General features: G+C 39.2%; 2 protein-coding genes and 1 non-coding gene across 8 annotated transcripts; 2 read left to right on the plus strand and 1 right to left on the minus strand.

Moving 5' to 3' along the window:
* Nucleotides 1-16365: 16365 nt before the first annotated feature.
* Nucleotides 16366-43340, plus strand: RNF146 (ring finger protein 146). Of its 4 annotated transcripts, XM_062186732.1 has the most exons (5): nt 16366-16590; nt 17684-17821; nt 23526-23723; nt 28300-28406; nt 41691-43340. In XM_062186732.1, coding segments are annotated over exons 4-5 (1044 nt in total). In that variant the 5' UTR covers nt 16366-16590; nt 17684-17821; nt 23526-23723; nt 28300-28404; the 3' UTR covers nt 42733-43340. The 4 variants fall into 4 exon arrangements, with proteins under 4 accessions (XP_062042716.1, XP_062042715.1, XP_062042714.1 ...); XM_062186731.1 differs by lacking the exon at nt 23526-23723; XM_062186730.1 differs by lacking the exons at nt 17684-17821; nt 23526-23723.
* Nucleotides 43341-43444: 104 nt separating this feature from the next.
* Nucleotides 43445-84793, minus strand: ECHDC1 (ethylmalonyl-CoA decarboxylase 1). 3 transcript variants are annotated; one of them, XM_062186736.1, is made up of 7 exons: nt 84515-84793; nt 83809-83904; nt 69771-69992; nt 65363-65505; nt 62371-62423; nt 60169-60249; nt 43445-45469 (listed from the first exon to the last, which is right to left on the minus strand). In XM_062186736.1, the coding sequence occupies exons 3-7, from the start codon at nt 69988-69990 to the stop codon at nt 45061-45063; spliced, it is 906 nt and encodes a 301-aa protein (XP_062042720.1). In that variant the 5' UTR covers nt 69991-69992; nt 83809-83904; nt 84515-84793; the 3' UTR covers nt 43445-45060. The 3 variants fall into 3 exon arrangements, with proteins under 3 accessions (XP_062042720.1, XP_062042719.1, XP_062042721.1); XM_062186735.1 differs by having other exon boundaries at nt 83809-83907; XM_062186737.1 differs by lacking the exon at nt 83809-83904.
* LOC133757259 (small nucleolar RNA SNORA51) lies at nt 80431-80562 on the plus strand. Its single transcript, XR_009865630.1, has one exon. It is a non-coding gene; the product is annotated as a small nucleolar RNA SNORA51 (small nucleolar RNA).
* Nucleotides 84794-144179: the final 59386 nt, after the last annotated feature.

The following is a 144179-nucleotide window of genomic DNA, read 5'->3' on the forward strand; positions in this document are numbered from 1 at the left end:
CAGTGTGGCACACAATGTGGATTCTAGCAGTCAAAGTAGTGACTTACCCTGTGGCACTACCACATCTGCCTTATTTTGTGATTTTAATCATTTTATATTCCTAAATCATTTTTTAATTTAATTCAGACTGTCATTGTTACCTACTATGTGCCTGTGTTCCATGTGCATTACAAAATAAACAAAGTTCTATTCTAAAAGGAAATTATACTCTCAGAATAGAAAACATAATAAACCAAAAAATATTTTTTTAAATATCAGGCAATGATAAATGAGTTGATGAGGTTAAGATTGTGTTATCATAGAGGGTGACATGCTGAGGCAACTTGAGAAATTATGAGTAGCCAGAAAAAGATCTGTCTGTGAAAGTGACATTTAAGCTGAGACATCGTGACAAGGCATTAAGAGATCCAGGGAGAGAGTGTCCATGAAAAGGCACAGTTAGTAGGAAAAAATTCTTTCTGTACAAAGAAGAGTGGTATATTCCACATAACTCATGTGACTGAAATTTTCAAATTTATTAGTACAGGGACATCTAGTGCTGTTCACTTCATCCATATCTATGAGAGTTTTTTGGTTCTTATTTTGCATTATTAATAATGCTTGCTTGCTTGTGTTCTTCATCATTTTTTTAAAATAAAATTTGTCCAAAGGGATAAAACAAGATGGCAACTGAGTAAAATCCTCTTCCATTCTTCTCCCTACAAAGACACCAATTTGAAGAGCTACTCACACACTAAGAGCTGGGAAGCCAGGCAAGAGACCACACAGTATCCGAGTTTAGTACAGTAAAAAGAAACATGCATTGAGAAAGGCAGGGAGGAAAGAGTTGTCCATGTTACCTCTCCCCCAACTCCCAGAGCCTCAGCGTGGAAATAAACACCTCCTTCTTGATGCAGGGAGAAGGAATTAAATCCAGCCCTAGTCCAGACTGTGTCCCGGAGCCATCATGGTGAAAACAAGTGCCAGGCAGAGACCCCTGGGCCCTGACCCCTGGCCAGAACCCATGGACTAGGCCTCTGGCACTGACTTACTATGCTGCCAAGTCAATGCTCCGACCACCTATGCCTTGGGCAGCACAGCTTGTAGGAAGACTGCACCTACTGTGGGGTAGGGGAGGACTAGGCATTACAGATCAAGGAAGTACACAATGGCTTTACAAAGCAGGGAACTAGGACACAGCATCTGTTATTCTGTCTCCCAAGATCAAGGCTGACCCAAGGCAGGGATTTTGTCCAGTAAGGAAATGGTAAGCAGAAGGCTCTCAGTCATCCCTACTCATGCCTTGTTTCTAGAGAAACCTCTGGCCTTTTCCACCCTTGAGCCTGGCTTGGGGAGCTGATGGGTCACCACACTGCTGCACTGTTCTGGAGAAAGAACTCAAAACCTGCATTGCACCACCCAGACTCTAGCTTTATGGGGCCATCTTGAGACCCCACCCAACTGGCATCCTGTGAAGAAGCTGCTTCCATCAGCTCCATAGACCTAGCCCGGTGAACTAAACAGGATTCACTGCCTATTCTGCTTTGGCCCAAGGAAGAGCCTGGGCTACACATTCTTAGCAGCTAGGTTTGCAAAAAGAAAAATTTGGTTAGCCCCACCCACCTTCTGCATCCCAGGAAGGCAAAGGAGAGGCCTTGTAACCCTCTGCTGGCTCCAGGAAGGAGCTGAACAACCCATCCTCCCAAGTTTGGCTCACAGAGGCCCTCAGACAGAAATTTGGTCCTGCATGACCTCCTTCATCCCTGGGAAATAGCTGTGCATATCTCACTCAGCATGTCTGCTCCAGAGGCCCCACAGAGTTAACTACAGACATCAGATTCTAGCACCCTACTCTATTACAACCATGCTGTGATACACCTACCTGGGCCCATAGGGATGACCCTGTCTTTATATGACCCACAGAAATGTATGCTCACAGCCAAATATACCACACCCAGAGCTTCCAATGAACCTGCCCCACCTAAGGGAACCGCATTGCTCCTGGCCATCACCAACACTGATTCTAGCTTAAAAATCTTCTTTAGCTGAATCTATTAGGGGTACTTTAGGCTTCTTGAATGTGGATATTCATATATCTTGCAAGACTTACAAAGTTTTCAGCAATCACTTCATTGAATAGGTTTTGTGTTCTTTCCTTTTTCTTCTTAATGTCCATAATGTGAATGTTCACTCAGTGCTGTCCCGTAAGTTTACGTCATTGTTCTTTTTCTTTTCTTTGACTGACTGGCTTATTTCAAAGCCTATCTTCAGGGTTAGAAATTCTTTCTTCTGCCTGATCAACTCTATAATTGAGGCTCTTAACTCTAATTTCATTTATTCAGTTTTTTAGCGCCAAGATTCCTGATTAATCTTTTTATATGGTTTATATTTCTGCTGAATTTTACAGTTATATCATAAATTGTTTTCCTAATGTTATTAAATTGCTTGGATTTTTTGTAGCTCATGAAATTCCCTTAAAATGATTATCTTTAATTCTTTTTCAGTTAATTCATCAATTTCCATTTCTTTTTTTTTTAAAGATTTATTTTGTTTATTTGAAATACAGCGTTACAGAGAGAGGTAGAGACAGAGAAAGAGGTCTTTCATCTGCTGGTTCACCCCCCACATGGCCACAATGGCTGGAGCTGTGCCAATCCAAAGCCAGGAACCAGGAGCTTCTTCCAGGTTTCTCCCATGTGGGTGCAGGGGCCCAAGGACTTCGGCCATCTTCTACTGCTTTCCCAGGCCAGAGCAGAGCTTTAGGCCAGGGCTTTAACCTGCTGTGCCACAACGCTAGCCCCTCAATTTCTGTTTATTTGTTTTCTGTTGCTAAAGAATTATTGTATTTCTTTGAAAGCATCAGGTCACCTAATTTTTATGTATGTTTCTTCAGACCTTACATTGGTTTTTGTGACTCTACTGGGTGAGCAGGTTCTATCAATTTTACTCAGTGGCTTTCATAGAAAAAAACTTTCTGATGGCCATGTTTCTTACTATTAGATATACCACATTGGCTTTTGTTCCAGGTAAGCACTTTACTGTAGTGTCCACGTAGATTTTAAAAGACCCTCTCTGAAGAATATTACATCCAACTGTCAGAAATATAAGAAAAAGAGAGGATTCTGCAAACAGCAAGAAAAATCTATCCAGTCACAGATTAGCAGTAGACTTCCCAGCTGAAATCTTACAGGCCAAGAGATAATAAAATAAAATATTCAAAGCTCTAAAAGAAAAAAAAAAACTAACAGCCAACAGTATTATAACAACAAAGCTATCTTGCAGAGAAGGAGAAATAAAGACTTTCCATTACAAGCAACAACTAAAAGAATTCATTACCACCAGATCAGTCCTTCAAAAAACACTTAAGGGAGGCCTACATTCAAGGTGAAAGGATGATGACTACCATCATGAGAACACTTGAAAGTACGAAATTCAATAGTAGAGCAAATAAACAAAAAAGAAAGAAGAAAAACCTAATGACTTGTGTTTTGTTTTTACTTTTTCTGAGCTTGATCTGTTGTACATTTAATTAGGATTTTTTTAAACCTTTATTAGAACTTTAGTTCTACAAAAAGAATATCTTATCTCAAAGTTTTTATTTCAATTTGTTATTTGTCTATTTGAGATAGAATGTGTGTTTCGGGACTGGCACCATGGCTCATTTGGTTAATCCTCCGCCTACAGCACCAGCATCCCATATGGGCTGCTCCTCTTCCAGTCCAGCTCTCTGCTGTGGCCCAGGAGGGCAGTGGAGGATGGCAAAAAAAAAAAAAAAAGAATGTGTGTTTTTTCCCATCTATCAATTTATTCCCAAATGCCTGCAGTGGGTGGGGCCAAATCTGGGAACTGGAAAGTCAATCCAGGTCTCCCACATGGGTGACAGCAATCCAATTACCTGAGCTTTCACCACTCCTTCCCAGGGTCTTCATTAGCAGGAAGCTGGAGTCAAGAGCCAGAGCCAGGCATTGAGAGCAGGCATCTTAATGAGAATCTCACCTCCTAGGCTAAATGACCTCCCCACCTGAGGTTTTAATATAAGGGTTATGTTGGTATCTTAAAATTGGAGAGTATGTGATCCTCATCTATTTTCTGGAAGAACATACTATTATGTTATTATAGCTTCTATAAATGTTGTGTAGAAATCACCAGCAAAACTATTGACACTTCTCTGTAGGGGAATATTTTTTAAATGAGTTTAATTTCTTATACATGGGGATATTCTGAAATTTTGTTTTCATGTCATTTTTCTGAATTTGTGTTTTGGAAGAAATATAGGCATTTCACATAATTTTCTAGAATGGTTGGCATAAAATTGTTTAACAGCCTTTTAAAAAATTAAAAATAGAGCCACTTTCTTATGTAGCAATGCCACTACTGGGTATCTGGCCTAAGGAAATGAAATCAGTCTGCTGAAAAGACATCTAAACTTCAAGGTTTATTGCAGCATTAGTCACAGTAACCTAGATATGGAATTGACCTAAGTGTCCATCAACAGATGAATGTTTAATGAAAATATTGTATACATGCATAATGGAATACTATTCACTCATAAAAAAGATTGAGATCCTGTCATTTGTGACAACATGGATGAACCCATAAAATGTACATTAGGAGAAATAAGCCAAGCATAGGAAAACTCATACTACATTTTTCTCACTCACATGCATATTAAAAAGGCTGATCTTCTAGAAGTCAAAAGCAGGATAGTCCTTAGGTGATAGAGGAAAGGAGAAGCAGGTAGGAGAATGTGGAGAGGATAATCAATAGATAAAATGTTAGGATTATATAGGAGGAAGGAATAAATGCTGGTGTGCTATTGCACAGCAGGGTAACTACAGTTAACAAGAACATAGTGTGTGTTTCAAAATTACTAGAATAAAGGATTTTTAATGTTTTCACAAAAAAGAAACTATAAATGTTTGAGTTGGTGGATATTCTAGTTATTGCAAATAGATCATTACACAATGTATAAATGTATGAAAATACCACAGTGTGCCCAATAACAAGTATAATTATGATTCAATCAAAAATAAAATAAAATTTGCCCAAGACTTTTCTGTTATGTCATACATTTATTTTTTAAATCAAAATAAAAGTTGTAGTTTATCAGTTCTACTTTGACTTCTATATTTTACATTTTTTCCTCTCTCCTTGCTTCCTTTTTAGTTGCTATTTTCATTTTTTATAAAAATCGCAAGGTTATACAATTTTCAGTTGAGTAAGTTTTTCCCACACTCAAAAAAATTGCTAATGTGTGTAAGAAAATGTCTGGTGGTTCATTTTCAACACAGGATGGGAAATTACTGTTATCTGATTTGCAGATATAGCAACCATCACTAAGCAAAAGGATGTTATGGAGTAGCCAACTCACAAGAGGAAATTAAAGTACAGAAAAGGAGGGAGGAAGGTAACTTTGTAACTTGGGTGACATCCGAGAAGATTGTACACCCCACAGTACTAAGCCACTGAGGGAGATGTGCCCCACCTAATTTTGGGTGCCCTGCTCTGTCTGTGTGCCCTGTCTACCCGCAGAAACAACAGAAAAGCTTGAGACTATTATTCCGAAGACGGCAGAGGTGACACAGAAAAGAAAAAAGGAGGCACTGCAGCAACCAGGCAACCTCGTGCATGAGTCAAGGTAGGAAATCTGGGACTATTAAGGACTCCCTGGTGGTTGGGTGTTTTCAGAGGTCGAGTGTGTGTGTGTGTGTGTGTGTGTGTGACAGAAGTATCCTCGATAGGTATTGAGTACAGAGTTCCAATCTAAGGTTCCATTCTCCTGTGAGGAAAATGACCAGAGATGGATGAAGCAGGGGCATGGGCAAGAATCCTCCACTGTGGAGGGTTGAGCTCACAGGAAAACTCAGGGTGGTGTGCAAGAAATTTCTATTACAGGAGATTGAGCACACATGGAAACTCACATACAGAGACAAGTCAAAACGGGAAATAAAAAGTCTAGGCCTAGGGAAAGGAGGTGGCAAAGAGGCGCAGACATTCCCCCAGACACTCCATGGGGAGAATGTTGGTGTCCTGAGGGGATACCCTTCACACCAGGAACAAAGGAAAGAGAAAAAAAAAAGTGCTTAATTAGTGCTGTTTTACTTGGCCTAAAGACCCAATTCAGGAACTGTCAGTCTTTTGGCCCAAGTTTGGCTCAGATAAAGATTGGATATGCTTGGCTCTAATTTTCTACGTGAATGACAGAGAAGATAGATATAGATATACATATACATATACATATAGACATAGACATAGAATATCCACATTCTATATAGAATGACATAGAGACATGGGGATCCTTACAAGAAGAAATAGATTATGTTCTCTGCTGGATGACGGAGTGTACCCCGATGTCTCCCCTATAAAGGGAGAAGGGTTCCAATGTAAAGCCTTGGGACTCCATTTCATGTCTGCCCCCTCCCTGTGTCCCTCAAAGTAGAGAACAAGAAAATCAAGGGAAAGCAGAAGAATCAGGGTATATAGGATCCAGGGATCATGAGAAAGTCAAAGCAATAGCTACCTTAAATCTTTATGCCAATTTAAGAAATGAATTAGAACAATGTAAAAAGGATCTAGAAAACTTCCCTATCCCCCCCTACTGCAAACCACAAATAGTATGTTCCTTCTTCAGGAAGCTCCTATGGGATCAGTCCTGAGGTCAGAAGATCCTGTTCAAGGGGGTGGTAGTGGTCATAATGATTAGGAGGGCAGCCATGGCTATTTGAGAAAAAGAGCATCCTCCTGGCCAGGTGGGGTCTTAGTGGCCCAACAAAAATTTTCAAATGTTGATCCTTAGTAGAATAATGAACCAAGGGATCACAAATGCAGGATCTCAGAGAGCTAATAATTAAAGAAATCAGAATCTGCTCCCCGGTCACAAAATGTCTCTAAGGCATTTGCAATTTAGACATCCCCACTCCGCTTTTCTGTAGAGACTTAGAGATCAAATGAGAAAATATTCTGGATAGAATCCAGAGAACACAATGGGACAAGGACTTTTAAAAGTTAATTTTATAATTAACAGCTGGCTTGATATCACAAAAAAATTACAAAAGATTGATTGGTGGGATGAGAAATCAATTGAGGAACTATTAAAGTAAGCACAGAAAGTTTTTGTAAGAAGAGGAAAACAAAAACAAAAAAGCAAAAGTCACAGTTTCCACTGTAGAAGAGGCAGTTAAAAAGAGATTGGGTCAGAATTCCCCTCTCAAAGGATAGGGAAATCCCAGATCTCAGCAAATGGCTAGGAGGGAAATACAGAGCGGGCACTTAAAACTTTAAGTGGATGTCAGGTGTGGCAAGAAAGGAACTTTCAAAAGAGAATGCCCAGAATGGAAGAAAGAACAAAAGCCCCTCATGACTTTTGATGAAGATTAGGAGGGGCAGGGGTTCCTTTTGAGAAGCCCCCACCAGGAATCCTTGATAAACTTAATCATAGAAGCTGAAGGGGAAAAGACAGCATTTTTGGTTGACACTAGAGCTGTTTGTTCTTCCCTGATGCATCAATCAAAGGGCACAGAATTCTCCAGAGAAAAACTGAAGACATTGGGGGTAAAGAAGGGGAAGAATTTCAGGTTTCAATATTTTAAACAATGCTAATCAGTCTAGGATCAGAACAAATGGAGGGGTCATTTTTATATGTACCCGAGGCAGGATTAATCTCCTGTCAATTCCTGGCTATGAGACTAGGTTTTAGGATTAGGAGTAGACGAAGGGCAAAAGAAAAGTACTGATGGGTCTCTTAATGAGGAGGAGGAGGAAAAGACTGCTCCCCTCCTCTGCCTAAGAAAGGGTAACAAGAGATGATTAAAACTCGCACTATTAAAATTTAAACTTAAACAACCAGGAGAGATTGTAAAAGAAAATACCTCATTCCTCGCAGCTGGCGCTATGGCATAGTGTGTGAAGCTGTCACCTGCAATGCTGGCATCCCATATGGGCACGGTTCGAGTCCCAGCTGCTCCACTTCTGATCCATCTCTTTGCTATGGCCTGGGAAAGCACTGGGGGATGGCCCAAGGCCTTGGGCCCCTGCACCCACATGGGAGACCTGGAAGAAGCTCCTGGCTCCTGATTCCAGATCAGCGCAGCTCTGGCCATTGCAGCCAACTGGGGAATGAACCAGTGGATGGAAGACCTCTCCCTCTCTCTCTCTCTCTCTGCCTCTCCTTCTCTCTCTCTATAACTCCAACCTTCAAATAAATAAATAAATAAAACTTTTTTTTAAAGAAATAACCTCATTCCTATTGAAAGAAAGAGGAGTTTACAACCAGTAATAGAGAAGCCCCATTACATGACAGGATGAAATTGGTCATGGATGGATCGTCCTAAGTGATGGAGATGGATTGCTAGAACCTTGCACGGCACCATACAATACCCCAATTCTTCCAGTTAAGAACACTCATGTGTCCTAATTGTCCAGGCCTGCCATCCATAGTGCTAAGTCCCTAACACCCTCCTTAGTGAGATCCCATAGGAACATAACTGATTTGGTGTGGTGGATTTAAAAGATGCATTTGGGCTTGTCCCTTAGATCAGATATCTTTTTGCTTTTGAGTGGGAAAATATTGAAAATGGAAGGAAACAACAGTACCATTGGACTGTGTTACCACAAGGCTTAACAGAAGCCCCAAATCTATCTGGCCAAGTGTTAGAAAAAGTATTGGAAGAGTTCCAGCCTTCCACAGAGACTCAGTTACAACAATTTGTAGATGATCTAACCTTGGGAAAGAAGGAGGATGAAGTGTCAGAGGTCACTATAATCTTGCTTAACTTTTTGGGAAAGAAAGGTTATAAATTTCCAAAAGTAAGCTACAATTTGTAGAAAAAGTGGTGAAATACTTGGAACACTGAATTAGTGAAGGCAAGTGAAAAATCAACCCAGAGAAGATATCAGATACAGTGAGTCTGCCTTTACCAAAAACAAAAAGGGAGCTCAGAAAGCTTTTGGGAAGGCCAGCCATTGTAGATCGTGGATTTACTCATGCTCAAAAGACAAAGGCTCTATATCACAAATTGTTGGAAGAAGAACCTGTCTCCCTTCCATGGTCTTCAGAAGAAATTCAGTCAGTAGAAGAATTAAACATGGCTTTATTATGGTTCCAGTCCTGGCCCTCCCATCTTTAAAAAAAGCAATCCATCTGTTTGTGATGGTAGACTAGGGCATTTCTCTTGAGGTACTCAGACAGAAGTAGGGAGGAAAAAGAAAATTTGTTGCTTTTGTTTCCAAACTCCTTGATCCTGTCTCTAGAGGATGGCCTGAATGTGTACAAGCAGTAGCTTCTTGATGGGAGGGAAATGATAAGTAAACCCATGATGAGGGAACTAATATCCATGTTACATAAAGGGAGCAACTGGGGTTCCCTGAGCTATGTGTGATACAATACTTAAGAGACAATGGCCCCCGGCGCCGCTCATGGAGGGCCCAAGTCCCCCCCCCCAAAAAAAAAGAGACAATGGCTATGTGGGATCTATATCATTGGTAAGCAGATGTGTGGATGTTGTGTATTATATCAGAGGATAAATAAAATAGTAATTAGAAAACAAACCACAGGAGGAAGCTCCACTGAGTTAAGGCCATTTCAAAGTATTCATGTAGACTTTGCAGAAATGCCTAAGGTGGGGAGACTAGAATACTTCCTGACAATAGATCATTTTTCCAGCTGTGTGGAAGCTTTCTCACATACAATTGCCCTGCTCAGAAATGTCATCAAAATAATATTAGAACAAATTGTACCTAGATTTGGCCTTGAAGAGAATATTGATTCAGACAATGGGAGACATTTTACATCAATGATACTGAAAGGAATTATGGAAAGCCTGAATATTAAATGGGACTACCACCCTCCCTAGAGTCCTCCCTCTTCAGGAAAGGTAGAAAGGATGAATCAAACTCTAAAAGCAGATTGTTAAACTAATGTTGGAAACTAAACTACCTTGGAACAAATGCCTCCCAATAGCACTCCTTAAGATTAGAACAGCTCCAAGAAGCGAGGTGGGATTGTCTACCTATGAATTGTTATATGGGATCCCTTATTAGATAGGACTACAGACCTGTCTACCATGGAAACCAAAGATCAGTCTCTAAGGAACTATGTGCTGGTCATATCCTCTATTTTATCATCCCTAAAGTTAAAAGGACTCCTTGTCCAGATGCCACCTCTCAAGTTTGTGGTTCATCATTTTCTACCCAGCTGCTTGCCCACTTCTGATACAGCTCTCTTCCAAGGCCTGGGAAAGCAGTAGGGGATGACCCAAGTCCTTGGGCCCCTGCACCACATAGGAGACATGGAGGAAGCTCCAGGCTTCTGGCTTTGGATTGGCCCAGCTCTGGCCATTGTGGCCATTTGGGGAGTGGAGTAATGGATAGAAGGATCCCTCCCTCCAGCCGCCACTGCTGATTTCTGCAACCCTGCCTTTCAAATAAATAAAAAAAACCTTAATAGATATATTAGATATAAATAAACCTTAATAGATTTATGCATGGACTTTGGGGATTATATATTAACTAACATTGTCAAAATAAGATATCTGAAAATCAACATATACATCATGCATACATACAACCAGGAACCAGAGTTAGAAAAGGCACTCTTGACTTTATAGTAACACTAAAAAAAATTGATTCAGTGACTGTTTTATGCTATTTCCTGAAAATAAATTATCCTAATTCGGTTGTAATTTCCTGGTCCCAGAGTAGGAACATTGAGAACTTCTTAAAGAGAAAGCATTGATTACCACATTAGAGAAAAAGCAAAACACAAGAAAAACTGGCTAATAACTATTTTTTTACAAAGGAGTTCTACTAGAAAATTAGATATTATTTGATTATTGTAAATAGAACAACATCAAATGGCAGGATAGGGACCAAGCTATGGATCAGCTCTGGGAGCAAAATCTTTAACAGAAATGGAAAAATTTTCTTTCCAAAATTCATCTTGGTTTTATTTCTATTCATCCACTAGCTTTAATGGTTGGTGCTTTCCTAATTCTGTTTTGTTCTGTTTTCACACATAAGAGAAAGTTGGGTTCAGAGTTAGTAGATGATTGTTAGCATGTGGGAAGAGTTGGGGCATGAAATAGCCACACAGCAGTGCTCTCAGACTTTTTCTTGTCAGGACCTCTTTGTACCATAAAAAGCTATAGGGCCGGCGCCGTGGCTCAATAGGCTAATCCACCTGCGGTACCGGCACACTGGGTTCTAGTCCCGGTTGGGGCGCCAGATTCTGTCCCGGTTGCTCCTCTTCCAGGCCAGCTCTCTGCTGTGGCCAGGGAGTGCAGTGGAGGATGGCCCAAGTGCTTGGGTCCTGCACCCGCATGGGAGACCAGGAGAAGCACCTGGCTCCTGGCTTCAGATCAGCGCAGTGTGCCGGCTGCAGAGCGCAGGCTGCAGCGGCCACTGGGGGGGTGAACCAACAGAAAAAGGAAGACCTTTTTCTCTGTCTCTCTCTCTCACTGTCCACTCTGTCAAAAAAAAAAAAAAAAAAAAAAAAGCTATAGAAGAGCACAGAGCACCTTTATTTTATATTAGTCGGTACTTGTCAAATTAGAAATTAAAACTAAGGACTATTTAAAAATATCTATTAATGCATTAAAAAATAGGCCTATTAAATATTAATATAAGTACATTTTATGAAGCCTCACTATATTCTTCAAAACAGGGTTAATTAAATGAGTGACATTGTTTTTACATTTTGCAAATCTCTTTAATAATGCATAGATTAATAGATTCAGGCCAAATTCCCATCTCTGCTTTTACATCCAGTGTATTGCTACATCACACATTATGTGGCTATTGGAAAAGTCCACCATAGGGTTGAGAGAGTCATCGTGACTGAGCAAGCCACCTGGAGTCCCGGTATTGTCACAAAAACCATTTCCCTCGCCAAGACTCTGGGCAAGGGTCACAAGGACCCTCTGGGGTCATTAAACACTGTAAAAAAAATGCGGCCCTCAGCTCCTTACGTCAGTAGCTCTCAACACAGAGTCCACTGTAATACATAATAGTTCTCTCGGGCACATTTTCAACTGAGGTCGTCAGATACTAAATAAGAAAAAAAAAAGCATGTTTTTGACCCTTATATTTAAAACTACATCATCAAGCAACACTCCTGGAGACCTGTCGACCTGCCTCTGGTTTTAACAATGTTTGAACCCAACACGCGCTGAATTCTCCCCTTCCAACCTTCCACGGCCCTCAGGTCTCTCCGGGGCAACTTCCATGACCACTTCTCGCCCTTGCCCTGCCTCTGGGACCAGTTGACACATATTTTATTTATTTATTTATTTTTTATTTTTTGTGGTTCCGTCCTTGTCTCTGGCCAAGCATGACCGCCCAGATTACTCAGCAGTACTCCACGAGGTGGAGGCTACCTCAGCTGCCGGGCCAATTCACATCTGCGTGCCTCCGATTCTTACCTCTCTCTGGGCTTCTATTTCCAGCGCGACCAAGTGGCTCTGGAGGGTGCAGGCCACTTCCTCAGCGAGTTGGACATGCGTGAGGGCATCCAGTGTTTCTTGAAGAAGCAAAACCAGCATTGGTAGCCGCGCCTTCTCTTCCGGGCCGCAGAAGCAGTCGCAGGGTGAGTGGGGCGAAACCATAGGGGCCTTGGAAGCGGCCAGGGCTCTGGAGAAGAACCTGAACCAGGCCCTTTGGGATCTGCCTGCAAACACCCTCATCTCTGTGACTTCCTGTCGAACCACTCCCCGGAAGAGGAGGAGGTGAAACTCCTCAAAAAGGGCAACCGGCGGGCGCTGTGGCCTAGCAGATAAAGCAGCTGCAAGCAGCTGCCTGTAGTGTCGGCATCCCACATGGGTGCTGGTTTCAGTCCTGGCTGCTCCACTTCCGATCCAGCTCTTTGCTATGGCCTGAAAAAGCGTGGAAGATGGCCCAAGTGCTTGGGCCCCTGCACTGGTGTGGGAAACCCGGAAGAAGCTCCTGGCTCCTCGCTTCCTATTGGAGCAAAGCTCTGGCCATTTAGGCCATTGGGGGAGTGAACCAGCTAAGGAAGACCTCTCTCTCTCTCCCTCTGCCTCTTTGTAACTCTTTGAAATCAATCAATCAATCAATAATTCTTTGGGGGGGGGCGATCACCTGACCAACCTCACCCGGCTGGCGGACCCCCAGGCTGGGCTGAGAATAGCATTTCAAAAGGCTGAGCCTCTAGCACCAGCAGAGCCCAGCAGCCTCTGCAGGGGATCTCAGCGCCTCCTGAGGGCAGGGCTTCTGCCTGAGCCTCTCCCTCCCCCAGCTAGGCAGCTTGCTAGCAACCCTGGGGCCCTCTCCGGAGCTTTGCATCAAATGGAAATAAAGCTTTATACTTTATGTATGTATACCAAAAAGCACTCCCTGGCTCTCTCTCCTGTCTCTGTCACCTAACACCTGCTTGGGGGGGCTGTACTTTGGGAGGGGGTAGGTGCCTGGAAAATATGTGGTACTCATGAAAGTATTGTATGAGTTTGTGGGAAGTAAACAATGTTATAAATAATAGGCAATTCCTACCAGTTAGCTGAAACTTCTTTATCTTTGGTTCAATGAATCAAGAGAAAGTTAATAGCATTATTCATGTTTATGAAAATAGAATAAAAAGATGTTTATGTTAGTGCAAACCTTTCTGATATCCATGCATTTGAATGTTTTTTAAAAAGCTCATTAAAATGCATACTAAGGAAAAATTGTGCCTGAATTTCAATTTTTTCCACAAAAATGAAAATTTTTGAATTCTGTCTTTCATTTACTTTTGGAAGTACCCTTATATTTTTAATTAGTTAAGCTCTGTTTTATTTCTTTCAGTAAATAACTTAAAGGTGTGACTATTAATAATAATGGCTGGAAACAAGCTAGTTTAAAACATTTTTAAAAGTGTTGAGAGGTGCTAGTTTGAAGGTATGGGCATTTGACAATTGCTGGAAACCAGCTACTTTAAAAATATTTTTAGCAACGTTGAGAGGTGTTGTCTTATATTACCAAAGACATAGAAATTTATCACTAGCACTCTACTAAGGTGGAGGTGAGGTGAATAGCATTCCATAGGTGCAATTCGTTTCTTCATGTACAGTTGTGACAAACAACAGATTCGTTTTGTAATTATTTATATCTTAGTATGCAAGTGTGTGTGCATACACACATACATGCTCAAATGTGTGCATATATTTATTACTTATTCTAAATGTGTCTGGTACTGTTTTTGGCAGTTGAGACACAAAACACAAATTCCTGCCCTCGTGAATCTCACATTCTAGCACAGAGAAAATGCAATAAAAATGAATAAGTAAAATATTGTGGTAAGTATTAGAAAAGGCAAAGGAGGAATCAGAAATATTGAAACATGCAGTGTCATGAACATGCCATTTGAGCACAGATGAAGGGAGCAAGGCATTATGGGGAAGGGTGTTTGCAGCAGAGGAAAGGGCAATGGAAAACTGAAGCTGAGAGCTTGGGTAGAGTCTCCTAGGAACACAAGGCTGCCTGAGAAGTGTGTGAGGTCAGAGTGATCAGGAGGGGAGGATCTTAAAGCCACAGCCAAGGACTTTGGTTTTTACTTTGTGTTGGGAAACCAAGGGAGACTCTGAATAAGGAAGTGGAATGAATGATCTTCCTGCTTTTTGAATTGATTTGTTTTGGCTTCTGGGTTGAGACTAGACTCAAAGGAAGGCAGGGGTAGAAACAAGATCAGTTCCTTGTCTACTTCAATAATCCAAACCAGTTTTATGTAGATTGTGGTAAGTAGTGGAGCTTGTATGTACTTTGAGATTGGAGGCAGCAGATCAACTGCACAATAGATATGGGACATAAGGGAAAGAAACTGAGGAATTAAAAATGATTTAGACAGGAAAGATGGGGCCATTTACTGAAATGACAAAGATTGCATATGCGGGAGAGTGGTTGAAGCCAGGAAGGGCATACATGCTGATGAAAAGACAGATAGGATGTAACTTAAAATATTAAAGAACTTGTTCTAAACATGCATCTAGAGCAACTAAAGAAATACAAAAGTTTTTTCTTAAAATAAAAGCAGTTATGGACCAGAAGCTACATCTGTGTTGACCTAAGCTCTATCATGAACAGCCCTATCATAAACAAGTCGTTTAACCTCATTATATCCATTTCCTAATTAATAATATGAAGAACTGGAGTAGTTGAACTCTATTGTAGTCTCCCCCTGAAGTTAAATCCCAGTTGGGTGCCTGTTTCTGTAAAATGAAATAATAATAGTAGCTACCTCATGGTTTACTGTCAGAATTAAATGAGGTTATGTATGTAAAGCACATTAACTATCAATTGTTAGTTAATATTAGAATTCTCTCTTCAAGCAGGAATCTTCAAGTGCATTATCTGTTCATGGGTTGTGTAGGATAGAGGGGTAAAACCGGGTGGCTAAGAAGGTAAAAAATTAAAGTTGGAGGACATTGACTTCACCAGTATTCTATACTAGTTCGTCGAAATGGCATTAAAAGAAATGTGATTTTTTCCATGCATCTTTTGAATGCCCCTCACCCATGAATAGGATCCCAAAATAAACTATTTCAGGGGAATAACGGAAAATATACAGCTTTCTATATGTGTCAAGGCATGGACGATTTCCAATCTTGCACCCAATAATCTCAAAAATGCAACATCACTGAAAGCCATTGCAGTGGAAGGTTGAAATACATACTCAAGATAAAGGGCATGTTTTCCCCTCCTGTTCGTCCGTTTTACCACAAATCAAGCTCATTTAGTCAGTTTCAAAAAAAAAAAAAAAACGCAATGTAGGTGTTAAAACAGAGAACACGGCCAGTGTTTTGCAGCTTAAAACCACATGCTCGCAATCATTTTGCCCGTTTAATTTCAGATTCCTGCGAGGATTAATTTCTTCCTCTGGCGTCTTATGCTCGATTCTATTAAGAAGCACTGGTCCAAAACATGGTCATAATCCATTTTTTTCCCTCAGCATAAACTGGCCAACCATTCAGAAGGTTTTATTTCTTGGGAGAACAAGCGGTACTTTCAGAGGGTTCTTCAACCCAGAGCTCAGATGGGCGCCCCAGGGCTTCTCCCGGGTCTTAAATTGGATTTTTGAATAGCACCACCTGCTGGCAGTGCCCGCGTCTTACTTCCCCCACGCAATAGCTCTCCCTTGAGGATCTGCACGCTTTCAGGGCACCTTGCCCTTAATACGAGTAAGCGAAAACCTAAGAGATCAGGAGCATCCAAGCAGCTACACCGCGGGTTCCCGCAAGCGGAGAGGGCGGGCGCCGGCGGCGCGCTCGGGGGCGGGGCCTGGGCCCACGGCGGGAGGCTCGGGCGCGAGCTCAGCGGGCCCGAGGCGCGACTTCCGGCCCGCGCGGCCCCGCCCCCGCGACGCGCCGGGCGGTCACGTGACGGTCGCGCGCGTCCCCGGCCGCTGCGGGCTCCGAGGCCGAAGAGAAAAGACGGCGAGGTGGCCGGGGCTGTGGCCGGAGAGGAGGGAGTCGAGGCGCCGCCCTCGCGGAGGTCACGGCGAAGGCCCGCCGCTCCGGGATCCTCACTCGGGGGAAGAGGCACGACTCGCGGTGCCTTCGGCAGGCTCGACGCGCCCCCGGTCGGCCTGCTGTCGGGCCCGGAGAGGGGCGGCGGCGGGGTCAGGGCCCGGTACGTAGATGGACGCCCTTGGCCGGCTCGGTAGCTGCTGTGGCCGGGAGGCGGGAGGGGCCCTGCGGCCTCCCTGCCGCCCCCGCTCAGGCTGTTGTCGCAGGCACGAAGACTGTGACGGCCTCTGCGTGGCCGCTTGGCCGCAGCCCCTGCGGTGGCGATGCCGGAGCTGGCCTGGGCCGAGGTGCGAGAGGCAGGGCAGCGGCCATTACTGCGCAGCCTCTTCGACCGGGTCCGCGTCGCCGTCTTCGGTGGCCGCCAGGTCCTGCTCCTCTTCCTCGGCCGTGGGGTCAGGCCTCTGCCGAGGGACCTGCTGGCCTCAAGGTGTAGGAGCCCCGATGCTTTAGGGGTTACCTGTTCCCCGTGTGGAGTCAGAGACTTCGGGCCTGGGGTGCGATGCGAGCTCGGACCTGGAGTGCCTGCGTTTTGTGTGATCCCGAGCGCCTTGGGCTGATGTTTTCTCTATCCCCCCCTCCCCCCCACTGCTGCTTCTGCTCAGCGTCTGGGTCTTGCCTCATCTGAAGGGAGCCGCTGCTGCACCTTGTCCTGGTGAGACCCAGGCTGCACATTCACGGTTGTCTCGACGGTTGTGGAAGCTTGGGGGCCGCGAGAGAGCTCCGAGAGCCTCGGAGCCTGCCCGACCTCCGTGCGGCTTCTCGGCGGAGGTAGTTGCTTTGTTCTGCTTGCCGGGTGCGGAGGTCCCTCCCTGCTGTCCAGTTGGTCCTAGAGTGCTGGTCTTTCTTGTCTTAAGGTCGCTATTTTGTTTTCTGAGAGGCTGCACCGTTGTTTTTTGAGGGTGTGGAGAGGGCACCGTCCTTTCCCGCAGGGAGCAACTCCAGGATTAAGTTTATACACACACATTTTGGCAACTGGATTCACTTTTGTTTTTGTTGTTGTTGTTTTTTTTTTATGTTCATCATTTCCGTCGTTGTTTTTATATTTCTCTTGTCCCAGTGCCATTTTAGTGAGCCCTTCTTTCTCAAGTTTGGGACGTCTTCTTTGCTGTAGGTATAGAAACGGTGTGGAACTGAGGGGAGAAGAAAACCAAGAAAGGCTATAAAACGCTTTGTTCTTCCTATGATTGACATTTCAGGTGCCAGGGACCCCGCAACTCCGCAAACCCCACCACACCCCATACGTGTAGTGTACACTCTAAGCGGGAAGTGGATGTATAACGTTGGCACTGAAAGCAGTATATAATTACAGATTTTGGAAGACCTTGGACATTTTAGTAAGTGCATCTATATTTAGACTTTGGAACAAGACAGCCTGTTAGGGCACACACAGAAAATGACCCCCACAGATAGGATTTGTGGTGTTGAGTTTGTTGTTTTTTTTTTTTCTAGCAGATATTTGTGTTCAGAGTCTGGGTGCTGTGAAAACGCGTGAAATTAGGTCAAGTAAACCTCATTTTAAAGAGAAAACTTGAAGAGTGAATAGCACGCTAAAAATAGATTTTGGTCATGTTTGTTTTGGCCTTGTGTATCTTAAAGTGGACCATTTTAAGTCCTATTTTTGCTTTATAGTTTAAGTATCAAATGAGCTAATGTAAGTTGGGGCAAAATGAAAATAATGACTCTTAAACATTTGAAGGTTTTTCTATGATTGGTCTGTTGTTAAGAGGCTGACAAGGAAACTTTCTCCAAATAGCCAGTCATCAGACAAGATGAAGGAAAAAAAGGTGCTATTTTTTCTTTAGGAGTTAGGTCAACTGGTAAAATGTTTTGTTTCAGTTTCTGTCAACTTGAGTTGTCAGAAGAAAGGAGGCAGATTTTTTTTAAACGATCCAGAATAATTTCTTGACTTAAACAGATAGATATTATTGATTTTTTTCCAAAACATTAATCTGTTTAAAGAATATAGTTTTATATGTTAAGGGTATACTGGTATTTATTACCTGACACACTGTCAGTTGGGAATTTGTGTTTTGTTGTTATTTGGTTGTTTTTCTCTAGTACTAGTAATAGAAAGTACTGGGCCTTTGGCATTTTCTTGCCTGGTTTGATTGCCTTGTGACTTGAGGAATCTGAATTTTAAACAACATGCTGGATTAGGAAGAATCTTTGTGACTCTACAAACCTACTTGTTAAAACTAGGCTACAGCCACCTGTGTTTGCCTATAAATTCTTATGTAGTACTCATGGCCTATATTATCTTTGGGTTAATAAAAATAAAACCTATTGTTAAATGCCTGTTAATTAAAGATTTAAAATTTGGAATTACAGAATAGAGGAATCCGGTAAAAAACATGAGAATCATGACTTGACAAGGTCACACAGATAATTAGCAGAAGTCATTAGCAAGCCTCTTTGTTATTTGCAAAGTGGTTGCTTGCCATGATACTTACATGTGTTAATTAAAGTCAGTTTCTGTTCACATTTTATTTAAATGAAATGCAAAACCTACTTTCCATGGGGAAGATTTAAAGTTGTAATGCTTATGTGTGAAGATTGTGAAGTCAGTAGATTGCCATACAGTAGTATTTTTAAAAGGAATGATACATAATAAGATAAATACTTCTTTAAAATAAATTGTTGGACCTCATTTGTTTCAAATAAGTTTAAATGTTTCCAATTATGACCTTTAGGACTTGATTTTTTTTTTTTTTTGATAGGCAGAGTTAGACAGTGAGAGAGAGACAGAGAAAAAGGTCTTCCATCTGTTGGTTCACCCCTAAATGGACGCCATGGACGGCGCGTTGCACCGATCCAAAGCCAGGAGCCAGGTGCTTCCTCCTTGTCTCCCATGTGGGTGCAGGGCCCTAGCACTTGGGCCATCCTCCACTGCACTCCCGGGCCACAGCAGAGAGCTGGCCTGGAAGAAGAGCAACCGGGACTAGAACCCAGGGTGCCGGCACCGCAGGCAGAGGATTAGTCCAGTGAGCCACATTGCTGGCCAGGACTTGATTTTTTTTTTAATAAAGGATGATGAAGACTGAAAATGGAAACATTAGGGCATTTGTTACATCTCTCATTTTGTGGCTGTTTATTAAGAACTATTAAGATGCGTCTGTTAAATCTTACCTGACATCTCCTGTCTCCCTATTTTTGCTTTTTGTTGAGTTATGTACCAAAAGTTGGAAGGCTTAAAGTATTTTTCTTCCTTCTGTCACTGATGGTTTTTGTATAGAACATTTCCTGTTGTCAGTTTTTTCCCCCCAGAATTGTTAATGGACAATATATCTAATTTAGTTTTAGATCTCTTTTTTTTGGTTACCTTCTTTAGTGGATCATTGTAGTGAGTTTGGTGTACAATTTGCCAGTCATTTATTATAGCAAAGATTATATAAATTATTTTGTCAAATTAATTCTGGTCTGTAGTTCAAATTATGCTGTTGTCTTATATCCTTCTTTTGGTTAAAATAAAAACAATACTCTTTCTCTCCCTTATCTCCCCAGCCTTACCCTGCCCACTACATTTTAAAAACATCTTTCAGGTGTTGTGAGGGTTTCTTCATATACTATTTGTGAGTAATATATGCATGCCCTAGTTTGTGCCCTGTTAACATCATGATTCTTAGGGGTTTTAGTGGATAGGTCAGTTTGGCAGAATTGGTCTCACCTGTGAACTTTGAGCAGCACAGAATAGAAAATTTTCTTTATCTGTGGCCAGCAAAGGTGTGAATAAATTAACAGGGAGGTCATTTTTTTCTATTCAGTGATTCCTGTAGTAACTTGCCAGTGTTGCATTAAAAAAGTGACTTCTCAATATACCAGTCTAGACCTTCATTGCCCTATATGATGGCCAGTAGCCATGTGGAGCTATTGAGTGTATGATCTGTGGCCAATCTGAGTTGAGTTGTGCTAAGTACACAGTGAGTTGCAAAGAGTACACACAAGAATATAAAACATCAATTATTTTTTAAATTGAATACATGTTAAAATGGTAATATTGTAGATACATTGGATTAAATGAAATTTTGAAATTAATTTTACTTCATTCTCTAAAATGTTAATCTGATTGAATTAACTGGAGTTTTACCCACTTTCTTCTAGTGTATATGTTGCAAAGCCTTTGCTTTTAATATTTGTGTCTGTAGTCTTATTTCAACTTTTTGAAGTAGTTATATGAAAAAAAAAATCACAACTTATTTAGATGTCCAAATGTGGGGGCTCTGAAGAATTTTCTGTGCACTCCTTTGATGGTATTTGTTTCTGTTATATTAGATTCCTTTAAGCATCAGCATATGTTTCAGATAAAATATTTATGGAAAAACATGAATAAGTAAGTGAGTAGAGAAGAATAGATGAGACTTGTTAAAGGGAGTATTTATAAATGTAGGAGAGAAGAGGGATTAGAAATGGAATGATTTTCCTGTGTATTTCATAGGAGTAAAAAAGTGCTTTATACACATCTCAAGTACTAAAGTCAAAATAATGATCAAACAAGATTTTTAAAGAGTTGTTTAATTAAGTTCTGGACTAGAAGTTTAACATTCAATGCAAAATTTTTGGAGAATAAGAGATTAAAATGATTGATTAGTATGTTTTAAAGACTTTTAAAGGGTTGGTGTTGTGGTATAGCAGATAAGGCCACTGCCTACAGTGCCAGCATCCCATATGGGCGCTGGTTCAAGTCTCTACTTCCCATCCAGCTCCTAGCCGATGGTCTGGGAAAGCAGTAGAAGATGGCGCAAGTGCTTGTGCCCCTGCATCCACATGGGAGACCTGGAAAAGTTCTTGGCTCCTGGCTTCGGATCAGCCTAGCTCCAGCTGTTGCAACCATTTGGGGAGTGAGCCAGCGGATGGAAAACTTTTCTCTCTGCTCTCTGTAACTCTGCCTTTCAAATAAATAAATAATTAAAAAAAAAAACAAAAACCAGTTTAAGATGGAAAGAATAGGCGCCAGCCCTGTGTGGTTGGCCCTTCAAGCCCAGCAGGTTGAAGTCCTGGCCTGAAGTGCTGGCATCCTGTATGGGCGCCGGTTCTAGTCCTGGCTGTTCCTCTTCTGATCCAGCTCTTTGCTATGGCCTGGGAAAGCAGTAGAAGATGGTCCAAATGCTTGGGCCCCTGCACCCACATGGGAGACCTGGAAGAAGCTCCTGGCCCCTAGCTTCGGATTGGCTCCGCTCCGGCCATTGTGGCCATCTGGGGTGTGAACCAGCAGATGGAAGACCTCTGTCTCTACCTCTCTCTGTAACTCTGTCTTTCAAATAAATGCAATAAATCTTAAAAAAAAAAAAAAAGACATAGCTGTAGACCAATAGCTATACCCAGTAGGCGCTTGAGTACCAAAACAATTATGTTAGAATTGTGGATAAAGTAAGAATAAATTGATTTTTGAGTAATGTTCCAAAAACGTTTGTGATGAGTGAAAGGTAGGGTTTCTGGCATCCCATATGGGCACCGGTTCTAGTCCCGGTTGCTCCTCTTCCAGGCCAGCTCTCTGCTGTGGCCCGGGAGTGCAGTGGAGGATGGCCCAGGTGCTTGGGCCATTGCACCCGCATCGGAGACCAGGAAGAAGCACCTGGCTCCTAGCTTCGAATTGGCGTAGCTCCGGCCATAGCGGCCATTTTGGGGGGTGAACCAACAGAAGAAGACCTTTCTCTCTCACTCTCACTCTCACTCTCACTCTCACTCTCAGTCTAACTCTGTCAGGAAAAAAAAAGGGTAGGGTTTCTTTTCTCAAAAGATAGAGGATTAAGCTGGATGAAAGCTGGACTGTCCTATATATGGGTCTATGTATGTCCTATATAAGGTCTTCTTATTAGAAGACCTTACCTTTACTGGGAAAAGAGATTGATGAAAGCTATTGGTAGAACCTCTTTTGACTTACCCTCGGGTTTTTGTCTATATTCTGTAGAATTCATTGCCAATGAATAATAGCTGGATAAAAGAAGTGCTCACTAAAAGATATAAAGATGACTTCAATCTTGTGTTTATAAATTGCAGTAACTTTCTCTACTAGATTTTAAGTTCTTCAGAGAAAAATGTAATGGGGCCAGCATTTTGGTACTGCTCTGCTTATCCCACTCCCTGCTAATACACCTAGGAAAGCAGTGGAATATAGTTCAAGTGCTTGGGCTCTTGCCACTCAATTGGGAAACCTAGATGGAATTATCACCTCCTGGCTTTGGCCTTTCCCAGTCTGGCTGTTGCAGCCATCTGGGGTGTCAACCAGTGCAAAAAGGATCTCTTTCTCGCTCACTCTGCTTTTCAAGTACAAAAAACAAGTCTTTTTTTCTTTTTTTAAGCTGGTTATCTATATATGTTTTGTAGCTTCCAATGAGGTTCCTTGTTTACAGTTTAAACTCAAATATTATGTGAGTAAATTTAATTCTTTAATACTGTTTCTAGTAGTGATTTTTTTATCTAATAAGTTCAAGTCAGTAAAAACTGACATTTTGCTAGCCTCTTACAAATATAAAAACAGTTTCTGTCTTCAATAATACAACAGACTTTGCAAATGAATAATGTCAGTGCATATGGTAAGTTTAGTGATGGAAAAAATGTGTGGATGTAGACAGGGAACAGTTAACTTTCTGGGGAGTGGAGAAAATGGTAGGGATGATTGTTCCTATGCAATATATGTTGTAGAGTGACAGGCTTTCTTAAGGCGTGAAAGAGGATATACTATAACATTCCAGGCAGGAGAAAATACAGAACTATAAAGGGAGGTCTGAATGATTATAAATAATTTGGTATAACTAGATATTAATCTGTGATGGTGGTTATTACAGAGATTAATCGTAGTAGGGAATTATGTAGGGTTCAGGCCATTAACACCTCTCAGTGTTGTCCTACACAGCTTTGCCATTTTTGTACAGGCTGAAGTGCCACTACTGGGAACAACATGGTTCATTGTTTTTTTTGTTTGTTTGTTTTTTTTTTTTTTTTTTTTTTTTTGTTTTTTAAGTTTCATTTATTTATTTCAAAGGCAGAGTTACAGAGAGGCAGAGAGAGAGAGTTATTCCCATCCGCTGGTTCACTCCCCAGATAGCTGCAATGGCCGGAGCTGTGCCGATCTGAAGCCAGGAACCAGGAGCTGCTTTTCACTCTCCTACACAGATGCAGGGGCACAAGGACTTGGGGCATCTTCCACTGCTTCATAGCAGAGAGCTGGATCAGAAGTGGAGCAGCTGGGACTTGAATCTGCACCCGTATGGGATGCTGGCACTACACGTGGCAGCTTTGGTGAGTGAGCCAAGAGTTAAAATGATTGAGCAGGAAAAGTAAAGAGATGGTCAAGAGACTAGAAGTCTCCTTGAAGTTAAAGAGTGAATATGAGAATAAGTAAGTGAGGAAGAAAGACCAGCTCTTGTGATCTGAGAGTGGAGTTAAAATTTCAGAGAAGTAATTGTTTTAGATGACAGCTGGTTTATAAAGGTGACCATAATCTTTTGTTGCTGGAGAAGAGACAAAGTTCACTGAAGTTGTAAGGATTTTAGGAATTGGAAATGAGGACTGTATTTCTCAAATTGTGTTCAATACACTACCTGCATCATTATTACTTGGTGTGTGATTCCTGGGTTTAAACCCATTTGTACTGGTCTAGAATGTTTAGAGATAAGTAAGGCCCAAGAGAGCTTATTTCTAACAAGCAACTTAAAGATTCTGATGAAAAAAAGTGGGGACAAGTGTAAGAACCTGAGCTAGGTGCTGGATGGTTCATTTTTTTTTTTTTTTTTTTTAAAGATTTACTTATTTATTTGAAAGTCAGAGTTACACAGAGAGAAGGAGAGGCAGAGAGAGGGAGGTCTTCCATCCTCTGGCCACAATGACCAGAACTGTGCCAGTCTGAAGCCAGGAGCTTCCTCCGGGTCTTCCCACGTGGGTACAGGGGCCCAAAGACTTGGGCCATTCTCTGCTGCTTTCCCAGGCCATAGCAGAGAGCTGGATCAGAAGTAGAGCAGCTGGCACTTGAACTGGTGCCTATATGAGATGCCAGCACTGCAGGTGGCGACTTTACCTGCTGTGCCACAGCACAGGCCTTGATAGTTCATGCTTAAGATTATTTAAATTGGCTCACAGTTATGTTAGGAGTTATAGTGAAGAGGCTGCTTTGAAAGTTGAGAAAGCAGCTGAAGGGGATTGTGATTGAATATGTGGAATATGCTGTCATTGGTGCAGAAACTTCAAAGAGTAAGTAGTGATGTTGAAACAGTAGAATGTCTTCTCTTGTATAACTATATTGAGTAGATGGATGTTTGTGAAAATGCACCGTTTCTGTTTTGAGTAGACTGCAGGAAGAAAGTGTATGGAGTCTTCTGTGATGCCATTGAAGTTGTAGGCACGTAGAGGGTAAAGGGAAAAAAAGGGCTGGGAGGAAAGTCATCATAGTGGAGTGCCGTATCATCTAAAGTCAGAGTAAAACAAAAGCCAGGTTACTTAGAAACTTCATTTAGTCAGTTTTAGAAGTTGTCTGATTCTTAGATAGGTTTATTAAATATTTGGTAGGATAAGCTGGCTTGTACTTAGAGGCCATATAATGATATTAAAAATATTTTTCTTTAAACCCTCAGATACCTATCTTAGAGACGAAGATTCAAGGCTGTCTTACATTGTATGTATTGTAAGGTCTATTATAGGTTTAGTTTCGTGTGCTTGATTTTAAGCTAGTTCTTTGCAGTTTGATGTGCATCCTACAATGGAACTGGTGCAGTGGGAGAAGGAAATACTAAATGAGAAAAAAATATTCATAACCAACGTGATGTTCTGGGTGGTGCCACTGGATTTCCTGGACAAGAGGTATCTTGAAAGAAGATTGACTTAAACGTTGTACAAATATCTGCATATAAAAAGAGGAAGGCTGGCACCACAGCTCACTAGGCTAATCCTCTGCCTGCGGCGCTGGCACCCTGGGCTCTAGTCCCTGTTGGGGCACTGGATTCTGTCCTGGTTGCTCCTCTTCCAGTCCAGCTCTCTGCTGTGGCCCGGGAGTACAGTGGAGGATGGCCCAAGTGCTTGGGCCCTGCACCTACATGGGAGACCAGAAGGAAGCACCTGGCTCCTAGCTTCCGATCGGCACAGTGCGCCGGCCGTAGTGGCCATTTTGGGGGTGAACCAATGGAAGGAAGACCTTTCTCTCTGTCTCACTGTCTAACTCTGCCTGTCAAAAAAATAAATAAATAAATCAATGAAATTAAAAAAAAAAGAGGAGGTCCTAGTTAGTGTGATGACATTGCCTTTGTAACTACTACCTCCTTTTAGGAAGGCAGAGATGATTAATGTATTCTATATTAAAACAGGATACTTCAGGTTTTTTGTTCTTGTTGTTGCTACTTTGTCCATATAAAAATTGTTTCACCTAAAAACTTCTTATTGTAGTAAAATGTTAGTTACATAAAATACACTGCTGTAACCATTTGTAAGTGTGCAATTCAGTAAATTTTCATTTGTATTGCTGTGCAACCGTTACTATGTATTTCTACACCTTTTTTTTTTTTTTTTTTTTAATGATTCCTGATAAACACCTACTAGGCAGTAACTCCCCATTCTCTTCTCCCAACCTCTGGTAACCTCTAATCTACTGTCTCTCTCTATGAATTTGCTTATTTTTGATATTCCATACATGTAAAAGCATGTATTTGTCCCTTTGTGTCTGATTTATCTTATTTAACACAATTTTTTAAGTTTCATCCATGTTATAGTACATATCAGATATTTATCTGATACATATTTATCCCTTCTTGTTATTAAATGTACACTTAAGACGTTTATTTTATTTGAAAGGCAGAGTTATAGAGAACGGGAGACAAAGATCTTCCATCCTCTGATTCACCCCCAAAATACCACAACTGGAACTGGGCCGAACTGAAGCCAGGAACTTCATCTGGGTCTCCCACATGGGTGACAGAAGCTCACTTATTTGGGCCATTTTCTGCTGCCCTACCAGCTGCACCAGCAGTGTGATGGATCCGAAGTGCAGAAGCCAAAACACAAACCAGCACACCTTGCTGCACCACAATGCCAACCCCTCACTGTTGTATTTGTATACCACCTCACCTCACTATGCTGATTCTTAGTCTTCTGTTTATGGACACTTGGGTTGCATCTGTCTTTAGTCTAATGAACATTGGCTTATTTGAGGCCATCTTTTCAATTCTTTTGGAGTAGCAATGCTGGGTTATATGATAATACAATGGTTAAGTTTTTGTAGGAACACCAAATGGTTGTCCACAGACACTGTACCATTTTACATTCCCATCAGCAGTCTTTGAAGGTCCAGTTTCTCCTTACTAACACTTCACTTCCCTTTTGAGAAGATTGCAACCATCCTAATAGATCTATCATTGTGATTTTGGTTTCCATTTCCCTAGTGACTAATAATGTTAAGCATCTTTTTATGCTTACTGGCTGTTTGTATATCTTCCATGGAGAAATGTTTAAGACTTTGCTTATTTTTTAATTGGTTTGTCTTTTTGTTGTTGAGCTGTAGATCATTCTGTATTTCAGAACCTTATTATAAATGTGGTTTGCAAAGATTTTCTCCCATTCACTTTCTTGATAGTAGTCTTTGATGCATAAAGTTTTAAATTTTGATAATCTAATTTATGTAACTTCTTTTATCACATGCCTTTAGTTCATTTAGAAATCCATTGCCAAATCCAAGCCATGAAGATTTATTTCCTCCTATGTTTTCTTCTATGAAATTTATGGTTTTACTTATGTTGTAGTTCATTGATCCATTTTAAGTTAATTTTTTAATATGGTATCAGATAAGTGTATAATGTCATTGTTTGGCATATGGGAATCCAGTTGTCCCAGCAACATTTGTTGAAGAGACAGTTCTTTTCCTCTTGAATGGATTTGACATGTTCTTTGAAAATCTGTTTGCTATAGATATATGAGTGTATGTCTGGACTCTAATAAATTCAATTCCATTGGTGTATTATTTGTAATAACTTTTGACATTGGGAAGTGTGAGTTCTTTAGCTTTTTTTCTTCCTTTACAAGATTGTTGTAGATAGTTGGATCCCTTGCAATTCCAGATGAATGTGAGGATTAGCTTCTGTGTTTATACAGAAAAATTAACATTTTCATAGGAATTATTTTAAATTATGTTGATCTGTTGTTGTTGCCTTAATATATTAGGTCTTTTAATATATGGAACACCAGTTATCTTTCAATTTATTTTTAAAAAAATATTTATTTCAAAGATGAAGAGAGGGAGGGGGAATGGTTGATTTTCAAATATACTGATTGACTCCCCTGAAATGGCTACAACAGCTAGGGCTGGGCCAGGCTGACGCCAGGTATCAGGAACTCCATCTGGGTCTCCATATGGGTGGCAGCAATTCAAGTACTTGAGCCATTATCCACTGTTTCTGAGGCACATTAGTAGGAAGCTGGAATAGAAGTGGTGTGCAAACTTGAACCAAGTCTGAGATAGGGGATGTTGGTGACCTAAGCAGGGGATTAACCAAGTGCACTACAATGTCTGCCCCAGCTTTCAACTTATTTAGCCCTTTAGTTTCTTGCAGTAATGTTTTTATTTATGTTTCATTACATATGCCTTTCACCTCCTGGCTGCATTGATTCGCACATATTTTATTTCTTTGGATGTTATTTTAAGTGGAATTGCTTTGTTGATTTCCTTTTTTGGTTGTTGACTTCTGGTGTATAGAAACAAAATGTGTGTGTGTGTATTTGTGTGTGCAACTTGAGACCTGCAACTTTGATGAATTTTTTTATTAGCTTCCTTGGAAATTCTTTGGGATTTCCCATATAGTCAGTAGAGAAGTTGATGTTGAAATTTTTTCTTTGGCAGCACAAAGAATGAACAAGCAGTGGAAGAGAAAATACTGCAAACTGGCTGACTCCTGGTGAAGATGTTTTACTTTTCTGGCAGGCATCTGTGGGATTTATAATAGAAATGTAAGTGTACATGGTTTTTCCAAAGCTACGGTAAATTAAATGGGTTGGTATAAAGGGACCACATAAACAAGACTAGTGTCTGCTAATACTTACTGATAGAATTAAAAAGGAGAGAATGATCCAACGTGGGAAGCAGGATACACAGCAGACTCATAGAATGGCCAATGTCCTAAAGGCACTCTAGCCTCAGAATTAGCCCTTAAGGCATTTGGATCTAGCTCAAAAGCCCATGAGAGTATTTCAGGCATGGAAAGCCTAGACACTGTGGAAAAAAAAAAAAAAAAAAAAAAAAAAAAAAACAAACCCTAAATGAAAGATCTCTGTGAGTGAGATCCCAGTGGAAAGAACGAGCCATTAAAGAAGGAGGTACCTTTCTCTGAAGGGAGGAGTGAACTTCCACTTTTGACTATGGCCTTATCTAAATAAGACTGGAGTTGGTGAACTCAAGAGACTTCCATAGACTTGGCAGCTCATGATAAGAGCCTTGGGTGATTACTGATGCCATAAATAAGAGTGTCAGTTGTTAAATCAACAACAGGAGTTACTGTGCACTTACTCCTCATGTAGGATCTCTGTCCTTAATGTGTTATACTATGTGAATTAACGGCATAACTAGTACTCAAACAGTACTTTATACTTTGTGTTTCTGTGTGGGTGCAAAGTGTTGAAATCTTTACTTAGTATATACTAAATTGATCTTCTGTATATAAAGATAATTGAAAATGAATCTTGATGAAGAATGGGATGGGAGAGAGAGCAGGAGATTGGATGGTTGTGGGTGGGAAGGTGGTTATGGGGGGGAAAAGCTGCTATAATCCAAAAGTTGTACTTTGGAAATCTATATTTATTAAATAAAAGTTAAAAATATAGTAAATAAAGCATCATATTTAGTTTTAATAATACAAACCAAGTATTTTGTATTAACATGTATAAACTTTGAGTTACAATTTCATTCAGGGTATCATTAATGTGGAATTCTAAAAGTCTTCCTCATAAGGAAAAATTTCTATAAGAAATAATTGAAGACAGTGAATTTGCTTGTATAAGGCTAAAAAACTGGAGATATTTCCAGGTCCTACAGATTCTAACGTCTCTTTATATAGAAATTGACTTGAATAGACAAGGTAGGAAGACAGTGTCAGGTTTTATAACTAAGAAAGACTTCTGGGTTACAAAAACACTAGTTACCAAAAACTATTTTCACAAAATTACAGAAATGTTTTCATACCCTAATTGGTAAAATTCGGTACTTTATGTCTTTATTTACATTGATTCACTCTTATTGTCAGTTAACTAGATATGTTTCCTATCATTTAGTCTTTCCATAATATGCTTTAAAGTATTATGTGACCTTGAACTCAATCATACTGAACTTCACTGCTAAAACAGTTTTCCATGGTGAGCATCGTATTTGTATCTCCCAAATTAATATAAATATTATCCAACTTAATGACATTAATAAGACATGCAAATAACATTTTTTATTAACTCTTTAATAAGTGTTAGTGATTATATTGTTTAACTTATTGGGCCAAACATTGACCCTATAGATACCATTGCAGTCTCTCCTTGTTTAATGTATATCTCTTGACATCTGCTTTTCCAGCATGATAACTCTGATTATGTAATTCTGTTGTGTATGTGAAATATCATTCTTAGTGTTGAGAATTTGATTAAACAATAATAATACACTAGGAATTTTAATCTTACCTATATTTATACCTATATCTATATTTTTTCATATTTTAGGTAGAATTTCTTTTTTAATTTTTGAGTTAGACAGTGAGAGAGACAGAGAGAAAGATCTTCCTTTTTCTGTTGGTTCACCCCCCAAGTTGCCGCCACGGCCGGTGCACTGTGCCGATCAGGAGCCAGGTGCCTCCTCCCAGTCTCCCATGCGGGTGCAGGGCCCAAGCACCTGGGCCACCCTCCACGGCACTCCCGGGCCACAGCAGAGAGCTGGACTGGAAGAGGAGCAACTGGAACAGAATCCAGTGCCCCAACAGGGACTAGAGCCCAGGGTGCCAGCGCCGCAGGTGGAGGATTAGCCTAGTGAGCTGCGGCGCTGGCCCAGGTAGATAATTTTAAGTCCTAATCATGAACAGATTTGTTGTGGTCTAATACAAGAGACACATAGGTAATTAACAAACAGTAAGACAAATGTCATGTTGAGATAACAAATGTGATTAATACTAAGAGGAGGAGGTCAGTTTCTTCTGAAGGATTCAGAATAAACAGAAGAACTTTTAGTTTGGTTTTAAGATTGATTAGAGTTTCAACAATTGAGAAAATCAGAAATTATATTTCAAGCCCAGGAAATGAGGAGTGTTGCATCTACCTAACATGAGGCATTTTAGGAGATTCAGGAAACAGTCCTGTGTGGTGAAGTAGGATAGGAGAAAGAAACTTTGAAGTAAATAAAGAGAATGAATACTTATTTAGCACCTGCTATATTATCAGTGTTTTACTTGGATTATTAAAATGAATTACTTTGTAGGAAATCCTAGCTTCATTTACTGATGATGAAACAGAATGAGAAGGGTGGGCTAAACCTCTGCTTGGGATGCCTGCTTCCCCCATTTTGAAGTGACTAGATCAAGTCCCAGCTACTCTGTGATTCTAATCCAGCCTTTTGTTAATGTCCCTGGAAAGCAGCAGAGTATGGCTGAAGTACCTGGGTTCTGGCCACCAACAGGGGAGACTTGCATGGAGTTGCTGGCTTCAGATTCTGCCTGGCCTGGCTTAGGCAGTTTGTAGATATTTGGGGAGTGAATCAGCACATGAAGATCTCCCCTGCTTGCCATCCCTTCCTCTCCCATTCTGCCTTGTCATTCTGACTTATAAATAAATGAATTGTTTTTTAAAGGCAGAATTAGGAACATAAATCACTTGCCTAGACCAGTGTTCACCAAGCTTCTCAGAATAATCTTCTGGGGTACTTGGTAAAAATACATTCCTATACTGTAACCTAGAAACTTTAGTATAGATTTCCAGGAGATAGCACATAAGCTAATCCTTAACTTTAGGGAAGTTTGGGAAATGCTGACCTAGGTTAACACACTGGGAATAACTGATAGAGCCAGGATTTTAATTAAGTCTGTTTACCATTAAGGCTGTATCAATAGTCTTGAAGGTCAATGCTTATGGATTTAGATTAGATTATATAAATAGGAGAGTATTGAAGATTGAGAGAAGACTAATTAAACATTACTGAAAAGAAGAAAAACCAGAGGGAAGTCCAACTGAAGTCAGTTGGAAGATTGGTATTTGTACAAGCAGATTAGCCAAGAGTCACAGGCTTTGGGAATGAAGGGGACACAGATTCTTCCTGTCATAGATGAGAGGTGGCCAAGGAATAGGGGAGTGTTAAGTATGGCTCCACATTTTATCCAAGATAGAGAACAGAGGACAAGGACACAGGTTCAGGGGAGTAATAGTTTTTTTAAAGTTGTTTGTTTTTAGTTATGTTAATTTTAGGTGCATGGAGAATATTGAGGGTAAACTTTCTGGGCACAGAACTGCAAATTTGAGTGGTAGGTGTATTAGTTTGAAATATGCATGGATTCTTTTAGACATAGAATATAGTATGAAAGTTGGGCCACCCATGGATCCTTGTAGGAATACTGGTACTCATTTTTACAGAAAGCTAAAGAAGACAGAAATAAAAGAGAAAGAAGTGGAAAGAATGCTGCTGTGGAAATGAAGAATGTAGAGTTTTAGAAAAAGTTTAAGTGGTTAATATATAGTTCAGTGGGATCAAATAGATTGTAAAAGACAATGACATTGGATTTTAGGGTTAGAGAATATTGATCTATGTGTTGGAAAACTTAGGGATTGGTACTGATGCTATAGATTAACAGATTAGCTGAGTCCAACAATAGCTGTACCCCATTGTCAGCCAAGAGGAATGATAATAAGGCAGACTATGGATTTTGAGGATTTATTTCTGGGGTATCCAATTTCTCAGTGACATGGAAGTCAGGATACCTCTGAACTTGGGAGCTTTCAAAAGTTTTGTAATAGTCTGTGGTGTTTTGGCTGAGTAAAAAGTTAGAGTGCTGCATGTTTACCCTAGCAGTTAAGATGCTTTTTAGGATACCTGTACTTCACATCAGAGTGCTTGTCTTCAAATTCTGGCTCCACTCCTGAGCCCAGTTTTCCTCATAATTTGCACCTGCAAGGCAGCAGAAGATGATGTAGTTGATGACCCAAGGAGTTGGCTCTCTGCCCTTCAGGTGGTAGACCTGTATTAAATTCCAGCTCCTGACTCTGGTCTGGCCTTTTAGGCTGCTGACTCTGGTCTGGCCTTTTAGGCTATTGTGGCCATTTGGGTAGTGAACCAGTAGATGGGCTATCTCTGTGTCTTGTGTCTCTGCCTCTCTCTTCTTCACAAATAAATAGATTAAAAAGAAACTTAAGCATTGAGAATTTATTGTTAGGCTTGCTGGTCTCTGAGAAATCAAAATAGTGGGGTTCACAGATTCTGCACCATACAATTTTCTGTAAAAGTGACATTTTCATAGGTTAGAGTAGCTTTTCTAAGTCTCCTTACTTAATCATTTTTCATGAATATCTCATCTCTTGGTGTTTGTGGTAATGTTCTTTTTGTTATGTATATTCTCTGACCATTCCTTGCCTCTCTTGCAGGCTGTTTCCCTTCACTTACAAATGTTCAATCAATCCACAGTTCTGAATTTGGCTTTTTCTGCTTCCTCAACTGGTTTAGTTTGGGCATTCATCTTTTTTTTTTTTTTTTTTAAGATTTATTTATTTATTTGAAAGGCAGTTACAGGGAGGCAGAGGCAGAGAGACACACAGAGGTCTTTATCCATTGGTTCACTACCCAGATGGCCACAACAGCCAGAGCTGCACTCATCAGGAGCCCACATGTGGGTACAGAGGCCCAAGGACTTGGCATCTTCTGCTGCTTTCCCAGGCCATAGCAGAGAGCTGGATCGGAAGTGGAGCAACCTGGACTCAAACTGTTGTCCATATGAGATGCTGGCACTGCAGTTGGCAGCTTTTACTCTGCAGTGCCGGCCCCCATCCATTTTCATGGCTTCAAGGACCGTGTGTGTGTGTGTGTGTGTGTGTTAGTGACTCGCAGGCTTTTTTTCAGCTTCCTTTCTCCTTAGAGTACTGATCTATTAAATTTAATTGTCAATTTAATTTCAATCTAGAGAACTTACAAATTTTTTAAAGTCTTATCAAATTCTGAATCTTGGTGAATAGTGCCACCATCCATCAGTAACCAAATGCTGTGATTTCTGTTTCTATAGTATTGCTTATATTCTATAGGAACCTTACATCAGTACCATCCCTCTCATTATCTTACCCTTAAATATATATATATATATATGTATATATATATATATATAAATGTTAGTTTCCTTTTTGCCCACTTGTATTTCCCACTACCAGACTTTCCTCCAAACTGCTCTTGAAGATCATTTGTTCTTAAAAATTAAACATTACTAGACTACTTTCAATTCCTGGTATAAAATGTTTCAGTGAAATTCTTTTGCCCCCTTAAGGGTTTGTATGTGAACCAGCTCCAAAGAGCTCCTTCAATTCCCTTGAAATTGTGTTAATATTTTATCAAATTCTTAATAAGGCTGTGACCTAAAAGAGTTTTAAGAACCATTGATATTTACAGTACATGTCTATACTCATCTTAGGATAGCAGAATGACAAGGTCTTGGCAGCACTGCTTGTTGCCAAATGTGTATCATCCATTCAAAATGTGTCTGTCCCCTTCCTACAGATAATCATTCCCTCCTTGTGGCCCCTTGTGTGTATTGAGCCTGTCATAAGTAAGGCATGGGCCCATTAATTTATCTGACCCTACACTTCTGATAGGAAGTATTATTTATCGCCTTCCTAGTGCCATGGCATAATAGATGTTCAAATACCTAATTCAGAATTGAAATGGAAAAGAAGGAAATACTAAAAGTGACAGAGCTCTTCTTATATTTGGGTAGCTATAATTATTTTGGAGGCAATTAATTGTTAGTGAAGAGTACAGACTCTAAAGTTAGATCACCTGGATTTGAAGCCCAAATCTGAAGCTCATTTACTTACCATGAGTCAATGGCTTGGGGCACAACACTTGAGTTTCCTCGGGGACATAATTCACCATTTTATTAGATAATGTAGACATTAAATGTAAAGTGCTTCAATCAGCTCCTGGCATATATTATATAATCTATAAATGTTACTCATTATGTTTATGTTTTGATAGAGTAAAAATTTGCATCAACAAACACCCACCATTTATTTACAAGAGACTGTGCAATATGTAAAGAAATTTGTCTTAAGGACTAGGGAGTCTTGATTATTGCAATTTAAATTTTGAAAGTTACTTTTTTTTTTTCAATTGGCATTCAAAACCTTTATTTGAAGGTAATTATGAAATAAAATAATTGATACTGTAAAGGTCCTATATAAAAAGGACATTAACTTTTTTAAAAAATTCTTTTTAAGGTATACAGATTTCATGTATTTTCATATTTAGGATGTATTTCAGATTTAGGAGCATAGTGATACTTCCCACCCTAAGCTCCTTTCTCCTCCTTCCTCTCTTAATCCCTCTCTTAATTTTTACAGTGATTACTTTCAGTTTACATTATACCCATAAGGTTAACCCTATCCTAGGTAAGCAGATAGCAAGAGGAAGAAAAACACTATTCAGGGCTGTAAACAATCATCAAAGCTCAAAATATCAGTCTCACTCCTATATATTACATTTTTGGTCCTCTGTTCATTACCATAGATCAGGGAAAAATATATGGTATTTTTCTTTTTGGGACTGGATTTTTTCACTAAGTATAATGGTTTCCAGTTGCATCTATTTTGTTGCAAAAGACAGGATTTTATTCTTTTTTTTTACAGCTGAGTAGTATTCCATAGTGTACATACACTATAATTTCTTTATCCCGTCATCAATTGGTAGAAATCTGGGTTGATTCCATATCTTAGCTATTGTGAATTGAGCTGCAGTGAACATGGGGGTACATTTCACTTTGTTTAGGTAGATTCCCAGAATGAGATTGCTGAGTCGTATGGTATAACTATTTTCAGCTTTCTAGGTACATTTTGAACAAGTTAAATTTCATACCCATTCTTGTATGAAAGAGCTAAAGATTGGAGGAATTTTGTTCTTTTAAAAAGCAATCAGTTTTGGGAAGGAGGATAAATTTCTTTTTTGGTATGTCTGCATTTATCAATAGTGATGTTAACTTATTCTTTGTTCTTTTTTGTGTTTGTAATTGGATTCCTTTTATTTATTTAAAATTTGTACTTAGTTGAAAGGCAGAGAGGCTCAGAGATGTTCTGTATGCTGAGGACTCAATCTGGGTATCCCATATGGGTGGCAAGGGCCCAACTACTGTTGCTCCCACCCAGGGTGCACATAAGCAGGAAGCTGAAATTGGAAGCAGAGCTGAGACTCACACTCAGGTACTCTGAAATGGCTGTGGGCCACTGAAGTGGCCACTTGACTGCTGTACCAAACTCCTGCCCATGCATTTAGGTTCTGAACCCATCCTTAAAAAATCTGACTTTGAATGTTTGGAATTTGTATTGCTGGCTGAAAAGTTCTTCAGTACTGTGTATGTTAAATATCTATGTGTTTTAATAATTTTACCTTTCTTTTAACTGAATGTCTTCAAGAAGATTCAATAAAATCTGAATGCTTGCAGATTTCTACCTACTCTGCCCCCATATCCATCTGTTATATCTTCTTGAGGACAAAAGTATTAATAGTACTAATATTAATAGACTTTTACTTGCCTTGCAGAAATACTTTATATAGATTATCTATGAAAAGAAGAATGGGATTTATGATTAAAAGTTAGATCATAAGAATTTATGAACATGTCAGAAAATTGATTCTGCATTCTTTAGTCTTAGCAGAGTTAGACTAACTTTGCTCCAGATTTCTATATATTAAGAGTTTCTTTTTTTTTTTTTTAAGATTTATTTATTTATTTGAAAGTCAGAGTTACACAGAGAGAGAAGGAGAGGCAGAGAGAGGAGAGAGAAACAGGTCTTCCATCCACTGGTTCACTCCCCAAATGGCCGCAACGGCTGGAGCTGCTGTGATCTGAAGCCAGGAGCCAGGAGCTTCCTCTGGGTCTCCCATGGGGGTGCAGGGGTCCAAGGACTTGGGCATCTTCTACTGCTTTCCCAGGCCATAGCAGAGAGCTGGATTGGAAGTGGAGCAGCTGTGACTCTAACTGGTGCCCATAGGGGATGCCGGCACTGCAGGAGGAGGCTTTACCTGCTACGCAACAGTGCTGGCCCCAAATGTTTCTTAATTTAAAGTAAATTTCCTTTTTCAGAGTGATCACTGGAGTTCCCTAATAGAATACATTTTCTCTTTGATAAGCATCAGTTCTTTATGAAATCCTTATTCTATGATGTTTTGCATACATTTAGCCTTTCACCTATTTGAAGATCATTGAAACTATGTAAAATAATGATGTATATAATGGGTTAAAATGGTAATAAAAATAGCCTTGAAGTATGTCTTATAGTCAGGCTAGTGATTTGGGTTGCTTTGTCATCTTGTTCTATTATCTTACCTATTGTATGTGCCTCATTCAATTTCAAATTGTGTTTCAACTTTAATTAGATTTCCAATCAACTCCTTGACCAGAAACCCTAGATTACAGAAACTCAGTAAAGTGTATTTTTTTCTAACCTATCAGAAGTTATACATCAACCAAATATGTCTTCTTTTATATATATATATATATATATATACATATATATATATATATATATATATATGAGTATTGTTATGTGTTTCTCACCGTTCCTTAATTGATGGGTAACATAGTCTTGGTAGACAAATATTAGGACAAACTGATAGTTGAGATTGCATCAGATGAAATAATGGACCTTTAGCTGTCTGGTGTTCATTTTCTTATATACTTTAGCCAACTTTACTTCATTCTGCTGAAAGGACCAAAATACATGCCTTGAAAGGATTACTTTTCTTTTCCAAGTGTGTTGTTTTCACAGTTCATGTTTTTACAGTTCAGTTCCTGTGCGATGATTGTAATTGCCTTTTTCATTTTGAGATTATATGCTTAGATTGACACATGCATGTAAGAATAAAAGTCATACAAAATATTGATCCCGTTAAGTGGGGTGGAGAATAATGCTTTTTAGGTTGAGTACTTTCTTTGTAGATTAGCTAGCTGTATCTGATGGAAAATTGACTGTGGGTCAGTTTTACTTAAAGCAAATATAACAGGTTTGAAATGGTGCATAGAAAAGTACAACATTGGTCAAAGAGACATATTGGATATCTTGTTTTACAGTTTACCAGACTTTTATTTTCTTACTTAAATTTTAAATTTATTAGGTTGTCCTGTGTTCACAAGGTACCTAATTGGTTTAGGTTGTGGAACTTATATGTAAGATGTTGCTATAGTTTTTCCAAATTGGTGATGAATATCACTCCCCCCTTTTTCATTTTGTTTATTAATAGATCTTTGAAGGCAATGTAAGATATTTTGAAACTTCTGCAATTCCTAACACATATTAAGAAGACTTATTTGGTTGATGTATAACTTCTGATAGGTTAGAAAAAAATACACTTTACTGAGTTTCTGTAATCTAGAGTTTCTGGTCAAGGAGTTGATTGGAAATCTAATTAAAGTTGAAACACAATTTGAAATTAAGTTTTTCATTGAGACTGTTGCATCCTTTTCTAGATTACTCCAGTTTTTAAAAAAAAAAAAAACTATCATTTTAAATCTTGTCAACTGAAAATCAGAGACACAGAAAAAGCAGTAAAATAATGATTGTTGTAAAATTAGATGTGCTGTGATGAAAGTCTAATAATGTTTTTCAATTTTTGGTTAGTGTTAGCAATTTTATTGACTATCATTTTACAGCTACTGTTCTCATTTTTTATTGCTTGATCTCAAATGAAAAGAATCGTTGTAGTAATTAAATTCCTAAATATGGCAAAATTAATTGGTAGAGATTGTCATTCATTTTAAGCATCAGTTAGTGGTTTTAAATCTCTGATATCTTTACTTCCATTAATCAGTCTTATTTGTCACTGGGCTACACCCTGTATCATTTTTTCCTGTTTTAAAATAGCTATTGTTTCCTGTAACTATGTGATAAAAATCAAGTCACATATTTCTTTAGCAGGGCACAATAAGTCTTTTATGATTCGGCCTCTGATTTACAGCTTCATCTCCTGCTGTCCTCTTGTTTATGTGGCTCAGTGCTTTGCACATGTCTCTGATGTCTCCACTTCCAAAGCCTCTCAGCATCGCAAACATTGTCATCTCTTTTTTTAATTTTTAAAAATTTTTTTTTAACTTTTATTTAGTAAATATAAATTTCCAAAGTACAGTTTATAGATTACAATGGCTTTCCCCACCCCCATAACTTCCCTCCCACTCGCACCCCTCCCATCTCGCACTCCCTCTCCCATTCCATTCACATCAAGATTCATTTTCAATTATCTTTATATACAGAAGATCAATTTAGTATATATTAAGTAAAGATTTCATCAGTTTGCACCCACACAGAACATAAAGTGTAAAATACTGTTTCGGTACTAGTTATAGCATTAATTCACACTGGACAACACAGTGTCATCTCTTTTGTTATGATACATTTTGATCACTGCAGGAATATTGTGCATATTATGATTGCGTGTATATTTCCTTAATAGACCAGGTGTATGGCTGATTCATTTTTATAGCCATTGAATACTTAGTATTGTGTATGAACTATGGTAGGGATCTGATTTGATAAGGTAGAAATTCCAAATTTTATGTCCGTGTTTAATCAATACTTAGTTTGACAAATCATGCTTTTCTTTCTTTTTCCCTCTTCTTCAGGGCACCTTTGATATTTATATCATTTTCTCCCTTGGTCTTTTATACATTGTAATCGTTTGGAGCTTTAGTGAGTTAAGCTTTGTAAACTCTGGTTGGCAGGTAAGGAAATTTAAAGGTTTAACTGAGTCCCAGAGAGCACATAATTAACAAAGAAGATTAAGACACAGGTTTTTAGTTTTCTTGTCTAGTGTTGGTTTCACAGTGTAGCAGCTGCCTTAATTCAAGTTACCCTTTCTCTCATGGCTGACTACTGCTTCTCATTACATAGTATTTCAGTGTAAGTCCACTGGCAGAATTTTTATATATTCCCAAAGTATATATAAGTAAATGCTTATGTCAGGTGGTTTCACTTAATATTATTTAAAGTAAAATAAAAATACCGATTTTATGATACCATGATGTGTTCATGTTATTGTTTGAAAAAACATTTTTTTAAAGCAAATATTTGAGTGTTCTCTATCTGCCAGATCCTGTATGCACATACAGCAGTGAGCCAAAAATGACCTGTTCCTGCCCTTACAAAGCACACCAGCTTGTGGGGAAGACTGGCATTAACAAAATAACCACACAAATAAATGTAACATTGCAGTTCTGATAAGGAATGAGGAGTGCATGGTAGTAAGGAATTAGTAGCATGATCTGACTTCCTCATGGAGGCTTTCTCAACGGGATCTGAGATGGGTAGTAGCTTATGGAAGGCAGGAGATGAGGAGGGACTGTTTATATGATATAGAGAAAACCTATGATTGGTAGGACGTAGTCAGTGTGCTTAGAAGTCTAATGGATGTTTGATAGGAGATGGAGGTTGCAATGGGAGGTGGGGCCCAGATAATGGAGGATATATAGAGCCCTGTTAGAGACTGATCTGTATCCTAAAATCAAGTTTTTAAGCAACAGATATGGCTGCACCAATTAAACAGTGTATGCAGTAATTCAGTAAACAATGCTTGGTAGCCAGGGAAAGGTAATGAATAGTAGATGGATTCAGGAGATACTTAGGAGATAAAATTGATAGGACTTGCTGATGTTTTGTGTAGGGAGGGATAGGAGAAGGGCAGTTTCTAGTTGGGTTTTTGGGCAGCATAAGCTTATGGATAGTGGTGTTACCATGGGATTTTTATCGAGCAAAAAAGAAGGAACAGATGATTACAGTTTTTGTAAGATCTAATATAGGTAATTGAAAATACAGATTTATGACTGAAAGGAGAGGTCTGGGCAAGTGATAGCAATGTGTGTGTGATTTCCACATTGGCAATAGCTGATCCATGAGTACAGATGAGATCATCTCAAAGAGTACATTGATAACACATGCTTTAGGAAACAGACAAATGCAACCCCCCAACTCTCCATTTCAGAAGGAGGAACTGGTCAAAAGTATGGCAGAAATGACTGGTTAAAGGAATAGTTTTAGATACACGCAGGGATGGAACGTCTAAGGCTTTCATCTGAATTTCATATTTATCTGCTTAATACCCCAGATATATGGCAATGTTTCTAAATAACCACACTAATATCCTGTCTCCAAAATTGATGGTTTTTGTAATTGTACTCTGAATTTATTTTGTTTATCTAACTACCTTTCAGATTGACTGTAAAGTCAATTTAGGACAGATTGTTTATATTTCTAAATCTTTACATTTAGTCCTGATGAATTCTGTGTCCAGGTGGAAATAGTGTATGTAAAATCTATGCTCTAGACATATATATATATATTTATAGGTTTGTATGTGTATATATGTACATATATGTGTGTGTATATATTTATATATATATACACATATGGCCGGCGCAGCGGCTCAATAGGCTAATCCTCCGCCTGCGGCACTGGCACCCTGGGTTCTAGTCCCGATCGGGGCGCCAGTTCTGTCGCGGTTGCTCCTCTTCCAGGCCAGCTCTTTGCTGTGGCCCGGGAGTGCAGTGGAGGATGGCCCAAGTGCTTGGGCCCTGCACCTGCATGGGAGACCAGGAAGAAGCACCTGGCTCCTGGCTTCGGATCAGTGCGGTGCGCCAGCTGCAGCGGTCATTGGGGCGTGAACCAATGGAAAAGGAAGACCTTTCTCTCTGTCTCTCTCTCTCACTGTCCACTCTGCCTGTCAAAAAAATTAAAAAAAAAATTTTTAAAAAATATATACACATATATATACAGGGATGTGTGTGTGTATATATATAAAATGGGGTTGTTTCAGTTTGATTTAACATTTAGGTACCTCATTGTCCCCTGCAGTTAAAACTGATGACAAAAATCCAAAAGATTTTGTATATAAATGGAGTTTTTTTCTTATTTTCATCTTTGTATCCCCATTGTCTATTATGTGGCTTGTATATAATGTATGCTTAATAAGTGCTTTCTGGAAAGTGCTTTAGGAAAGTTTAAACACAATTAAAAAAATCTTTTTTCTCATTTTCTTAGGATGGCTGGCTGTGGTGAAATTGATCACTCGATAAACATGCTTCCTACGAACAAGAAAGCAAATGAGTCCTGTTCTAATACCGCACCTTCTCTCACCGTCCCTGAGTGTGCCATTTGTCTTCAAACTTGTGTTCACCCAGTCAGTCTGCCCTGTAAACATGTTTTCTGCTATCTGTGTGTAAAGGGAGCTTCATGGCTTGGAAAACGATGTGCTCTTTGTCGACAAGAAATTCCTGAGGATTTCCTTGACAAGCCAACTTTGTTGTCACCAGAGGAACTCAAGGCAGCAAGTAGAGGAAATGGTGAATATGCATGGTATTATGAAGGAAGAAATGGGTGGTGGCAGTATGATGAGCGTACTAGTAGAGAGCTGGAAGATGCTTTTTCCAAAGGTAAAAAGAACACTGAAATGTTAATTGCTGGGTTTCTGTATGTTGCTGATCTTGAAAATATGGTTCAATATAGGAGAAATGAACATGGACGTCGTAGGAAGATTAAGCGAGATATAATAGATATACCAAAGAAGGGAGTAGCTGGACTTAGGCTGGACTGTGACACTAGTGCCGTAAACCTAGCAAGAGAGAGCTCTGCCGATGGAGCGGACAGTGTATCAGCACAGAGCGGAGCTTCTGTTCAGCCTCCAGTGGCGTCGTCTGTAAGGCCTCTAACATCAGTAGATGGCCAGTTAACAAGCCCTGCAACACCATCTCCTGATGCAAGCACCTCTTTGGAAGACTCTCTTGCTCATTTACAGCTCAGTGGAGACAACATAGCTGAAAGGAGTCACAGAGGGGAAGGCGAAGAAGATCATGAATCACCATCTTCAGGCAGGGTACCGGACACCTCCATTGAGGAAACTGAATCAGATGCCAGTAGTGATAGTGAGGAAGTATCTGCAGTTACTGCACAGCACTCTTTGACTCAACAGAGACTTTTGGTTCCTAATGCAAACCAGACAGTAGCTGATCGATCAGTAGCAGGGGGAACAGTGAGTGTCCGATCTAGAAGGCCTGATGGACAGTGCACAGTAACTGAAGTTTAAATAAAGTCTTCAGATCCTTGCTCAAGGTTGCAATGGTTATCTGTAAATTTCTGCCCACATAACATTATACTCATCCCTCGTAGTGCATTTTGGGAGTTGGGGTGGGAAGGGGTATGGGAAGGATAGATCTGAAATTAAAATGTCTAACATGTCACTGTTGAGAAATTTATTTAAGGAGCTTGGGTGTTAATAGTTGAAAGCTGTTTAGTAATAACCCAGTTTTCTTGAGGTCTGTTTATAGTTTTGTGTTTTAAGTTTTTTAGTTCTTTTGGCCAGTTCTTTTGTGTATTACCTGTGCATTAATGGTCATCATCTGACTCTTTCATTATCTTACTTTTCTGCATGGATTGGCATAAAACCATTACTAAAATTTGGTACCATGAGATGTTTGCTATCATTATGAACAGGAAGCTTAATATAAGATTAGAAATGAATTTGGGATTTTAAAATAGAAAAATAACAGCTATTTTATAGTAAAGTTACTGAAATGGAAATGTAAAGAAAACAGCTAATCACTTACATTTCAGAATCTTTGTAACACACTTCATGGCGTTCATTCCCATATGCTTTGCTGTCTAGTCTTTGTAGTTTGAGATTTCTCTTGGTCTGCATTTTTCTTTTTGATTACAAGATTTATAATTTAATAAATACTAGAGTTTATCAAATAATTTGTCTCTGGTTTGAATCTAGAAGGGGGATGGAAATATTTTGACATTTGTAGAAAAGGTAACTAGAAAGATGATGGTTTAAATTGGTTGTACACAGCTTAAATGGTCATCTGCTCAGAAAAGTGATTTCCTCATAGGGAAAATTTGAACAGAATCTGCAGGCATATATATGGAAGAAGTATGTGTGGAAGTAAACCTAAAGCTTGTGACATGTAAATTTCTCAAATAGTTGATAGCATAAATACTTTATATCTTCCTTATAAGTCTAACACTGGATTACATGGCACATTATATTACTTAAAAATATCAGTAGACATGAATTCACATAACACAAAATGCTGTAGTGCAGACCACTTTTGGGAGGCAGCTTTTATTTCTATGGCAAAGTAATAAGTATTATGTTAACATGGTAATCTATAATTTGTCTCTGAAAACAAAGTAACATGAGTTTGTTCTACCATATTTTATTATTATTATTATTTTGACAGAGTTAGAGAGAATGGTCTTCTTTTTTCCGTTGGTTCACCCCCCATGTGGCCACTACGGCCGGCGCACTGCACTGATCCGAAGCCAGGAGCCAAGTGCTTCCTCCTGGTCTCCCATGTGGGTGCAGGGCCCAAGCACTTGGGCCATCCTCCACTGCACTCCTGGGCCACAGCAGAGAGCTGGCCTGGAAGAGGAGCAACCGGGACAGAACTGACGCCCCAATTGGGACTAGAACCCGGGGTGCCGGCGCAGCAGGTGGAGGATTAGCCTAGTGAGTGGCAGCGCCGGCTGTTCTACCATATTTTCAAAACAAAAGAGTAGGATGTTGATAAAACCTATTCATTTTTACTATAATTCTCTAATATGACAATTACAGTAACAAAAACAGCAAAGGAGAATTGTCACTGTTTTGACATTTTAACTCATGATAGAATTCAGACTTAATTCTTTAACATATATTTTTTAAAGGTGTATATTACCAACATGATCATAAAAATTTCACTTATTTTTATTTAAAAGAGAAAAAGAAAAATTAGCTATTTAAAAAATTCAAATTGAAATGTGATATATGAATCTGAGTAGTCTCAACATTAAATCTGTTATGAGCTATAGTATACTAATTCAGGATTCTAGGAACACAAATGATTGTCCATTATGAATAGAAAAGTAATCATTGAAAAGATCAAGTAAGTAAGGCTCCAGATTTACTAGTGGATCATACCATTTTTCAAAATGAAGGGTCATTTCCCTATGCATAGGGAAAGAAATGACAGCTTTTCTTTCTTGTTATATCCAATCCCTTCCCAGTTTGAACTACAAAGTTCATTCAGTTACTTTTGTAAATTATTTCCAGGTAAGATCACAAAAATCTTATGATAATCCTAGGAACAGATTTTGTGTAGAATTAATTCCTTTTAAGAACTAATCTTTGGTTTTAAACTAAAAACTACTCCAGCAATAATTTTTAAGCCCATAAGTGGTATATGTTTTAGCCAATGTCCCAGATTATGTGTTAAATATCCAAATGAATATCTGGTGAGAACTAGGCCCATGAATACAAGCATTCAAAATTACTAAAAACTAGTAGTAGCTTTCAAAGCAATTCAGATATTCATATTCAAGAACATTTAATGTTAAAACATTAATCATTGGAGTACATTTATATTTTTAAAAACTACTTATTAAATTTTCCTTTTCTTGCAATAGCCTCTAAATTTGCAGTTCCACCCCACACTGTTCCTAAAAGATCTCTTTCATTCTGTAATGCCTCTTCTAAACAAAGCTCTTTGCCTGAACAAACAGATTTTTTTAAAGCTCTAATTACTTCTGGCGGCCCATTGATAAATTGCTTTAGCCACCCTTGTGCCTCTTCTAGAGATTTAATTTCATCAGAAGACTGCAAGACCTCTTCGATCATTCCTATATTTAAAGCTTTTTCTGAATCCAGTTTTAGGGCCCCACTCAACACTTTGAGAGCTTGTCTACTGCCGATTATTTGAACAAGCCGAGTAGCACCACCCCAGCTTGGTATTATGCCCATCTCCTTGTGGACAAATCTGATCTCACTCTCTGGAGTCATTAACCTGCAAAAGAAGAAAGAAAAACATCAAGTACACATATATGCTATAAACATAGTACTTCCCATTCATGATTTGATGAGAAATCCCCAAAGATCTTTACAAGTATATCTGTTAAAAACTTAAGTGTTTGTGGCCAGCATTGTGGCACAATGGGTTCAACTCCAGGCTGCTCCACTTCTGATGCAGCTTTCTACTCATGTGCCTGGGAAAGCAGCGGAAGATGGCCTGAATACTTGGACTCCTGCCACCCATGTTGCTGACCAGGATGAAGCTCCTGGCTTCAGCCTGGTCTAGCACCAGCCAGTGTGGCCATTTGAGGATGAACCAGGATAGATTTCTTTCTCCCTTTAACACTGCATTTCAAATAAATGAATAAATCTTTTAAAAAAAGAAGTAGCTGTTTCATCAGGAATTTAACTTCCCTTTAAAAACATCATTATGTTCTTTGTGTCTCCTTAACTTTGCAAATAAGAATCCAGTTTGTTTCTGAAAGCCTAGAGTTTTATCATTCAGAGTTAAGTGGTGGTCTAATGAGGAACTTGGCATCAGATGAAAGTATGGGAGTGGGAAATGTTAGGTGCATACCATGAAAAAAAATGAATAGACTGTGACTATTGCTTCACAGGGAGCAAATACAAGTATTTACTAAGCATTACCAGGACTACATAGTGATCTAGATACTGAGGCTAGGGATGACCAAAATAAAACCTGGGTGTTCAGGTGCTTACATTCCAGTCTGAAGAGAAATTAAACAAATGGCAATGGCAATAAGTGCTATAAAAGAAACCAAGTTGGGCAAGGAACTAATGAATGCAGCTATGTGTGTTGGTGGATGTGCTTTTTTAGATGGAGAAGGCCTCTGAATATTTGAGCAACTACCTGACAGAGTGAGCACAGCAAAAAGCTGGGGAGAAAGTGTTCCAGGAAGAAGGACCTGCAAGTTCAAAGGTCTTGACATAGAACTGCTTAGTATCTTTCGGGACCAGGTCAGTGTGACCAGAACAAAGGAAGCAGAGAGCCATGGGGGATGAAGTCAGAGAGTACACTGAGAGGCCTTGGTAAGTTTAGATTTTATTTTTCAAGTATAAAGTTACTTAGAGGAGGTCAACTGAGGGATTTGTATCTGTTATTTTATAAAGTTTGCTCAGGTTGTTGTATGAGGACTTCTTTTTTTAAAGTTTTTTTTGGGGGGCCACACTGTGTGCCATCGCTCCCAATGGGTTGGAATTAGGAGCCTGTGGCTCTTCCATGCTGGTGTTGCAAGCTGGTGACTCCTCAATTATGGGATGTTGGGGGCTTCCTTGTCTCCTTGGTCCCACTGAGCAATGCGATAGTGAGGACTGTGACTGAAAGCAATTGGTTGAAGCCAACATTGCAGATAGTGAAAAGCATTCACCCCAACAATGAGACAGAGTGAGCAGAGTTAGATTTGTTGAACACACTGCAATGGGGCAGCAGGCAGGCAGCGTAGCCAGAGGCTGACTGCTGTCAGTTTTTTGTTGTTTTTTGAAAGCACAGAGCGTGCACATGAGAGAGAAATCTTGCACTTCCATCTGCTAGTTCGCTCCCCAAATGTCTACAACAGCCAGGGCTAAGCCAGGCGGAAGCCGGGAGCCAGAGACTATATCGTAAGACTCTAATGTGGATAGCAGGGGCCCAAGTATTTGAGCCATTAGCTACTGCATCCCTAGCGGACACATGAACAGGAAGCTGGATCAGAAGCAAAAGTGAGAATCAATATCAGTCTCTGACATGGGATGCAGGCATTGCAAGCAGTGGCTTACTCCAGTACACCACCAAGCCTGCCTCTGAAAACTTTTTATTCAGCATTTAATAACATTTTTATTCACTGTTTAAGAAATTTTGTTACCTGATCCTCAGAACAACCATTTGAGGTAAGTTAGTATTCTCATTTTATAGATGAGAAATAGAACCAACAGGTATTCAACAGTTCACGTAAGGGCATATTGCTATGGCACAGCCTTGAATTTTTTTTTCAATGATTTATTTATTTGAAAGAGGAAGAGAGGTAAGGAGATAGAGTGCCTCCATCTGCTGGTTCACTACCCTGTTAGCTACTACAATGACAGGAGATACTTCCTGGTCTCTCATATGAGTAGCAAGGGTCTAAATGGTTGGACCAACTTCCACTGCTTTTCCCAGCCATTAGCAGGAAGCTAGATCAGAAGTGGAGCAGCCGGGACACAAACTGTCGCCCATATGGGATGCTGGTGTGGCAGGTGGTGGCTTTACCTGCTTTGCCAAAATGCCAGCCCCTGCAGCTAGGATTTAAAGCCAGGCAGTTTGGTTCCAGTGCTGTGAGCTCCTTCTTAATCTCATGGCACACACAGTCATTTGACTAGACAAAGGTGGAAGCAAAGATACCAGTAAGAAATTTGACAGTGGCTTGGATTAGATTGATAAGTATCAATTTCCTTTAGAAGAGGTTCATTTTATCCAAATTGTGGATAATGTAAAGAAACTGGTAGGCACAGTGAAAGGTTTCACATTTATTGGTTAAATATTTGTAAACTACCAACAGACTAAACCTATACTGTTTAGGAATGTTGCCTGTGAATTTTATTTTGACTGCATGCCTCAACAAGACATTTTCACTATGTTAAAACTGAATTTGGATGGAATGTCATGTCAGAATCCTAAAACTAAAAATCTTGGTTTTCAAACTACTCATTACAAAAAATACCTTAAATTAGTTTAGCTTTCCAGAGTATAAATGTTCAATGGCAGGTGATTTGGTTTTGTTATTACCACCAAGAATAGACTCAAGTGTTTGCCCCTGTAGTCAGGAGAAATATTCCAATAGAGAATTCCCACATAAGCCTATTATCCACTGGGAAAATCTCCTTCATAGCTGTGAATTTCTACAAAGAAAAATGCACTACAATTATGAACAATTGCTTCCAGAGGCAAACAGCTACAAAAATAGAAGCTTTCAATGAATCATTTTTAAATGGGTAGGAAGAAAGAATAAGTCTCAGATAAGAATCAGTCTAGCCCAAAATTGTCAGAGTACTGCCTTGTTACGATGAAAACAATGTCAAAAGTTAACAGCATTTACAGGTAGGATGTGAAATAATGTTGGAGATAGGAAATTTTTTAATACTAAATTCAATCCTGTAAAGTTTTCAAAGGAATCAATTACATCTGTCATTGTTCCAGATTAAATCCTCGGAATTGATACTGATGTTGAGATCAAATTTTGGCATCTATTTTTTAAAACCAAATTCTTTTTAAGATTTATTTATCTGAATAGCAAATGAACAGGCAGGGGGAAGTGTGAGGACAAAAGGAAACAGCCGGGGAGGGAGAGGAAGAGGGAAGCTGGGCCAGCCCAAACCAGGAGCCAGGAACTCCATCTGGGTCTCCTCATATGGGTTGCAGGAACCCAAGTCCATCATTCTTTCTGCTTCCCAGGCTCATTAGCAGAAAGCTGGATCCAAAGTAGAGGAGCCTGGACCTGAATGAGTATTGCTTAATCTTTAGCATTACAAAACCTGCCCCTAACTTCTACTTTTTTACAAATAATATACCTAGGTTGTGCTTTGTGCACTGATAGACATTTAAAATACATTAAATAAATGTGATAAAGCAATCTACTGATGGGGTGGGCATCATGGTGCAGCAGGTTAGGCCAGCACTTGGAGTGCTGACATTGCATACCAGAGTACCTACATGCTTCTGATCCAGCTTCCTGCAAATGAGTATGGAAAGGCAACAAATGATGGCCCAAGGACTTAGGTTCTTGCCACTGACTGAGAAGATCCAGATGAGGGTCTTGGCTTCTGGCTTCGGCTTGGTCTAGCCCCAGTTGTTGTAGCTATTTGGGAAGTGAACCAATGCATAGATCTCTGTCTCTCTTACCCCCTCTCCCCTCTCTCTGCTTTTCAAATAAATAACATCTTTAAAAAAAAGATGACTAAAGAACACAGATAATTTAGTCTAACAGTGAGAGAAATAGACAGCATTCTTAGGATAACTTTTCACAAGATTCCCTATTAAGCTAGTAAAGTTTAACACAAATTTTTAAATGCTGAAATTTATAATGTAAGATGTAGTCTAGGGCTGGCGCCATGGCTCACTTGGTTAATCCTCCTCCTGTGGCATCAGCATCCCATAGGGGCACCAGTTCTAGTCCTGGCTGCTCCTCTTCCAGTCCAGCTCTCTGCTGTGGCCTGGGAAGGCAGCGGAGGATGGCCCAAGTGCTTGGGCGCCTGCACCCACATGGAAGACCAGGAAGAAGCACATGGCTCCTGGCTTTGGATCGACGCAGTGCCAGCCATAGAAGCCATTTGGGGAGTGAACCAATGGAAGGAAGACCCTTCTCTCTGCCTCTCTGTCTATAACTCTGTCAAAATAAATAAATAAAAAAAAGATGCAGTCTAATCAACAACCTATATCTAAAAGTTGAAACTACTTCCTGACAGGTCTTACAGGATTATTCATCAATTATGAGTGTAGATTCTGTTACACAGTCTTACTCATAATGTAATTTAATGCAAGGGAATTCTATTCATTCATATACAGTACTGCAGGACCTGGCTTACAAAATTTTGAAGACTTAGGACAGACTCTTTCTGAAACCAAATAAAACTGCCTTGTTTTGATGAGTAAAAGGATTTGTACCTTCTGACTCTATTAGTACACTGATTATAGATGGTGTTCAAAATTTCCTGACATCATGGAGAAGAGGAGATGAAATTAACCAGATGTGGCTATGCTTCTTGTTACTATCCAAATAGAACAATGTAATAGGCTAACTTACTCATAACTAGGGAAAGAGTATTGCCTTTGACAGGTTATGTAATGGTGAATGTTAATGATACCTGGAAGGGCTGTTCATTGTTGGTGATAGCTGAAGAAGTGTGCTCCTGCTTTTTGAAGGAATTAACCTTGTTTCAGGTCTCTGAACAAATGTACACAGGGTGTTCAAAAAGTTCATGGAATATACATATAATGAAAAAAACACTATTCATGAATTTCAAATGGTTTACACAAAAATAAATCCATACTAACTTGTTATGACATGTCTAAGGAGGATCTACTTTGAAGCCCTAAGATGAGTAAGACATAACTATCTGCCCCTAACATGAATTCTGCTAAAATTGAAGAAATATCAAATTTATAGTGAAACTTTGATATCAGCAGTTTACAAATGGATAACTTATTTTAAGAAGGGACACGACAGCACTGACACCCATAACAACACATCATACACATCTACTTGTGAGGAAAAAATAATCTTGTTCATGTCCTGAGTGAGACTTACAATTAACAGCAGTAACATTAGCCAACAATACAGACATCCCAATTGGTCCAGCTTACAATTCTGACTGAAAAATTCAAGTTTTACAAAGTTTTATGTTCAGTGAGTACCAAAACTCTGTGCCCAGAACTCCTTATATATTCTGGAAATTAAACCTTTATCAAATGCATAGTTAGCAAATATTTTCTCCCATTCTGTTGGTTGCCTCTTCACTTGGTTGAGTGTTTCCTTTACTATGCATAAGCTTCTAAGCTTCATGTAATCCCATCTATTTTTGCTTTTATTGCCTGTGCTTCTGGGGTCTTACCCAAGAAGTCTTTGCACGTGCCAACATAATGCAGTATTTTTCCTATGTTTTTCTCTAGTAATTTGATGGTTTCAGACCTCAGTAAGTTTAGAACTTGATCCACTCACTGTGAGTTGATTTTTGTATATGGTGTAGGTTAAGGGTCTTGTTTCATAGTTCTGTATGCAGAGTTCTAATTTACCCAACACCATTTCTTGAGAGGGCTGTTCTTTCTCCAGAAAGTGATTTTAGCTCGTTTTCTAAAGGTTTGATTTGTTCTTTTTCTAGGTCCTTGAGATGCATTTTTACATCATTTATAGGATACTTTTTCACTTTTTTTTTTGACAGGCAGAGTGGACAGTGAGAGAGAGAGAGAGAGAGAGAGAGAGAAAGGTCTTCCTTTACCATTGGTTCACCCTCCAATGGCCGCTGCGGCCGGCACACCACGCTGATCCGAAGCCAGGAGCCAGGTGCTTCTCCTGGTCTCCCATGCAGGTGCAGGGCCCAAGCACTTGGGCCATCCTCCACTGCACTCCTGGGCCACAGCAGAGAGCTGGACTGGAAGAGGAGCAACCGGGACAGAATCCGGTGTCCCGACCGGGACTAGAACCTGGTGTGCTGGCACCGCAGGCAGAGGATTAGCCTATTGGGCCACCGCGCCGGCCACCTTTTCACTTTCTTGATGTAGGCACTAGTTGCTATAACCTCCCCTGTTAACAGTGCTCTTGCTGTGTCCCTTAAGTTTTGATATGTTGTGTTGTCATCTTCATTGGTTTCCAGGAATTTTTTGATTTCTCTTTTAATTTCTTTTATGAGCTGGCACCGTGGCTCAATAGGCTAATCCTCCACCTTGCGGAACTGGCACACCGGGTTCTAGTCCCGGTCGGGGCTCTGGATTCTGTCCCGGTTGCCCCTCTTCCAGGCCAGCTCTCTGCTGTGGCCAGGGAGTGCAGTGGAGGATGGCCCAAGTGCTTGGGCCCTGCACCCACATGAGAGACCAGGAGAAGCACCTGGCTCCTGGCTTTGGATCAGCGCAGTGCGGTGGTCACAGCACGCCAGCTGCGGCGGCCATAACGGCAAAGGAAGACCTTTCTCTCTGTTTCTCTCACTGTCCACTCTGCCTGTCAAAAAAAAAAAAAAATTTCTTTTATGACCTACTGTTCAATCAGGAGCTTATTGTTCAGTCTCCATGTGTCTGCATATTTTCTAGTTTCTTATGTTAATTTCAAGCTTGATTCCACTATGGTCAGAAAACTTTATTTTAATTCATTGAGGCTTGTTTTGTGGTCTAGCATATGGTCAATCCTAAAGAATGTTCCATTTGCTGATGAAAAGAATGTGTATCCTGCAGCCATGGGATGAAATGTTCTGTAGATATTAATTAGATCCACTGGGGCCAGCGCTGTGGCACAGCAGGTTAAAGCCCTCGCCTGAAGCACTGGCATCCCATATGGGCGCCAGTTCTAGTCCCAGCTGCTCTTCTTCTGATCCAGCTCTCTGCTATGGTCTGGGATGGCAGTGGAAGATGGTCTAAGTTCTTGGGCCCCTGCAACTGCGTGGGAGACACGGAAGAAGCTCCTGGCTCCTGGCTTTGGATCGGCACAGCCCCGGCCATTGTCGCCAATTGGGGAGTGAACCATTGGATGGAAGTCCTCTCTCTCTGTCTCTACCTCTCTCTGTAACTCTGTCTTTCAAATAAATTAAAAAAAAAATCTTTAAAAAAAAAAGATTAATGAGATCCATTTGGTCAGTACTGCAGATTTGCTCTGTTGTTTCTTTATATTGATATTTTTTCTGTTCTGTCCATTGACGAAAGTGGGGTTGTTGAAGTCCCTGTTATCTTTATATTGGAACACATGTCACCCTTTAGATCCATTAACATTTGTTTTAAGTATCTAGGTGCTCTAGTATTGGGTGGCTATACATTTACAATAATTAAATCTTCCTGTTGAATTGACCCCTTAATCATTAAATAATGGCCTTGTCTCTTTTAGCAGTTTGTGTCTTAATGTCTATTCTTTCTGATTATGAGGATAGTTATTCCTGCTCTTTATTTCCACTTGCAGGAATAACCTTTTCCATTCTTTCACTTTCAGTCTGTATGTATCTTTGTTGGTGAGGTGTGACCCACAGGCAGCAAATGAGTCTTGTTTTTTAATCCATTCATCCAATCTGTATCTTTTCATTAGGGAGTTTAGTCCATTTACATTCAAAGTTATTATTGATAAATAATGACTTGGTCCTACATTTTTCCATAAATATTCCTACTGCTTCTTTTCATCTCCTTTGTACTTTTATTAGGAGGTTTTCTTCCTTCACAGTTTTCACGATGCTGATTATCTTTCTCCGTTTCTGTGTGTAGTATACCCTTAAGTATCATTTGTAAGGCTGTCTGGGTGGTGACAAATTATTTTATTTTTTATTTGTCTTGGAATATCTTTATTTCACCTTCATTTATAAATCAGAGCTTCAGATTCTGGGTTGACAGTGTTTTTTGTTTCTTTTTTCCCTGTTAGGACTTTAATCTCTCTCCATCTTCTCCTACCCTGTAAAGTTTCTGATGAGAAATCTACTGTCAATCTAACTGAAGATCCTTTACAAGTAATCTGGCATTTCTCTCGTGACACTTTAGGATCTTTTATGTTTTACTTTGAAAGTTTGACTACAATGTATCTTCATGAACATTTTTTCTAATCATGTCTATTTGGGGGTCTAGATTTTTCCTATACTTGGATGTCCATATCTTTCTCCAAATTAGGGAAATTTTCTGCTATTATTTCATTGAATATATTTTCTAAGCCATTCTGTTCGCCATTCCTTTAGGAATTCTTAAGAGAATGTATATTTGGTTGTTTGATGGTATCTTATAATTGCCTAACACTGCTTTCAGTTTTTTAATTTTTTTTGTCTGAAATATTTCAAAAGGTTTGTCTTCTAGCTCAGATATTCTTTCTTTTGCCTCTCCCAGTCTGTCTATTAAGGTTTTCCATCGTATTTTATATTTGACATAATGAATTCATTTCTAATATTGTAGTTAATTTTTCTTTAATATCTCTATCTGCCTGCATAATTTCTCAGCCATGTCATTTATAGATTTCCTTAATTCATGTCATTGTTTCACTGTGTTTTTAAAGTAATCTTACAATCATTCTTTTGAATTCCTTTTCAAAATTTCATAAATTTGGTCATCTTCATTACTTAACATTGAAGTACTGTGTTCCTTTGGGTGAGTCATTGTCTTCCTTGTTCATGTCTCTTGTATTTCCACATTTATTTGTACACATCTGGGATTGATCACATTTCTAACTTCAATTCCTCATATCAATTGTATCACTAATGTGGAAACATAAGGGTTGAACACTCAAGCAGATCCTGAGCATCTGGAAGCTGATTTTTCCATAACGTTTGAAAAAGCCATTTTCCCTTGGGATGCTTTACATGGCATTCATGACTCAATCAAATACAACTTAATATGAGGATTTATATATGCCAAGTATACCTGAGTGTTTCTGGGATAGGTGTTCATTAAATGTATTGTCAAGTGGTGGTTCTAGGGTTTGAGAGAAGGGCAATGCTGAAATTCTCTACAAGTTCATTTCTTATCTACTTGTATTAAGTGTGTCTCCATCAGTGTAAGTATTTTCCATTGGAAGTAGATGAGTGCATTGAAGATGATGCCAGTTGAGTGCATTTCAGGCAATTCTCTAAAGTAAGAAAGTTAAACAAGCTAAAAAGTGTCAACACATACACTTAAAGAAGGAACTTAGCTGTTTAGCAGAATGCCATGATAGACTTTGACATTCTTTTGGAACAACCATATATTCTTGGAATACAATTAAAGAGTTTGTCATGGCAGATAACTGAAAGGTACTGGTAAAGTTGGCAGGAAATCAGCTAGAGGAAAACATGTTTATCACTTCCTTGTAACTGGAGCTAGTAATGTTATTTCATTCAGTACACAATCGTTTTTACCAGCTTCTGACTTTCAAGAACTACAGTTCTTGGAACACAGCTTTAAAAATGGGTGAATAATGTATGACAGTGCTGTTCAACTTTGTAAGATTAGTTTCATAATCTTTATTGTTGTTGTTAAATGTACCTCCTTTTCTGAGATGATAGACTGCAAGATCCCCAGTGGATACCTGAATACTGAGCCCTATATATACTATGTTATTTTCTGTATCTATACATACATACCTATGGTAAAATTTAACTTATAAATTAGGCAAACAGATATTAATAACTAGTAATAAAACAGAACTATATAAATATACTGTAATAAGACTGCCAGCATCACTGCTCTTGCATGTTGGGACTATTATTAAGTAAAATAAATGTTACTTTAACATAATCATTGTGTAATAATACTGTGACAAGTGATCTGATAACTGAGATGGCTACTAAGGATTAACAGGCATGTGGCACATGCAGTTGATTTGCTGAACAAATGAATGGAGTGGGATGTCATGAGACTTTATCATGCTACTCAGAATGGCATGCAATTTAAAATTTATGGATTATTTATTTCTGGAATTCACCATTTAATATTTTCAGACCATAATTGACTGCAAGTAACTGAAACTGCAAAAAGTGAGACCACAGATAGGGAAGGGGACTACTGTAATCAGTTATGGACCAGTAATTTGGCAAAATATGAAAAAAAATACTAGAAAAATGAAACAAAAAATGATTATGCCCTATATAAATGGGTGCTAAAAACTGTGAAAGAAGAAAACACTTCCAGAAAAGTTGGTCCACAAATAAACCTTTTCTCCTTGGCAAGCTACTCTGAATGTACCAGGAATATTATTGGAAATATCTAATAGAGGACAGTACCCTCAGATATCTCATAAAAAATAAAAATAATCACCTAATGAGTCCCAAGGACACACTACACTTCCTAATTTAGAAAACAGTATATAAAGGTTAATTAGTAGTATTGAAAAATTAGTTTCTGATATTTTTTTATTTTGCTTTTTTCTATAAATCTTAATTATACCCAAGCACAGATGAGGAATGAACATGAAGAAAGATGCAAAGTCTAATAAATGGTTAAAGATGGTCACCACACTATGTCAGATTTTTTTTCTCCAAATGACATCTATGAAGTCTGAATTTGCACTTAGTTTTATGTAGAGAATTTCTCAATATAATAATAGGCACTTATATATACCTTAGGATTTATTAAATTACATGATTATTTAAACTATGTATAACTATATATATAAGTTACATATGTCATCAGTACATGTACCTCATGGGAAGGTGAGGGAAGGACTTAATATATTCAAACAATAAGGCATTTCTTTTTTTTTTTTTTTTGGTATTTTGGTGTGGTTTTTTTTTTTTTTTTTTCTTTTTTGACAGGCAGAGTGGACAGAGAGACAGAGAGAAAGGTCTTCCTTTGCCATTGGTTCACCCTCCAATGGCCGCCGCGGCCAGCGCGCTGTGGTGGGCGCACCGCGCTGATCCAAAGGCAGGAGTCAGGTGCTTCTCCTGGTCTCCCATGCAGGTGCAGGGCCCAAGCCCTTGGGCCATCCTCCACTGCACTCCCGGGCCACAGCAGAGAGCTGGCCTGGAAGAGGGGCAACGGGACAGAACCTGGCGCCCCGACTGGGACTAGAATCCGGTGTACCAGCGCTGCAAGGCGGAGGATTAGCCTACAATAAGGCATTTCTAACTTAATCTCACATCACCCATAAAGCCAATGACTGCTTCCACCTTACAGGCAGCAGCATGCTAATGCAATGTGCATTGAGGACAGCAGAGGGCACTGTACCAGAATCCCATTCCATTAGTAAGCCCAGAGGCTAGGATATCTATAAATTGTCCTATATACCAAAAATATTTTAAAATTTCTATTTATGTGAGTACAAAAGACATAGTTTGATAAACTGAAACCTTAGCCACAAATCTGAAACAAATTAATATAAAATTTTACTACTTTGCATAGATTAGCTTACTAAATCTTTTCTCACACTATATTATTATGAAATGCCATTTGATGATGTTGAAAAAACAGAATACATTCATTATACAATATTTACCTTATAAAACTATAAAGAACAGTAAGAAACTAATTACCATAAAATTCAGTGTAATAGTTAACCCTAGGTGTACGTGAAGCGTTTGAGACCAAGAGGGAAAATGTAGAAGGCTCTGGGAGTACTTGTAATGTTCTCATTCTTGACTTGCATCATGGTTATATATGATTCCCATCTTGTAACAAATCATGAAACCTAATGTTTATTTATTTTATTTGAAAGAAATAGCTACAGAGAAGAGATAGAGATCTTCTATCCACTGGTTCACTCCCTAAATGACCACAACAGCCAGGTCTGGGCCAGGCTGAAGCCAAGAACTAGGAATCCTTTTTTTTTTTTTTTTTTTTTATATTTATTTATTGGAACATTAGAGTTACACAGAGAGAGGGAGAAACAGAGATAGATAGATAGATAGATAGAGATTCCAATCTTCATCTGCTGGTTCACTCCCCAAACGGCCCCAACAGCTAGGGCTGTACCAGGCAGAAGCCAAGAGCCAGGAGCTTCCTATGTCTCCCACATGGGTGTCAGGGGCCCAAGCACTTGGGCCATCTTCTGATGCCCTTCCCAGGCAAATAGCAGGGAGCTGGATTGGCAGTAGATCAGCCAGGATACGAAGTGGCACCCATATGAGATGCTGGTGTTACAGATGGATTTGAAATACCAGTGAAGATGACATATCGAATGACCAATAACCATATGGTAAAATGCTCAAAACTATCAGTCATCAAGGGTATTGACAATAGTTGACAAGGGTAATAACAATAGTTCCCATCTATCAAATGGCTAAATATAAAAGAGGCTGATAATATAAAAGGTTGGCTATATGTAGTAATGCTATAATTTTTATCCATCGTGGACTGGAAAGTAATATTCTACAACCCACCTAGGAAAGGTTTTAGAAACCAATTTCTTAGTCCCTTAAGTTAAATGTGCATGTGTCATATGAACCAGTGATTCCATTCTTAGGTTTTTATCCAGACGAAATGAAAACCTATATCCTTTTATGTATAAACACTCATGTTTATACATGAGTTCAGAACACCATAAGAGCTCTAAACTGGAAGTAGTTCATATGTCCATCATTGCATAATACCTATTGTGTTATACAAGTGTAGAAAGGAACTACTGAGCAATAAAATAAACAAATCTGACAAACACAGATACATGCAATAATGCAGATAAATCTCAAAAGGAAACCATATTTCCAAACAATAAGGTACTTTTCAGCATTAATAAGAAATGAAGTATTAACAGATGAATGAATTTCAAAATAATTGTATTGAGTGGAAGAAGCCATGACAAACTACTTTAATTGTATTCTAAGAATATATGGTTGCTCCAAAAGAATGCCAAAATCTATAATAGCATTCTGCTAACCAGGTAAGTTCCTTCTTTAAGTGTATATGTTGACACTTTTTAGCTTAACTTTCTTACTTTAGAGAATTGCCTGAAATTTACTCAACTGATATTGTCATCAATGCCCTTATCCACTGCCACTGGAAAATACTTCCACAGACAGAAATACACTTAATATGAGTATAAAGAGAAATGAGCTCACAGATAATGACAGCAGTACCCTTCTGTCAAATCTTGTAAGCACCAGCTGACAATACATTTAACTTAAAAAAATAGTATGGAGTAATCTTAAGAAACTGAGCAATAATATTATGTGTATATTGATGTGTCCTTTAGGTTAAACATGCTAAAATCTAAATATTCATTATCTCGTTATGTGACAGCAAACCATGCCATCTTAAGTTTCACTTTCTCTCAGAAGGAAGCTGGCCATCTGTCAGGCTAAATGGGATTACTCTCCAGCCAAAAAGTTTAAATGCTAGCATTAGTCTTTCTGACACAGTAAGATGCCTAAGGGGCTACTGCTAAAGAACATTAAAGGAATATCATAACATGAGCACCATCCCTCACTTCCTTCATGGTTTATAAAAACATAACACCTTGCCTCTTCTACTATTTTGTGGAGAACAAAACATGATGCAGTTATGCCTGTTAGCCACCCTGCTCTGGAATCCCATATATGTAAGTTTCCCTAAATCCTTATACTTATGGAATTTCCTTCTCCGTTTTTCAACCTCAAGATTCCTGTGTGGCTCGGGGAATTTATATGCTTGATCCTGCCAACACAATACCCAGACAGTAATTTAAACTTAGCAATGAATATCAATATTTAAGGGAGATAATTTTATAGATCAACAAACTGAGACATAAAGAGGTGAAACAGTTACTTGCTCAAAGTCAAATAGGTCAAAGTTGAAAACTGAAACTAAACCCAAGTCTATGACACCAGTGCTCAGGCTCTTTACTGGATTGCCACTTTACCCCCAATTGTGCTATTTATACTACCTTTTCCATTGCAAAAAGGTTCAAGTGTGTGTCTATCCAGATTATAGAATATTATATTGGTCTCTTGATATCTGTGCTAGTAGGTGTTGACCATGGTACTAAGAAAACACTTTCAAGCACCTGTAAAGCATTAGATTTTACCAAATGTTATCCCTACATGGCATAGCTACAGAATACTGAAAATAATTCTAAAGACTGAAGAGTTACTGGTTCCAAATTAACCTTCTCTAACTTTATTCTCTAGTGTGCCCAAAAGCTCCACAAAGTTGCTGAAAATCATAGTAAAGGGAAGACATGAAGTGGATCTCGGAAAACTTTTCACTTGGAAAAGGACAGCTAGAGCAGTCTTTCTCCATTCTTTTTCCCTTTGTTTTTTCAGATATTTACTTTTCTTTGTATAAGTCTTTTGTATTTTAAAGAATTTAAATATTTGTATTTTAAATAATTTAAATATTTTCATATGTTTATTTAGCTGTTTTCTCCAAATGTTTTCCTAATATGGATTTAATTTATCCCAAATCATTGCTTTTTGTTAATTTTTTGAATTGCATAGTAATAACATAATGGTACTTACACAAGACTAAAAGTACCTATTTAATAACTGACAAAAAGAAAAAAGTTTCTGTTTGAGAATTTATAAAATCAAATTGATATCAAAGCAAAAAATAAATGTGAGCATACATTAATTAGATTTGTACAAGAAGTAATGCAATTTTCATGTTACCTGAAATCACATGCTGTGGTAACTTCTGCTCCTCCACCCAATGCTCGGCCTTGAACCAGGGCAACACTTATTAAGGGAAGTCTACAATTTTAAGGAAAAAGAGATGTTAATATATATCTCAAAACTAATTTGCAAATATTATTTTTAAAACAAAGTGTACTAGAAACAAAAATAATTGTAGTGTTTGTGATAAAAAACATATCAAAGGATAGCAGAACCTTGAACCTGTTTAATGCTAAACACACAATGAATCATACCACAATGTTATTAAGGTTTATCAAAATACCTCCTTGAATCACTATGTTTTAATTAAAAGATTAACTATATTTTTAAACTGCAGCCTTAATGTAACTTCCAAACATACTTTTGTATAACTTTAAGCTCCTGTAACAACTTTTTTTGAGGAGATTTACTTTTTTTTTTGTAAATTATTTGAAAGGCAGAGCTAGAGAGAAAGATACAGAGAGAGAAAGAGAGAGAGTAAGATCTTCAATCTGCTAGTTCACTCCCCAAATGGCTGCAACAGCCAGGGCTGGGCCAAGTCAAAACCAGGATCCTGTAACTCCATCTGGGTCTCCCATATGGGTGGCAGAGGCCAAAGCACTTGGACTATCTTCTAATGTTTTCTAGGCGCATTATCAGGGAGCTAGATCAGAAGTAGAGCATCCAGAACTTGAACCCATGGCCATATGGGATACTGGTGTTGGTGCTCAGTCACAGGTGGCTGCTTAACCCACTGCATCACAATGCTGGCCCCTCCTGCAACATCTTAGCTGCTGGCAATCAGGAATAATTCAATGTGGTCTTGTCAGGTTATAGGTAGGAAAACTGAGGGTGTACCCAGCCTTAACTGACATCAGGTTAAGGGCAGGAAAGTTAAGGCTGTATCCAGTGTTAGGAAATATGGTACAGAACATGGAGTTCCAAAGGCATGCTCAAAGGTGCCTGTGTGTTTCCAAAGCTGCATTTGTGAAATGCATGAAGTTTGTATACCTTAAATAAAAGTTTTATGGGAAAAAAATAAAAAATCATTTTCCAAAGTAGAAGGGATTATATATAAAAGATAACTTTCCAGCTGCTTTTAAGAAAAAGCCAAATGTAATAGGTGAACAAGAACTAAGCCAAGGGGCTGGCACGGTGGCGCACTAGGCTACAATCCTCTGCCTGCGGTGCCGGCATCCCATATGGGCGCCGGGTTCTAGTGCTGGTTGCTTTTCTTCCAGTTCAGCTCTCTGCTGTGGCCCAGGAAGGCAGTGGAGGATGACCTAGATGCTTGGGCCCTGCACCCGCATGGGAGACCAGGAAGAAGCACCTGGCTCCTGGCTTTGGATCGGCGTAGTTCCAGCCATAGTGGCCATTTGAGGGGTGAACCAATGGCAGGAAGACCTTTCTCTCTGTCTCTCTCTCACTGTCTGTAACTCTACCTGTCAAATAAATAAATTAAAAAAAAATTAAAAAAAAAAACTAAGCCAATGACAAAAGTATATAAGAATGGAAATGTTATGATTCCATTATTCATTCTAGACTCACAGATGTGATGACTACTAAAGAAATCGCAATGTTCAACTAACAAGTATGCTTGAAAATGTATGATTTCCATAGCTTTCATAATTTTTAAATTTTCTACTTTTGAAATATGAAAGTAGAAAGCTACCCAGCCAAAACATGTCACAGCCTAGAACCCCAAATGCATAGTGGGAGGCCAGGAAGGACCCTCTCCTTTTTTTCTCCATCCAGGTAAACAGTATATCTGTCTTGCTCAGAAAGCTGTAAAACCCAACCAAATCTATAGCTCTTTTTCTCTCTTTGCTGATTACAGACCATTCTACTACACATCCTACTGATTTCAAAAATGAAGTAATCTTCATGTGTCAACTCTTGATCAGTATCTTTATTCTGCTTTACTATTAGCATTTAACTTCCCCTTTATCTACTACTTCATGTAGCTAGTTACTTAAGCTCTTTTAGGGAAAGGGGCTATGCCTTAAATGCTTTTCATTCTTCATTTCTTTTGTTTTTAAAATACTTTGTGTATACTAACACTTAATCAAATGACTATTCCCCATGGCACAAAGAAGTAATTCATCATTAGAAAAAGTATAACTTGAAAATCAGCTGCTACTTTTTAAGTGAAAACAACAGAAAAATAAAAATTCATTATTTTGTCTTTCAGAAATATTTAAAAAAATTCAAATACATTACCTCATAAATCTTGTTAAGGTGTTTTGCATGAACATGGATAAAGCCATTCCCTCCTACAAATAAAAATATGCATGAACATAAAGGTAAAATGCAAATGTATTACCCAAGAATTTTTTTAAATTCAGGCTTTAAGAAAGTGATGATGCCAAAAGTGTATCTGACTGTTGATATAGAAGGGCTTCTTGAGCTCAGCTTTGCAGGAGATACTAATAAAGATAGGAGAGAGAGCCAGGTCACATACCCTTAGAACAGTTTGGAGTCCTACTCAGGGTAATTGGGGGAAAGAAACGTAGGACACCCCCTACTTATTATCTCTAAGAAGATAAACACCTAAAAGAAGGAAGAGAATAAGGGCAAAGTTATGTTGGGCTTGACTTTCTTGTATTTCTAAGGTTACTATCTTGTTATCTCCAAAAATTACAAATTTCTGAAAAGTAGTCCAAGTTAATTAGCTTTTTTTTTTAAACTTATGCACTTTCTTCAACCCAGTGTAATCTGGCCTGCAGCCTTCTCCCTGAAGACTTTCCACAAAGATTTTTTTTTTTTTTGATTTTCAATGTATTTGAAATGCAGAAGGAGCAAGAGATCCATCTATTGATTCATTCCCTAAATGCCACAGTAGCCAGCGTTGTGCCGGGCTGCAGCAAGGAGCCCGGAACTCAATCTGGATTTCCCACATGGGTGGCAAGGACCCAAGAACTGGAGCTACTACCTGCCTTCCAGGATGCATAAAGTGTAGGAAGCTGAAAACAGAAGCAGGGCTGGGACTAGAACTCATGCACTGTTATACGATGTGGGAGTCCCAAGAGCATCTTAATTGCTGTGCTAAATACTACTGCTCTCAACATTTTCTAATAATCCTCTACTCTCCAATTAAATATTTTTTCCTCATCCATTATCTTCTCTCTCTCCATAACTGTGGTTTGACAAAGTTTCTTCATTCTTATATTCTCCCTTAAACAACATTTCACATTTCTGATTCTATTCCTGTTTGTTTTAATACTCTTTTCCAGTTTTCTTTCTTAGCTCTTCTCAGTCAATTGATTCCCTACATCCATGTATGCCCCAAAATCCAATCTATGATTCTCTTTTTCTCCTTTATTTGTTCTTTGGATGTCTCATTAATTTCCACTGCAAAAACTATTGTTTTGAAGTCAACTGCTGAAATCTAGCAGGCATGCCCCCATCCTGCCAACACCGCAAACTTGGCATGGCAAAAACAACTAGGAGTAAAAAAACAAACAAACAAACAAAAACAAACAAACAAACAAAAAAAAACCCTGAGTTTGAATCCCAGTGTTCTAACTTAATAGCATGAAATTAAATCATAAGTGGGAACTTCAGTTTCCTCATCCATAAGGAATGAATAATAAAAAGAAATCTATTCTAGTTGATTTAAAGGACAGTTGGAAAAATAAAAGGGTAACTACCTACTCTGTAAAAGATTATAAGAGTTCTGAGTTGTGTAAGGGTAAGCTGGTAGCCAAAAGGTTCAGATTTTGAGTATTATCTTTGACTTTTCATTTCACAACTTTGCCACACTCAAATGGTTTCTAAGATGTTCACTCTGGTCTTCCTTTGAAATACTTCTAATATCAATACCTTCTTTTGCTATTTTCATTGCCACTATATTAATTCAGACTTGTACTACCATGCCTAAATTATTATAATCATTTTGCTCCCTACTTGATCTCTCTGTATATAATTTCATTTTCTTTTTAAATATACCTTCAATTCTGCTACTGGATTAACCTTCTTGTAGGATGACGATTTCACATATCAATACAGAATAAAATCTAAATTCTTTGGCAAGATCCAATCCCAACCTATCTTACCAAAATTTGTGACTACCATACCTCTCATTCAAACATCCTAACTCTAGCCACAACAAAGTATTTGTCATCTTCCAACTCACATTTAGACTTAATTGCTGTTCCTGTGTCTTTGTTCGCAACATTCCTACTATTTGGAACAGCTTGGCCTCTATTTCTAAATACATAGGTCAAATAATATTTCTCCATCAAGATTTTCTAAATTCCACAGTGATAGTTTCTCTTTCATGTTTTGATGGCATATTTATTTCTGTACCTTAATACAGTACTTACAGACTGTTTTTATTTGAATTATATGTTTGATTTCATTATTCAACACATTATTGATTCAAGACAGGGACTAGCAAATATAAGGAGAAACCCTCAATAATTTTACCACAGATACAGAAACTTAACAAACATCAAAGTACAGTAGAGTAAGTATTTTACAAAAGGCCTGAATAAATTAAGAAGAATGTCAACAAAGAATCAATTCATTTCAACTGCTATAGGGGGTAGTTGGGAAACTTTATAGAAAACAGGAGATGGCACATGCTGGGGCTTAGACAGTAAATCCTTGATAGTAAATCCTCAGAAGTTAGTAAAATTTTTGCATATAGTAGGTGCTTGCTGAAGCTAAGGGAATTAGATGAGTTTTGGGTGGAGAACTATGTTGATTTATAAAATAAATGCAAACAAGAAGAGGTAAAACCCAATATGGTAAGAATTTCCTGGGGCCGGTGCTGTGACGCAGCGGGTAAACTGCTACCTTCAGTGCCAGCATTCCATATGGGCGCGGGTTAGTATCCCACTGCTCCACTTCCCACCCAGCTCTCTGTTATGGCCTGGGAAAGCAGGAGAGATGGCCCAAGTCCTTGGACCCCCACACCCGCTTGGGAAACCCAGAAGAAGCTTCTGGCTCCTGGCTTCAGATCAGCCCACTGTAGCCATTTGGGGAGTGAACCAGTGGATGGTTCAGAACTGCCTTTCTGTAACTCTGCTTTTCAAATAAATAAATAAATCTTAATAAAAAAAATTCCTAATCCATGCCAATATCAACAAGGTTACTTGAAAGTTATTAAAGAGCAATAGCTATTCTAAAAATCATGAGTAAAATATAAGTGTCTCATCCACAGACATGAGAAATGTTGAGACTAATGCACAATTCATATAACACTTGCCTCTGGAGTTCCTAGTGCTTTCACAGCCTTCAGATCAGATCCTGAAGAGAAAGTATTGTTTGCCCCACGGACAATGAGGCCTTTACCCTCTGTCCAATTTTCCAATTCAATAACTTTTTCCAGGAGTTGCAGCATCATAACACCTGCCATGGAGGATAGGAAGAAATCCAGAAGTCATATAAGAGACTAGGAAAATAAAAAAAATCTAGAAATTCATAAAAATGTACAGTATTATGCATAATTGAGTTGCTGCCACCCACGTGGGAGATACAGCTCCGGTTCTGGTCCCAGCTTAGCCCCAGTGGTTGCAGACATTTGGAGTGAACTGGTGTCCGTTCTCTCTAAATATATATTCGCCCCTCGCCTACCCTCCCTTTAGCTCCCAACTACTCAAGCCCAAATCTGCTGCATCCCAGGATGCATTAGGAAGGAGTTGGATTAGAAGAGGAGGTATCCAAACTGGAACTGGCACTCCAATATGAGATGTGGTTGTCTAAAGCAGCAGCCTAACCTGCTATACCACAACGCACACCCCATTTGTCTATATGAAGAAATCACAGTGAGGCCAGCACTGTGGTGCAGCAGGTTAAGCTGCCACTTGCAGTGTGAGCATCCCATATAGATGACCTTCAATACCAGACTGCTCCACTTCCAATCCAGCTCCTTGCTAATGTGCCTAGGAAAGCACTGGAGTGTGGCCCAAGTCCTGGGCCTATGCACCCACATGGGAGACTCAAGAGAAGCTCCTAACTCCTGGCTTTCGACTGACCAGCTCCACCCATCGTGGCCATTTGGGGAGAAACGAGCAGATGGAAGATCTTTCTCACTTTCCTTCTCTCTTTCTGTAACTCTGCCTTTTAAATAAATAAAATCTTTTAAAAAATATGTGTATAATTAGAAAAATAGGAATACATCATACATGCCCTAAAATAGAAAACAGGAAGAATATCAAATATGGAAATAAAATGGGGTAAAGATAAAACACAGAACTGATTTCACAGATGCACATTTGTGTCTCAGTCAACAAGCTGAACATGTTTTATAAGTGTAATATCAGACTATGAAGATCAAAGATTCCTCGCCTACTCACACCAGAACTAGTGTAACAAGTTAGTCCAGGAAAGAAGTAGTAGATATTAAACTTGTTTCACTCTTGACAAACTGTGCTCTACTGAGTCAAGGCATACTATAAAGTGCTTCACAGCCTACCAACTATGGAGTCTAATTTATACATTGGTTTGTTACCTTTCATTCCAAAATTCTGTTAAAGCTTGTTTATAATAGACAAATTTAAAATGCCAACATTAGGGACTATCCCTCAAAATCGCTTCAATAGCTTTTAGATATGTTTATCTGTGGTGCTATTTCAAGTTCATAAAGTTCCTAGTGTTCTCAACATGATTCATTTTACCCTCCTCTGTCTGGGAAATGCCTTAGAAGCCAATGAGAAGATCACAGGGTTACAATGGGGAAAAAAAAATAAATCTGTACCATATGTTTTCTAAAGTTACTAAATAGTCCCCATTTAATTATTTACACTTTTTTTTTAAAGATTTATTTATTTATTTGAAAGTAGGAGTTACATGTAGTGAAGAAGAGAGAAAGAGAGAGACCTTTCATCTACCAGTTCACTACCCAAATGGTTGCCACAGCTGGGGATGAGACAGGATGAAGCCAGGAGCCAAGAGTATCTTCCGGGTCTTGGGCAGTGGCCCAAGCACCTGGAACATCCTCCACTGCTTTCTGAGGCACATTATCAGGGAGCCGCAAGTCTTGAACCAACACTCAAATGGGATGCTGGTACCACAGGTGGTGGCTTAACCTGTTATGCCACAGCACTGGCCCCATGTCACAATGTTGGTCCCAACATGTCTTTGGAAGATAAATTCCACAATGTCAAGAACTGTTATTTTCTTTGCCATTTTCTGAAGCAATCAGTGAGCTGTACCCACAATAAATGTTAAATTAATGTTATTAACTCACAAATGACTAATGCAGCTTCCCTTTCTAATTCCTAATTATGATCTACTTGAAGTTGAAACCCTTCCCAAGGGCCTCGTAGAAGACACTTGAAAAATATATTTCTTGCTTGTAAATGATTTATAGTCAAGCGAGGAAAAAAAAATAACCCATACAGAATAAATTTGCATAAGCAAATGCAGATCTTCAATCATTTATAATATTTAAACTTCACAAAAAAGAACTGCTTTAATCTTGAGTATTAAAAAATTCAATGAATTAAAAAATTCAACTTAAACTCATCTTAAGTCCTTAAAGGGTATATTGTTGGGTGATTTTTAAAAAAGCAGCTTAGAGGGCTTCGTCTTCCTCTTTCAACCTAACCAAACTAAGCCTATTACCCAATCAAAGCAGCTTTATTAGCTTTACATATATTGCATCAAATTATTATTTGTTTCTACTTGAATAAAATTACTTGCAACTATTCAATAATAAATTAAAATGACTGGTGTAATTTAACCCTCTTACCTTTCTAATTTTGATTTGACTTTCCTAGGCTAATATCAAAACTGGTTTTCTTCCTGAACCAATCTAAAGTATGGAGCTACACTATCTTTTGGCCATCAGCCACATGTAAACATCTTCTGAACATTTGAAATGTGGTTAGCCCAAACTGATGTGTACTAAGTGTAATATACTATCAGATCTCAAACATTTAGTGTGAAAATGACAAGGAAAAATTTTTTACAACAGTTACAAGTTGAAATGATATTTTGGAAATCACAGTTCTTTTGGGACTGATCATATCAAGCTGAAATGATATTTTGGATACACAGTTTTAAATAAAATATACTATTAAAATTAATCTTAGCTATTTCTTTTCATTCTTTAAAGCTGATTACTAACATATTTAAATTTATGAATGAGGCTAACATTTGTATCTTGCATTATATTTCTCTTATTCAGCACTGGTATTTAGAAACAGCTCTGAATTCTGGTAAGTGAAGACAAAAGTTATCCTGAGTTGAAAGATAGACCACCAATAATTTACAAAACATACAGTCTATTGAATTATATCTATAGCTCTGATTACATATAAAGCAGATACATGAAAATTTATTGAGATCTTTTGAGTCCAATATTTCAAAATTCGGCTACTAAAAATATAATTTACACCTCATGATGTACATAATTTTAATAAGTACAGATCAGTACAATCACCTTGAAATGTGAGTGGTAGATCAGCATTATTCATTAACTCTGGTATAAAAATCATAACATAATTTAAATTTGAGCTTTGGCAAAAACTACAAATTACTCTATGTCCTGGAGCATCATGTCACTTAAACATAAGATTTTCATAGGCTAACAAATAGAAGGCATTCATCAGTATTAATCTCATTTAATGGAAAAACACTTAGTTTTTCTGTTTAGTTTTAGAAAATATTTGAAGCTTTCTTTCCCTTATGTCCCAGTGGCATTAGCTGGAAACAAACAAATCTAAGTTGATAAAATGGCAAATAAATTTCAAAGGTAAAACTAATTACCACTTTTTCCTTTTAATTTGCATTTATTTTATGCTGAATATAATACCCCAGCCATATGTTTTTGTTTCTGATTTAGTTTCTTCTGGGCTATCGTTTAGTTTCTTCTGGGTTATGATTTTCTTCTATGCTGCCTCCTCTTCTGGTTTAGGAACAATCAGTTCCTTTTCAGTGAGGGTCATGTGAGTGTGGCACAGGGAGCTCATGTATGGGTTAATCTAATCATGAGCTCTATAGGTACAGCGGCACCTCTAAGGTACTTTGTTCACCTGGATATGTTCAATGACCAGAGATTATACATCCAAACTCTTAAGTTCAATATTACTCTCTGCATTTTTAAACATGTGCAATAGAAATTCACTCTTTTTGGACCGCTGTGTCCAAGCCCACTGCTTGGCCTGGGCACACCTACCAAATCCAACATTGTAAGGATGAAAAGGCACATATTGCCTCTTTAATGTGACATCTTTCAGGTGCTTAGTCAATTTCCCATATGCATACCCTCGCTGGCCTTAGCAGTTCCTTGGGTGTTCTTAAAGTGAACATTAAGATTTGAAATTCTTGATTTGTGTTACTTTTTGGGGTTTTCTGGGTTAAGTGAGTAGCAAACCATTTTTACTGATCACCTAAGGCCACTTACAGGAAGAGGAATGGTTTTCTTATAATCAACACTTGTGTTCATGAATTTTTAGAAAAACCTTAAAATGTTCATAGTTAGTAAAAATGCTCCTGGTTCACATTAAAGAGTTTTTGCGCTTTTTTTTTTTTTTTCCCCTCCTGTTCTATAAAGAGTGCCATGGCGTTCAAGAATTCTGTAACCAGAGCACGGATACAGTAACATGTGCTGGCAGATACATGTTGATTTAGTATCACTCCTTATCAGGGAAAACAAATATCATCAATACCTGAGAAAGCATTCATTTTACTTGGATTGTTCAGAGTAAGAATACCAATGCCATTGTCTTCCTTGTGAAGGTCAACAGATCCACCAGGAAACTCCTGAAGTTTTTTTTTAACTTCTTCCTCATGGAAGCCATGAGAGGTATTATAAAGTGACACTCCTGTTTGATGTAGCAATTTGGTCCTTACTGACACAGATGATGTCTTCAAAAGGCTGCTTGCCATTTCTGGAAAAGATAGATTTGTATGCAATTGTGTAAATTAGCAGACACTCACTTTTCTAATATTACATATTAATGGGCTATAGTAATGGAGTTTTCTGTTGAATTTGGAGTACTCCTTCCCCTACTTCTAAGGAGACAGTCAACATGGCATTCCTTTCTTTTTCCCCTCCTCAAATGAAACAATTCACAAACCGTATCATTTCACCTTATTACTGAGAGATGATGACAATTACAATGCACTTACTGGAATCCACACCAACAGTAAGGTAAAAAAAACAAAATGTTGCTGTTCTGTATCAGGCAGTACCACCATCTCCTGCCTCTAGGTAATAGTTCTTATTATAGCACTTTTTTTTTTTTTTTTTGCATTAAACCCTTAACTTTCTAAATTCTAAGAATAATGCAGTCCAAATGGACCCCCCTCGAAATAGTCTCTGTGCAGAAATGCTACAAGAGCAATCCTATTCTCTAAAAGAAATTATATTCATTGCATTATTCTTATCTTCTTTGAAGATCCTGTCAAACAAAAGCTAAAAGGAGTCCTGAGGAAAATGGAGGAAGAGAAATGTACACAGTTTCTGTGTTCTCCAAGGTCTTCACACACACACACACACACACACAGAGTCTCCTAAGTAATTTTATTTGACATTTTGCTCTAGGTAAACATTTTGTTTCTGTAAGACATACATTCAGAAAAGTATACAAGTTACACCTCAGTGAATTTTTACATGGAGAGTACTAAATTGTAGTAAATGGCAACCAAATCAAGAAACAACACAGCCTTAGCCTCAGAAGGACCCTTTTGCCCTTTTTAGTCATGACACCTAAAACAAGGATAATCATTACCTTGACCTCTAGTAGCCAAAATTAATTTGCTTGCTTTGAACTTTACAGAAATTGAATAATATATATTCTTTTGTGTCTGGTTTAAACTTTAAAGTTTTTGACATCCATTATGTTAATTGTGTGGTAGGATTACTTAGGAATGAAATAAATAAGCCTGATTTTTAAATAAAATGATACATAATACAAAGAAATGGCAAGTGTAGACCACATAGCCCCTTTGATGCATAGAAGATAAACTAGATGAAGTGAGGGCAAAAGGAGCCTGCTAAATATCACACAGGATGAACAGAACTGCCCAAGCATAAATAATACTGGAACAGGGGAATCTTTAGTGTAGACTTTCTCCCTATAGAGTAATAGATGATACTAGTGGGAGGGTATTAGCAAGAATTTCCCAGGAGGATGCAGGAAGGAGATGGGCTACCTACAGTCCTGTGTATTCTTTCAAAATCTATCAATTTAGACTGGCATTTTGGCAAAGCAGGTAAATCTACTGACCATATGGGCACCAGTTCATGTCCCAGCTGCTACTTTTCCCATCCAGCTCCCTGTTAATGGCCTTAGAAAAGCAGCTGAAGATGGCCCAAGTGCTTGTGCCTGTGCCACCCACGTGGGAGACCCAGATGAAGTTCCTGGCTGCTGACTTGGCCTGGCCCAGCTCTGGCCATTGTGGCCATCTAGGGAGTAACCAACAGATAGAAAATCCCTCTGTCCCTCCAACTCTGACTTTCAAAATAAATAAATAAATCTTTTAAAAAATAGCCTAAATAGTTCATTATTCTCATTGTAATATTCTTTTTTTAATTTTTTTATTTTTTTTAAATTTTATTTAATGAATATAAATTTCCAGTGTACAGCTTATAGATTACAATGGCTCCCCTCTCCCATAACTTCCCTCCCACCCGCAACCCTCCCCTTTCCCGCTCCCTCTCCCCTTCCATTTACATCAAGATTCTCATTGTAATATTCTAAGAACATACCACAAAGACATTTGGGCTGTTTTCAGAGTTTTTTTTTTTTTTTTTTTTTTTTTGTAATGTATTTGAAAGGCTGAGAGAGTGAGTGAAAGGGAGACAGATGGATTATCTTCCAACCACTGGTTCACTCACAACAGCAACAGCAGGGGTTGTACAGGTTGTAGCAAGAAACTGGTAACGGCATTAGTCTCCCATGTGGGGTGACAGAGACCCAAGTATTTGATCCATCATCTGCTGCCTCCCATGAGTACACTTGCAGGAAGCTAGATTGGATGCAGAGGACAGACTCAACCACGTAATCCTAAGTATTCTGATATGGGATGCTGTCATCCCAGTAGTGGCTTAACCTTCTTTACCAAAATGCCTACCTGATTACAGTTTTTGATATTACAAATTGAGTTGCTGCAAATACTTCGGTCTGTGTTTTTGATTAATGTATGCATTTCTCATGGGCATATACCCAGAAAAGAAACTGGTTGGCTTGATGTGTTGCAGCCAAGCTTCTATTAATTTTTTTTTTATTAAACTTTTATTTAATGAATATAAATTTCCAAAGTATAGCTTATGGGTTACAATGGCTTCCCCCCTCCCATAACTTCCCTCCCGCCCGCAACCCTCCCCTTTCCCACTCCCTTTCCCCTTCCATTCATGTAAAGATTCATTTTCAATTCTCTTTGTATACAGAAGATCAGTTTAGTATATATTAGGTAAAGATTTCAACATTTTGCCCATATAGCAACATAAAGTGAAAAAACTACCATTGGATTACTAATTATAGCATTAAATAGCAATGTACAGCACATTAAAGACAGAGATCCTACATAATTTTTTTTTCAAATTAATTAATTTTCTATGCCATTTCCATTTTAACACCAGGTTGTTTTTTTTTTTCATTTCCAATTCTCTTTATATACAGAAGATCACTTCAGTATATAATTAGTAAAGACCTCATCAGTTTGTGCCCACACAGAAACGCAAAGTATAAAAATACTGTTTCAGTACTAGTTATAGCATCACTTGGCCAGCTTCTATTAATTCTTATCCACTGAAGAATTTTGCAAGTTAATTTTTTAACTGGTTGGTAGCTCCAAATTGATCATAGTAGGAGTCAGAGCAGACACTAACACCCCACACTCCTCACCCCAAATGCACATGCATACAAGCATATGTGCATGCACACACACGTACATAATGTGTGATTTTGTTCATTTGTTCAACTTTAGAAGACAGTGTCAAAAGAATTTCCCAAAATCATTGTACCAATGTTTATTCTAACAGATACTGAATGTTTCAGTTGCTTCACAAACTTTTTGTCATTTGAAATTGCCTTTTTTCCTTCCAATTTTAGGCATTCTAATGGGTAACTCCTCATTGTAGCTTAATTTTGTATTCATATCATGTCTAATGAAGAGAAGCCCCACTTTCTTATACTTATCTTTCATTTGCATATCATCGTTAGGCAAGTGACTGCTTAAGCTTTTTGCCCACTTTTTTCTATTTATCTTAGTACTGATTTATTGAAGATCTTTTACTCTTCAGTCCAGTTTTCCTAAAACAAATCCTATACTTCTGTCTCCAGTTCAGACCTTTGACTTGTACATTCAACTCAATATTGTCTACCAGAAATACACTTAAGATATATCACAGGTATCTCAAAATCATTACCTAAACATGAATTCATCTTGTTCTAAAACTTGTTACTATTTCTTTATTCCCTCCCTTGGCTATTGACTATATCCTTGATCTTCAGACCCACACAGGAAAAATCTCTAGATCAACCCAAATCTCCTCTTCCTCACTTCTTACATGCAATATACCTCTAATATCTAATACAATGTATTTTTTCTCATATTTCTCATCCTCTCTCTTCCACTCCCTCTAATACTAATACAGTTCAAACCTCATTTAACCTTATCTGGAGTAACATAATCCTCAAAGTCCTGTGGCTATCTTTATAAAACAATCAGGGCATTTCAAACTTAAGATTGTTAAATAGACCTCTGCTACCAAATGGATCAAGTCCAAAGCTCTGCTGGATTTGATCCTTATCTAATAGTCCTGAATCTCTTCTTTCATAATATCTCTATATACAATCTATATGGGATACCAAACAACCAAAGTCCTGCAAATTTACCAGGTATTTTACATTACTACTTCCTGCCTATAATATTCTTTCCTCCCATCTGATCTGGTAAATCTCCAATCATCTTTGAATACTGAATTCCTAAGCTTCCTCCTAAAAGCAATTCCTTAAGTAGAAGTAATCAGTACTATATTTGCCCAAGCCCAGTATATTGTAATATGAGCATTCCATTTTAATAGATCCCACACATTATTTTATTTTCATCTGTCTGTCTCAGTAGGAAGGATACTTGAGAGAAATTCTCTGAAGCATATACCTTCTGTCACAAGTGTCTAGTATAGCAGTCAACACTAGAAGGTACTTACTAAATAGTTAATGAAGGAAAATATGGGGAAGTAAAAAATAAATCATCAAGCGGCTAAGTGAAATAAACTCTTTATAGTTTTTAAAATGTCTCTAATATATAAGCCACTAATAATATATAGGCAACTAAGGGATATATCTTACAACTTGGGAACAGTATTTAAAATTTTACCCATTAAGGTAATTTGTAAATGCAATATTGAAGAGACCAAGTTGTTTCCTAAAACCTCTTCAAGGTGACTAAATAAAATGTAATGACTATCAGAGAATTGTGACCTAATAGACCACAGTATGTTTTAGAGGGTTTAACAACATCAAAAAAAAAAAAAAAAAAAAGGTAGTAAGGTGCTCATTGTCTTACAGAATGATATCCAAGAATAAGAACTTGTTATTTTTCCAAGAACAAAGGTGCTTTTACTTGCCATCCTACATTCTGTGACAGAACCTGCTCTCAATTATCATACGCTATCCTATCATATAGTTACTCCGTACCTTCGCCTCCCTCCAAAAAAGTGACCAGTTGCCTGTAGCTGAACTCACTGATTAAAAAAAACAGTAAAAACACTAGGTAACAAACTTAATAGATTATGATTAATAGTGATCTGCATCAACATGATTAACAGAACAAGAAACCAAGGAAAGAAATCAAACGCTATGAACTGCAAAATAAAATATCTATATACTTAAAACTAGCTTTAACATCTTTAGTTGTTGCTTATTTCAGACTCTGTCTCCAAAACTCATGCAGTATCCTTAATTTATGCAACATCCTACCATCCCCCGTGATCTGTCATAGATTATTAGAAAATTATGCAATTAAGGTAACTGATATTATGGAATTAACTGATTTCAAGATATCTAACGCCTATTAAAGACCTAGAAGCTTGAAGGAATTATTACCAAAAATGATTTTTCAACATTCCAGGATATTTCCAGTTAACTCAATGGACATTTAAGATTTTTGAAATAAATTTCCAAAGAAAATTAGAACATGGAAATATACAATATAGAAAGTAAAAGATGGTTTATATTACAGGTGTTCCCAGACTCTAAATTAGTGCAATAGATACTCTGTTGATAATATTTAAAATTATTGTGCACATCTAAGAATTAGAAGATAACTGTGATACTAAAGAATGATATGGAAATTCTAAATGGCAAAGAAGTACTACCATATATGTAAATAGTAATAGCATGACATGAGAAGGGACTTTGCCCCCCATGCCCACAGTATACCCCCTCTGCAGAGGACTTAGCATTCAAGGCACCATCTTGGAAGCAGACAGCAGCTCCTATGAGATGCCAACACCATGAACTTGGACTTGGATTTCCCAGCCTCCAAGACTGAGAGATATTTATGTTCTTTATAAATTACCCACTGTCAGGTATTTTGTTGTAGCAGCACAAAATGGAACAAGGCATTTCCATTTTACAAAGCTTACCTTCGGGCTGGTGTTATGGCATGGCAGGTTAAGCAATCACCTATGATGCTAGATCCACTTTCAGAGCACTGCTTTGAGACCTGGCTGTTCCACTTCCTATCCAATTTCCTGCTAATACGCCTGGGAAAGCAGCAGAGCATGGCCCAAGTACTTGGATCCCTGAACCCACATAGGAGACTTGGATGGAATTCCTGGCTCCTGGCTTCAGCCTGGCCTAGCTCTGACCATCATGGCCATTTGGGGAGCGAATCAATGGATGGAAGAGCTCTTTCTCTATGTCTCTGCCTTTCAAATACATCTTAAAAAAAAAAAAAAGCTTACCTTCATGTGTACTTTCTTCATGGTTGTGGGGAACCTTTTCATGCCATACAAAATTATCAACTTAAAAATTAGACTGCCACAGATTTAGTGAATTTTGAGTCCTGCCTATCTTGGCAAGGCCATACCAAATGATTTCCCAGGCTTTATATGGCCCAAAGGGCAGGAAGTTCCCTACATTTGCACTAGAGCAATTTACTTCAAATTTAGAAAAAACACAAGAGCTCTCAACCAAAGTCCTTACTCCTTTTCCTCCAAGTAAGTATGTACATTAAAATATATTTATTTGAAAGAGAGAGAGAGAGTATGCATGTGAGGGCTCCCAGCCAGTGGTTGTTTCCAAATGCCTGCAACAGCCAAGGGTAGGCTAAGCTGAAGGTAGGAGCTCAATACTCAATCTGAATCTCTCATATGGTTGTCAGGGATCCAAGTACTCATACCATCATCTGCTGCCTCCCAAGGTGCACACTAGCAGGAAGCTGGAATAGGGAGTGGAGCTGGAACTCCAACCTAGGCACTCCTACATCAGATGCATACATCCCAGGTCAGATAACAATATTTAAGCCAAAATTTAAAAAAACAATTATCAGGGCTGGCATTATGGTATAACAGGTAAAGCTACTGCCTGCAACACAACATCCCAAGTGGGTTAGTATCCCAACTGCTCAACTTCTGATCCTGCTCCTGCTATAGGCCTGGGAAAAGCATGATGGCCTAAGTGCTTGCGCCCCTGCCACCCACATGGGAGTTCTGGAAGAAGCTCCTGGTTTCAGGCTGTCCTAGCCCTGACTGTTGTGGCTGTATGGGGAGTGAACCGGTGGATGGAATATCTTTTTGTTTTTCCCTGTAATTCTTTCAAATAAATGAGTAAATCTTTAAAAAATTTATCAATTTAATAAATATCTGGGATACTCTTTCAAGTCATTCCATAGTAGTCTAGACTCACAAGTCTTTTTTTTTTAAAAAAAAAATTTATTTAATGAATATAAATTTCCAAAGTATAGCTTATGGATTACAATGGCTTTCCCTCCCCAAACTTCCCTCCCACCCGCAACCCTCCCCTTTCCCACTCTCTCTCCCTTTCCACTCACATCAAGATTCATTTTCAATTCTCTTTATATACAGAAGATCAGTTTAGTATATATTAAGTAAAGATTTCAACAGTTTGCCCCCACATAGTAACACAAAGTGAAAAATACTGTTGGAGTACTAGTTATAGCATTAAATCACAATGTACAGCACATTAAGGACAGAGATCCTACATGATATTTTTAAAAATTGATTAATTTTCTATGCAATTTCCAATTTAAAAGCAAGGGTTTTTTTTTTTTTTCATTTTCAATTATCTTTATATACAGAAGATCGATTCAGGATACAGTAAGTAAGGATTTCATCAGTTCGCACCCACACAGAAACACAGAGTGTAAAAATACTGTTTCAGTACTAGTTATAGCATTACTTCACATTGGACAACACATTAAGGACAGATCCCACATGAGACGAAAGTACACAGGGACTCCTGCTGTTGATTTAACAACTTGACACTCGTTTATGGCGTCAGTATTCTCCCTAGGCTCTAGTCATGAGTTGCCGAGGCTATGGAAGCCTTTAGGGTTCGCCGACTTTGATCTTATTCTGACAGGGTCATAGTCAAAGTAGAAGTTCTCTCCTCCCTTCAGAGAAAGGTACCTCCTTCTTTGATGGCCCCGTTCTTTCCACTGGGATCTCACTCACAGAGATCTTTCATTTAAGTTGTCTTCTTCTTCTTCTTCTTTTTTTTTTTTTTTTGTGACAGAGTGACTCACAAGTCTTTTGAATGGACAAGAACATACTTTATATACAGACTATATGATTAAATATAATAATGAAGCTGTACATTACTAGTCTATATATATACTTCTATTAAAAATGATTTTTGCTCACTGATTAGAAAGTCAGACACAGTGGGGCTAAGCATTTCTCAGGGATATTTTCTAGGAAAATAGGCTCTCAAGGTCAGCTCTGCTCACAAAACCAAGAGGCTCTTTCAGAGGATGGTTGTGCTCTGCTTATGACAGGGTTTCTTTTAAATTATTCTTTAGATTTTTATATCTCTCACACCCTATGTATGTATGTTACGTTTACTTCTCAAAAAATTTTTAACTGAAGACTATTATTCCAAATGTTGAGGACGTCTCTGCCTTTGCTAGTAATCTTCTACCTTGCCAAATTAAAAATGAACTTCTTGAACCAGCGGATGGAAGACCTTTCTCTCTGTCTCTACCTCTCACTGTCTGTAACTCTCCCTCTCAAATAAATAAATAAAATCTTTAAAAAAATGAACTTCTTAAGTACTCTATATTTTTATACAGAAGAAATTTCATAGGGAAAAGAAATTTTACATTGGTAGCTACTGGTGATAAGAGACTAATAAGCAATCCAGAATCTCTGGTACATCTGGCAACATAAGCAAGATACCTTAAAAGTAGGGTTATCTCTTAAAAATTGATGCACAACCATAAAAGTTAATAGAGAATTATTCTCTCCCTTTTTGATTCTATCAGTTAGTATTAGCAGACACTTGTCTTGTTTGTGTGATCCCTTTGATTCTTAGACCTATCAGAGACATCGAATATGAACTGAAATTGATCACTTGGACTAGTGAGATGGCATTGGTACATGCCACCTTGATGGGATTGTATTGGAATCCCCTGGCACATTTCTAACTCCATCATTTGGGGCAAGTCTGATTGTGCATGTCCCAAATTGTACATCTCCTCCCTCTCTTTTTCCACTCTTAAATTTAACAGGGATCACTTTTCAGTTAAAATTTAAACACCAACATGGGAAGTGGGATACACAGCAGACTCATAGAATGGCAGACGCCCTAAACAGCACTCTGGCCTCAGAATCAGCCCTTAAGGCATTCGGATCTGGCTGAAGAGCCCATGAGAGTATTGTAGGCATGGAAAGCCAAGATACCATGGAAAAGAAAAAAAAAAAAGAAGAAGACCTAAATGAAAGATCTCTGTGAGTGAGATCCCAGTGGAAAGAACGGAGCCATCAAAGAAGGAGGTACCTTTCTCTGAAGGGAGGAGAGAACTTCCACTTTGACTATGACCCTACCGGAATAAGATCAAAGTCAGCGAACTCTAAAGGCTTCCATAGCCCTGGCAACTCATGACTAGAGCCTAGGGAGATTACTGACACCATGAACAGGAGTGTCAAATTGTTAAGTCAGCAACAGAAGTCACTGTGTACTTACATCCCATGTGGGATCTGTCCTTAATGTGTTGTCTAATGTGAAGTGATGCTATAACTAGTACTGAAACAGTATTTTTACACTTTGTGTTTCTGCGTGGGTACAAACTGATGAGATCTTTACTAATTATATACTGAATCGATCTTCTGTATATAAAGATAATTGGAAATGAAAAAAAAAACCTGGTGTTAAATTGGAATTGGCATAGAAAATTAATTAATTTTTAAAAAAAATATTATGTAGGATCTCTGTCTTTAATGTGCTGTACACTCTTATTTAATGCTATAACTAGTACTGCAACAGTATTTTTTTTCACTTTGTGTTGCAAACTGTTGAAATCGTTACCTAATATATACTAAACTGATCTTCTGTATATAAAGAGAATTGAAAATGAATCATGATGTGATTGGAAGGGGAGAGGGAGTGGGAAAGGGGAGGGTTGTGGGTGGGAGGGAAGTTTTGGGAGGGGGAAGCCATTGTAATCCATAAGCTGTACTTTGGAAATTTATATTCATTAAATAAAAGTTTAATAAAAAAAAAAAGGAAAAAAAAGTTAATAGAGAATTAGATATGAGATGAAAGTAGTATTTTGGGGGTTAGTTCCTTATTCCACTAAATCAAAAATTTGTTACAGACAGGGACTATATCTTATTCACAGCCCTTAGCATACAGTTTTATAATATTTGTTGAACTGAATGACATATGCTTAACATTGCAGAGGTATTATAAGTACCCCTCATTTCCTAAAGTTTTATATTTACAAAATAAAAATTATTTCATTTCTGGGTTTCTAAGAAATGTTCAAGTCTGGGATATGTGGCCCAAAGTGTGTGCGGGTATCATATATAGCAAGAGAAGTAAGTTCTCTTTCCCACTGATCTCTGGTCAGCTTGCCACGGTGTCAATACTCCTCCTTCAGTACCAGCTGAGGAATTTCTACTAGTCTTTGGAAATGGAGGAGTGGGAACAGCAAGAGCTCTGTCTCTGGTTTCATTCATGTTTATAAAATGGGTTTGTATCCAACATGATATCCATTAGGTCATTAATCAAAATAACACTTTTAAAGAATAGGGTTTATAGGCAATATGAAGGTACTTTCTACATTTAATATCTATAATACAAATTTTATAAGGGCTGATTAGTAATTATGTGTCCCACTTCAATTATCTGAGGCCTCCTTGTGCTTACCACAGGCTGCATTCTTACACTGACTGTATAGAAAGAGGAGGCAGAGTAGACTTTCCCCAAATACACCTCAGCTCAGGCCCCATGCCTGGTCTCTACTGTGAATGGGGGGACCTGGAAAAAAATGAATAGATGTTTCTCACACGGCTATTGGGTGTTACAGGCTATGGCTATCCTGAGACATTCCCTGCCAGTTTCTCAGAAGGAGGGGCAGTTTACCAAGTCAGTATTGTAGTAAAAAGCTAGCAACTGCTATTAGCAAATTTAAAAGAGAAACCCAGACTTAACCTACTATGTCCTTATCTTCCTCATTCCCCCTTTCAGAGGGAGATATGGAAATAAGAGTAGGCCTCTTAGGGCTGCTTCTCCTCTAGGGAAAATAAGCTCTCCATGTCACTTACCAGTTCCACTCACAAAGCTGGGAGGCTACATATTCAGACCCACACATAGTATTCCAGGAGATTGCATTTTTAGAGATTGTGCTCTATGTATGCTTTTTCCCAGGACAGAATCAAGTGGGAAGACAATTCAATGGACAAAATTCATTTGGAGAAGAGATCCTAGTCTTTTTCACAATGATCATGACTTCAGAAATAAACATGAAGAAACTTGCTAAGGGAACAGAGGATAATTTTTTAAAATTTGCCTAAGATTTCAATAATCTTCTGTTTTAGAAAATGAACAAGGAATTATACCAAAAAATAAGGAATGGCTTTCAAAAATCACTGGCATTTTAAAAAGCAAGTATTTATTCGAGAGGTAGAGAAGGGAGAGGGGGAGTGGGAAGAAGAGGGGCAAGAGGAAAGAGACGGAGAGATCTAGAGAGGCAGAGCTCCCATCGGCCAATTCACTCCCGAAACACTCAGATGGGCTGGGACTGGGTAAGACAGAAACCAGGATCTGGGAACTGGATCCAGGTTTCCCATAAAAGTGGCTGACAGCACTGCAGCTGTCAGCGTCTGCATTAGCAGGTAGCTGAAGCCAGGAGCTAGATCTGAATATTGAACCCAGTTACTCCATTATGGGACACAGACATCTTAACCTCTAAGCTAAATACCTGCCCTAAGCTTTAGAAAAAAATTTGAACCAGAGAAAGATCTCCCATCTGCTGGTTCACTGCCCAGATGCCTACAGCAGCCAGGGATAAGCCAGAAACCTAGTGCCCAATCCTGGTCTCCCATGTGGGTGGTGGTATCCAGTACTTGAGCCACCATATTCTGCTTTCCAGGGTGTTCATTAGTGATGTGTAATGAATAGGCAGGCACCCTGATAGGTCTGCTGAGTTGGAAGTTGCAAGTTCCCATATATAATTCTATCCTTCTACCCGTCAATCAAAACACCCCCTTTACTGAGATGCATCTGCTTCATCTGAGATTTAAGGGGGCACACCATGAAAATATGGATATAAAGGCCCTCACGGAACTTATGGAGGTAGCATAAAATTCCTAGGAGGCTTCACATCTGCAGGGGCACCACCCCGTATCTCATAAAAGAAGCCAAGTACTGGGGGAAGCTCTGTTACCATAGACCATAGCTGGAGGTGCCTCACAGGTGCCTTGGTCTCTCCTCCTCCACCCCTCTCCCTTGGGGCACTCCTCTGGCCCACGGCCCACTCATGATGGATATTTCTCCATGTGGAGCAACCCAAGCTCATGATTGCATACATGTGCACTTTCTCACCTACTGAAAGAAGTTTGTTATCACTTAGCATACCTGATACGTGTCTGCACTTAGAACACTTTCTCTGTGTGAGACAAGAGCCTGCAGTAACAATTAATACACCTTAGCCCACATCATTAGAAGGAAGCTGGATCAGAAGCAGAGGAGCCAGGATTCATATCAAGCACTCTGATATGGGATTAGGGTTAAGTGGTAAACTAACCTCTCTACCAAAAGCCTACCTCAATCATTTTTAACTATCATTGTGAGATAATAGAATCAATCAGCAAAATATATTCTGCTCTGATATTAGGGCAATTAGTATGAATCTGTATGAATGCTAACAGATATGCAGTTCATTATCCTCTACTAATTCAACATTTACATATTTCTGTAATAGTATTTTACCTCATTAGAAATCATTAATCTATCTTAAAAATGCTGACTTTTTGAAGAAAACCTTATGCCACTACTTTATAGATCCTTTTCCCTATTCTATATTTGCTCTTTGTATCCTCATTCTCTCCCCACTTCTAATTCTCCCCTTTCTCTTTTATATCTCTTTGTCTTATTACAGTAGTGCCAGAAAAAACTTAAAACTCAAGGACACCTCTTAAGACTACAAGATTTGCTAGCCCCAAGTTTAGGAATCCAATCTAACAATTGAATAATGACTTCCTGGGTTTGCCTTCAACCCAGATCTAAATTCAAAGACTACCACAGACAAGAACTCAATGCTGAGACCGAGGAGATAAGACGGAAGCCATCAGAGAAATGATGGTCTCTGAAAGTGCAAGTAAACAAATAAAATTAAAGAATCAGTATTTGGGATTTCTTCCAGAATTAGAAGGCAATGAAAAAGTTTTGAAGCATTTATAATTTTAAAAACTACCCTCAGGGCAAAAAACGTTTAAAACTTGCATGCAGAAAGCACACCGAGACAAGGGAGTTCACTACCAAGCCACTAGCAATGGGGCAGCAAGGGAACTCCTTATGGCCATCTGAGGCCGAATTCTGTGAATGTGAACGAACACAGTTACTCTCAGGGCACTGGAAATAAGCTAAATGTTCTCTTGAAACCCTTTTCCTGTTTTTATCTTATGTTGAAATCACTTAATTCCAAACAGCAAGCAGAAACCCATGCTTAACAGGAAAACAACCTAAGGCAGGTAGCAAACAAGGAAAAGTCATATTAATTTGCTTTTATGCTGTCAACATAGACCACTTCTGAAGTTTTTATTTTAGATTGTCATCAAATCAACTACTTTTCAAGTTTCATTGTATGTTGCCATCATACAACCAAATGAACATGTTTAGTTCCTCAAATCCTTCAGGTTTCTTATTCATCATTTCAAGCCTTTGCATGTGTGACACCAACATCTGCTACACTAGCCTCTTCTTTAGAGTAACTCCACATCATCTCCTGGAACACCAAAGTCTCCTTCCTATCTGTGCTCACTTTTATATCCCTCATCATAACCCTCACTTACTACTTCACCCTAATTAGTTCTTCAACCTAATCATCCCACTAGACTTAGCTGCAAGAGGGCATCTGAAGTACCTGGAATAGTACCTGGAAAGCAGGAAATGCCAATTAAAATCTCATTCAGGACTAAATTCCATACAGGGACTTAAGAATCTGTCCACAAATCAACTCTCCAGCTTCTCTGTTTATTATTCTTACACTTACTTCGATTCAACTTACCTCTTCACAAGCTGGTTCCCCTTACTGGAGTGCTGATCACTGCTTGTGCCCCAAAAGATTATTATCCATTCATCTTTCAGGTCAGAACCCAATAGGCTGCTAAGAAAAGATCAGCTGTTTTATTACCACGCCCCTCCCTGCGCCGGATTTCACAACTACACTTCTCCAACCCTAATCAACCCCTTTCAGGTGAGTGCTCAGTCTTCAAAAAGAAAACGCCCTTTTATTCCCGCCCACATCAGCTGTATCTCTCTGCCTAGCACCCACAGCAGTGGCTGGTAACGAGAAGGCTGCGAGGAGAGAAATGCTGACTTAGCCTCCAAGTACCTATCAGCCTTTTGAATCTGTAAGCAATTTAACCCTTTAGACTTAGGATACCTTCTGTGCGTGCAGTTAAAAGGTGTACTGCGGCTGCAAGAACTAGCGTAAAACAACCAACACTAACTTTTTATCGGTGAAAAGTTGGCTGCACGAAACCAGATGATTTAAGAAACGTCTCAATTAAGCAAGATCATGCAATACGTAAGGGAAGAGACAATTATGGTGGTCCCAGGGGTTATTACCCCAGTACGGGGCTTTGAAATTATTCACAAGTGAACTTAGAGCGTCGGCAGCAAGCCTCCTTATCCCTCTGCAAACGTCAAAAAGTCGCCATTTCCCCACGTTCTCTGCAAAGTTTGACTCTTGCCCCGGCGCCCTACTTCACCTCGCAACGTCGGCCCGCGGCGCTCGTCCCTGCGTCCCCGCGGCCAGCAGAGGGCAGTGAGCCTGCGCTGCGACTGCGCCGACAGCGGGCAGCGGGCAGCCGAGCCGCGGCTCGCAGCCGGGGATTCGCTTGGCACAGCCCTAGAGGCCGCACCACGGCGACATGCTAGGACTCTCTTCCCGATGACACCAGAGGGGACTCCGTAGGACCAGAAAGCACGGACGCAGGACCCGGCAGCCGGCAGCGGTGACTTCCCCTTCCGCTCCCCGGCACCCCCACTTCCGCCTTCTGGTCTCCCTTCCGCTCCTCCGAGGTCCCCTTCCGCCCGCCTCGGTCCACTGAGGGCTCGGTGGCGACTGCCTCCGGCTTCACGGCGCCCGCGCTCCGCTCCCCACGTGCTCTTTCTCATCCCGGCGCCCCTGTGACCCCGCGAGACCCGTCCCCTTAGCGAGATGCGCCTTTCCCCTGGGCCACTTTGCGCAGTTGTGCCGTCCGCGGACCCGGTTGCAAGCGAGCCCAGCACTGCGGGCTCTTTTGTGGCTGCTTGGAATTTTTTGGCTCTGGGATCGTGGTCAGCGAACCTGGCTTAGTTTCCTGTCCCGCTCTTAGCCGTGGAAGAAGGGGAGGGCGGGAAGGCAGTTTCTAGGAATAATGGACGGGGAGCCGAGGGAAAAATACTGATGGTGAAGGGGAAATAGGGGTTTTTTTTGTTTTGTTTTGTTTTTTTTTTTTTTTGACATTTAAAAAACTGGAGACTGACCATCTGTCCTGAGTGTGACATGTTCTTTATACAGCTCCGTAATGTTAAAATTCTGTGCTGAAACCTATTTTGTGGTGCAAACAGGTAGTAATTTGGAAGATAGCTTACAGGATTAGAGTCTTTTTTACTCAAAGATGAGGTACTGAAGGTGTATCTTGGGTAGTGGAGGTCAAAGATGAATACAGCTGCACATTAAAGCGGTGGAAATAGATTTTTATGCCGTAAATACAGACAGTAGGAGAAAGAGTATCATTCTAGTTGGTGCAGAGGTGATTTGGCCCTTACGGGACAGTCAGTGTGGGTGCTCAGCAGTGAGAGAAGTAAAGCTAGGCAAGATTAATTGGTGTAAATGGGATTAGGCTGGTTGTGTCTGTTATTTACGTTGGGATTTTATTCTCCCACACATGGAGCTGGGCCTCATCCTTTTCAAAGGAATGCCTCTTAGGTATTGGGAGAGTACTTCTGAAATGCACTAGGTACACATTTGCTACTATAAGCCCTCTTTAGTAAATGCCTGAGACAGGAAGATCAAGGACCTGTCACACTTTGGGTGTTGCCCAGAACAAATAGTTGCGCTTTCTCAGGTGCAATTGCAAGGAGAGCAAGGGTCATCCCAGGCACATAACTTGGTCGAGTCACTTCCTGCTGGGACTTGGATGGAGTTGTAGGTAAGACTGAAATAAGTAAAGGAAGTGTTTCTAGCACAGGGAACAGAATGTGCCAAACATTATTCACAATAGCTAAAATATAGGATCAAACTGTTTGCTGAGGGATAAATAAAACATAGTATTAAATATAATAGAATACTACACCATACTGTATGACAGTATAATACTGTTATACTGTACAATAGTACAATATTATTTAAGAAGAAAACTTTTTCATTTGTAACAATTTATATGAACTTAGCAGCATAATGCTAAGCAAAATAAATCAGAACAGAAAAATACTGTATGATATTACTTATAAGTGGAATCCAAAAGTGTTGATAATGTTGCAATGAACATGGAGATATAGAAATCCCTTCAACATACTGATTATTTGCTTTGAGGAAGAGAAAAATAATGACCTTTATCAACAAATTTTTATGTTTTCTTACATAATAGCGTTCGGAGTTTTATTGTCTTGAACAGGAAAGTGGTTAGGGGCTGGTAGGTTAGTGGCTGGTGGTTAGTGGCTCACTAGGCTAATCCTCTGCCTGCGGTGCCGGCACTCTGGGTTCTAGTCCCGGTTGGGGCACCGGTTCTGTCCCGGTTGTTCCTCTTCCAGTCCAGCTCTCTGCTGTGGCCCGGGAAGGCAGTGGAGGATGGCCCAAGTGCTTGGGCCCTGCACCCACATGGGAGACCAAGAGGAAGTACCTGGCTGCTGGCTTCGGGTCGGCATAGCGCGCCAGCAGTAGCGGCCATTTTGGGGGGTTAACCAACAGAAGGAAGACCTTTCTCTCTGTCTCTCTCTCTCTCACTGTCTAACTCTGCCTGTCAAAAAAAAAAGAAAGAAAAAGAAATCTGTTAAACACTTTCATTAAGGAAAAATAGATACAGTAACAAATTTCATTTGCTCAACCCACACAATCACAAAATATCAAAAATTGATATTTTCCCAGGTGATACTTTTGGTGCTTCTCATTTGATATAGGAAATCTATCAATAATTATCGTGTTTTAAGATCTGTGTGGACATTTACAATGTGATAAGAACTATGCTAAGGCCTTTGAAAATTTAAAGCTGAATAAAATATATTGGGCCAGCACTGTGACATTGTAGGCTAAGCCTCCTGCCTCCTGCTGCGCCCACATGCCACATGGGCACCAGTTTGTGTCCCAGCTGCTCCTCTTCTGATCCAGCTCTGTGGTTATGGCCTGAAAAAGCTGTAGAAGATGGCCCAAGTGCTAAGGTCCTTGCATCTACATGGGAGACCCAGAAGAAGCTCCTGGCTCCTGGCTTCAGATTGGCTCTGCTGTGGCCATTGTGGCTATCTGGGGAGTGACCAGTGGATAGAATACCTTTCTCTGTCTCACCCTCTGTCTGTAACTCTACTTCTCAAATAGATAAATAAAAATATTTTAAAAGGTAGCTAAACAACATATATTTAAATGTAGGAGTTTAAAATCTAGTAGAAGAGAAGAAGCATATGCATGAGAAGCAAAACCACAAATTAATATCTGATAATTGTGACACATGATAAGAGTTTCATAGAAAAGAGTATACCTTTGGCAAGTACACTGAGGAAAGTCATCACAGAGGTATTGGCACTTGAACTGAGCCTTGTTGGATTAGTAAGTTTCAACAGAGAAGAGACAGAAATGAGAGATGCAAATTTCTGAGGATAGAAATGTATGATATTGACATGAAAATGATCTATATGAAGTACTTGAGGGAAGCAGTGGAAGATGAAGCTAGATGAATAAATTCTAGAGGTCTGCTGCACGTTCTTAGTTTAGGCTGCCATCACAAATTATTATAGGCTGGGTGGGTTAAATAACAAACATTGATTGCTCACAGTTGTGTAAGTCTAACATCAGAATGCCAGTTTGATTTCTGGAGGGGATTATCTTCCCACTTACTGATGGCCCATTCTCACTCTACCCTTACATGTTAAAAAGAGTTCTCTGGTTTTTTTGTTTGCTTTTCAGTGAGAGCGCTAATCTCATTTGTGAGGGCTCCCTCCTCATGACCTAATCACCTCCCGAAGACCCCATCTCTTAAACCATTATAGTGGTGATGGCAACAGAAGGGAGGCAGGAAGAGGATATGTTTTCAACATATAACTTTGGGGGAAGCACAATCACCATGCCCATTGCAGTAGTATATTCTTACAATCCTTTTACTTCTGTAATGTCTTTAGTAATATAATCTCTATTTCTTGCTCTGGATGTTTACAGCCTAATCACCAATGTGACAGCATAGGGGCTAAGGACTTTAGCTGGGAATGGGATTAGTAGTCTAACAGAATGTTCCAGAGAGCTGCCTTACCACTTCCACCACAAGAACTTACCACCTGTGAGCCAGGAATAGGCCTTCACCAGACACCAAATCTGCCTGTGCATTGCTCTTGAACTTCTCAACCTTCAGAACTATGAGAAATGAGTTTCTGTTGAGGGTAAGGTATCTATTCTATGATGTTTTATATACCACCTTAAGTAGACCAATACAACTTCTAATTTTATTAACAAGTTTTCTCTCTTTTTGCCAGTTTGGATAAAGTTTTGTCAGTGTGGCTGATTATCTCTATTGCTTTTCTATTGTTCATTAATTTTCTAATTTAAAAGGTTTTCCTCATTTGCTTACTTTGGATTTATTCTACTCATTTTTGATGTTTTAAGGTGGTTAATTTTGAATACTTTAAAATATTTAAATATAAGTGCTTATAAATTCTCTCCAAACACTGCTTTATCTGCTTTTGTAAGTTTCAGTATTTTATGTATTTTTTTTAATTTCAAAGTTGTTTTAATTTTCTTCAATATTTTTTCTTTGGCCAGTAGGTTATTTTGGAGTGTGTTGCTTAAGGTACATTTATTTGTGAATTCTTTGTTGTATTTTTTCTGAATAAACAAGTTTATTTGTAAATTTAGTAAACATACATAACTGACCTAAGAACGTCAATAGAAGCATAAATTTAAAAAACACTTGGAAGGCCATCTCTGTGAATGGGATTTTCCATGTCAGGACAGTAACCAGATGTAACCTAACCAGGCACCATCTTGATGAGTAAAGTCCCAATAAACTGCAGCTGTGTGCTCCTCCCCCACAGCAAGTTTGCACTAAGAGTTATAAGCTCCTAAGGAAAAAAAAAAGTTGGCATTGTTTCTTCCTTGTTGAAGACGAAAATCCTAGTTATGAAACCAGCTACAGCACAAGGCGAAACTGCACTAACTAGCTCCATTTTTTATTTCTTCATCCACTGTGGCCAGAGAACAAACTTTGTGTGATTTTTAGTACTTTTAAGTTTATTGAGGCTTGTTTTGTTGCCCAGCATGTTGTCTGAGAATGCTTCATTTGCATTTGAGAAGAATGTATATGAAAAGAATGTATATGAGAAGATTGTATATGATACAGTTATAGAATGGAGGGTTTCATAACTGTTGGAAGTAGTTGCTTTATAATGTTCAAGTCTTCTATTTCCCTGTTGATCTTCTTCCTACTTGTTTCCTGTAGAGAGTAGGATAATGAAGTCTCTCATTATTGCTGAATTTCTATTTATCTATATTTTTCCTTTCAGTTATGTTAACTTTCCAGAGTATGCTTTTAGATTTTGAATATTGCATCTTCCTAAGAATAACTCCTTTGCCACTGAAAAATGTCCCTTTTTGTATCTTTTAATTTTTTAAAATTATTTTTTACTTATTTCAGAAGCAGACACACACACACAAAACATGCACATGCACAGACACATACACACACACAGTCAGATCCCTCACTCGCCAAAATGCCTGCATTGGCCTAGGCTTGGCCAAATCAAAGCTAGGAACTGAAAGTTCAATCCAGTTTTCCCCTATGAATGGCAGGGAATGTGATGAAGTGAAAGCAGCAACTTGAAGACCAGCCTTCTAGTTTTTTGGGGGTGCAAGGTAAGGTATGGCACAATAATAGATGAGATGTATAAGAATGGAGAAATTTGGCCAGTGCCGCAGCTCAATAAGCTAATCCTCTGCCTGCGGTGCCGGCACACCAGGTTCTAGTCCCGGTTGGGGCGCCGGATTCTATCCTGGTTGCCCCTCTTCCAGGCCAGCTCTCTGCTATGGCCCGGGAAGGCAGTGGAGGATGGCCTAAGTCCTTGGGCCTGCACCCACATGGGAGACCAGGAGACGCACCTGGCTCCTGGCTTCGGATCAGCCCAGTGTGCTGGCCACAGCGGCCATTGGAGGGTGAACCAACAGAAAAGGAAGAACTGTCTCTCTGTCTCTCTCTCACTGACCACTCTGCCTATCAAAAAAAAGAAAAAAATTTAAAAAAAAGAATAAAGAAATTTTGAATAATGGCAAGCTCTTTTAATAGTCTTCAGATTTTAGGTATTTTTAAAAATATTTGTTTATTTATTTGAGAGGCAGAGTTACAGAAAGAAAGAGAAAGAGAAGTCTTCCACCCTCTGGTTCACTCTCTAAATGGCTGCAATGGCCGGAGCTGAGCCAATCTGAAGCTTCCAGGAGCTTCCTCCAGGTCTCCCACCTGGGTTCAGGTGCCTAAGCACTTGGGCCATCCTTCACTGCTTTTTCAGGCCAAAGCAGAGAGCTGGATTGGAAGAGAAGCAGCCAGGACACAAACCAGTGCCCATATGGGATGCCGGCACCTCAGGTGGAGGCTTAACCTACCACAACGCTCGCCCCGGATTTTAGTTTTGAAAGTAAACAAGAAAGTGAGAAATCTTAACAAGGAGATTTAATGAAGTATAGGCAAGTGGATTGGGAGGTCACTGCACAATTTATGTTGCATGGTAAGGTGTAGCCTCATGTACTTTGAGATGAAAAATGGGAAAAATAAGATGAATTTGGAGAGCTGATTTCAATCTTGTTAAAGCACTTATTCCCAACATTGTGTGTGAGAAAATCATGCATTAGATGTCTTTCCTTGCTGCCTCCAGACCTAACAGATCCTACTCCAGTGATTCATATACAAGCAGTTTATTGAAGGTTGCCAGGAACACACCTGAGGTGATGCAGGGAGTTGAAGGCAGTATCACAAAGTCCACTACAACAGTGGGTAAATGAGCCCAGCAATACCAAGCATGCTTTACAGGGTTATTTCAGCCAGGGTATGATGACAGCTTCCAGTGAGCTACCAGTTCAGGTCTGTCCCTGGAGACTGTCAGTTGTCAGCGAACAGATGTATCTGGCCTGCTGTGCACTCCAAGATGGTCTAAAAATAGCTCTATGTGAGACATGATAATGAACTTCAGAAAACATCTGGCAACCACGCTAAGTGTGGTTCTAGACAGTGCTTGCTTCACTGGCAACTTCTTCAAATAAGCCACCCCACATCCTGCCCTTCTCCTCACCCTCTACCTAAATTCTGACCCCACTCTATAGTGGACTGGGGCAAAGAGGGGCAGGTAGACATGCTCTTCATAAAGATGCCCCATTGATGAATAGCCTTACTTTGTTTTGTGAAAAGCTGTAGAAGTTAAATGGAAGTAAAGTTTGCACCTGGATTCAAAGAGGCCACAGTAGGACTAGGAGATTGGAGAGAAGAGGAATAAAATTTTTAAAGGACTCTTTGGGGATATGATTATGAGCCTACAAGAAATGAATTAAGATATTGTTTGAATTGAAATAAAAATGGCAGAAATCCATGAGATCCAACCAGAACCATGTTGTGACATGTGGTAGCATTAGGTATTCTAAGAAGAAGTTGTGGTGTGGAAAGTTGTCAAAATACATGGACTGATTTTATAAGTCTGTGAGAGGATAAAGAGTTTAGGAGTTCAAAGGTGCTGGCAAAAAGTATAGTTCTGAAATATATGAGCATGGAATTACACCAAATAAATAAAGACAGTCATAAAAACCTACTGTACTGAATGAATACAGAAGGATTCAGGAGAGGAGGGTGTCATGGATTATGTTCCCACATGGGAGTGCTGGTTCATGTCCCAAAACCACTGCTTCCTGTTGAGTTTCTTGCTAATATATATATATTTTTTTGACAGGCAGAGTGGACAGTGTGAGAGAGAGACAGAGAGAAAGGTCTTCCTTTTGCCGTTGGTTCACCCTCCAATGGCCGCCGCGGCCAGCGCGCTGCAGCCAACGCACCGCACTGATCTGATGGCAGGAGCCAGGTGCTTCTCCTGGTCTCCCATGGGGTGCAGGGCCCAAGCACTTGGCCATCCTCCACTGCACTCCCTGGCCACAGCAGAGAGCTGGCCTGGAAGAGGGGCTACTGGGACAGAATCCGGTGCCCTGACCAGGACTAGAACCCGGTATGCCAGTGCCACAAGGCGGAGGATTAGCCTGTTGAGCCGCGGCGCCGGCCGCTAATATATCTTTGTAGGCAGCAGATGATGGCTCTGGTACTAAGTCTGCGCCACCCACAGGGGAGACTCAGATGGGGTTTTGGGCTTCTGGCTTCATTCTGGCTCAGCTCTGGCTGTTGCAGGCATTTGTGAAGTGAACCAGTGAATGGAAGCACACACACACTTGCTCTCTGTCTTGTCTCACTCTGCTTTTCAAGTAGATTTTAAAAAATGAAAACAAAAGAAGGTAGGTTTGGAAAGTTTAAAGAAGGGGAAGAGGTAAAGAAACCAGAGATCATACAATGATAAGTATTATAGCCACGAATACAGGAGGGAGCAGAACAGAGTGAAAGGATTAGGTGGAGGTGGAGCCAGTCTTCAAAGTGGAGAGATTCAAAGTTGTCAGACTAAAATAAAGTAGAGATAAGTGGTTTGGAAATGTGAATACTGAGACATTAAAAAGTCAGGCTTTCTGGTAAATCACATACATGTGTAATGGCCAACAATAAAAGATAATATTCTGTAACTTCACAACTATAGCTCTTAGCAACATAATGATTTCAGAATTACCAGTTAAGCAATCATTAGTGAAGGGTAGCCTAAATTTCAGCACATATTTCAGGATCTTCCATTTCCCAGGAGACTCTGTTTTAAGCACAGAGTTTGCCTAGATTTAGAAACAAAACTAGTGAAACTATGTATCAAGTGCCTGTTATATATCCAGGTAGTTTTCATTTACTAATTTTAATTGGTGGCAATTCTGTGTTAGACAAGTGCTGTTTTCTGTGCAAATGTGACTTAAACACTCACTTCCCCAAACTGTCCTGTCCAGTTCAAGTCTCTGTTATATGGACATTCTCAGAGAAAATTTCTAGATAGAGATTATTAACTCCATTTTACAGATAAGGAATCTAAAGTCTGGTTGACTAAAATCTTACCAAATATACTATGCTTTATAAATGCAAAACAAAATTTGAAGCCAAATTCTGCGGTTTTTTAATAGTGTTTTGATAATTTTCACGTATCTTCTTTTTTGAAATATTTATTGTTTGAAAGGCAGAGTGACAACGAGAGAGGGAGATACAGAGAGTGAAAGCAGTCTTCCATTCACTGGTTCACTCCCCAAATGCCCATAACAGCTAGGGCTGGACCAGGCTGAAACCAGGAGTCTGGAACTCCATCTGCATCTCTCATGTGGGTGGCAAGGGACCAAATGGTTAGTTCATCAACCACTGCTTTCCCAGAAATCCAGAAATCCAGCAGGAAGCTGGATTGGAAGCAGAGCGTCCAGGACTGGAACTGGCATTCTGATATGGGATGCCAGCATTTCAAGTGAAAGTTTAACTCACTGTGCTCCAACACCGGTTCCATCAGGTTTCTGTTTTGTATCCCTGTAGAGCACTTAGTGCACTTAGCTAACCCTCAAAGGTATCTAGTATAGAACCAGAGGAAAATTAAGTGAGCCCTGAATTCATTTTATTTTAGCTTGAACTTGGCTCTTTCTTTTTTTAAAAAAGATTTACTTATTTATTGGAAAGTCAAAGTTACAGAGAAAGAGAGAGAGAGTGAGATCTTCTATCTGCTGGTTTCTTCCCCAGATGCTAGCAATGGCCAGGGCTGGTCCAGGCCAAAACCAGGAACCAAGAACTACTTCCAGGTCTCCAGCATGGGTGGTAGGGGCCCAAACACTTGAGTCGTCTTATGCTGCTTATTCCAGGCCATTAGTAGAGAGCTGGGAAGGAAGTGGAGCAACTGGAGCACAAACAGGCACCCATATGGAATGCTTGTGTTGCAGGCAGCATCTTTTCTTTTAACTTTTGTTTAACAAATATAAATTTCCAAAGTACAACTTTTAGATTATAGCAGCTTTTTTCCCCAAAAAACCTCCCTCCCACCCGCAACCATCCCATCTCCCGCTCCCTCTCCCATCCCATTTACATCAAGATTCATTTTCAATTATCTTTATATACAGAGGATCAATTTAGTGTATACTAAGTAAAGATTTCAACAGTTTTCACCCACATAGAAACACAAAGTATAAAGTACTGTTTGAGTACTAGTTATACTAATAATTCACATAGTTCAACACATTAATGTCAGAAATCCTACAGGGGAGTAAGTGCACAGTGACTTACGTTGTTGATTTAACAATTGACACTCTTATTTATGACGTCAGTAATCACCCAAGGCTCTTGTCATGAGTTGCCAAGGCTATGGAAGCCTCTTGAGTTCTCCAACTCCGATTTTATTTAGACAAGGCCATAGTCAAAGTGGAAGTTCTCTCCTCCCTTCAGAGAAAGGTACCTCCTTCTTTGATGGCCCGTTCTTTCTGCTGGGATCTCACTCACAGAGATCTTTCATTTAGGTTATTATTTTTTTTTTGCCAGAGTGGCTTGGCTTTCCATGGCAGGCAGTATCTATACCCACGCCAGCACAACGCTGGCACCTCTTGTCATTTTTTCTATGTCAAATGATTTGATTTGAGTTTAAATACTTCATTAACAGATCTCCATTCCTCTATTTGTAGAGCTTCCTCAATTTCATTCATCCTCCTTTTACTCAGGTTTCTATCTTAGTGAAACAGTAAAAAGAGTTTATTAAGACTACTTTACCAGCAATTATTTCTCACTGTATGGCTACATAGCCAGGCTGCTATATAAGTGGGGAATGAGTAAAGGGGTTCATTCCAGATATAACCATAGTAGTAGATTATATTCTCCTGTTTTATATTTTTTGTGTAGGCTCTGGGCCACTTTACCCTCAAATCACCTTCTTGATCTGCTGCTCTATTTTGCAAAAGAACGAACTCCCTTGCCAGTTGGTTTATAACCAATGACAGCTACAGGAGAAAGTTGGGGGTGGGAGGAAAATGGAAGCCAAGACTTTTTCCCATCCCCTTGCCAGCAGTGTTGTAATTGACAGAGCTGTGTTTCCTCATATGTCTCCAGCTCCTGCCAGGTGACGCTGGCCCCTGTGCTCTGATAACACCACCTCTTTGGTCCCTCTATTCTGGGACAGGGGAAAAAGTAGTTTCTCATTATTGTTGGCTGCTGGATGGCCTCACTCTCCTCTCCTGGGCTTCTCAGTCCTTTCATTTCTTCTGCAGCCATTTCTCTGTGATAAAATTCCTCTGTTTTAGATACTTTTGTCTCAATTTAAAATATCTACAAAAATTTAGAATAGGTGTGCTCCTTAAGGTCCAGAGAATAGTATAACTTCAATGGTTCTGTTTAGATTATGAAGAATGAGGCAATTGAAAGGTGAAAACTAAACTCTTCAATACCACATTTTGTTGTCCTTTGCCATTTTAAGAAATCATTTCCTAGGGCAGGCACTTTGTCATAGTGGGTAAAGCCACCACCTGCAGTGCCAGCATCCCGTATGGGCACTGGTTCAAATCCCAGCTGCTCTACTTCTGATCCCGCTCTCTGCTATGGCCTGGGAAAGCAGTAGAAGGTGGCCCAAGTCATTGGGCCCCTGAACCCACATAGGAGACCCAGAAGAAGCTCATGGCTCCTGGCTTTGGATTGGTGCAGCTCTAGCCTTTGCGGCACCTGAGAAATAAACCAGTGATAGAAGACCTCTCTCTCTCTCTCTCTCTCTCTCTCTCTCTCTCTCTCTCTCTGCTGGTGCCTCTCTGTAACTCTGCCTTTCAAATAAATAATTAAATTTTTAAACAGAAAGAAAGCATCTCCTACATATTTATTATAATAAAACAACTAGAAAAGCATAAACAGAATTAAAGAATTGTTCAAAGTAATAGAATAACTACTGGGAATGGGCATTGTGGTATAGCGGGTTAAGCCCCACTTGGGACACCTGCAACTCAGAGTGCTAGGACTGAGTCCCAGCTATGAAGCTTCCAGTTCAGCTTCCTGCTAATTATCCTGGAAGACAGCAGGTAATGGATCAAGTACTTGAATCGCCTCCATTCACATGGGAAACCCAGGAGGAGTTGCAGGTTCCTGGCTTTGGGCTGGTCTAGCCCCAGCTTTTGTGGACATTTGGGGAGTGAACCAACAGATGGAAAGTTCATCTCTCTCTCTCTCTCTCTCTCTCTCTCTCTCAGCACTCTGCCTTTCAAATAAATAAAGTAGAAAATAAATTAAAGCAACAAAACAACTTTTGAATAGCAGGCAAAGATCATTCAAGTAAATCTACACACACACACACACACACACACGCACGCACATACACATAAAGTGGCTTGAAAATGTTCTTGGAAATGGAGTTAATAAGTTTATTTTGTTGCAAAACAGTTCTGAAATTCATACACTTTTTCACAATACATATTTTCCATGAGGCTTTTAAAGACCCCATCCTGTATGTGTGTATGTGTGTGTGTGTGTGTGTATCCATCATAGAGGAGGGTTTTACAAGATAGATATCTGCATATCGAGGCAGGGTAGATAAGTTACTGGTTAAATCTCACCAGTGGATTCACTATATGAAATGATAGCACAATCAAATATGTGGAGATGCTTTTAACCCTTTTTTGTCTTTATGCTTTTCTCTTAGAGTGTTCATGAAAATCAGCAGAAAGACCTATGTAAAAATCTCTTGTGAACTGGAAACTTCTTTCCATGTATTATGATCAACCTAGGCCCTGGTGGGTGAAGTAGACCAGGTCACACGTTCTGTCCATCAAAATGGTGCCTTTGCTCTCCAGAATTTAGAGTTACTTGAACAGTTTGAAGTCCTGTGTACCAGTACCTGGGTGACTGTAGCATCCCTGGGTTACTTGGGCATTGAGTTGCTCCTGGCAAGAGAAGAAAAAGGGGTGGGCACTAGGCCTTGTGGTTAAGATGTTTATGTCCCATATCAAAGTACCTGAGTTGAATGTCCAGCTCCTGACTTCAGGTTTCTGCTAATGCAGATACTAGGAGACAACCATGACGGTTCCTTCCCCCAAATAGGACACATGAATTGGTTCTCTGGCTCCAGGCTTCAGCCCCAGGCCAACCTTGGGTGTTGTAAGTATTTGAGGGAGTAAACCAACAGATGGGAAATTTATCTCTCTGTCTTCCAAATATGAGAGGGAGAGAGAGAGAGAATGAGATGTGTTTGTTGGGGGTGATGTACCCTAACCTGGTAGGCAGAAGAATGTTCCTTCCTCTGAGCTCATGCAACCTTTTAGCAAGTACATTCAGTATTCTAGTGGCTACTTCTGCCACAAAATTCAGGCATCTTAAGGACTCAACAATGTCAACGATGTGAGAAAAAGAGCTCATAGCTTCTTAAAAGCAGTTGTTATGCAATAACTATGCAAAATGGTCTAGGAAGACAAGACAATAGTCACTATAGCACTCTGAAAACTTCATTTACCATCAGCATGTATTCTGGGAGCTCTTTATTGGAGTAAGATATTTCTGAAGATTTCGAGAAAGTACATTTTTGTCCTACAGTTCATTTTTTTCAGCATTCAATGGAGCTAGCTCTTCTTTTTACTTTTCTTTTGCTCACACTCACACACTCACTTATGGAAGGATTATAACACCATATAAGCAGTAGAAAAGGGAAGAGCAGCCCTGCTCACTTCTCCACAGCAAGAACATTTGCTTCTTTTAAGGACCTGTTTCTCTGATGTTTCCATATTTAGTAAAGCCTAGGAATAATAGAGTAAGATGCATTAGTTACTCTGGCAGGTTTATGTAGTCATGTCTAAGGTGAAAAAGGAAGAAAAAATTGGATACTGTATGCATGTTAGGCAAATCAGAGGAAACTTTTCAAACTTTTTATCTGAAACATTTAACTGAGTTTTTTAAAAAGTACTACTGACTGACGATAGCAAATATTAATTTCCCTTTTATGGGACTTGCGACTTGATTTGTATCTGGTTTGTATGGCAGGCTTGGGTTCATTCTGGCATCCTCGACTGGCTGTGGACTATGGAGTCAACATGTCTCGTGCCCCTCTCTTTGGCAAAGTGGGTGAAGGGAGTTGTGCTCTGCTTTGTTTCAATAAAACACATGCATTTTATTTCCTTTTGTCTGTGTAGAAAGCCTTGTAGCTGTCATGCAGAGAGTATCCAGGAGAGTTCAAAGGCAACTCAAATGAGCTTACCCCACAGCTCAGAGACAATTCTCAGCAATTCTCAGTTGTGCATTGTAGTGTACAACTCATTTTTTGAGGGATAGGGGGAAAGAGAGCCTAGAAATTAGAGCTTAGATTCTTAAGCCTCCAGCATTAAATTCTTCTAAAATATGCTTGGAGTCCATTACGTGTTTGTTTTTTAATTGAAAACAGAACCACATAATTAACTGGTTGACTCATAGTATCATGAAGTTTCTTAACTTTTTATTAGGAGGTTAAAGTCGTAAGCCTTGAAATCTTGGAGAAGAGAAATCCCACATTAATTTTAATGTTTATCACCCAATCTATTGGATAAGTCAAAATGTGATCACTAGAGTGACATTGATTTATGTTTGTTATTGATAAATTCTGCAAATCTGAAGAGAAGGAAGGTGAGTGAACAGTGATGTCTTATGTTTATACAGGATTGAAGAACAGCTTTAGATTTGATCCTGCAAGATTCAAAATAATCTCATTAAACTTGAAAAAATATTAGAGTGACATATATTTGTGTGTGTGTATACATATATATTTATATATGAGAGAGAAAGAGAGTGTGCTCCCAAATGACTGGGGCTGGGCTGAAGCTGAGGCCAAGAGCAGGAGCCAAGAACTCAATTAATTGCACCATCACTGCTGCCTCCCAGGGTCTGCTGGAATCAGGACCGAGAAGCAGGTTATCAAGACCATGCACTCAGATATGAGATTTAACATCTTAACCACTAGGCCAAATGCTTGCCCAGAATGATTCCGCTTTAATTGAACAAATTTTAGAGTTTCATGTGCAATGATGCAGGAGAAACCTTTGATATCCTTCCTTACATTTCTTTGGTCATCAGTGATTGCAGCTGTTTTGCAATGGGTGGTTCTGTAGGAGCTCAGACTCACCAAGCACCTCATTTCAAACTTACTCTATGCTTTTTTCTACCTCCTACCTCTGTGCCTTTTCCATAACTGCAGAATATAAGGATTCTTTTCTTAATCTCAGCCTTGAAGAAGTAGAGTGGAAGTTGTTGCCCACTAGTTCTACCCTTTAGTGGGGGATGGGAGCTGGTGGATAAATTGTATGCATTTTTGTTTACCTAACTTTATTGCTCCTTGAGGAATTTCCTCTTTTTTTTTTTTAACTTTTAGCATGAATCTGTTAGTGGCATATTCTGTTATATTTTGTGTATCTGGAAATACTACTATTTTAATATTCATTTTTAAAAGTTATTTTCCGGGGCAGAGCCAAGATGGCGGAAGAGTGAGGGCATGCACCAACATCTGGGAAAAGATAGTTTAACAAAAGTGGAGTTACTGTAGCCTCAGGAAGAGATTCAGAAAAAAAAAACTGCAGAGGAAACTCTTCCAGATCTAGTGGATGTAACACAGAGGATCTACGGGAGACCAAGGTCGCCCACCACCTAGCCAAGCTGCGCCGTGGAAGCAGAGCCGTGAGAGCGGGAAACCGAGTGAGCCCAGGCACAGAAACCCAGCTGCAGAATTTGAGCGCCTACGCTGGAACGAGAGGTGACACAGGGACCTCTCGGTAACCCGAGACATTGGCGGGGAAAGACAAAACGAGGCCTGAGGTCCCACTGGGGAAAGTGCACCAGGCTGACTGGAGGAGAGAAAAAAAAAGCGAATAAATAGGGGGAACCAGCAGGGTCACTAGCCTCTCTCTCCACTCACCTTACAAAGCCGAGCGAGACAAAGAGCAGGCGCCATTTTACATATGAAAAACAAACTCGATAACCTAGGCAACCCGGTGAGCTGTGTGGAATTACTTCCCAACTGAGTCTAAAAAAAAAAAAAAGAGAGAGAGAGCAAGCGAGCTAGTCAGAGACCTATCTGGGTGAGTCACCTTGGGCACACCCTTAACCCCCGAAGAACCAAACAGAGCTCTCTGGCCACACCCATTATAGCCTCTATGGATCCATCAAAAGCAGACAGTCCGCCGGTCCCGTGGCTTAACAGGCTAATCCTCCACCTTGCGGCGCTGGCACACCGGGTTCTAGTCCCGGTTGGGGCACCGGATTCTATCCCAGTTGCCCCTCTTCCAGGCCAGCTCTCTGCTATGGCCCGGGAAGGCAGTGGAGGATGGCCCAAGTCCTTGGGCCCTGCACCTGCATGGGAGACCAGGAGAAGCACCTGACTCCTGCCTTCAGATCAGCATGATGTGCCGGCCACAGTGGCCATTGGAGGGTGAACCAATGGCAAAAAGGAAGACCTTTCTCTCTGTCTCTCTCTCTCACTGTCCACTCTGCCTGTCAAAAAAAAAAAAAAAAAAGCAGACAGTCCACTTAATCTAGAGTCATAGTATAACGAGAAAAAAACACCACAGCAAAGGAAACAAAGAACACCTCCAATATGCCAAACAAACGTAGAAACCAAGGTAACAAGAGCAAGGAAGACACTATGATGCCCCCAAATGAAAAAGACACCACAATTCAAGATTATGAAGATGATGAGATAGAAGAAATGCAAGAAGTGGATCTCAAACAATTGGTAAGAACATTAAGAAGTTCTCAAAAACAAATTCTTGAACTACAGAAATCCTTCATGGACAAGATAGAAAATCTCTCGCACGAAAATGAAATATTAAGGAGGAATCAAAATGAAATGAAACAACTAGTAGAACAAGAAACTGTGATAGTGACGAGAAATCATAATGAAATGAAGAATTCAATAGATCAAATGACAAACACATTAGAGAGCCTTAAAAACAGAATGGGTGAAGCAGAAGAGAGAATATCGGACTTAGAAGACAGAGCACAGGAAAGTATAGAGTCAAACCAAAGAAAAGAAGAAGAAATTAGAAATCTAAAAAATTTTGTCAGGAATCTACAGGATACTATTAAAAAACCTAACATTCGGGTTCTAGGAGTTCCTGAAGGCATGGAGAGGGAGAAAAGATTAGAAGGCATTTTCAGTGAGATACTAGCAGAAAATTTCCCAGGTTTGGAGAAGGACAGAGGCATCTTAGTACAGGAAGCCTATAGAACCCCTAATAAACATGACCAAAAGAGATCTTCACAATGACACGTTGTAATCAAACTCACCACAGTGAAACATAAAGAAAAGATTTTAAAATGTGCAAGAGAGAAACGTCAGATTACTCTCAGAGGATCTCCAATTAGACTCACAGCAGACTTCTCATCAGAAACCCTACAAGCTAGAAGGGAATGGCGAGACATAGCCCAGGTACTAAGAGAGAAAAACTGCCAGCCCAGAATATTATATCCTGCAAAACTCTCATTTGTGAATGAAGGTGAAATTAAGACCTTTCACAGCAAACAGAAATTGAAAGAATTTGTCACCACTCGTCCAGCCCTGCAAAAGATGCTTCAAGATGTGTTACACACAGAAACACAGAAACATGGTCACCAATATGAAAGAAGGTAAAGGAAGGAAACCTCACAGCAAAAGATCACAGGAAGCTCAATTCCTCTTTGACATAGAATTAAACTCTGATGCTCTGTTAAAGCAATGTGTTAAAGTAATCTATTATGTTCTCTTGATGTCTGTTAAATTCTAATTGTTCAAAAACAGCTGAATTTTTATTAAGAGCTATGGGTTATTTAAATATGTGCTTATTTTCAAAGATTTGAATAATCACCTTGTAACAATGATCAAATTTGGTCTATGTTATGTCATGATTTTAAGGAATCTTATTTCAACCAGATATTTTGGACTTTGAGCCTTCTTGGCATTCTTGACAGAAATTCAAAAAATCAAAGTTTCAAACAATCTGGACTCTAAAATTTCCAGTAAATCCTGGACTTTGGTTTTTCCAGTTTGGGCTCAACTAAAAAAATCAAAGGACCTATGTCTCTCATCATATAGAGACACCAACTAATCAGGCTATTTGGATTATATTAGAAGTGATGTCGAGATGTGACGTGGTACTAAATTTTAAGTTTCTATAATGGAAAATGCTATTAATACAAATGTTTGAGAATTAAAAAGTCTAATGATCTTGTGTTACTACACATGATAGTTATCTTAATGAGATTTTAAAAGCTATTATTAAAAATTGCTATATTGGTCTATTATGTTATATGTGTGTACATATTGTATGTCCACATGGGGAAATTTTATTAAGAGTTTTATTTTAATTGGCTTATAGATAAGATTGTCCATAAATTTAAGCTGCTAAAATTATTCAAAGATATATTTTAATTCATGTGACCTGAATCTCTGCATCATATGTTTTAAACTTGTTGGTAGAAAGAAACTAAAAACATTTTAGATGGTTGTGCTTAAGTTTACTGGTTAAACAAACTACACCATGTTAGATATTTAAGAGGTGTTTCCAAATACATGATTCTTAAAATTTATAGAAGGCATTGGACCTTCTGGTAAATGTTTTCTTAAGTTGTTATCTAATGGTTGAAACTATTTGCTAAGTATTCATGTGATATTGCTATTGTCAGCAAGCGATCTAGGACTTGCTCCCTCATTTCTCTATTCTAAGCCCAACTTGTTCTTTCATTTCTCTATTCTCTTCAAGGTAGGAAACTAATTCTATTATGAAGGAATCTGTAGGACGCACAATTTAATCTTTAGACCTTATAAAAGAGATGGCTAACATTTTTCTGTAATAGCATAGCCAAAATAAGAGTTTAAATAATAATCTCATAGCTAGATTTACTTCACCATCAGCGAAGTATACAGTAAGTAGAAAAAACCTCCCTTTCAGACCAAAGGGAAAGAATGTTTTAAAGTGAGAATATAATTTTGCTCATGGGCATTGTCTACCTTAGAAAAACTACTACAGAACATGCCTGTGACTGTAGACTTGTAGTTCAGGCCACCGAAGTTTAAAGATGGGACTTGGGGCACTCCCTTGACTTGCATCCTCTGGTCTGCTTTAACACAAACCAGGAGGAAAAGAAAGCTAGGCATCAGAAGCAATGGGTGGCAGGCCTATTAATGGCTGTTCTGTACAGTGATCTGCCCTCAAGGAGACCCAACAGGCCAGTCCACTGCAGTGGCTTTCAAAGTGGTAAGCCTGGGCTTCAGCAGAAGTCAGCTTGTGAAGAGCCCAGGCAGCTCTGCCAAGAGTTGGATCACTGGAAATGGACCTGCCCTGGAATCGAAGGATGCCCAGGTCAGAGCCACAGATCTTATTGGCTCTAAGCTGAAAAGCCCTTCACTCAGCCCAACTTCCAAAGTGACCACTGCAGCTGAGGGGATGGCCAAGTAGGGTCAGCAACATTGCAGGCAGAACTCTAAATTTCTTGTTAGAGATGCCACCTGCCTTTACCTGGCCAGCTCTCCTCCCAGGCCAGCCAAGTAATGAAAGTCAACAGGGTGCCTTCCCCCAGGTGGTTCACACCTCCCTTAGGATATACCCCATGTGAAGAGATAGGTAGGTCTGGGCCTCTTAACTTACAAGGCCTAAAGCCCACCAGATTATTATCAAGCCCCTTCTATCAGGTTCTATTTGCCTCTCAATCAGAAAACTTAATTGTAGCTTAGACAGCACCTTTCTTAGTTCCTCTAATAATGACTCTGTCCTTTGTTCTAGACCCTGTCTAGCACACTTGGGCCTCATTCCTTTGTAATCATAACCTCTACTCTACCACCAATGGCTCTACTCCCAACCTGTGTGTACTGATGGTCCTCTTCCCCACTCAATGCTGTATAATTGTTCAAACCTGGTAAATGCCACTCTTAGGATCATTGGTTACTATCCTCACTCTGTCTTTTATGACCTTGTCTAAATATGATCAGAGTCGGCAAACTTGAAAGGCTTCCATAGCCTTGGCAACTCATGACGCAGCCTAGGATGGTTACTGGCGCCATAAACTAGAGTGTCAATTTGTTGGGTCAACAACAGGAGCCACTGTGCACTTGCTCCTCATGTGGGATCTCTGTCCTTAATGTGCTGTACATTGTGATTTAATGCTATAACTAGTACTCAAACAGTATGTTTCACTTTGTGTTTCTATGTGGGGGCAAACTATTGAAATCTTTACTTAATGTATACTAAATTGATCTTCTGTATATAAAGAGAATTGAAAATGAATCTTGATGTGAATGGAATGGGAGAGGGAGCGGGAGAGGGGAGGGTTGCGGGAGGGAGGGAAGTTATGGGAGGGGGAAGCCATTGTAATCCATAAGCTGTACTTTGGAAATTTATATTCATTAAATAAAAGTTTTAAAAAAAAAAGCTTTAGCTGGCACCGCGGCTCACTAGGCTAATGCTCCGCCTTGTGGCGCCGGCACTCCGGGTTCTAGTCCTGGTCAGTGCACCGATCCTGTCCGGTTGCCCCTCTTCCAGGCCAGCTCTGTGCTGTGGCCAGGGAGTGCAGTGGAGGATGGCCCAAGTCCTTGGGCCCTGCACCCTATGGGAGACCAGGAGAAGCACCTGGCTCCTGCCATCGGAATAGCACGGTGCGCCGGCCGCAGTGCGCCTACCGCGGCGGCCATTGGAGAGTGAACCAATGGCAAAAAAGGAAGACCTTTCTCTATTTCTCCCTCTACTGTCTACTCTGCCTGTCAAATAAATAAATAAATAAATAAATAAAAGCTTTAAATAAGTTATTTTCCTTGCCCCCCCCCCTTTTTTTTTACAGGCAGAGTGGACAGTGAGAGAGAGAGAGACAGAGAGAAAGGTTTTCCATTGCCGTTGGTTCACCCTCCAATGGCCACAGCGGCAAGCGTGCTGCGGCCGGCGCACTGCACTGTTCCGAAGCCAGGAGCCAGGTGCTTCTCCTGGCCTCCCATGGGGTGCAGGGCCCAAGGACCTGGGCCATCCTCCACTGCACTCCCGGGCCACAGCAGAGAGCTGGCCTGGAAGAGGGGCAACCGGGACAGAATCCGGCACCCCGACCGGGACTAGAACCTGGTGTGCCGGCGCCACACGCGGTGGATTAGCCTATTGAGCCATGGCACCGGCCAGCTAGACACATAATTTTAATGTTTAATTTTTCTTCTAGAAATTTAAATATGTCATCATTGTTTGTGGCTTTCATCTCTGCTTGAGTGGTCAGTGTTGATGAATTATTGCTTTTTTGAAGGTAACAGCATTTTTTCTGATTATTTTGAAAACTGTCATTTTGTTCAGAATTTTTCTATGCATTTATTTGTATTTAACCTACTTTTTTTAAAGATTTATTTATTTATTTGAAAGAGTTACACAGAGAGTGGAGAGGCAGAGAGAGAGAGGTCTTCCATTCGCTGGTTCAATCCCCAGATAACTGCAATTTGCTGGATCTGTGCAGATCTGAAGCCAGGAGCCAGGAGCTTCCTCCCACGTGGGTGCAGGGGCCCAAGGACTTGGGCCATCTTCTACTGCTTTCCCAGGCCATAGCAGAGAGCTGGATTGGAAGTGGAGCAGCTGGGTCTCGAACCAGCACCCATATGGGATGCCAGCGCTTCAGGCCAGGGCGGTAACCTACTGCAACACAGCACTGGCCCCCTAATCTGCTTTTGTTTTAAAGTATTGATAACTTTCTGAACTGATGTATTTTTTACAGCTTTTTAAATTCTCAGTCTGTACTGCATAAATATTTCTTCCTTTCTCTTAGGACTCAGATTACTTTTAAATCTGATAATGTTAACATTTCCTATGTCTCCCTTATGCTTTTTAGGAACTTTTCTTTATTCTCTCCATATTTTTTTATTTATTTGGCAGATAGACAGTGAGAGAGACAGACAGAGAGAAAGGTCTTCCTTCCATTGGTTCACCCCCCCCCCCAAATGGCCACCACAGCTGGCGCTGCGCCCATCTGAAGCCAGGAGCCAGGTGCTTCCTCCTGGCCTTCCATGCGGGTGCAGGCCCCTAAGCACCTGGGCCATTCTCCACTGCTTTCCCGGGGCCACAGCAGAGATCTGGACTGGAAGAGAAGCAACTGGGACTAGAACCCAGCACTCATATGGGATGCCGGCACTGCAGGTGGAGGATTAACCAAGTGAGCCACAGCACTGGCCCCACTAATCTTCATTTCTAAGCTACTGTCCAACCACCATCTGTTGAGTTCATGCTCTTAATTATTATATTTCAAATTCTAGAGAGTTCATTTTTGATAGTTTCTAGTGAGTTTCTTGATATATCAATTACAGATATTTTAAAATCTGAGCCCAACAGTTCTAAATTCTAACATCTTGTGTACATGTTTCTTTTCTTTTTTTTTTTTTTTTAAGGGAAAGGGTTTATTGGAGAAAACCCAGCATACCAGAGGGAAGGGGTGAGGAAGGAAAAAGAGAGAGGAGAGTGTAAGAGAGAGAGGAGAGGAGCTAGCGAGGAGAGAAGAGAGCAGAGAGGAGCCAAGAGAGAGGGAAAGGAGAGAGGGGAGTCAGAGAGAAGCCAAGAGAGAGCAGAGAGTGTGTGTACATGTTTCTAATGTCTATTTTTTTCTTTGGTTTTTGATCTTTTAGTCCAATTTCCTGACATACCTGATAATTCTGATTAAACACAAAAAATATATAAATCTTTTTAAAGATAATTTTCAGCTCTTGCTAATCTTATTTTCCTCCAAAATTTGCACTTGCTTTCCATCAGGCAGTTAAATGAGAATAGATCACTTTAAACTCATTTGGATCTGAGCTGTTTCAAAGCTGATTTTCAGTCATCATGAGGCTTGAGCTGTTGTGCCTGAGTGAGTGCTGACAGAGGAGTGCCACACACTGAAAAGTTTTAGAGTCCTTTATTGCCGGCGGCTGAGAGTGGGCTCCTGCCCCAAAGAACTCTCGACCCCGAGGCCCAAAGCTACAGGGTTTATAAAGGCAAAAACCGCAAAATCAGGAGGGGGAATACATGGTTGCTAAGATCAAGAGGGAGTACATAGTTACTGGGGTCAAGCTAATCTAAGACCTAAGCAAAATTAATATCCATCATAATCTTGACAGTACCAGTTACAATCTTAACAATTATCAATTATAATCTTGACATTAATCCACTTATTTGTTTTAATTATATGTAGGACATAGACAAATCACAATTATCATTAACCCAGGTGCAGCCTTTCTACTTTCAAGCTTGAGCAATCATGTTAGGGGTTTTCTGTGCTCTGCCAAGTGTGATGTAGTGCACTGCTATTGTCTGACTGTTTTAGATCATAGTTTCAGACCAGAGTCTCATGGGGGGGGGGTGCTTTCCCAGAATGGAGTCTCAAGTGCTCCAAAATGGAGTCCCTATTGTCAAGGTGCTACTTCATAACCATTCTATAATATTGAACTGAGTCCCTATGGGAACCTAAGTGGACTTCCACCATGACCCCTTATTTTTAATGGGGTCCTAGGTTCCAATTTTTGCCTCCTGGACTTGGTGAGACAACTATGGGAACATTATGAAAATATTTATGCTTGTCCTCTTAGTCTCTTGGCTTCATGCTGGTTATAAATAGGCAAATGCATTGAGGAGAATGCATTCCCTTTTTTTCTATAATATAGGATTCTCAGATCTTGGCTGCCTTCATAGTCCTAAATATAAGTGTGTCCTTGTGGGTATGTTACAGTGTGAATCCTAGCTTGGTTTCTCACATTTGCAGCTGCAGCTTTCTCCCTGGTTTTATGGCTGTGCCATTTATAAGTTGACAAATACCTAGGAAGGAAAATGTTGCAGAATGTCAAGTTCATCTTGATATATTTCCCTTCTAAGATCCTTACTGCTTTGTAGTTATTTGATATGTTTTATATTTTATTTAGATTTTCAGGTTTTGTATTTGAGGACTTAATTTTTTTATCACTTTTTTGATCATTATTTCTTCTTTTCTATGGCACCATTATTCTGGCACCATTTTTTTCTGAAATATAATTTTGAAATTTCTTTGGTTGAGGGTTTGTTGGTAGAGAGATAACTTATTTTTTATGATTTTTTTTCATGAAATTGTTTTATTTTCACATTTTTGAATAACTGCTTATATGTGAATATGATTGCAGATTAAAATTAATCTGTATTAATACTTTGAAAAATGTATGGCTTCTTATGTTCAGGATGAGAAATCTGCAGTGGGTCTACTTTTTCTGTATAGACAATCTCTTGGTTTCTGAACTCCTGTTAACACCATTTGTTTGTCTTTGATTTTCCTTTCTGATTATATTGCCTTTCTCTTTTTTCTTATAGAAACTTCTTTATTCTAGGGCTACATATACACATGAAAATATGAGAACATATATACATTTTCCTAATTCTATCCTTCATGTTTCTTAATCTGTATTCTTCTAATATTGATTCTTTATTTCTATATTTCAGAAAATTCAGATTTATTTTCTAGTTTACAAAATTATTCTTATAAAATTTAATGTTTAATTTTTTAAAATTAATTTTTCATCTACTTGAAAAACAGAGATGGAGGCACACACACTCACACACACAGAAAAAGAAATGTTCAGCCACTTGCTTCCCACTCCAAATGCTTGCAACAGCCAAGTCTGGACCAGGCCAGAGCCAAGATACCTGAACTCCATCCAGTCTCTCAGTGGGTGGCTGGGATGCAAGCATTTGGGCCATCACCTACTGCCTCTCACCATGCATTATCAAAAACTGGGATCAGAAGCAAGGTAGCTGGGACTAGAACCCACACCCCACTGATGGAATTCAGGCATTCAAAGAGGCCACTTAACATACTGTGCCACAATGCCTGCCCCAAATTGCATGTTTAATTTAAATGATTCCATTTTTAATTTTTACAACTTTATTTTTAAATTTTTCAAATTATCCTATATTTAAAAGCATAATTAGTTAGGTCGTTAGTGTTTATTTCACTCAACTTGTTCAAACATTTAAAAAACACATTTATGAGTTTTGTAATTCTGAGGTGTAAGATCATGTTTGGCCTGTCAGCTTGATTGTTGGACTCTTGAGAGCTGGAATAAAATGATTTCCTTTAGGTAGAATGTTCTGCCAGATACCCAGAGTCCTGCTAAGGGAGGACAACTGTAAGTACATCTCTTATCTTGGCACTCCCCCATGGTTTAAATTAAATTAAATCTAAAACTGCTTGAATCATGCTTGTGTTTACAAATTCTCAAGGGAGATTCTTTTCTTCACTCATGGCTCAAGTTAAATTAGACATGTTTATTTTTGGTATATAGATTTTGCCTCACTTATCATCATACTGAAAGCAGAGTCCTTCAAGTGTCTTACTATGTGCAAGATGGGAGAGCAGGACTCGGTGTTAACACTCCACCTGGACTAGTCTCAAGGCCTTTCCTTCCTTCCCACCCTCCATCCCTCCCTCCCTCCTTTCTCTCTCTCTCTCCTTCCCTTCCTTCCTCCCTTCCTTCCTCTCTTACTCTTTTCCTTCATATCTCCTCCCTCTCTCTTTCTTTCCTTAAAAGTCTTTCTCTAGTTATGGGCTAGCATTTTGGCATAGCCGGTTAACCTCTGCCTGCAATGCCAGCATCCCATGTGGGTGCTCCACTTCCAATCCAGCTACCTGCTAATGTGTCTAGAAAAACAGTGGAATATGGCCCAAGTCCTTGAATCTGTGTATCCACTTTAGAGACCTGGAAGAAGCTCCAGTCTCCTGGGTTTGGCCTGGCCCAGCCCTGGCTGTTGGAGCCATTAACAGAGTGAACCAGCAGATGGAGGAAATTCTCTCTCTCTCTCTCTCTCTCTCTCTCTCTCTCTCTTTCTCTCTCTCTTTCTCTCTCTCAAATAAATATTTTTTTAAAAAACACCTTCTTCCCTTTCACTTTCTTTGAGGCTTTATTAACAAAAAATACTCTCTAGATAGCCCAGATAAGCAAATACTTTGGAGACTAGAGTAACTTACCATTGTCAAGCATACAGAGCAGTAATTACCATCATATATAAACCATTATATATAATTCTCATTAAATGGATATTGAAAATGACACATAGGATATGGCTAGTGGGAGCAAGGGTATTTAATATGGGGAAGTTAATATTGAAGGTGGGCAGAAGGGAACAGGGTTGCTCTGAATGGACTAAATGAACAGAATTAAAACTGATTCATCAGATGAGATCAAGTGTGGTCAGGGTGGTATAGTTCTCAAAAGAAGAAATACAAATGGCCAACAATTATATGAAAAAATGGCCAACATCACTAGCCATCAGGGTAATGCAAATAAAAACCACAGTGAGATATCACCTCAACCCTGTCAGAATGGCTAAAATCCAAAACACTCTCTGTAAGAAATGCTGATGAGGATGTGGAGAAAGGTGAACACTGTTGGTGGGAATGTAAGTTATGCAGCCACTATGGAAAACAATGTGGGGATTTCTTAAAAAAAACTAGAAATAGACTTGCCGTATGATCCTGCAATCCCACTACTGGGTACATACCTAAAAGATTTGAATACAAGGCATCAAAGAGATACCTATACCACCATGTTTATAGCAGCACTGTTCACAATAGCCAAAACTTGGACTCAATCAAGGTGTTCATCATCAGATGAATGGATAAAGAAAATATGGTCTATATTACAATGAAATATTATGCATCTATAAAAAATGAAATTCTATTTGCAGCAAAATGGACACAACTGGAGGTCATCATGTTGAGTGAAATAAACCATTCCCAAAAAGATAAAAACCACATGTTCTTCCTTATATGTGGGAGCTAAAATTTAAAAAGAAGAAGGAAAGGACTTGTGCACAGGTGTTCCTTTCTCCTTCTTTTTTTTTTTGACAGGTGGAGTGGATAGTGAGAGAGAGAGACAGAGAGAAAGGTCTTCCTTTGCCGTTGGTTCACCCTCCAATGGCCGCTGCGGCCAGCGCATCTCACTGATCCGAAGCCAGGAGCCAGGTGCTTCTCCTGGTCTCCCATGCAGGTGCAGGGCCCAAGCACTTGGGCCATCCTCCACTGCACTCCCGGGCCATAGCAGAGAGCTGGCCTGGAAGAGGGGCAACCGGGATAGAATCCGGTGCCCCAACCGGGACTAGAACCCGGTGTGCCGGCGCCGCAAGGCGGAGGATTAGCCTGTTGAGCCACGGAATAAAAGTTTAATAAAAAAAAAAAAAAAGAAGAAGGAAAGAAAGAAAAAGAAAGAAATGTCTGTGTGTATCAGTATTGCTGCAAATATAGTTTTGTAAAACTTTGTTTTATTCCTTTGTCAAACCAATGATTAAGAATGATATATTATGGGCTTGGACTGTGGTGTTGCTGGTAAAGTTACCTCCTGCAACATCGGTATCCATAAGGGTACAGGTTTGAATACCAACTCCACTTCTGATACAGTTACCTGCTAATGCACCTGGGAAAGCCATGGAAGATGAACCAAGTAGTTGGCCCTCTGCATCCATGTGGGAGACATGGATAAAGCTCCTGGCTTCTGGTTTCAGGTTGGCCCATCTCTGGCCATTGCAGCCATTTGGTGAGTGAACTAGTGGATAGAGGATCTCTCTCTCCCTCTCCCTCTCCCTCTCCCTCTCCCGCTCCCTCTCCCTCTCCCTCTCCCTCTCCCTCTCCATCTCCCTCTCCCTCTCCCTCTCCCTCACCCTCTCCCTTTCGGCAACTCTGCTTTTCAAATAAAATAAAGAAATCATCTTTAAAAAAGGAACAAAGGGCTGGCACCATGGCTCAATAGGCTAATCCTCTGCCTGCGGCACCAGCACACCAGGTTCTAGTCTCAGTCGGGGCGCCAGATTCTATCCTGATTGCTCGTCTTCCAGTCCAGCTCTCTGCTGTGGCCCGGGAGTGCAGTGGAGGATGGCCCAAGTGTTTGGGCCCTGCACCCCATGGGAGACCAGGAGAAGCACTTGGCTCCTGGCTTTGGATCAGCGCGGTGTGCTGGCTGTAGCAGCCATTGGGGGGGTGAACCAACGGAAAAGGAAAACCTTTCTGTCTCTCTCTCTCTCGCTATCCACTCTGCCTATCAAAAAAAAAAAAAAAAGGAACAAAGAATGTTATACTACTATAGTTTTAATTATCAGTGATTACTTTAAAATTTATATGAGTGAAATAATCATTTTTCCTTTTAATTGTTGTTTATAGCCATTGTTTATATTCCCAATAAACTACTATGTTTTGCTTTTTAATTGTAAAATTTCTTATTTAATGAATTATTAAGCATTTTATTGTAATGTAATTTTTTTAAAAAACTTTTCTTTAGTAGATATAAATTTCCAAAGTACAGTTTATGGATTGCAATGGCTTTTCCCCCCACATAACTTCCCACCCACCCAAAACCCTCCCCTTTCCCGCTCCCTCTCCCATTCCATTCACATCAAGATTCATTTTAAATTATCTTTATATACAGAAGATCAATTTTGTATATATTAAGTAAAGATCTCATCAGTTTCCACCCACACGGAACACAAATTGCCAAATACTGTTTGAGCACTAGTCATATCATTAATTCACATTGAACAGCACATTAAGGACAGAGATCCTACATGAGGAGTAAGTGCACAGTAACTCCTGTTGTTGACTTAACAAATTGACACTCTTGTTTAAGGCGTCAGCAATCTCCCCAAGCTCTAGTCATAAGTTGCCAAGGCCATGGAAGCCCCCTGAGCTTGCCTACTTTGATCTTATTTTGACAAGGCCATAGTCAAAGTAGAAGTTCTCTCCTCCCTTCAGAGAAAGGTACCTCCTTCTTTGATGGCCCGTTCTTTCCACTGGGATCCCACTCACAAAGATCTTTCATTTAGGTCCTTTTTTTTTTTTTTCCAGAGTGTCTTGGCTTTCCATGCCTAAAATACTCAAATGGGCTCTTCAGCCAGATCCGAATGCCTCAAGGGCCGATTCTGAGGCCAGAGTGCTGTTTAGGACAACTGCCATTCTATGAGTCTGCTGTGTATCCTGCTTCCCATATTGGATTGTTCTCTCCCTTTTTGATTCTGTCAGTTAGTATTTGCAGACACTAGTCTTGTTTGTGTGATCCCTTTGACTCTTAGACCTATCAGTGTAATCAATCGTGAACTGAAGTTGATCACTTGGACTAGTGAGATGGCATTGGTACATGCCATCTTGATGGGATTGTATTGGAATACCCTGGCACATTTCTAACTTCACCATTTGGGGCAAGTCAGCTTAAGCATGTCCCAAATTGTACATCCCCTCCCTCTTTTTCCCACTTATATTTAACAGAGATCACTTTTCAGTTAACTATAAACACCTAAGAATAATTGTGTGTTAATTACATAGCTCAACCAATGGTATTAAGTATAACGAACAAAAATACTAAAAGGGATATAGTATTAAATTGTACATCAACAGTGATGATAAGGGCTGATCAAGTCATTGTTTCTCATAGTGTCCATTTCTCTTCATCAGGTTTCCTTTTTGGTGCTCAGTTAGTGGTCGACGATAAGGGAGAATATATGGTATTTGTCTCTCTGGGACTGGCTTATTTCACTCAGCATAATGTTTTCCAGGTTCCTCCATTTTGTTGCAAATGACCGGGTTTCATTGTTTTTGACTGCTGTATAGTATTCTATAGAGTACATATACCATAATTTCTTTATCCAGTCTACTGTTGATGGGCATTTAGGTTGATTCCAGGTCTTAGCTATTGTGAATTGAGCTGCAACAAACTTAAGGTGCAGACAGCTTTTGTGTTTGCCAATTTAATTTCATTTGGGTAAATTCCAAGGAGTGGCTTGGCTGGGTTGAATGGTAGGGTTATATTCAGGTTTCTGAGGAATCTCCAGACTGACTTCCAGAGTGGCTTTGGCTTTACCAGTTTGCATTCCCAGCAACAGCGGGTTAGTGTCCTTTTTACACCATATCCTCGCCAGCATCTGTTGTTGGTAGATTTCTGCATCTGAGCCATTCTCACTGGGGTGAGGTGAAACCTCATTGTGGTTTTGATTTGCATTTCCCTGATTGCTAGTGATCCTGACCATTTTTTCATGTGTCTGTTGGCCATTTGGATTTCCTCTTTTGAAAAATGTCTATTGAGGTCCTTGGCCCATCTCTTAAGTGGGTTGTTTGTTTTGATGTTGTGGAGCTTCTTGATCTCTTTGTATATTCTGGTTTTCGACCCTTTATCTGTTGCATAGTTTGCAAATATTTTTTCCCATTCTGTCAGTTGCCTCTTCACTTTCCTGACTGTTTCTTTTGTGCTACAAAAACTTCTCAATTTGATGCAATCCCAAATGTTAATTTTGGCTTTGACTGCCTGAGCTTCCAGGGCCTTTCCAAGAAGTCTTTGCTGGTCCCCATATCTTGCAGGGTTTCTCCAATGTTCTCTAATAATTTGATGGTGTCGGTCATAGATTTAGGTCTTTAATCCATGTTGAGTGAATTTTTGTGTAAGGTGAAAGGTAGGGATCTTGCTTCATGCTTCTGCACATGGAAATCCAGTTTTCCCAGCACCATTTATTTAATAGACTGTCCTTATTCCAGGGATTGGTTTTGGATCCTTGATCAAATATAAGTTGGCTGTAGATGTTTGGATTGATTTCTGGTGTTTCTATTCTGTTCCATTGGTCTATCTGTCAGCTTCTGTATCGGTACTATGCTGTTTTGATAACAACTGCCCTGTAGTATGCCCTGAAATCTGGTATTGTGATGCCTCCAGCTTTGTTTTTGTTGTACAAGATTGCTTTAGCTATTCGAGGTCTCCTGCATCTCCATATGAATTTCAGCATCATTTTTTCTAGATCTAAGAATAATATCTTTGATATTTTGATTGGTATTGCATTGAATGTATAAATTGCTTTTGGGAGAATGAACATTTTGATGATATTGATTCTTCCAATCCATGAGCATGGAAGATTTTTCCAATTTTTGGTATCCTCTTCTATTTCTTTAAGATTTTGTAATTCTCATTGTAGAGATTTTTAACGTCCTTGGTTAAGTTTATTCCAAGGTATTTGATTGTTTTTGTGGGTATTGTGAATGGGATTGATCTTAGAAGTTCTTCCTCAGCCATGGCATTGCCTGCGTATACAAAGGCTGTTGATTTTTGTGCATTGATTTTATATCCTGCTACTTTGCCAAACTCTTCTATGAGTTCCAATAGTCTCTTAGTAGATTTCTTTGGATCCACTAAATAAAGAATCATATCATCTGCAAAGAGGGATAGTTTGAGTTCTTCCTTCTCAATTTATATCCCTTTAATTTCTTTTTCTTGCCTAATAGCTCTGGCTAAAACTTCCAGAATTATATTGAATAGCATTGGTGAGAGTGGGCATCCCTGTCTGGTACCAGATCTCAGTGGAAATGCTTCCAACTTTTCCCCATTCAATAGGATGCTGGCTGTGGGTTTTTCATAAATTGCTTTGATTGTATTGAGGAATGTTCCTTCCATACCCAGTTTGCTTAGAGTTTTCATCATGAAAGGGTGTTGTATTTTATTGAATGCTTTCTCTGCATCTATTGAGATAATCATATGGTTTTTCCTCTGCAGTCTGTTAATGTGGTGCATTACATTGATTGATTTGCAATCATTGAACCATTCTGCATACCAGGGATAAATCCCACTTGGTCTGAATGATTTTTTACTTGTAAAAAATTTCGCTTGTCTTTGTTTTACCTGATAGATTCTTTTATGTTTGCTTATTTTGTATAAGAATAAACTAAGATCTTATATCTCCATAATAGGATATCTACATAATTCCTTATAAGCAGGTGTCACTTTGATCAGAAATGTAAAATACCAACCCCTGGGTTATATTAAAAAAACACAATAAATTGATGATGATATAACATTTATTACAAGATTATTTAGATATCTAATATTGAAAAATGAGTGGCCAATGGATACCTTCATTTTCCAAATCTTCTAATTTCTCTGGTCTTTCACTTCTGTGATAAATTAGCCCTCAGAGAAACAAGAGTGATGTCTTTTCAACCATTTGCTGAATGCTCCCTGTATTTAATATATTAACTCAATTGCATAAGAAATAGTAGTAGTATTCCCATATGAGAAAATTCAAACTTACAGAAGTTAAAGAATGTATGCAACTGGCTGGACCAAGTATTCAAATTCAGAATTGTTCATATCCAAAGCTCCTAGTAATTTAAACATTTGTATGAAGTAGTTTATGAAAATAGTACCTAATTTTCCTTACATAAGGACTAACATAAACAATTCCTGTTTAAATGCAGTATAAGAAAAATTGCCACTGTAATCTAAATTGTACATTTTCTTTTGCAAGATCATGAGAAGTACAACACTTCATATAATTTGCAGATGTGTGGTACTAAATTTAAAATTGCTTTCATCAAGGGTTTTTATTCTGCTTTTTTGTTTTTAATTTTCAAAGGGTTTTAGTTATTTTTACACAATAGGCAAAACATGTTTTAAAATTCAGTTTAATGAGCTAGGTGTGAGGAATTTTCATTTCCTCAACACTAATGTTTATTTCAGTTGAGTTTAATCAAAATTAATTATTTGGTTGTTTCAGGAACCAGCTTTAGCCCTGGAGATACAAAGTTGACAGGGCAATGACTGATTATCAGAGGAATTTGCAGAATTTTTTTTTCCAAAGATTTACTCATTTGGAAGGTAGAGTTTCAGGGAGACAGGGGTAGAGGGAGAGAAGTCTTCCATCCTCTGTTTCACTCCCCAGGTGGTCGCAATGGCCAGAGCTGTGCCGATCCAAAGCCAGGAGCCAGGAGTTTCTTCCAGGTCTCCCACATGGGTGCAGGGGCTCAAGCACTTGGGCCATGTTCTAATGCTTTTCCAGGCCATAGCAGAAATTGAATTGGAAGAGGAGCAGACAGGATGAGAACCAGTGCCCATATGGGATGCAGATTAACCTACTGTGCCACAGTGCCGGCCTCACATATCTGGTTCTAAAGGGTGTTGTCTCTGTTAGACATCAAGGATTTCAAACTATTATAGCAATATAAACTATCATTTGAGAAGGGAATGAAAATAGATTTAGTTTTAGATTCCATGTTTTTTGCTACAAAAAAAGAGCCACAGTTGGCATCTAAGACCATACAGCTTTCAAATAGACTCCACATGGCACTACAAAGAGTCTCCTCTAGGCCAAAGAAAATAAGGAGAAAATACACCAGAAACAGCAAAAGCAGAACATGACAAGTTAGTGTAGCAATAATACATTGTTGTCCATTCATTTGGCAACTCTCTAAGTATTTGTCTTCATAAGACAAATCAGTACACATAATCAAGCAACACCTGTAGTTTATTTAAATAGTACGAGTTAATGTTTTTAAACCTGTAGCAAAAATACTGAAAAATGAAATTACATGAATCAGACAAAAATGGTCATATATAGGAGGTGGAATATAAATTGGTCTATCCTTCCCAGAAAACAATTTGGAAATAATTATAAAATGACTTTACTTAGGGGACAGCATTAAGGCAGGGGGTTAAGCTTCCACATGGGATGTCCACATCCCAGATAGGAATGCCTGCGTTAGAGTTCTGCTTAACTTCCAATCCAAATTCCTGCTGATACACAACCTAGCAGGTAGCAAATACTTGGGGCCCTGCTATCCCATTAGGAGACCTGGGTGGAGATCTGGGCTCCTGGCCCAGACCTGGCTACTACAGGCATTTGGGAAGTTAAGCCAACAGATGGAAGATTCATTCTCTCTCTCTCTCTCTCTCTCTCTCTCTCTCTCTCTCTCTCTCTCCCTGTGTGTGCATGTGTGTTGTTCTGCCTTTTAAGTAAATGAAAATAAGTTAGTTAAATAAAATAAAGATACTATTTTTTAAAAAAGCTTACTCAGAACCTTTTGATACTTCCGGTGATCTCAGGAATTATGCTTTAAAGTTATATTGATGTTTTTCACAGTACTATTCATGAGAACAAGAGTTAACTCTCCACCAAAGAATGATTAAATAAACCATATTGTCTCCACTTCAAAAAGTATTGTAGAGCCAATAACCATGTTTTGCAATTTTTAATTCTTTGATGCTTATTTTCATCTGTTTGAAAGGTGAAATGAGAAAGAGAAAGAGACACAAAGATCTTCCATCTTTTTTTCAAAGATTCGTTTATTTTTTTTTGAAAGCCAGAGTTACAGAGAGAGAGGGAAAGACAGATATCTTCCATCTGTTGGTTCACTCCCCAGATGGCCACAATGGTCAGAGCTGGGCCAGGCCTAAGCCAGGAGACAGGAGCTTCATCTGAATCTCCCACAGGGGTGGCAGAAACCCAAACACTTGGCCATCTTCCATTACTTTCAAAGGATATTAGCAAGGAGTTTTGTTGGAAGTGCAGCAGCCAGGATATGATCCAGTGCCCATATGAGAAGTGTTGCAGGTGGTGGTTTAACCCACTGTCACAATGCTGGCTCAGAGATCTGCCATCTTAAAATTCACTTTCCAAATGCCTGCAAGAGGCAGGATTGGATCAGGTTAAAGCCAAGAGCCTAGAACACACAGGTGGCAGTAACCCAAGCACTTGAGTCATCATCTGTTGCCTCTAGGATGCATAGGTAGCAAGCTGGATTGGAAGTAGAAAATCCAGGACTCAAACCAGCACTGTAATGTGGGATGTGGGTGTACCAGGTACCAGCTTAACCCACTGAGCCACAACACCCACCCCTAATATTACTTTTAAGGGTTAATTTTTCATGTTAAATTTTTGAAAATTGAGCAAAATTTTGCATAAATGTGGCCAACCACCAAAGTTTATAAAAATCAAAATAAAGGAAATGACAGTGTTTGAGTTACTGATACTTTCTATTGTCAGACAACAATAGCTGCTATATTTATTGATAAATAAGGGTTTCTTTTTATTATTTTTAAAAATGTTTAAATTTTAATTTTAATTAGTTTTTAACAGATTCAATGTGGTTTGTAGACAAAATTCTAAGATAATAATTATATTCCCTCCCTCTTTCTCTCCCCCTCTTACCCTTTTTCCTTCTCTCCATTTTTTTTTTAGCTCCTGAGATACATATTTTAAATTTACATTATGAGGGGGAGCCAAGATGGCAGAATAGAGAGGATACACACTGATAGTTTCGGAAAAGATAGGCTAATAAAAGTGGAACTATGGTAATCTCAGGAAAGGCTCAGGGAAAAATTGCAGAGGAAACTCTTCCGGATCTAGTGGATGTGACATGGACGACCTACGGGGAGAGCAAGGACGCCCACAGAAGCCAAACAGTGGAGTCTATGCATCTGCGCTGGAAGGAGAGGTGACCTCTATAAACCGGGACATCAGCGGGGAAATTGGCTTGAAGCCCCGCTGGGGAAAGTTCACCAGACTAACTACAGGAGAGAGGGGGGATAAAAAGGGACTTCTAAGATCAATCCCATTCACAATACCCACAAAAACAATCAAATACCTTGGAATAAACTTAACCAAGGACGTTAAAAATCTCTACAATGAGAATTACAAAATCTTAAAGAAATAGAAGAGGATACCAAAAATTGGAAAAATCTTCCATGCTCATGGATTGGAAGAATCAATATCATCAAAATGTTCATTCTCCCAAAAGCAATTTATGCATTCAATGCAATACCAATCAAAATATCAAAGATATTATTCTCAGATCTAGAAAAAATGATGCTGAAATTCATATGGAGATGCAGGAGACCTCGAATAGCTAAAGCAATCTTGTACAACAAAAACAAAGCCGGAGGCATCACAATACCAGATTTCAGGGCATACTACAGGGCAGTTGTTATCAAAACAGCATAGTACCGATACAGAAGCTGACAGATAGACCAATGGAACAGAATAGAAACACCAGAAATCAATCCAAACATCTACAGCCAACTTATATTTGATCAAGGATCCAAAACCAATCCCTGGAATAAGGACAGTCTATTAAATAAATGGTGCTGGGAAAACTGGATTTCCATGTGCAGAAGCATGAAGCAAGATCCCTACCTTTCACCTTACACAAAAATTCACTCAACATGGATTAAAGACCTAAATCTATGACCGACACCATCAAATTATTAGAGAACATTGGAGAAACCCTGCAAGATATGGGGACCAGCAAAGACTTCTTGGAAAGGCCCTGGAAGCTCAGGCAGTCAAAGCCAAAATTAACATTTGGGATTGCATCAAATTGAGAAGTTTTTGTAGCACAAAAGAAACAGTCAGGAAAGTGAAGAGGCAACTGACAGAATGGGAAAAAATATTTGCAAACTATGCAACAGATAAAGGGTCGAAAACCAGAATATACAAAGAGATCAAGAAGCTCCACAACATCAAAACAAACAACCCACTTAAGAGATGGGCCAGGGATCTCAATAGACATTTTTCAAAAGAGGAAATCCAAATGGCCAACAGACACATGAAAAAATGGTCAGGATCACTAGCAATCAGGGAAATGCAAATCAAAACCACAATGAGGTTTCACCTCACCCCAGTGAGAATGGCTCAGATGCAGAAATCTACCAACAACAGATGCTGGCGAGGATATGGTGTAAAAAGGACACTAACCCGCTGTTGCTGGGAATGCAAACTGGTAAAGCCAAAGCCACTCTGGAAGTCAGTCTGGAGATTCCTCAGAAACCTGAATATAACCCTACCATTCAACCCAGCCAAGCCACTCCTTGGAATTTACCCAAATGAAATTAAATTGGCAAACACAAAAGCTGTCTGCACCTTAAGTTTGTTGCAGCTCAATTCACAATAGCTAAGACCTGGAATCAACCTAAATGCCCATCAACAGTAGACTGGATAAAGAAATTATGGTATATGTACTCTATAGAATACTATACAGCAGTCAAAAACAATGAAACCCGGTCATTTGCAACAAAATGGAGGAACCTGGAAAACATTATGCTGAGTGAAATAAGCCAGTCCCAGAGAGACAAATACCATATATTCTCCCTTATCGTCAACCACTAACTGAGCACCAAAAAGGAAACCTGATGAAGAGAAATGGACACTATGAGAAACAATGACTTGATCAGCCCTTATCATCACTGTTGATGTACAATGCAATACTTTATCCATTATAGTATTTTTTTCTTCTAGTACTAGTGGTTGAACACTGTAATTAACACACGATTGTTCTTAGGTGTTTAAATTTTAACTGAAAAGTGGTCCCTGTTAAATATAAGAGTGGGAATAAGAGAGGGAAGAGATGTACAATTTGGGACATGCTTAAGCTGACTTGCCCCAAATGGTGAAGTTAGGAATGTGCCAGGGGATTCCAATTAAATCCCATCAAGGTGGCATGTACCAATGCCATCTCACTAGTTCAAGTGATCAATTTCAGTTCACAGTTGATCACACTGATAGGTCTAAGAGTCAAAGGGATCACACAAACAAGACTAGTGTCTGCAAATACTAACTGACAGAATCAAAAAGGGAGAGAACAATCCAATATGGGAAGCAGGATACACAGCAGACTCATAGAATGGCAGCTGTCCTAAACAGCACTCTGGCCTCAGAATCGGCCCTTGAGGTATTCGGATCTGGCTGAAGAGCCCATGAGAGTATTTTAGGCATGGAAAGCCAAGACACTCTGCCAAAAAAACAAAAACAAAAACAAAAATGACATAAATGAAAGATGTTTGTGAGTGAGATCTCAGTGGAAAGAACGGGCCATCAAAGAAGGATGTACCTTTCTCTGAAGGGAGGAGAGAACTTCCACTTTGACTATGACCTTTTCTGAGTAAGATCAAAGTTGGTGAACTCAAAATGCTTTCGTAGCCTTGGAAACTCATGACAAGAGCCTAAGGTGATTACTGATGTCATAAACAAGAGTGTCAATTAGTTAAGTCAACAACAGGAGTCACTATGTTCTTACTCCTCATGTAGGATCTCTGTCCTTAATGTGCTGTACATTGTGATTTAATGCTATAACTAGTACTCAAACAGTATTTTTCACTTTGTGTTTCTATGTGGGTGTAAACTGTTGAAATCTTTACTGAATATATACTAAACTGATCTTCTGTATTTAATGAGAATTGAAAATGAATCTTGATGTGAATAGAAGTGGAGAGGGAGCGGGAGATAGGAGGGTTGCGGGTGGGAGGGAAGTTATGGGCGGGGAGGGGGAAGCCATTGTAATCCATAAACTGTACTTTGGAAATTTATATTTACTAAGTAGAAGTTAAAAAAAAAAACAAGTAACAAATCATAGCTTATTTAAAAATGAATGGATAAACAGAAAAATGGGAGAAAATAAATTAAATGGAATCTACGTATATATTTATTGCATTTGTCACATTTGGGTCAGGTCATAACTAAGAGTCAAGAAGCCCATCCTAGTCTCCCACGCGGGTGGCAGGGGCCCACGTATTGTACCGTCTTCTTCTGCCTTACCAGGTTCATTAGCAGGAAACTGGACTGGAAGCAGAACATCCAGGACACAAAACTAACTGCATTATCATGTGGGATGCCACTATTGCAAGTGGTAGTTTACTCCACTGTGTCATAATGCTTGCCCACATACCTTCTCTTTTTTAGTTCAATGGCAGTACATAATTAGAAGTTACTTACAATGACTGAGCTAGATAAAACAACTACACTGCAAAAATTATCCCTAACTTTATAAGAACATGTAAACTGTTGTGTGGCCGTCGTATAATTCTTAGCCAGCAAATTCTACAAATCAGTGTTTGCAAAGAGCTGAGCTCTCTTCAGTTTCAGGTTTCCCTTTAGTATCTCTTTGGGGAGTAGCATGGTTTTCAAAGCCACTCTTATTCTTTCCATTCCAAACTAATGAGTAATGTCAGCAATGATAGAGCTACAACAGACTTCTCAGAAACAACGATGAAGTCTGGGAGAGGGTGGGGTAATACCTTAACATTATTGAAAAATAAAAGCCAACCTAGAGTTTCATATTTAGCAAAACCTTTTAAAAATAAAGAGGGACTGGCCTTGTGGTGCAGCATTAAGCCACAGTGTTTGCAACACTGCATGCCAGCATCCTGTATTAGGATGCCAGTTTGTCTTTGAGGCTGTGTTTCTGATCCAGTAGCACAGGATGGCCTATTTAGGGACCTGGATGAAGTTCTTGGCTCCTGGCTTCAACCTGACTCAGTCCCTGCCACTGTGGCCATTTGAGGAGTGAACCAGCGAATGAAAGATCTCTCTCTTTTTGTGTCTCTCCCTCACCCTCTGTCACTCTGCATTTCAAATAAATAAAATAAAACTTAAAAAAGAGTACGGAAAAATTAAGACATTTACAAATGAAAAACTGTTTACTACCAACAGCTCCACATAAAGGATCATCTCAAGACACATTTCTAAAGAAGTCATTTCAATTGTTTTGAAATACAAGAATATAAAACAGTAAATTTTATTATGTTACTTGAAAATGATATAAATTATTGTAACATTTTTGAAAAGGTAAAGAAAAGGTCAGACAGAAAGATAAGAAATTGTGCTCTAGTTTGCCTCTCCAAAAATATTATCTGAAAATATCTAGTGCCATTGATTCCTAAGAAGAAATGCCCAAGTCTCAGAGGCAAGAAATAGGCATGTTAGTGCAGTTTTAAATGCTCAGCCAAGTTGGAACATAGATTGCATGATATACCAGAAATGAGTCTAAGAAGATGAAAGGACTCTGTGAGTCCCGTGAGCTCTGCTGAGTAGTGAAAATTTTAGACTTTTTATGTGACATCAATGTTCCCTTTTCTCATTTTATATTTATTTGAAAGGTAGAGACACAGAAATATCCCATTTGCTGCTTCACTCTCAAAATACCTCCAATAGTCAGGGTTGGGCTAGGTTGAAGCCTGGAGCCAGGAACTCAATCTGGGTTTCCCACATGGGTGACAGGGACCCAACTATTCGAGCCATCACTGTTACTCGCCAAGGTATGCATTAGCAGGAACTGGGACTCAAACTCAGGTCCTTTGATATGGAATTCAGGTGTCCCAAACATTGGCTTAACCACATACCAGATGCCTCTCTCCTGCCATCACTATTTCTAATATCCACTTCTGTGATTGTACTTAACAAGACAGTGATCATTTACTTACTTATATTTTTATTACAGTGCAAATGCCTTAATAGATATATTTCATTTCCTTTGTATTATCAAATACTTCCCTGATTCTGGTACACAGCAGTTACTGAAAGCATGCTCATAAAATGACTAAATTTTTAATCTTATGTTCCTTGACCTCCTCATTTACAAAGTTTTATGTTTGTGCTTCCAGATAGAATGTTTATCCCTCTAATATTATATTTTCTTTTAAAATTTTTATCTAATTTATACTATTAATCCTTAGAGGATAGGGTTCATCTTTTTTTATCTTCCATTCCTGTCACAAGACACTTCATAAATACTAGTTTAAGAAATAAACACAATCACTTCTCAGCCTTTGGCTAAGATCAAGTGTAAGAAATGAGCACAAATATGCATGCATTAGTCAATGAAACCAAATGCCACAATGGAATGAGATATGCGATAGGCATTCTCCAAGGAAGTAAATCAGTGATGCACTTATGTTACTTATACAATCTCATGAGAGCCAATGACAAGTTTTCTGGAATTTTGTGAGCTGGTTAACATCACACTGGTTGCTGGAAATTGGCCATGGTTGAAACAATGTAAACCATGAGAATAACAAATGCTGTAACCAGGTTTTTCTTTGTTTGTTTTGTTTTGTTTTTCCCTTTTCATTCCCAGACAGCCAGTTGTAAAACATTGACCAGCACCCAACTTAGAATCCTTGTTCTTAGGTCAGATATTTACATGCTTTATATCTTAGAAGAGAGAAAAAAATTATGAATGATCAAGACAGAATACAGCTGCTCCACAGCTGTCTGAAAACTTTTTTAAAATTTTATTTAAAGGCAGAGAGACACACAGAAAGAAAGGCAGACAGAGGTCATCCTTCTACCTGCTGCTTCAACTCTAAATGCTGCAACAACCAGGGTTGTGCTAGGCTGAAATTAGGAGCTCAACTCTATCTGGATCTTCCAGTTGAATATAGGGACTCAAGTACCTGAGTCATCATCTGATGCTGCTCAAGGTGCACATTAGAAGGAAGCTGGATTGGAGGTGGATGAGCTAGGACTTGAACTCTGATATGGGAGTGAGTGTCCCAAGTGGATGCTTAACCCATGTGCCAAATGCACATCCCTCCACAACTCTTTTTTGAAAGTTTTATTCATTTTACTTTCATTTCATTTGAAAGAGAGTTTTGATTTTTCCATGTTCTGGTTCACTCTCCAAATGCCTGCAATATCCAAGGCTGGGCCAGGCTGAACTGGAGCTGGAACTCATTCTGGATTTCCCACATGGGTGGCAGGGATTTCAGCTACTTAAGCCATCACCTGCTGCTTCACAGGTGCACATTAGGAGGAAACTGGAACTAGGTGTGGAGCCAGGACTTGAGCCTAAGCAATGTAAAATGGAATGTGGGCATCCCAAACAGCATCTTAACCACTGGTCCAAATTCCCACTCCCACAGATGTTTTAATATGGAATCACATCACTCATTCCAGTAAAATGCAGGGTGAGAGATTACCAATTTGAATGCTTTGCAAACTATATTAGTCACACTAGATGCCTACCAGCAGAAAACTTACAGATTTTCCACTAAGAGATTCAAATAGTGAGTGTCCACTACTCTTTCATTTGTAGGAAAGAACCAGAAAAAAAATTTGTAGAGTTAGCTGTTTATAATTCTTCAAAAATTATATTGTATATATTAAGTATACTTTATTTTCCATGTTTTAAATCCAGTATCTAAGTAAAGTCATGATTTTATGGTCATAATATAGGTTCAGAATGAATTTAGGTCCTTAACACAAAGAAAATAACTCAGGCTCAAGATTTAGAAGAAGAAGAAAATTGTAAACTGTATAAATGAAAGCCATAAAATAAGTAATAAAAATAGTTACATTGTAGAAATGCAAAATGAGCTTAGCTTTGCCACGGTAAGTATGACATGGTATATAGTCTATGAGTTCTCTCCGTTCAATAATATTGGTACATCTACTTCATGCCAGGCTCTATGCTAAGTGCATAGGATTCATTGTTGTGCAAATTGGTAATATTATCTGTCTCTAAAACTTGTATTCTTGTGGGAAACTTGACACTACTCTCTAATGGAGCAACATACAATAATTGGTTCAAATTTCCATCAACAAACTTGGAATGCTAATTCTGCCATGCAACTCCAAGAATGTGCCTTTCTTCAACATTATCTTCTCAACGGTAAGAGCATTCATTACGTCCTTTTGGTTGAGAGCTGTGGGAACCAATTTGGACTAGTCTAAACAAAACCAGGAAATTTGTTGGAAGACTATGGATATATCTCACAAAATCAAAAGAAAAACTCAGAATTCAACAAGGGATGGAAGAAAGAAGATCCAGGAATCCAGTGGCTGGAAATTGTGAACATTTATTTTTGTCCAGATTCTCCCTGTCTTTGAAGAACTCAGCTCATTCAACTCCCAGTGTCCCTATTTCTTCTTCTGATGGACTAATTTGGTCCTGTACCCCATAGTTGGATCAAACAGCTCTGGCTGTGTTGACAAGGACATTTCCTACAGACACAACCCTTACATACCCTTACTTCCTAGTGTTGGGATTGGCTCCCTGGAAAAGGGGACTTGTGAGTCCAGTGACAATGAGTCTTTCCTTAGCCAAATATTAGGCTCCCAAACCTTCTACTAGCTTCTACTCCCTTTTATGTACTGTCTTATAAAGTACAGTTTTGATAAAAAAAAAAATGCCCTGCTAAGTCAACTTGCCAAGCACCTCTCATCTTTCATATCCAATTGCTTTTGGTAATTAAACAGGTTCCCCAACCTCCACACCCCTCCAGATGTTTTATTACCTTAGCCATTCTTCAGCAAGAATCCTGTTAGGTTGGTTGAGACAGAATCTTTCCTTACCCCTAATAATGGCTTTATTAATTTTCCACCACTGACCTTCATGCTTCTCCTTGGCTGTTAAGTTACCATTTCCCATGCTGTATTCAGATTTGAGCTCAATCTTTCTCCTCTACCACAAAATCCCATTGTGTTGGTCCTTAAATTTACTGTAATGATCTAAGTAGAGTACCCCTTACCAGGCTTAAGCAAGTGACATTACATAACTTTTTCTACTTTGGAAATAATTTCAAGAGGTGCCAAAGGTATCATAGTTATACAAATGCATGTAGCAAAGGGGCAGATAAAATATCATAAGCAGATAAGGAGGGTCAAACAGCCTGAATAAAAGTATTTTTTCATGGCCAACACTGTCCTGGTCCTCCCAGAAGACACTGTTAATTAGCCACAGTCAAGGACTTTGTCACAGTCTGAAGCAGAAAGCAACGTAAATGTGCAGAGTTCATTTCATGCCCTATCCTCAATAGTAGTTACATTATTTTAATCAATTTTATTCATTCAGTCAAGTCTTATACACACCAGTGTACTTCACACTAAAAACAAAGGGAAAAAGGAGAAAGGAAAATAGCAAAAACTTCAACATTTTTGAAAACTACAGGACTCATGTCTGTTAATAGTATCAAGCCCTGGGATGTGAACCTGGAACATACTGTAAAGTTCTTGGCATTGTGCTATTACTCTGGGTAGTGAGGTGGGTCAACTAGTGACCACTCAGCCAATACCCAATCCTTCCCCTTCCCCTGCATTGCACAAAACATCGGAAAAATTCTCCCAACAACCAGAAGTAGCATACGACTTTAATTCTTATTCCTTTCAGAACTTAATATTTCCTAATACTCTCTATAATCTTCCAATAGACAATGGTTTCAATTCTTATCTTTCCATTGAAAATGTCCCTTCTAATTGCTAAGATTCATTTCAGATTTCCTCTTCTATTGCTTGCCACTTAAAAGTGTTCCACAAGTCTGAATTATCAGTCATTAAATAATCTATTTTGTTTATTTGAGAGGCAGAGAGAGACAGAGAGGGAGAGATGGACAGAGATAGAGAGCTCCCATCTGCTAGTTCACTCAAAAAATGTCTGCATCAGTTGTGGCTCAGCCAGGCTCAAGCTGAGAGCTAGGAATACAATCCAGGTCTCCAACATAGGTGGTAGTCACCCACGTACTTGCACCATCACCTGCTGCCTCCCAGTGTCCTCATTATCAGGAAGCTTGAATTGTGAGCAGTTAGGACTCAAATCCAGGTACTCTAATTTGAGATGTGGGCCTTCCAACTGGGGTCTTTTCTTATTTGACAGGTAGAGTTACAGACAGTGAGAGAGAGAGAGACAGAGAGAAAGACCTCCTTGCGTTGGTTCACTCCCCAAATGCCCACTACAGCTGGCGCTGCACTGATCCAGTGCCAGGAGCCAGGTGCTTCTTCCTGGTCTCCCATGCGAGTACAGGGGCACAAGCACTTGGGCCATCCTCCACTGCCTTCCCAGGCCACTGCAGAGAGCTGGACTGGAAAAGGAGCAACTGGGACTAGAACCCAGCACCCATATGGGATGCCAGAGCCGCAGGTAGAGGATTAACCAAATGAGCCACAGTGCTGGCCCCAAACTGGGGTCTTAATAACTGGCTAAATGCCTGCCCCACTAATCTTTATTAAGGAACTGTATCATTTTTCCTTTTTTTGCTGTGCAATGTAAACCCTTCATTTTTCAATTTAGAAATACTGATTATATATATTTATCATATACAACATGATGTTTTGAAATATGTATACATTATGATGAGAATACTTAAAATATAATCTCAATAATTTTCAAGTTTATGTTATGTTGTTGACTGTAATTACCATGTTCTGTAGTAAATCTCTTGAAATTATACCTCCCATCTAACTGAAATTTGATACTGACCAACACCTCCTTATCTCTGCCTGCTAACCCATGGTGACCACCATTTTATTCTCTGCTTCTATTAATTCAAATTCTTTTAGATTCCACATATAATGAGATCATGCAGTGTTTGTCTTTTTATGTCTGGCTTATTTCACTAAGCATAGAATCTTTCACTTTTATTTGTATGTTGAAAATGATCAAATTTCCTTCTTCTTGAAGCCTGAATAATATTCCATTATGTATGAAGAGTTTTTGAAACGTTCATGGAAATGTGGAATTAAAAAAGTGTGAATTTTCCATGAACTTTTTGAAGTCTCCTTTTTTCACGTCCCCTCTCCCCATATATATATATATATATTTCATTCATTCTTCCATTGGTGGACACTTTGTTTAACTTCATATTTTGGTTAATATGAATAGTATGGCCCTGAACTTGGGAATGAAGATATCTTTTCAACATTCTGGTTTCACTTCCTTTGGATAGATACCTAGTAGTGGGATTCCTCGATCACTTGGTAGGTCTACTTTTAATTATTTGAAGAAAAATACCATTACTTTCTCAAGTGGCTTGTTCTGTTACTTTAAGTTCATAATATGTATAGCATTTACAGATATCTCTGCCTCTGTTGCAGTCCAGACATCTCATGGTTTCTACAGAAAAAGGTCCAATATCTCCCTGTTTATTCACCCTAGGTTTTACTTTGCTATTTTCAGATAAAATCTTACCTTGCCTTGAAAATCCACTTCTATTTTTGCTGTTGCGTGGATATTTGCCATTTGAGTTTGGTTAACACTTTTGACTATCTCCTTTTATTTTTGTAAGTCCCACACCATCAGCCTTGCTTTCCTCAAATAAAAACCAGAAACTCACTCCCACAACTTCCTTTGTATTTATAGTACAAGCATACCAACTAGGTTCAATAATAAAATTTATGAATTATAAAGTATATAGTAACAGAAACTTTAGGATTGCATACAGCACTGAGTATTCCTTACAGAAACAGTACTAGAAGATGGTGTTAGATTTACATTGTGACATTCCTTCAGGCATCTTAACATTTTTCACTTCCTTCAGGTTGATATGCAGTAACATTAACATGGTCCTGTATAGTACAGTCCAAGGTAGCCCACATAACTTGGTGTTGAATCAATTCTATTACCTATTATCTTACATATAATACACATTTCAAAGAAAATTTCAAGGCACATCCCTCAAAGGCAATGTCAGTTTTAACCTTTGTTAAATTAGACACATATAATTACTCTGAGATACAATTAACATGCCTTGTCTATTAGACACATGCTAGCCATGATTTTACAGAAAACTCTGAAAAGATGTTTCCATAACTCTTTTTAGCACATGCATACTTTTGCATTCACAGAGTTTTATTTTTCTATGTACATTAAATAATTATAGATATGTGTGAAGTAGAATTTAGTCTAGATAGAAGTGAGTTAAGAATCAAGAAGCAATTAAAAATTTTTGGATTATAATTATGAAGTTGGAGTGGGAGTTCTTACTTCCTGAATTCACTTGATTAATTATGATAGCTGCCGTTCTCAACAGCTCATATGCAGAATAGTAAGTGACAGCAGAAGGAGTAGTAACAGTCTCCCTTCCTACTGCTGTCCAAATGGTCATTATTGGTCTTTCCTTGAGTGTGTCAGCATGGACAAAAACAGCATATCATTAGCACACTAGCTTAAAGTTAGACTGAACCAATAATTTTTAAAAATGAAGTTAGATTGAGGGAAAACTTGTGTAAGGAACACATTGTAAGGAATCTTAGTGAATAGCTTTTGAAAGAGATTCTCACTTAATAAGGTAACTGAATAATAAGAAACTGGCTTTGCTAAACTCTTGGCCAGAAACCAGAATAACAACTTTTCAGGGCAAGCCTCTGAGAATTTTCCCCCAAAGGGGATCCTAACACCCTGCACACATCAGTATTGTGCAAGTATGAGAATGTCACTGCTTCAGTTCCATTTGAGAACTGGTGCAGGGTATGTTATTGATAAAATAGTAACCCAGTGTTCTCTAGGCTCAGCTGCGTGGCACAACATTGCTCCAAATCAGATTCTTTTGTGAGACTTTGAAACTGAACTCAGTAATGGATAAAGCTTAGAAATAATTGTTATTCTACTTGATGTCAGAATGAAAAGGGACAAGGTGAAGGTCTCTCAAAATCCAAGAATACTAAGAAAATGGAACATTTACTGATGCCAATTTTATGACTAACAAGGAGCAGTTTTATATGTGGTCACACTGGGTCTTTGTAAAAACATTTTCCCATAGAAATTGCTTTTTTATATGACAGATGAGTAAATAGATCCAGAGACATGTAGTCCTTATTCTCAATGCACAGAACTATTAAGTAGCAAAATTAAGATCAAACCTAGACATGTCTGATTTTGAAAATCCTGCTCTTCCCACTGTATGCATTTCTTACAAGATTTCTTAGTTTTGGAAATATTCAATTAAAATTAATTTTCAGGGTTTGTAAGTTACCAGTGAAGTATTGATTCCAATGAGGCATATGAAAATTAGCAAAATAATATTTATAACAGCTTCACTCTGAAGGCAAAGTCATTATTGAAACAAAAAAGCATGATCATGTTGCTTTAAATAATGTTGAAGAGGGGCCAGCATTGTGACTCAGAAGGTTAAACTGCCATCCGAGGCGCTGGCATCTGATATGGACACAGGTTTGAGTCCCAGGATCCAGCTTTCTGGTAATATACCTGGAAACGTGTAGTGGGTAAAGCAGCCACCTGTGGCATGGGCATCCCTTAAGGGCATGCTCCACTTATGATCCAGCTCCCTGCTAATGTGCCTGGGAAAGCAATGGAAGATAGCCCAAGTGCTTAGGCCTCTACATGCACAGGAGAGACCCAAATGGAGTTCCAGACTCCTGACTTTGGCCTGACCCAACTCTGGCCATTGTATCCATTCAAGCAGTGAACCAGTGGATGGAGGATCTCTCTCTATTTCTTCCTCTCTATATATGATTCTGTCTTTCAAAATAAATAAATAAATATTTTTAAAATGTTGAAGAGTGAAGCTAACACATACACACACATATAAAGTGTTTTTAGAGTTCACAGAAAGTGTGTATTATTAATTAACTGCATAGATTTCAAATAATGTTTGTACCAAAATGAAATTAGGTTTTATCACCATTTTCCACAATCTATTTGAAGTATGTGTGTGTATGCATGTATGTATAGCAGAAAATATTCTTAATATTTAATATTCCCATTATATAAAAATCTGGGGTGGATGTTGTGGTACAGTGGGTTAAGCCACTACTTGAGACACCAGCATCCCATATTGGAGTACAGGTTCAGGTCCCAGCTACTTTACTTGTAATCCAATTTCCTACTAATGCATTCAAGAGGCAGCAAATGATGGTCCAAGTACTGGAGACCCTGGGAGATCTCGATGGTGGTCCTAGACACGGCTTTCAACTGGCCCAGATCTTGCAGTTGCAGGCATTTGAAGAGTGAACCAGAAGATGGAAGATCCGTCTTCCTCTCTCTCTGTCAATGTGCCTTTTAAATATATAATTAATTCTTTTTTAAAAGTCTGTACTAACACTTCTAGAGTTTAATTTATCATATCAGACAAATTTTCAAATTCTGTTATCCACTAGAATTAATGAGTGAACTCAAAATACCTTTTGAAAAATGAGAACAAACAAGAAATTGTCTTTGAATGAGAACAACCACTATAGGACTACTTCTGTGTGAATTAATGAGAAACAGAGGCACTGACTCTGTAGAGTAGGGAGCATAACAATCTCAGCAACACTGCAGCTATTTATGCAACCCAGGGTGTGCTGTCCTGAAACCCCTGTGTGCAGACTAATTGGCGAAATTACATGTGTACTCCATTGTGGTGACCACGAGCTGGCCAGCGAGCTGGACACTTCACAGTGATAGAGGAAAGGAGAATGCATTGAATGTATAAATTGCTTTTGGGAAAATGGACATTTTGATGATATTGATTCTTCCAATCCCTGAGCATGGAAGATTTTTCCAAATTTGGTATCCTCTTCTATTTCTTTCTTTAAGGTTTTGTTATTTTCATCGTAGAGATCTTTAACGTCCTTGGTTAAGTTTATTCCAAGGTATTTGATTGTTTTTGTGACTATTGTAAATGGGATTGATCTTAGAAGTTCTTCCTCAGCCATGGCATTGCCTGCGTATATAAAGGCTGTTGATTTTTGTGCATTGATTTTATATCCTGCTACTTTGCCAAACTCTTTGATGAGTTCCAATAGTCTCTTAGTAGAGTTCTTTGGATCCCCTTAATAAAGAATCATATCATCTGCAAAGAGGGATAGTTTGAGTTCTTCCTTCTCAATTTATATCCCTTTAATTTCTTTTTCTTGCCTAATAGCTCTGGCTAAAACTTCCAGAACTATATTAAATAGCAGTGGTGAGAGTGGGCATTCCTGTCTGGTACCAGATCTCAGTGGAAATGCTTCCAACTTTTCCCCATTCAATAGGGTGCTGGCCGTGGATTTTTCATAAATTGATTTGATTGTATTGAGGAATGTTCCTTCCATACTCAGTTTGCTTAGAGTTTTCATCATGAAAGGGTGTTGTATTTTATCAAATGCTTTCTCTGCGTCTATTGAGAGAATCATATGGTTTTTCTTCTGCAGTCCGTTAATGTAGTGTATTACGTTGATTGTTTTGCAAACATTGAACCATCCCTGCATACCAGGGATGAATCCCACTTGGTCTGGGTGGATGATCTTTCTGATGTGTTGTTGCATTCTATTGGCCAGAATTTTATTAAGGATTTTTGCATCTATGTTCATCAGGGATATTGGTCTGTAATTCTCTTTCAATGCTGCATCTTTTTCCAGCTTAGGAATTAAGGTGATGCTGGCTTCATAGAAAGAATTTGGGAGGATTCCCTCTTTTTTGATTGTTCTGAATAGTTTGAGAAGAATTGGAGTTAGTTCTTCTTTAAATGTCTGGTAGAATTCAACAGTGAATCCATCTGGTCCTGGGCTTTTCTTTGTTGGGAGGGCCTTTATTACTGTTTCAATTTCTGTGTCAGTTATTGGTCTGTTTAGGTTTTCTATGTCTTCCTGCTTCAAGTTAGGTAGGTTGCATGTGTCCAGGAATCTATCCATTTCTGATAGATTTTCATGTTTGCTGGCATACAAGTCCTTGTAGTAATTTCTGATGATTTTTTTATTTCTGTAGTGTCTGTTACGTTTCCTTTTTCATCTCTGATTTTATTGACTTGGGTCTTTTCTTTGTTCAGTTAGTTGGGCCAGTGGGGTGTCAATTTTCTTTATTTTTTCAAAAAACCAGCTCCTTGTTTGGCTGATTTTTAGTAATGTTTTTTGGGATCAATCCTGTTGATTTCTTCTCTGATTTTAATTATTTCTCTTCTACTACTAGCTTTGGGTCTGGTTTGCTGCAGATTTTCTAGATCCTTTGAAATGAACTGAAAGCTCATTTATTTGGTGCCTTTCCAATTTCTTGATGTAGGCACCTATTGATATAAACTTTCCTCTCAACACTGCTTTTGTTGTATCCCATAAGTTTTGGTATGATGTGCTGTTATCCTCATTTACTTCCAGAAAATTTTTGATTTCTGTTTTGATTTCTTTTATGACCCATTGTTCATTCAGGAGCATGTTGTTCAATCTCCATGTGTTTACATATGCTCTAGGGATTCCCGAGTTGCTCATTTCCAACTATATTCCTTTGTGGTCTGAGAAGCTGCATGGTATGATTCTAATTCTTTTGAATTTACTGAGACTTGCTTTATGGCCTAGTATGTGGTCAATCCTAGACAAGGTTCCATGCACTACTGAGAGGAATGTAAATCCTTTATGTGTAGAATGAAAAGTTCTATAGATATTTGTTAGATCCATTTGGGCTATAGTGTCATTTAAATCTACTGTCTCCTTGTTGATCTTCTGTCCTGTTGATCTGTATATTTCTGAGAGTGGAGTATTGAATTCCCCCAGTACTATTGTATTGGAGTCTAAATCTCCCTTTCAGTCTCTTAACAAGTCTTTTTAATAAATCAGTGCCCTGTAATTAGGTGCATATACATTGTTAATCTTTTTATCTTCCTGTTGAATTGATCCCTTAATCATTATATAGTGCCCCTCTTTGTCTCTCCTAATAGTTTTTCTATTAAAGTTTATGATGTCCGATATTAAGATGGCTACGCCCATTCTTTTTTCATTTCTGTTGGCATGGTATATCTTTTTCCAGCCTTTCACTTTCAGTCTGTATGCATCTTTGTTGGAAAGATGCGTTTCTTCTAAGCAGCAAATAGATGGGTTTTGTTCCTTAACCCAATCAGCCAATCTGTGTCTTTTAATTGGACAGTTCAAGCCATTAACATTTAATGTGACTACTGATAAGTAGTAGCTTTGACCTACCATTTGCCAAAGATATTTTCTAGTATATGCTTTGAGTTTCCTGTGATCTTTTGCTGTGAGGTTTCCTTCCTTTACCTTCTTTCATGTTGATGACCATGTTTCTGTGTTTCTGTGTGTAACACATCTTTAAGCATCTTTTGCAGGGCTGGACGAGTGGCGACAAATTCTTTCAATTTCTGTTTGCTGTGAAAGGTCTTTCTTTCCCTTTCATTCACAAATGAGAGCTTTGCAGGATATAGTATTCTGGGCTGGCAGTTTTTCTCTCTTAGTACCTGGGCTATGTCTCGCCATTCTCTCCTAGCTTGTAGGGTTTCTGATGAGAAGTCAGCTGTGAGTCTAATTGGGGATCCTCTTAGAGTAACCTGACGTTTCTCTCTTGCACATTTTAGGATCTTTTCTTTATCTTTCACTGTGGTGAGTTTGATTACAACGTGTCGTGGTGAGGATCTCTTTTGGTCATGTTTACTAGGGGTTCTATGAGCTTCCTGTACTAGGATGTCTCTGTCATTCTACAAACCCGGGAAGTTCTCTGCAAGTATCTCACTAAAAAGGCCTTCTAATCCTTTCTATCACTCCATGCCTTCAGGAACTCCTAGATCCCGAATGTTGGGTTTTTTAATAGTATCCTGTAGATTCCCAGCAATGTTTTTTAGATTTCTAATTTCCTCTTCTTTTCTTTGGTTTGACTGTATACTTTCCTGTGCTCTGTCTTCTAAGTCCAATATTCTCTCTTTTGTTTCACTGACTCTGTTTTTAAGGCTCTCTAGTGTTTGTCATTTGATCTATTGGGTTCTTCATTTCATTTTGATTTCCCTTCATTGTCACACTTTCGTGTTCTAATAGTTTCTTCGTTTCATTTTGGTTCCTCCTTAAGATTTCATTTTCTCAAAGGAGATTTTCTATCCTGTCCAGTAAGGAATTCCGTAGCTCAAGCATTTGTTCTTGAAAACTTCTAATTGTTCTGATAGTAAATTTTTTTGAAATCCGTATCTTGCATTTCTCACATCTCATCATCTTCATAATCTTGGCTTGGGTGTCTTGTTCATTTGGGGGTGTCATAATGTCTTCCTTGTTCTTGTTTCCTTGATTTTGCTTTTGTTGCTTGGCATCGTGGAGATGTCTGGATTTTTCTTCCTTTGCTGTGGTGTTTTTTCTTGTTATACTATGACTGTATTAAGTGGATTGCCTGCTTTTGATGGAGCCTTAGAGGCTTGAGATGGTTGTGGCCTGAGAGCTCTGTTTGGTTCCTCAGGGTTAAGGGTGTGCCAAAGTGACACTCCCAGTTTAGGCGCGGTAAAACTCTCTTTCTTTCTTTCTTTCTTTTTTTTTTTTTTTTTTTGATTCAAAAGGGAAGCAATTCTGCACAGCTGAATGGAATTGGAAGTAGTTAGCAGGCAAATGATATACCCACAGTAGCCAGAGATTGGAAGCTCTTTCCCAAGGACCACACAGGGAATCTCTGCTGCCCTCAGTGTGGGCTCAAATTCTCCTGCAGTCTCCCACTGGGTTGCCAAGGTTACCGAATTGTAGCTTCTCTGGAAAGTACTCACGTGAATTCGGTGAGTTCTCTCCGCCACCATCTCTTTTTTCACAGTCTCAGTTCATTAGCACCACACATTCACTAGGTCCTAATCTCCTGTTATTTCACCCCCCACCCCTCCAGAGTCAGGTTTTTCTTCTAGGCTCAGGGCTGGTGCAGACCTGAGGTCCCCTGCTTATGACATATGTCCAAAATGGTGCCTGCTCTTTGTCTTGCTCGCCTTTCAGAGGTGAGCAGATAGAGAGGAACTCGTGTCCGTATTGGTCACTTTTTTTTCCTCTCTCCTCTAGATAGCCTGGTGAACTTTCCCCACGGTTTCAAGCCTCATTCCCTCTAGTCTCCTCTTTCAACTTGCCCACTGGTGTCTTGGGCTATTGACATTCGGCTCACCTCGCGTTCCAGCGCTGGTGTGTTGATTCTGCCGCTGGTGTCCTGAACCGTGGTTCATGCTCTCCATGCAGGTCCACTGTGAATCACTAGTTCCGGAAGAGTTTCCTCTGCTGTTTCTTCCCCTACTCTTCCTTGAACCTGCAGTATCTCCATTTTTATTAAACTATCTCTTCCCGGACTATCAGTGTGCTCCCTTCCTATTCCAACATCTTGCCTCCAGGACAGCATTCGATAAAATTCAACACCCTTTCATGATGAATCAATCCAAACATCTACAGCCAACTTATATTTGATCAAGGATCCAAAACCAATCCCTGGAATAAGGACAGTCTATTCAATAAATGGTGCTAGGAAAACTGGATTTCCACATGCAGAAGCATGAAGCAAGACCCCTACCTTACACAAAAATCCACTCATCATGGATTAAAGACCTAAATCTATGACCTGACACCATCAAATTATTAGAGAGCATTGGAGAAACTCTGCAAGATATTGGCACCGGAAAAGACTCCCTGGAAAAGACCCTAGAGGCGCAGGCAGTCGAAGCCAAAATTAACATTTGGGATTGCATCAAATTGAGAAGTTTTTGTAGCACAAAAGAAACAGTCAGGAAAGTGAAGAGGCAACTGACAGAATGGGAAAAAATATTTGCAAACTATGCAACAGATAAAGGGTCGAAAACCAGAATATACAAAGAGATCAAGAAGCTCCACAACAACAAAACAAACAACCCACCTAATAGATGGGCCAAGGACCTCAACAGATATTTTTCAAAAGAGGAAATCCAAATGGCCAACAGACACATGAAAAATTGGTCAGGATCACTAGCAATCAGAGAAATGCAAATCAAAACCACAATGAGGTTTCACCTCACCCCAGTGAGAATGGCTCACATTCAGAAATCTACCAACAACAGATGCTGGAGAGGATGTGGGGAAAAAGACACTACCCCACTGTTGTGGGAATGTAAACTGGATAAGCCACTCTGGAAGTCAGTCTGGAGATTCCTCAGAAACCTGAATATAACCCTACCATTCAACCCAGCCATCCTACTCCTTGGAATTTACCCAAAGGAAATTAAATTGGCAAACACAAAAGCGGTCTGCACCTTAATGTTTATTGCAGCTCAATTCACAATAGCTAAGACTTGGAATCAACCTAAATGCCCATCAACAGTAGACTGGATAAAGAAATTATGGAACATGTACTCTACAGAATACTATACAGCAGTCAAAAACAATGAAACCCGGTCATTTGCAACAAAATGGAGGAACCTGGAAAACATTATGCTGAGTGAAATAAGCCAGTCCCAGAGGGACAAATATCATATGTTCTCCCTGATTGGTGACAACTAACCGTGCATCAAAAAAGGAAACCTGTTGAAGTGAAATGGACACTATGAGAAACAGTGACTTGATCAGCCCTTGCCCTGACTGTTGATGAACAACTTAATACTTTATCCCTCCTAGTATTTTTTTGTTTGTTCTACTTAATACTATTGATTGAATTCTGTAATTAATACACAGTTATTCTTATGTGTTGAAACTTAACTGAAAAGTGGTCCCTGTTAAATATAAGAGTGGGAATAAGAGAGGGAAGAGATGTACAATTTGGGACATGCTTAAGCTGACTTGCCCCAAATTGTGGAGTTAGAAATGTGCCAGGGAATTCCAATTAAATCCCATCAAGGTGGCATGTACCAATGCCATCTCACTAGTCCAAGTGATCAATTTCAGTTCACAGTTGATCACACTGATAGGTCTAAGAGTCAAAGGGATTACATAAACAAGACTAGTGTCTGCTAATACTAACTGATAGAATGATAAAGGAGAAAACGACCCAACATGGGAAATGGAATACACAGCAGACTCATAGAATGGCAGCTGTCCTAAACAGCACTCTGGCCTCAGAATCAGCCCTTAAGGCATTCGGATCTGGCTGAAAAGCCCATGAGAGTATTTTAGGCATGGAAAGCCAAGACACTCTGGCAAAAAAAAAAATGAGCTAAATGAAAGTTCTCCACGAGTGAGATCCCAGTGGAAAGAATAGGTCATCAGAGAGGGAGGTACCTTTCTCTGAAGGGAGGAGAGAACTTCCACTTCGACTATAACCTCTTCTAAATATGATCAGAGTTGGCGAACTCAAAAGGCTTCCATTGCCTTGCCAACTCATGACAAGAGCTTAGGGTGATTACTGACGCCTTAAACAAGAGTGTCAATTTGTTAAGTCAACAACAGGAGTCACTACGCACTTACTCTTCATGTAGGATCTCTGTCCTTAATGTGCTATACATTGTGATTTAATGCTATAACTAGTACTCAAACAGTATTTTTCACTTTGTGTTTCTATGTGGGTGTAAACTGTTGAAATCTTTACTGAATATATACTAAACTGATCTTCTGTATTTAATGAGAATTGAAAATGAATCTTGATGTGAATGGAAGTGGAGAGGGAGCGGGAAAGGGGAGGGAAGTTATGGGGGGGAGAAAGCCATTGTAATCAATAAACTGTACGTTGGAAATTCATATTCACTAAATAAAAGTTTAAAAAAAAGCAAAAAAAAGAGCCTTGTGAGATCATGGACATCATATATAAGAGTGCTAATTGTTGAATTAACAATTGTTGCTGTGCACTAACTGCCCATGCAGTACCTCTGTCCTCAAATAATTGTATTATAATTATGTATAAGAGCTTGCAAAAAGAAGTATCATTCTTGCATGCTTCTTTAAAGTTAATTAAATTTCTAAAATAAAAAGTAAAATTAAGTTCAAGATGCAGTAGCTTTGCTGATTTTTTTTTAATTTATTCTATTTATTTGAAGACAGAGTTACAGAGGAATGTGGAGCCAGAAAAAGAGAGAGGTCTTCCATCCACTGGTTCACTCCCCACATGGCCACAATGGCCAGAGCTGAGCTGATCTGAAGCCAGGAGCCAGGAGCTTCTCTCGGGTCTCCCATTGTGGGTTCAGGGACCCAAGGACTTGAGCCATCTTCTACTGCATTCCCAGGTCATAGCAGAGACCTGGATTGAACGTGGAGCAGGTTGGACTTGAACTGGTGTCTATATGGGATGCCAGGGCCTTAACCTGCTGTGCCATAGTGCCGGTCCGTTGTAATTACTTTGAATAGCCTTTGTTTCAACTGTTGAGGAACAGTTTTTTTTGTTTGTTTGTTTTTTGATTTTCTTACCCTGCAAATTGATGAATTATTTACTTAGTATAGAGTTGCTATTCTGTGTATACAGTTAATTGAAAATGGATCTTAGTGGAGAATGGGACTGCGAATGGAAGTGGGAGGAGTATGAGGGGTGGGAGTGTGAGTGGAAAGGCAGGTATGGTTGGAAGAATCAATATATCTGTAAAGTTGTACTTATGAAATGCATGAAGTCTATATTCCTTAAATAAAATGTTTCTTTGGGGGAAAATAAATAAAATGTTTTTTTAACTTTTATTTAATGAATATAAATTTCCAAAGCACAGCTTATGGGTTACAATGGCTTCCCCCCTCCCATAACTTCCCTCCTACCCGCAACCCTCCCCCCTCCCGCTCCCTTTCCCCTTCCATTCACATAAAGATTCATTTTCAATTCTCTTTATATACAGAAGATCAGTTTAGTACATATTAGGTAAAGATTTCAACAGTTTGCCCATATAGCAACACAAAGTGAAAAAACTACCATTGGAGTACTAATTATAGCATTAAATAACAATGTACAGCACATTAAAGACAGAGATACTACATAATAGTTTTTTTAAAAAAATTAATTAATTTTCTATGCCATTTCCAATTTAACACCAGGTTGTTTTTTTCATTTCCAATTCTCTTTATATACAGAAGATCAATTCAGTATATAATTAGCGAAGACCTCATCAGTTTGTACCCACACAGAAACACAAAGTGTAAAAATACTGTTTCAGTACTAGTTATAGCATCACTTCACATTAGACAACACATTAAGGACAGATCCCACATGGGGTGTAAGTACACAGTGACTCCTGTTGCTGACTTAACAATTTGACACTCCTGTTCATGGCGTCAGTAATCTCCCTAGGCTCTAGTCATGAGTTGCCAGGGCTATGGAAGCCTTTAGAGTTCGCTGACTTTAATCTTATTCCGATAGGGTCATAGTCAAAGTGGAAGTTCTCTCTTCCCTTCGGAGAAAGGTACCTCCTTCTTTGATGGCCCCGTTCTTTCCACTGGGATCTCACTCACAGAGATCTTTCAGTTAGGTCTTTTTTTTTCCATGATATCTTGGCTTTCCATGCCTACTATACTCTCATGGGCTCTTCAGCCAGATCCGAATGCCTTGAGGGTTGATTCTGAGGCCAGAGTGTTGCTTAGGACGTCTGCCATTCTGAGTCTGCTGTGTATCCCATTTCCCATGTTGGATCTTTCTCTCCCTTTTTGATTCTATCAGTTAGTATTAGCAGACACTTGTCTTGTTTGTGTGATCCCTTTGACTCTTAGACCTATCAGTGTGATCAACTGTGAACTGAAATTGATCACTTGGACTAGTGCGATGGCATTGGTACATGCCACCTTGATGGGATTTAATTGGAATCCCCTGGCACATTTCTAACTCCACCATTTGTGGCAAGTCAGATTGAGCATCTTCCAAATTGTACATCTCCTCCCTCTCTTTTTCTACTCTTAAATTTAACAGGGATCACTTTTCAGTTAAAATTTAAACACCTAAGGATAATTGTGTGTTTATTACAGAGTTCAACCACTAGTACTAGAACAACAACAACAACAACAAATACTAAAAAGGATAAAGTATTACATTGTACATCTAAAGTCAGGACAAGAGCTGATCAGTTCATTGTTGCTTATAGTGTCCATTTCACTTAAAAGGTTTCCCCTTTGGTGCTCAGTTAGTTGTCACCGATCAGGGAAAACAAATGATATTTTTCTCTTTGGGACTGGCTTAATTCACTCAGCATGATGTTTTCCAGATTGCTCCATCTTGTTGCAAATGACCGGGTTTCGTTGTTTCTTACTGCTGTATAGTATTCTATGGAGTACATGTCCCATAATTTCTTTATCCAGTCTACTGTTGATGGGCATTTGGGTTGGTTCCAGGTCTTAGCTATTGTGAATTGAGCTGCAATAAACATTAATGTGCAGATGGCTTTTTTATTAGCCAAATTAATTTCCTTTGGGTAAATTCCAAGGAGTGGGATGGCTGGGTTGTATGGTAGGGTTATGTTCAGGTTTCTGAGGAATCTCCAGACAGACTTCCACAGTGGCTTAACCAGTTTGCATTCCCACCAACAGTGGGGTAGTGTCCCTTTTTCCCCACATCCTCGCCAGCATCTGTTGTTGGTAGATTTCTGAATGTGAGCCCTTCTCACTGGAGTGAGGTGAAACCTCATTGTGGTTTTGATTTGCATTTCTCTTATTGCTAGTGATCTTGAACATTTTTTCATGTGTCTGTTGGCCATTTGGATTTCCTCTTTCGAAAAATGTCTATTGAGGTCCTTGGCCCATCTCTTAGGTGGGTTGTTTGTTTTGTTGTTGTGGATTTTCTTGATTTCTTTGTGGAGTCTGGTTATCAATCCTTTATCTGTAGTATAGTTTGCAAATATTTTTTCCCATTCTGTCAGTTGCCTCTTCACTTTCCTGACTGTTTCTTTTGAAGTACAGAAACTTCTCAATTTGATGCAATCCCAAATATTAATTTTGGTTTTGACTGCCTGTGCTGCTGGAGTATTTTCCAAGAAGTCTTTGCCTGTGCCTATATCTTGCAGGGTTTCTCCAATGCTCTCTAATAATTTGATGGTTTCGGATCATAGATTTAAGTCTTTAATCCATGTTGAGTGAATTTTTGTGTAAGGTGATAGGTATGGGTCTTGCTTCAAGCTTCTGCACGTGGAAATCCAATTTTCCCAGCACCATTTATTGAATAGACTGTCCTTATTCCAGGGATTAGATTTGGATCTTTGGTCAAATATAAGTTGGCTGTAGATGTTTGGATTGATTTCTGGTGTTTCTATTCTGTTCCATTGGTCTATCCATCTGTTTCTGTACCAGTACCATGCTGTTTTGATAACAACTGCCCTGTAGCATGTCCTGAAATCAGGTATTGTGATGCCTCCGGCTTTGTTTTTATTCTACAGGACTGCTTTGGCTATTCGAGGTCTTCTGTGTCTCCATATGAATTTCAGCATCATTTTTTTCCAGATCTGAGAAGAAGGTCTTTGGTATCTTGATTGGTATCACATTGAATCTATAAATTGCTTTTGGGAGAATAGACATTTTGATGATATTGATTCTTCCAATCCATGAGCATGAAAGATTTCTCCATTTTTTGGTATCCTCTTCTATTTCATTCTGTAAGGTTTTATAGTTTTCATCGTAAAGATCTTTAACGTCCTTGGTTAAGTTTATTCCAAGGTATTTGATTGTTTTTGTGGGTATTGTGAATGGGATTGATTTTAGAAGTTCTTCCTCAGCCGTGGTATTGACTGTGTATACAAAGGCTGTTGATTTTTGGCATTGATTTTATATCCTGCTACTTTGCCAAACTCTTCTATGAGTTCCACTAGTCTCTTAGTAGAGTTCTTTGGGTCCCCTAAATAAAGAATCATATCATCTGCAAAGAGGGATAGTTTGAGTTCTTCCTTCCCGATTTGTATCCCTTTAATTTCTTTTTCTTGCCTAATAGCTCTGGCTAAAACTTCCAGAACTATATTGAATAGCAGTGGTGAGAGAGGGCATCCATGTATGGTACCAGATTTCAGTGGAAATGCTTCCAACTTTTCCCCATTCAATAGGATGTTGGCCGTGGGGTTTTCATATATTGCTTTGATTATATTGAGGAATGTTCCTTCCATACCCAGTTTGCTTAGAGTTTTCATCATGAAAGGGTGTTGTATTTTATCAAATGCTTTCTCTGCGTCTATTGAGAGAATCATATGGTTTTTCTTCTGCAGTCTGTTAATGTAGTGTATTACGTTGATTGTTTTGTGAATGTTGAACCATCCCTGCATACCGGGGATGAATCCCACTTGGTCTGGGTGGATGATCTTTCTGATGTGTTGTTGCATTCT

The sequence above is a fragment of the Lepus europaeus genome, chromosome 3 (assembly GCF_033115175.1).
Source record: "Lepus europaeus isolate LE1 chromosome 3, mLepTim1.pri, whole genome shotgun sequence".
NCBI lineage: Eukaryota > Metazoa > Chordata > Mammalia > Lagomorpha > Leporidae > Lepus > Lepus europaeus.

What these genes read in the sequence shown, in the direction of transcription:
- ECHDC1 (XM_062186737.1), bottom strand. Translation starts at nt 69,990, where the DNA reads ATGGCAAGCAGCCTTTTGAAGACATCATCTGTGTCAGTAAGGACCAAA. An exon ending in TAAAATGAATGCTTTCTCAG is followed by an intron (nt 65,506 to 69,770) that starts GTATTGATGATA and finishes CCTCCATGGCAG; the next exon opens with GTGTTATGATGCTGCAACTC. An exon ending in ACCACAGCATGTGATTTCAG is followed by an intron (nt 45,470 to 60,168) that starts GTAACATGAAAA and finishes CTTCTTTTGCAG; the next exon opens with GTTAATGACTCCAGAGAGTG.